General features: G+C 35.3%; 3 protein-coding genes and 2 non-coding genes across 8 annotated transcripts; 1 reads left to right on the top strand and 4 right to left on the bottom strand.

The window, feature by feature from the left end:
* Nucleotides 1-3115: 3115 nt before the first annotated feature.
* On the bottom strand, nt 3116-57664 carry LOC124541863 (serine/threonine-protein kinase par-1). Its single transcript, XM_047119772.1, has 23 exons — nt 57287-57664; nt 29980-30096; nt 27415-27478; nt 26651-26805; nt 26062-26193; nt 24927-25050; nt 23432-23554; nt 22398-22519; nt 21365-21461; nt 20511-20560; nt 19162-19266; nt 18110-18220; nt 16275-16328; nt 14914-15073; nt 14314-14393; nt 13805-13896; nt 12787-12874; nt 11791-11872; nt 7653-8639; nt 6889-6995; nt 6264-6369; nt 5891-5952; nt 3116-5290 (listed from the first exon to the last, which is right to left on the bottom strand). The coding sequence occupies exons 1-23, from the start codon at nt 57434-57436 to the stop codon at nt 3701-3703; spliced, it is 4758 nt and encodes a 1585-aa protein (XP_046975728.1). The 5' UTR covers nt 57437-57664; the 3' UTR covers nt 3116-3700.
* Trnae-uuc lies at nt 16004-16075 on the bottom strand. The gene has a single exon. It is a non-coding gene; the product is annotated as a tRNA-Glu (tRNA).
* Nucleotides 16419-16490, bottom strand: Trnae-uuc. The gene has a single exon. It is a non-coding gene; the product is annotated as a tRNA-Glu (tRNA).
* Nucleotides 57665-76500: 18836 nt separating the features above from the next.
* Nucleotides 76501-86534, bottom strand: LOC124542004. Its single transcript, XM_047119957.1, has 10 exons — nt 86414-86534; nt 84157-84337; nt 83641-83783; nt 83012-83149; nt 82475-82597; nt 81354-81446; nt 80664-80788; nt 79721-79813; nt 79037-79153; nt 76501-78212 (listed from the first exon to the last, which is right to left on the bottom strand). The coding sequence occupies exons 1-10, from the start codon at nt 86475-86477 to the stop codon at nt 77286-77288; spliced, it is 2004 nt and encodes a 667-aa protein (XP_046975913.1). The 5' UTR covers nt 86478-86534; the 3' UTR covers nt 76501-77285.
* An 884-nt stretch (nt 86535-87418) lies between these two features.
* On the top strand, nt 87419-101216 carry LOC124541997 (nitrilase and fragile histidine triad fusion protein NitFhit). 4 transcript variants are annotated; one of them, XM_047119947.1, is made up of 11 exons: nt 87419-87537; nt 88086-88259; nt 90078-90236; nt 92043-92238; nt 93649-93781; nt 95144-95359; nt 96538-96732; nt 98638-98752; nt 99244-99321; nt 100152-100237; nt 101027-101216. In XM_047119947.1, exons 2-11 carry the CDS (start codon nt 88149-88151, stop codon nt 101130-101132), a joined length of 1395 nt encoding a protein of 464 aa, XP_046975903.1. In that variant the 5' UTR covers nt 87419-87537; nt 88086-88148; the 3' UTR covers nt 101133-101216. The 4 variants fall into 4 exon arrangements, with proteins under 4 accessions (XP_046975903.1, XP_046975901.1, XP_046975902.1 ...); XM_047119945.1 differs by having other exon boundaries at nt 87433-87581; XM_047119946.1 differs by lacking the exon at nt 87419-87537 and adding an exon at nt 87803-87952.
* The last annotated feature ends 7158 nt before the right edge of the window (nt 101217-108374 follow it).

Here is a 108374-nt window from a genome sequence, read left to right as displayed (position 1 = left end):
TTATTTACTAAATTTAATCTGCGCGTATGAAATGGGCGCTATTAAATTTCTGTACAAAAGATATATTTCAAAATTATCATTACAAACTGGATCGATTCACAAGAATCGATTTGTGTTTTGAAATGCAATATTTTGAAAGAAAAAAAAATGGCGGTATTAATTTTCAGTTGCCACTTCTGTTGATTTCTTCTCTATGGTCGTCATAGTTGAAGTTAGTTAAGTGCTTGAGGCGTGATTGTTTTTGTTTTATTTTATGTTTTCTGTAATTTTTTTTTTAATTTTATTTACTGTTGAAGATTAACGCGAGGTTTCCAAACGAAATTGTTGATTAATATTACTAATGTATAATTATGTTATCTGTTTTGCGATTTTTACCGTCGAATATTTTGAAATAATATTGAGTTGAGACTTGTACGTATTTAATTGTATGGTGTTGTGTTTGCGGTGTACGAAATTAAGTCTTACTGTTATTGTAATAGAATTCAATATTATATCAAGCCGGTAAGTCGGTAAGGCAGTTTAGTCATACGACGGAGACCTCGGATTATATTTCATCCAAAAGGAATCTTACTTAGCCAAAGATATTATTGCTAAATTGTTAAAAATCGCTGTATTATTAATATTAATAAATTAATTTATTATTTTAATATAATTGTATTTTTAATATACGGAGCGGTTTGCGAGGTTCGTCCTCACTAACTATATATGTAAAGAATGTAACAGATTTATATTATAGAATATATATTTAAATGAGTAAATTATTATTAAAATATTGGTGTATTATTTATTTTTTAAACCACTAAAGAGGTTTTATGTTAAAACTATTTCAATATAATGTTACTGGCATACAGAGGTTAGTGTGCTTCTATTAGTTCAATGATTATAAAAAAAAAGATATAAGAAAACTGTAATGTTTTCTGATATGAATAGCTAGTATTAATGAGGATTTTAGTTGTTTTTCTTTGACTTATATGAATATAGTTTTTAAAAGAGAAAAATAAAAATAATAAATAAGTATTTCCTTCAGTTTAAAAGTAGCTTTACTTGAAAGCAAGACATTTATAATAAAACTAAATTTTGATGATAAAAACGTTGAAGATTAAACTTTAAATTGATAATTTTGTATATTAAATTGATTTTCCATAACACAAGTGCTTTAACTACGTACATTGGGATCAGAGTAATGTATGTGATGTTGTCTCATTTATTTATAAACACTCGTCTCCATGTTGCTTCATTGCCAATATTCTCATGTATTCCCACCCAGAGTTTATATTTTGGAGATCTATATATTTACAACAATATTATTTATATTCACAGTAACATTAATCACTTTGATTATATCAGTGGTAATCATTGTATGTGCACTAGAAGTAAGGATAAAGATAAGTCAATAAATCCTTTTTGGGGCAAGGTATCCGCTTCTATAATAAAATTCCGCAGATATTTTTAACTTTGCCGTTTCGTAAATCCAAATCGTTTGTAAAAAATACATTGGCAAATAAGGCATATTATTCGATACAAGATTTTATAGATGATAAAAAAGCGTGGAGTTAATACCTGTTGACTTCCAGGCAGGATAAGTTCCATACATATAAAATATATGTTAAAAGGAGGGAAAGAGAACTACTGAGTTTCTTGCCGGTTCTTCTCGGAAGAATCTACTTTCCGAACCGGTGGTAGCTTTAAATAATTGTTAAATGACGATTCAAAAGCCTACTCGAATAAAGTTTATTTTGATTTTGAATATATTTTTAATTTAAAAAAAGGATGGATATTTTTGTAATAAAACAACAAATATAACATTATGGAATCGGAATTGTTTATTAAAATATTATTTACAAGAAATTTTTAAACTTTGATAACGCGACTCTAACTACTCATGGCATTCGTATCTAGCGACACAGACAGACGACGGACAATCTTAATCGTGTATAAAAATAACGTTACGAAATAAAAATATATATATTTAAATTCAGAACGAGACTGACCGCTGTTTTCTGTATCGAAAAATTACAACATTTCCTATTTATTTGATTTCAATTTAAAAAATCAATTAACTATCAAATAATAATAAAATGTTGTAAAACTTAACTATATGTACAAAACTTAAAACTACATTAAAATCTAAAATGGAATAGTACAATAAATCTTGGAATAAATAAAATTCAATTGTTTTTATCAACATAATATACAAATACATCTGAAAACATCAGAGAAAATTATATACATTACATAGTCAATCTATTTTGAACCGTATTCGAATAAATAAGGTTCAAAATACAAGATTGATACTAGTTAGATATGAATTCAACACACCGAACGATAGAACAAGGCGTTTTTAAGCGCAAAGGTATGGCCGTAGCTGTATACTAGCTACATTCCAATGACACGTCAAGCATAGTACGACACAACTTAGATGTAGCGTCAGCATATTCAATAAAACCGATTACTGGCGATTCACACAACCAATAGAAACAGCTCCCTATCGCGCCACTCGACGCTATTCGTCGCTATAGACTCTCGCGTCAGCTCGACCCGAGACAGCGAGCGCGTGTAAAGCGACGCGTCGAATTAAATATATTAGGTCGTATGATATTACAAGTTATTACGTTTGTGTAAAGATCATATTCACGTAAGAAATAAATATTGATAGTTTGGGATAGCGCACTCAATTCGGATGTGATCGGTTTTACGAATTTTGCGGATGCGACATCTAAGTTGTGTCGTACTATACTTAGATTTCTTGTCCCTGCATCCTTTGCAAGCAAGCAAGCTTGCAAAGGATTCATGATAAATACATCCTTAATAAGTCAATACTATCCTGACAGACTAACAAATGATAAAGTCAATAGGCTATTTGACTAAAACGAAAAAAGTGTCAATTATTGTAATCAATATATATGATTTTTCTATTCAAAAATCCATAAACAAAAATGTACTTTTTAAACGTTAGTCACTTGTCACAAAATGTTTTTGATTGGTCGGGTTTATGATGACGTCACTTGCTCGTTAACCTCGTTTGCCTACTGTACGTGGATTATGTAGCACAGATTACAATACAGGCAAGTGACGTCACTGACCTCATTGCATCGCCAATATCAATTTTTTATTTGATATTTTTCAGCAAATATGTACTAACACAAAAACAACTTTTAGTGGGTTGCTTAACCTCTACTAAATAATAAAAAATGGATTTTAAAAGCCAGTCAAGTAGCCTATTCAAGGTCAAATTGCCTGCCATTGGAATGAGCATTGGTGTGTCCTTAAACATTAAATATAGAAGAGGAATGAACTTCATAATTCAATTAAATGCTCAAAAATAACCAGACTGCACTCGATATGGATAACGGATTGTTACAGTATGTGTAGGTTACCTTACAGTCCAAATTTTATACTGGACCCCATTTATGGTACTATTTATCACATTTTTAACGTCATACGACAAAGTTAAACCGTCCTTACGAGAACCAACTTCAAAAAAGATGGTTTAGTGGACGCTTTTATATTGGATTATTTTCTTGTGGAAAATACGGATAATTCTATGAAATCGTGCGAGAGAAATCTTCATTCACGTATTGCGATGATTTCCTGTCGTAAAATCGTTACGAAAACAGCGTCTTAGCACCGAACCGAGGCTTCGCAACACTGTCAAAAAAAATCATCCATTTCCGATGCGGAAAAATGACCTTAAACCTATCTATACCGTTAGACTAGTGATCAATTGCTGGCAAAGTTTCCCGTACTCGCGCTGATCGCCGGATATCCGCCTCAATTTCAATCCTTTCTTTTCCTTCGCTTTATTCTCGCATACAACCAGCTCTATCTGGATACCACCGGAATATTCCAGATTCAGGAAACCAGTAAGCGCTTCAGAATCGTCCGTTTTGTCTTTCTGATCGCCTTTTTCGATGAAAATATTTTGGGGGGGCACTCTTGTGTTTATCGTTTCTTTCAGCAGCTCGACTATTCTTTGGGAGTCCAATTGGGAACAGACAGTGGACAGCGCGACTTCATAGTATTCCTGGACGCAGGAAACCTTCTGCGGGCTCAATAGAATCGGTATTCTTTGGTCATCAGGTCTGCATATTTCTGATAAACGCAGATCCATCGTTGAACGCTGCAGCTTCTCTATCTCGCTGGCATGCGGACTTTCTTCTTCAAACTTATCCAACGTTTTATCTCTAGGCATGTATACATCTTCGTAATATTCCTTAACTTCTCCAAGGACACCCTGAGCTGAGAACGATGACCTTGGAGTCTCCCCCTTTTCCGAAAAGCTGCCTCTACCGAAGTCGCTCTTCTCGGAAAACGAGGACCGTCCGAAATCGCCCCGTTCGGAAAAACTACCCCTATCGGAAAACGAGAATGATTCTCGATGCTCCGAGAAGCTACCCCTATTTTCACTAAAACCGGAACTAATGGAAACTATATTGGAATATATGGACTGAATGTTTTGTTCGCAATTCGGGGATGCGTTCGCCGAATCGTTGCTTAAAGAATCATCGCTGAAACCCAAACTCTTGTCACTGCCGCGCCTTGCAAGCTCCTCACTCAAGTACTTGCTGGTCTCGTCCACGCTCTCCTTGGGCGACGGCATATCCGTATCCTTATCTAAATTGTCTACATCTTTGGGCAGTTCGATCGATTCAGTTTCCTGGCTAACTTTCCTACCTATACCTTTGGTTATCGACGGCCGATCGTCCAAATCCGACGGCTCTGATATCACGAACTGCGGCAATGGATATTTGGAATTTTCTAGACTATCCACGCTGTCCTCCGACGACGACGCTACTAACGTGATTTCTGACCCCAAACAGTCCGTCAGACTTATCTGAGGATGAGTCGAAGCGTAGTTCTGGATCTGGAATGTCCTTTCCGGGAACTTGGCCTCCCCATTCTGACTTCCATTGCCGATCTCCTCCTGGATCATATCTAGGGGTGATCCAGGGTTCGAGATCGGGGAATTGTTGAGAGATCTGTGAGCCACTACGTGTATTTGAGGATGGACCATCGGATGGAGTTGAGGGAAGGTCGTGTCCATTTCTACGTTACTTCTTAAATCTAGGGGCGTCGCGTTGGGTTGGGGCGTTCCTCTGGTTATGGAACCGGTGTGTAAATAACTTAAGCCTTCCGTGATTTGGTGGAGGGGGGAGCCAGGGCTGGCGGGGGAGGTGTGACCGGACAGCAGGCCGTAGCTGCCGTACGAATGGATGGATTTGAATACTTCTTGCGAGAGTTGTGGCGAGTATAACGTGTTCAAATTTATGCCTAGTTTTAGTGACAGGTCCTGAAAAGAAAGGAATCATCATTAAAGAAAAATATTTAAATTAAAAGAGCTGAGATGGCCCAGAGGTTAGAACCGATGATTACGGGTCCAAACCCAGGCAAGCATCACTTTATGTATGTGCTTAATTTGTGTTTATAATTCATCTCGTGCTCGGCGGTGAAGGAAAACATCGTGAGGAAACCTGCATGTGTCTAATTTCACCACAATTCTGCCACATGTGCATTCCACTAACCCGCATTGGAACAGCGTGTTGGAATATGTTCCAAACCCTCTCCTTAATGGAAGAGAAGGATATTAATCTCAGCAATGAGAAATTTACAATCTGTTACTTTACTTTACTTTTACTTTAATTAAGTTAATAAGTAATTGTTATTCAAATGGTACTGCGAAGTACGGTTTGCAAAAAATACTTAGAGTAGGATTTATTTTTCTATATTATTTTTTACCTGATTAAGTATGTATTTATTTTGGTAATAAATATAATTTAACAAAAATTTGGTTTTTTGCTTACCGTAACTAGTATAATAATAATAACAGTCATGACATATAAATTAGTCTTTTCTTATATCAATTGTATACTATGTTTATTTATATATTTACCTGCGCTGGGTCGGCGCTCAGCTCCAGAGTGGGGGCGGAGGCACCGGCGTGAATAGGAGACCCTAGAATATGAGAATGAATATTACTAACTAACTAGCACTAGAACTAGCTGTCGCCTACAGCTTTGACCCCTTTTTAAGGGTTGATTGTATCATTTAAGTATAAAAGGTATCCTGCCTCGGGGTTCAAGCTATATATATAATATCCTGTCTGGAAGTCAATATTTATTAATTCCGCCTATTTAACGTCTGTATAATCTTGTCCGGAATAATATGCCTTCTTTACTAATATATTTTTCACAAATGACTTGAATTTATGAAACGGCAAAGTTAAATATTTTGTATGTAAGATGTATGATACATGTAATACATACCCGGTACAGAGGTGGCGGGGGTGTGCAGGCGCTCCGCGGGGGGAGACGCGCCCCCCACTCCGCCCACACCCGCGACCGCCCCTCCAGATCGGCGTTCCAAACCGCGCTGAAAAACGCAATAAAACATATAGATCAGCGATTATTACGAGTCATTTGTATATCTATATTATTTTAGAGACAAACAATAAGACTTTTTTTAAATTAAAGAACAATGTGTTTCTTGAATTGTTGACAGCCCAGATGACCCAGTGGTCAGAACGCGTGCTTAAGCGATGCGGGTTCAAACCCAGGTGAGCACCGCTGAATATTCATGTGCTTAATTGTTTATAATTCATCTCGTGCTCGGCGGTGAAGAAAAACATCGTGAGGAAAACTGCATGTGAGAAATTTCATAGAAATTCTACCACATGTGTATTCCACCAACCCGCATTGGAACAGCGTGGCGGAATATGTTCCATATCTTCTCCTCAAAAGGAGAGGAGGCTTTTAGCCCAGCAGTGGGAATTTACAGGCTGTTGTTGTTTGTTGTTGTTGTTGAGTAGGCACCAACCCCAGACTTTCGAGATTTTTGATTGGTGGAAACATCTGTATAAATAAGGAAGGGGGGGGCCTGTGGTGTACGTACCTGCAGCTGCTGATACTCGAGGCGCGCAGAGGCGAGGTCGTGCGCGGCGCGCGGGGGCGACACCTCCGCGCGCCGCACGGGCGAGTAGCGTTCCGCGTGCTCGCGCGCTGGGGGGGGGGGGGGACACATTCAAATTTCGAACACAAACGATATAACAAGTGAATCTTAGCGCTGGGGGGGGGGGGCACATTCAAATTTCGAACACTAACACCACTTCACTTTGTAAATAATATAATTATTGAATCTTACAGTGACATATTAGTCAAACATCACTAACATAAACTTCGGGAGGAAACCCGTATGTATTGAATCAAAAATTTTACAAGTATGTAACCGTTACAATTAACAATCGTAATTAATTTCACTGAGTAATTCCAATTAACAAAACACTACTCCATTCCTCGAAACGAGCTCCCAAAGGAATTACCCTTGAGCGCTCATTGGATAATGCGTATGACCTTCAATACTCAAATCTTCGTATTGACCAATGAGGTGCGAGTATTTTGTTGCATAAGAATACGACTAGTAGTACTTTAAGTTTTGCTAACTTACCTACCTTGTCCATTATTAATTAACTTAATCTATTGTCAATAAAACACAACTATCTACAAACAAAACGAAAAGCTCAACAAAAACATCAACACACATTGAAACGTGCAAACACACACACACACCAAATCATAATAATAAAAGAAGTCCTTCGTAATACCTTCGAAATATCAAAACCGTAACCCTCAATTCCTTAATAATATTTAACAAATTACCCATTTCCTGTACAGTCGCTAACATTTGCAGTTTGACACGCTGCGGGCCAGAGTACTTCCGGTGGCGACTGTACTGATTCTGATTGAACCCACTGCCACTGACCGGAGTGCCAGCGGTTATAGACCCGCTTGGTATATTCGTTGGGGTCGGACCGAAGTTTTGGTTATAGCCGAAGTTACCAAAACCGGTGCCAAAGTTCTTACTGTCAATTGGCATGCCAGTAACTATCGAACCCTGGGTTTGAACCGGTGTACCGGATACTATAGAGCCCTGGCTTTGAACTGGTGTACCGGAAACTATTGAACCTGGACTTTGCAACGTGTTACTAGCACTAAAATTTTGGCTTTGGATTGGGGTACCAGCTAATATTGACCCCTGGTTTTGCATAGCTGCATTGAAGTTCTGGTTTTGTATCGGTTGGTTTTGGATAGGCGTGCCAGTCATAATCGACCCCTGATTTTGTATCGGAGTACCGGTCATAATGGAGCCTTGGGTTGGCAACGATGGAGTTATAACTGGTTGGTTCTGGACAGAACCGGTTTCCATTGAATTCTGGTTAGACAGGGGAGTACCAGACATAATTGAACCATGGTTGGGAGCGTTGAAAGATTGACTTTGCATGGGGGTACCAGTTACTATTGACCCCTGATTGGCTATGGGGGTACCACTAATTATCGACCCAGTTTGAGAAACGACCGCACCATGAGTTGGTGAGAATTGGGACATGGATGGGGTATACGGAGAGACCGCTTGATTCGAACCCATTATACTCCCCTGCGGAATAGTTTCTAAGACTGGCTTCATGGAATTCTTCGCGTAATTAGGCGTTCCCGCTGTTATCGAACCCTGAGGGTTTTGGGTGTTTGAGGGAGGGGGGCTCTGGTAACCGGTCTGGTTTTGGTAACTATAGCCCCCTTGTATCGATGGGGGGAGGTAGTTTCGTTTCATTCGCTTCTCGACCTCCATTACGAGCTCAGGACTAATTACTAGAGGTTGGAGAAAATAAAAAAATTAGCAAAACAAACAAAATCATGCACTAGCGTCAAAATATGAAGACTCATTTATGATAAAAATAAAAATATCAAACTATATAATACAATAACTTTGCTGTCGAAACGCTTGGCCCTTGGAGTAGTGGTGCAAAAAGCTTCATCAAAAGTATAACACCTCGCCTCATTGCCTCCACTGGTGACAGGAGGGCTGGTTCGTTTGCCCAGAGGATCGGAATTGCGATTCAACGGGGAAATGCTGCTAGCATTCTTGCCACCATTGCACGCGGTCAAGATTTATACAGTATAGTACGACACAAATTAGATGTAGCATCGGAAAATGCAATGGAATGAAAATAAAACCGATTACTGCCGATTTACACAACCAATAGATATAGCTCCCTATCGCGCCATTCGACGCTATTCGTCGCTATAGATTCTCGCGGCAGAGAAAACATGTGCATGTAAATCAACGAGTCAAATTGACGAATATATTAGGTCATATGGTATTACAAGTTATTACGTTTGTGCAAAGATCATACTCGCATAAGAAATAAATATTGATAATTTGGGATGGCGTACTTAATTCGGATGTGATCGGTTTTACGAATTTTGCCGATGCTACATTTAAGTTGTGTCGTACTATAACTAGTTTTAGTTCATATTTGTATATATTTAAGCATTTAATATTAAAATTGTATTATGTGCTCTATATCCACAATAATAAAGACCTTTTTTGTAATAAAAAAAATATCGAGAGTGTGGTACTAGTTGAACACTTTAAAACGCATTAATTAATTTATTTCAGTAATTAAGTAAGTGATCTTGATCTTTATGACCACTAACATCAATAGACATTATTGTTGAAAGACGTTTTATGGAAATTTTAATCATATATTACGCAGAGAGTCGAGATGGCCCAGTGGTTAGAACGCGTGCATCTTAACCGATGACTGCGGGTTCAAACGCAGGCAAGCACCGCTGATTCATGTGCTTAATTTGTCTTTATAATTCATCTCGTACTCAGCGGTGAAGGAAACATCGTAAGGAAACCTGCATGTGACAAATTTCAAAAAAATTCTGCCACATGTGTATTCCAACCCTCATTGGAACACCGTGGTGGAATATGTTCCAAAACCTTCTCCTCAAAGGGAGAAGAGGCCTTTAGCCCAGCAGTGGGAATTTACAGGCTGTTGTTGTTGTGTTATCCATACTAATATTATATGATTCTGTATGTCTGTCTTGCTTTCACACCCAAATTCCTGAGCGTATTTAAATGAAATTTGGTAAACAAATAATCTAGAGCCTAAGAAAGGACATAGGCTACTTTTCAATTGAAAAAAAGTGTTCTAAAGGGTTGAAAAAGGACGAAAGTATTGTCATTTTTAAAACTAAAAGCATATAACATATATTGTAGGCTGTTGTCACTTATCAAATATATCATGATACCCAACTATGGAGTGTTTTCGTATTCTACGCGAGCAAAGTCACTTCTAACAGCTAGTATATTATATGTATTTAATATATGTCATCTATTCAGATCAAACTAGAAATATAATAATCTCGGCTAAGTTATATTCAAACAAATATATCACGCCGAATAAATCTTGATACTTTTAACGAATATTACACAAGAGGCTGATTGTCATCTCGTAACGCACTATAATGAGTCTTCATACTTTAAATAAATTAAAAAATAGCAAATAATATTTATAAAACAGGCTTTAAAAGATACTTTTGCTGCAATGTATATTATTTTTATAATTAACAACACTCAATTTTAATAATTAATTCGGGTTGAATCGGGATGAATTATCATCCCGTGCTCAGTGATGAAGGAAAACATCGTGAGGATACCTGCATGCGCTGAATTTCAATGAAATTCAATTGGAGTCATAACCATTATCTCCAATAATTCATTCATTTATTAAGTGTATCAATAAAATATATTATATAGGAAAATATAATGAAATTATTTATGTATAGCGTTTTTTTGAAAGTCCAAATTTCTTATAACAAAAACAAAATATTACTTATCCGAGTAGCTTATAAAAACACTTAATATACAGTGCTGTTAGCTTTAGATTAAATTAAAAAAAAAATCAAACTTAAGCAGCAAAAATATCTCTTAAGTAAATTGGTTTCGAAAACTCTCTACAACAAAAACTTCAAATTATATAATTAAAAAAAAAAAACAAATTTTCGCAACCAATATTTCGAAAAATTTAAATAAAGAATAATAATCATTGCAAAACAAAATAATTAAACTATTAATAATATATATCTACACATCGAATACAGACATCTGAATGATTATTACAAATAACTATTATTTAATAAATCTTCAAAACGATACGACATATATTCTTATATGACCCCTTCCCACTTATCTATTAACCATGGAGATTATATATCTGCGATTAGCCAATTACTATCTTTGTATATCATTATTGTTATATTTGTCCACAGACTATATACTGTAATTTTTTTTTTGTTAGTGTATATTTATATTCCAAAGCTGCTCTGGATTACTGGTAATAATAAATAATATGACTGTTTGTGATTTAAGGAACCTTTTTTTTGTGTGTTGTGTATTGCTGTTGGCCCTACTGGCCTTCACAGCGTCACCTGTCTTTCGGGCGTGAACTAATGTCCTCTGCCCTGAGGTTGAGCGCGGGGCTCTAAATTAAAACTAAATTAAAACTAAAGTTCGTCCCGAGGGTGTCTCCTATGAGATCGCACCTCGGCTCAGAACGAAATCGGTGGGGAGTGAATCTAACACTGAGTGAATTTACTGACGTCTCGGCCGCCTCCGAGACGTCGCATAACTGGGTCCTCGTTTCCGCCGGCGGAAACGCTGTGGGTGTGTGGTGTGTAGTGTGTTATTCCCTACAAATGGTTTGTTTGCGATAGTGAGGCAATCGTCTGTGTCGTTCAGGACGTGCATAGGTCGCCTGAGTCTATTCGGAATATTACCTCTGCGAGAGGTGTATCGGCACGATTGAGCAATCAGCGGATTGCTGTGTTCTTTAGCTCTCTCAAAATACGCCGTCGATAGTATTTTGTTTAAGGAACCGATCGTTAATGTTATTTGTAATAATCATCGTGGTGGGGGGCTGCGGGGTGGGGGGGCGTTTGGGTCACTGACCGGGCGGTCGCTCGGTGACGGTGAGCAGTCCACTGCGGCGCACGCGCACGCTGGCAGCTGACGCCGCGCCGCCCGGCGCCGCCTGCGAACACACAACACCAAATCAAATCAAATCAAATCAATTTTATTCAAGTAAACTTAATAAGAGTCGAGATGGCCCAGTGGTTAGAACGCGTGCATCTTAAACCCAGGCAAGCACCACTATATATATATATGCTTAATTGTGTTTATAATTCATCTCGTGCTCAGCGGTGAAGGAAAACATCGTGAGGAAACATGTGACAAATTTCATAGAAATTCTGCCACATGTGTATTCCAGCCGCATTGGAACAGCGTGGTGGAATGTGTTGCAAACTTTCTCCTCAAAGGTAGAGGAGGCCTTTAGCCCAGCAGTGGGAATTAACAGGCTGTTGTTGTAAACTTCACAATCAAGCGTTTTTGAATCGTCAATAATTAAACACTACCACCGTTTCGGAAAATAGCTTCAAGTGAGAAGAAACGGCAAGAAACTTGCATGAGATGATCATGACTTAGAAACACTAGCCTATGTAACTTTATATATAAGAACTTCTTTGTAGTTTTGATTTATATCCAAAACAAAATAAACTTTATTCAAGTAGGCTTTTACAAGTACTTTTGAATCGTCATTTAACAATTAAGCGAAGCTACCACCGGTTCGGAATGTAGATTCGACCGAGAAGAACCGGCAAGAAACTCAGTTGTTAATCTTTTCCAACATTTAAAACAAACAATCTTGTTAGTTAATTACAATTATATATGTAACATATCCTGCCTGGAAGTCAACAGGTATTAACTGCACGCTTATTTATCATCTACAAAATCGTGTATCGAATAATATGCCTTCTTTACCAATATGTTTTCTACAAATTATATGAAACGGCAAAGTTAAAAATATCTGTGGAATTTTATTATAGAGACGGGTGTTTAAACTATATGGGTCATGGTTTTATATGATGGCAGTTTCAGGGGACTTACCATGGTGGGTGGCGCGCAGGCTGAGCTAGCAGCGTCCTCTGGAGTCGCCATGGTGTGCCGTTTACTGCTGCCTCGATTCAACATGTACCTGTAACCATAGACAATAGGCTATTTGACTGGTTTCTAAAATCCATTTTATATTATTTAGTAGAGGTTAAGGAACCCAGTAAATGTAGATTTTTTTATTTCTAGTACATATTTGCCGAAAAATATCATATTAAAAATTCCATATTTAAATTGGACAATATGGCGCTGCAATGGGGTCGATGTCACTTTCCTGTATTTTAATCTGTGGTACATATAGTAGAAAAGCAAGGTTAACAAGAAAGTGACTTCATCATAAGCCCGGCCAATCGGGAGCGTTTTGTGTCACGTGACAAACGTTTGAAAAAATGCATTTTTATTTATTGATTTCTGAATAAATTTAGTATTATTTTCAAGTTTCGTTAGTAAATAAACATTTTTAAACTCATAATATACACTCATTACAATAATACACAATTTATTTTTCGCATTGTCAAATAGCTTATTATTATTATTATTTAAATAATCATAAGTCTGCAACGTAATTTATTCATACCCATATCTATTAGGTACCCAAGCTATTGGGTTCAAATACAAGATTGAATCAATAAAAAATTAATAACTCCAGATTAGGATGTTAACAGTTGACAACAACAACAACAACAACTACAGTCTGTAAATTTCCCACTGCTGGACTAAGGCCTCCTCTCCCTCTGAGGAGAACGTTCGGAAAATACTCCACCACGCTGTTCCAATGCGGGTTGGTGGAATACACATGTGGCGGAATTTCTATGAAATCAGACACATGCAGGTTTCCTCACGATGTTTTCCGAGATGAATTATAAACACAAATTAAGCACATATATATAGTGGTGCTTGTCTGGATTTGAACCCGGAGTCTAACCACTGGGTCATCTCGACTCTTAAGAGTTGACATACCTGTACTATATGTATATATAAGTCGTCAATATTGCGTCTGTACTGATATATGTACCTGCATAAATTATTGTTATACGTAGAATCACTGGCTTGCTCTTCCGTCTGTTCAGCTTCCGATGGCCTCGTGGGCGTTCCACTGTCTGAAACCTGAGATAAATATTGAATACATAACAATATGTACCAATACTTTTAATATTTCAAGTGATAATTTCGTTAAATAACTCGTTACGGTGTCAGTATATTTTGTTTCACTTAATTTATGTATTTTATTATCGACAAATGATTTTATTAATAAAAAACCTACTTTTACAATATCATATTAATATGTATACATACATTTTATATAATAACTTTTCTCAATAAAACTATTTCAATAATAAATAGTTCAAAGTTGTTGAGCGTAGACATTTTTATAGCCTTATTTTCTAGTTGTTACTTATATAACGATGTGTGTGTGAGTGGGTGCGTGCGTGTGTGAGTGGGTGTGTCTGTGCGTGTATGTGAGTGGGTGCGTGCGTGTGTGTATGTGTGTGAGTGTGCGTGTGCGTGTGTGTGTGTACGTACGTGGTGCTTGGGCGCGGCGCACGCGTCGCTGGCTCGCACGTGCGCGCCGCCGTCCGACGCGCGCCGCCCGAACGACGACGCTGGGGGGGGGGGACATATTAAGTACATAAAACAAACATTACATAATATGGACATTAAAGACCGACCTACTGAGAATGTCATAATATGATAAAGTATATAATATGTTCATATGTAGTGCATAATTTTTAAAGTTTTATATATAACTTTTTTATATAACTGTACCTCATAGGCGAATTTTCTTCGAAGTCTTCTCTTGAAGAGATCTACTTAGCCCACCAGTGGGATACTTACAAACGATAATTTTATTATTTAATTTAATTGAACAACAAAGTATGTAACCATTATAAATTTTATATTTATCTAAGAAACCCGATAAATATTTAACTACTAATATATTTCTTATGTAATAGCAATATGTTTAACGGTATAGAACTATATAAAATTTACGACTTTGAATGCATCTATTTTGTAGGCAGTATTACTCAAAATAAGATATTTAAGAGTAACGACGAAATAAATAAACTGATATACAATATATTGGCCAGCCGTGTAATATATCGAGGTGGGTGCGTGGTGTACCTTGCGTCTGCATGGCGACGGGCGGTTTGAGCAAGTGGTGGTCTTTGACGCTGCAGTAGCGCGGTGGGTGGTGTTGCACGGCGGGCAGCTTGGCTGCCAGGTTGGTGTTGGGCAGCAAAGACACCTCAGCCTGAGCCAGCGCCGCCGGGGCCGCCCCGCACTGCGGACACAGAAGTATTGCCACAATAAAAAAAAAATTTTGACAAAAATTTGTGCCCCCACTTCAAAAATGTGTAGGTGAATAATGTATAGCTAGGGTGTCCAAAAATATTCTCATTTTCTTTCACAAAAAGTGTTGCCGCATTTAAAAAAAAATTTTGACAAAAATTTGTGGCTCTAATTCAAAAATGTATAGGTGAATAATGTATAGCAAGGGTGTCCAAATATATATATTTAGGAGTTTCTTTCGATTTGATTCTTTTCGTCAGCATTGCAAGACTCATTCTCTTACACAAAAGGTGTTGCCACATTTAAAAAAAAAATGTTGACAAAAATTTGTGACTCCACTTCAAAAATGTCCTATAAGTCAAAGCTAGGTTGTCCAAATATATATTAAGAAGATTCCTTTAACAATCTTCCTACCATTTCACGCGGTCAAGATTTATTATTATTTTTTTTAATTTAATTTTGGAGGGCCTTAATGTTAATATTTAATAAATAAAAACATATTGTTAGGTAAAATTAAATATTACAACATCAATAAAAGAAAACAGTTCTTTTTTCAAAATTTTAAAGGCACTTTTTTTTAATAAAACCATTATATCATTGGTCGAGAGCTTGATTAATCTATGATATTAGCTATGGATTTGGGAATAAATGACGTATTGAATTTCGAAGACGCTGTTAACCGAAATTTGGAAGTAAAATAATGTTGATATAAGTAGTTAAGCAAGCAAGTCGCATAGAGTACGTAAATCTAAGATGCGTTTATTTATACTTCTTTTTCGAATAAAATATGATTTTGTATAGACATTATTTATTATTTTAAAAAATAAGTTTTTTTGTCTGGAAAAAGCTCGTAAAAATAAAAAAAATATCTTCCTTTTATACAGAAATAATCAATTAAAAAATAAAAATACAAAATAGTGTTTTCCCGTACCGGGAATCGAACCCGAGCCTCCTGGGTGAAAGCCAGGTATCCTAGCCACTAGACCATACGGGATACAACTGTTAAGTTGAAAAACGCGTTCAATTTACAAAACAGATTATCATTTACTTAACTTTTTTTTTTATTATTGACGCAAAGATAATATAACCCGATAATTAATTGCAAGTCTGCTATTTAACCTTTTTGGTTTGAAAAAATATATATTTTTGGTGCAATGATGTCGATGAATAAAAATAAACAAATGTTTACGTACACTAAAGTGTGCTGAGGCACAGTGCGGCACGTTACGTCCGGATAATTCGCCTGCCTGAAAATTACATAAAAAAAAGAAAAAATAATTAATATTATTCAAAATAAAAATAAACAATATAATATTTCTAAAATTAAAAAAATATTTTTCCCGTACCGGGAATCGAACCCGAGCCTCCTGGGTGAAAGCCAGGTATCCTAGCCACTAGACCATACGGGAGATACAAAAGTGTCTCAAATAGTCGATCTAATTCAAAAACAAATTATCTTTGAATATTTCCTCTATTATTTAATGTCATTTTAATTTTGTTTTCAGTCTTTTATTGACATTAATATATCTACTTATACAGATTATGTACATATATTCACAGCTTTTTTTTACCTTTTAATGTTTTTGAAATTTTTATTGCAATATATTTAATTTTATAAATGAACTAGCTGTTATGATGAATAAATTTACAAATTAATTTAATATATGACGTTGATGATTTGTATAAAAAGAGGTCTTACATCTTTGTTACCAAAAAAGTAGCTTTTGTCCCTTTTCGGATTCTAGACTATTTGTATAGCAAATTTCATTTAAATCGGTCCAGTCGTTTTGGCGTGGAAGACAGACAGACAGACAGAGAGATAGAGTTACTTTCACATTTATAATATTATATATATAAGTATGGATATTTTGAGCTCCACTGACTATACAATTTATTTTAGTAAATAATAAAAAATCTACCACTACTTATAATAGGGAAAAAATCATTACAATTTTATTATTCTACTTGCTGGCAAAACTTTGTGCTAGCCAGACTGCTAGGTACCACACACATCATGAAACAGGAAAGAATCAGTATTGGTCTGACAATTATTATATATTTTTAATTTCAATTTTAGAAGGCCTTAATGTTAATAGTTAACAAAAAAATATATTGTAAGGTAATATAAATATTACAACATCAAAAAAAAAACAGTTCTTTTTTCAAAAATTTTAAAGGCACCATTTTTGAATATAACCTGGAAGGTAATTCCAATAGCATTAATCTTAGTTAGCAAATATAGTATGCTAAGATATATATGCTAAGATGTATCAGAATTTCGTCATCAACTCAAGTGGTTACCTATTCGCCTTCGCCGGAATTTACATACTCTTTCGCTTCTGTACTGTGTGTTATTTATGCCGAATTTACCTACCTACCTACAAGAAAGATTTCATTATCTGGGGACTTCTAGTAAGTTCCTAAGATCACAAGATAACTTAACACTTAGAATTCCATCTCACTCTACAAAATTTTATAAAAAATCTTTCACTGTAAAAGCTGTACAATTATGGAATGCATTGCCTCTGTGTATTAAACAATCAAAAAATCTATCAATTTTTAAAAAGCTTGTGAAAGACCATTCCCTGGCATTGTCATATGGTGACAATACTTTTGATATTTGATATAGCATTTTGAATGTATGTATGTAAGTATCTATGTATGTATGTAAGTATGTAAGTAAGTATATATTTATATATTTTTGTGTGAATATGTGTATGTATATTATATGATAATTATTATTTAATATACATTAAACATTATATATATAACATGTGACACCACCCTTCTCTGAAATCAAGACTGTGTTTTTAAGCCCATAAGATTCTGGTAGAAATCGCTACCTAGCGATAAGACCGCCTTATTGTATATATTTGTATATATTTTAGGTTTATAACAGTTTGTATATATTTAATTTTCATTGTTAAATTACTCTGTTACTGTGGTGTACAATAAAGTATATTATTATTATATATAGCAAGTGGTGGCAGGCAGGCTGGCTACCGTCGCGGTAAGTACGGTCACTCGCCTGGCGGCAGTCGCCGGGCCCCACGGTGTGGCGGCGCGCGGCGGGCGCGTCGTGTGCGCGTGCGCACGCAGCCGGCGCCTCGCACGCACCCGCCTGCGAGCCCGACCCGAACTGCGGACACACGGGTTAAATTAAATAATTAAATACATTTATACAATGTAGTGAGTCGAGATGGCCCAATGGTCATTTTCTGTGTATCTAATATACGAACAAACTTAGTAGTTACTCTATTTCAATATTTGTATTACAAAACTATCAAATGAAATCAACTTCAAATCTACTTTTTTTGAAGTCGGTTGATAAATCCTTATACAGGTAGCCTGCCTATTATAATACAAACATATATATGTATATATAATATAACAATAAAAAAAACAGCTTGCTTGCGTTAAATTGTATAGTTATATAAATAATCTCTGGCGTAACAAATAGTATGTTGAGCGAGGTCAGTTATTATCACTCATCAACTTCGAGCTGCATTTACTTTATGCGTACTTTATATATGAGTCGAGATGGCCCAGTGGTTAGAACGCGTGCATCTTAATCGATGATTGCGGGTTCAAACCCAGGCAAGCATCGCTGATTCATGTGATTAATTTGTCTTTATAATTCATCTCGTGCTCAGCGGTGAAGGAAAACATCGTGAGGAAACCTACATGTGACAAATTTCATAGAAATTCTGCCACATGTGCATTCCACCAACCCGCATTGGAACAACGTGGTGGAATATGTTCCAAAAACCTTCTCCTCAAAGGGAGAGGCTTTAGCCCAGCAATGGGAATTTACAGGCTGTTGTTGAAAAACATTGATGTAGTTCTCAACCTGCGAATTAAGGTAGGGTTAGCAAAAACATTATTTTTTAAAATTTTTTTTGTTATACTTTCAAAACAAATCAAACCTTAATATAAAATACCTTATATTGCATAAAGCAACCATATCGATATAGAAACTCTACAGAGACAAATCATTAAAAAATATTACAATTTCAATATGCTCAATATCGGAAAGCAATATTTAAGATAGTATAGCAACTAATTAATATTAAAACTTACCTTCTCAAAACTGTCCCCCTGACCAGCAGTGAGGTACCCAGGCGCCTGCAAGCTATCTGAACCCGAGCTGATGTCCTCAGCATCCATTTGTTCCTCTTCACCGCTCTGAAATTATATATAAAACCGAATATAACTACATATCATTCAAAAATGTACTATAGAAAGCAGAAAGCTATAGTAGGACACAAATTAGATGTAGCATCGGAAAATGCAATGGAATGAAAATAAAACCGATTACTGCCGATTTACACGACCAATAGAAATAGTTCCCTATCGCGCCATTCGACGCTATTCGTCGCTATAGATTCACGCGTCAGAGAAAGCAAGTGCATGTAAATCGACGCGTCAAATTGACGAATATATTAGGTCATATGATATTACAAGTTATTACGTTTGTGCAAAGATCATATTCGCATGAGAAATAAATATTGATAATTTGGGATAGCGTACTTAATTCGGATGTGATCGGTTTTACGAATTTTGCCGATGCTACATCTAAGTTGTGTCGTACTATACTAAATTATAAACGGTAAGATCAATGATGTTTTAGTAAACAGATATGTTATTAACGCGCAAAAAGTGAACTAGAAAACGTCCTAATTGGGACGTTTTCCTTTAGTCGTTTTACGTAGTAATACGTTATAATACATCATAATTATGTAGTAATACGTTTTGCGTTATTAAAACATCTAGTTATCCCTTTTACTTATTGTTTTTATCAAGCTATCCTTTTTACTTTTAACGAAATGTATAAATAAAATAAAATAACCGTCCCCGGCGCGGCACACTTTTTTCTGTTGTTTATTATGGATATAACATATCTGTTTATTAGAATATCATTGGGTAAGGTATAATTTTTTTATTTTTATTATTGTATATTGTAAATTGACATTATAAAAAAAAAAATAAACCCGCTGAGTTTCTTTCGCCAGTTCTTCTCAGATCTGACGTATTATATTCCGAACCGGTGATAGATTTTTGACAATCAATAAGAAAGTGTAAGCACTTCCATTTTGAATAAGGATTTTTGACTTTGATTTTGACTTTTGCTAAGGTTATAATTAAGGGCGGAAAGTTTTAGAAACTGCTATGCCCTTAGAATTCAAGCTTGCTTTAAACCAAATATTATGTTATTTAGTACATTGGTATGACCATAAAGGAACAACGGGTACACAAACATAGACAATAAAATCTATTTTTTTAACAGAATAAACTAATGTAAGACAGACAACAAAAAAAAAAATATTTTTTCTTGGTATTTTGCTAATTGGCTTATTAGTAGATCGTGAGCATTATACTTATATATACTATATAATAGTTTATGCATGTATGTATGTATGTATGTTTACCTTACAACTAGTGAGATCTAAGGGCCGGCCTGTCGTGGAGTCCAGTGAATCTGAAACACAATTGAAACAATATTATATACTATGCGATGCTTTTTTTTGACCATGAGGTCAAAAGTCACAGAGTTAATTATAAATCGTTGGCGGACGAGCATATGTGCCACCTGATGGTAAGTGGTCATCATCACCCATAGACAACGAAACTGTACGAAATATTACCTATTCCTTACATCGACAATGCACCACCAAGCTTGGGAACTAAAATGTTATGTCCCATGTGCCTGTAGTTACACTGGGTCACTCACCCTTCAAACCGGAACACAACAATACTGAGTACTGTTGTTTGGCGGTCGAATAACTGATGAGTGGGTGGTACCTAGCCAGAAGGGCTTGCACAAAGACCTACCACCAAGAATTGAAATGTTTTTGAAAATGGAAGCTATTTTAGAACATGTAAAGTTTAGATGTTTAAAGTAAAGTCTTTACTTTACTACTTTGTTACTTTTAACAGCCTGTACATTTCCCACTGCTGGGATAAGGCCTCCTCTCCCATTAGGGAGAGGGTTTTGGAACATATTCCACCACGCTGTTCCAATGCGGGTTGGTGGAATGCACATGTGGCAGAATTTCGATGAAATTAGACACATGCAGGTTTCCTAACGATATTTTCCTTCACCGCCGAGCACGAGATGAATTATAAACACAAATTAATCACATATATATAGTGGTGCTTGTCTGGGTTTGAACCCGCAATCATCGGTTAAGATGCACGCGTTCTAACCACTGGGCCATCTCAGCTCAGCAGCATCTCAGCATGAGCTGAGATGTTTAGAATTTGTTAATTATAAATGATTCACCTCTGTCCATTTCTGTAGCGCCATCTTTCTGTTGCATTTTGTCCATTAGTAAATGATATATCGCAGATATGTGGTCGAAGCGTTCCTCTTGTACCGACTGAAAACATTAACACAACTGTTAACAGTTTTAAGTGTAATAGTGTATTGTATTATAAATAAAGATATATTATTATCAGTGCATCCATTAGAAGTACCCGCGATAATTTGAGAATTCAACAAAAAAAATATTGTAGTCTAAGTTACTGCTCATTATATCAGTTATCTGCCAGTGAAAGTCCCGTCAAAATCTGTCCAGCCGTTCCAGAGATTAGCCGGAACAAACAGACAGACAAAAATTGTAAAAAATGTTTTTCTAGTATATGTACCGTGTGCATTATTATATACATACACTAAGAACTCTTAACTTCTAAACTATCTCCTAAATTTATTTATAGATTGTATTTACATACATCTCAATTTTTTATGCATAGTTTTGTTGACCCTACTGGTCTATTAGTATACGTAGTTCTATCATGGGACTATCTGACTACTGGAAGTCTGTTTACAAGACTTCCAGTAGTCAGATAGCCCCCTTCAGTTTCTTGAGAGTAAACATAAGTATTTGAATGGAGGAGAATTATCTCGTCTTGTCTTAGGGACGTCTGGTCAATTGGTGGTAAAACTTTCAAACAAAACTAGTTTTAACGGACTTACGGATTTAAGACTGCTAAACGGATCTAAGATTTCTGACTGACTGATTCAGTCTACCCGTGACCACGAACGCTGTAAAGTGCTCGAAACGTCGGGATGATAAAAATAATTAATATACGCGATTCAAATCCGTTATAACTAGTTTCATTTCAATGTGTAATAATCGCGTAAATCTAAGACAACATTCGTCTCCAGTCCATTCCCAGGAGTCTGACATCATCGGTGGGGGGGGGGGGGGGGGCAGTCAGACTCCTGGGAGTGGGTTGGGCGCTCACCTGTTGGACGAGTCTGACATCATCGGTAGGGGGGGGGAGTCAGACTCCTGGGAGTCCGGGGTGCTCACCTGTTGGACATGGTGCAACGCGAGGCCGGGCAGAGCCAGCATGCGCGCCAGCACGGCGTCGTGCAGCGCCGCGTCGCCCGGCGGCCGCGGCCCGTGGCACGCGCACGCGCCGCCCGACGCGTCTGCGGGCGGGGTCACGCTACTGAACCGGTCCGAACCGGTTGGAACCGGTTTCGACTGGTTATCGACCATTTAAATAAAACTAATTATAACGGATGAATCGCGTATATTAATTATTTTTAAACATTCATCCGATTCATCCGTTATAATTAGTTTTATTTAAATGTGTAATAATCGCGAAAATTTAAGGCAACATTATGATTATCGACCAGTTGATACCGATTACCGATTGATTTCAATATGACCAGTACGTTACTCTACTGAAACGGACCGAACCGGTTTCAACTGTCCGATAACCAGTTGAAACCGGTTTTGTCTAATTGATGAGTATATGTGATTTCAATATGATGAATGCTACTTAGTTAATATTTCTTAGTCTGATAATGATAATCGTTTAATGGAACATTGTATGAATTTTTTACACGACCGTCCAAAAGAGGATATGTATTAATGTATGTGTGTAAGTATATTCCACTATAACTTGGATGAACGATTTTGAATATGTGTGTGTTAGAATCCTTGTCATCATTATGTTATATGAACGTTGGCAAGTGTAATAGCATTTTATCAGTTCCCGAGTCAAACTCTGCAAAACAATTGTATAAGATAATTTACCAACCTTTGATAGAACGACCGTAAACTTATTACTAAGATATGTATGTACACCGTTTGTGCACTAACAGAGCGACAAAGTCGCTTTAGCGACAAAGCTCTTAAAATAAAAAAAAAATCTTATGTTATGACATACATTGATGTTTTTGACTGATTCTTTAATCTTTAGTTGAACATAATGTTTCATTATAGACATCATGACTACTTCGATATTTGACGACATTTTAAAGTTCATGGCTGTCGTTTAAATAATCATTGTATAGCAGATATCGCTCCAGAATCGGAACCGGAACCGGTCGTACCGTAGCTGCCGGGCCCGGGCCCGGGTTGGTGCGCCTGCAGCCACCGGTGGCGCGCCACCCCCCGGAGCGACAGCCTCCGCTCAGGCTCCACAACCAGCATATGTCGGATCAGCTGCTCGCACTCTGAGGACACAGGGCTCCAGTTAAAACTAAAAACTAACTTAACATTAGATAATTATATTTAAATTATTATATATCATAGTTTATACTGATCATAATACAAAGAAGTCAAATTTATATGTTTGTCTGTAGAGGTTAATCTACGGAAATCTAATCTACTTTTGAGTGTTAAAAACCTACAAAATTAGTGCTATAAGGGTGTGCCGTCAGCACATCGCTCTTTTAGTTGTACTCCATATTTGGCATGACGAAATCATAACAATTTATTGTTAGATTATTATAATACATTAATCAGTCAGTCAGTACAGGGTACTCAAACAATTGTGACATGTCGTAAATAAAAATATATTATTCCTTCGGTCTTTGAGTATTGGCTAGCCTCATACCTGGATCCGTCTCTGAATATTATATGCCTCAGGATCTCAAGATAGCCTACACGCTAAAAGGGCATAAATTATTTTAAATCAAATCAATTTGTTATAATAAATATGAATATTAGACAACACATACATTACTCTGATCCCAATGTGAGTAGCTAAAGCACTTTTGTTATGGAAATCAGATGTAACGACGACACAAACACCCAGACCCAAGACAACATAGGAAACTAATGTCCTTTTTTAGAGATCTTGGTAAATTAATAAATTTTAACTGTGCGAAGACGAGTTGATAGTACTAACTATATACATATAGATACAACTATAGTACGACACAAATTAGATGTAGCATCGGAAAATGCAATGGAATGAAAATAAAACCGATTACTGCCGATTCACACAATCAACAGAAATAGCTCCCTATCGCGCCATTCGACGCTATTCGTCGCTATAGATTCACGCGTCAGAGAAAGCAAGTGCATGTAAATTGTCGTGTCAAATTGACGAATATATTAGGTCATATGATATTACAAGTCATTACGTTTGTGCAAAGATCATATTCGCATGAGAAATGAATATTGATGATTTGGGATAGCATACTCAATTCGGATGTGATCGGTTTTACGAATTTTGCCGATGCGACTTTTTTTTTTTTATTTTTTATTTTATGGTATAGGTTGGCAGATGAGCATATCGGCCACGTGATGGTAAGTGGTCACCATAACCCATAGACAATGACGCTGTAAGAAATATTAACTATTCCTTACATCGTCAATGTGCCACCAACCTTGGTAACTAAGATGTTATGTCCCTTGTGCCTGTAGTTACACTGGCTCACTCACCCTTCAAACCGGAACACAACAATACTGAGTACTGTTATTTGGCGGTAGAATAACTGATGAGTGGGTGGTACCTACCCAGACGGGCTTGCACAAAGCCCTACCACCAAGACACCACATGTAAGTTGTTTCGTACTATATATATATCACTCAACATACCTTGTGACATAAAGTATGGTATCCTAAACTTGCCGCTGAGTACCACACTCCTCAACTCGCTCAGGGTACTGCCGTCGAAGGGCAGGGCACCGCAGACCAGCACGTATAGGACGACACCAAGGGACTGGAAATCAAGAGAAAATAATGTTTAATTACACAAAACAAACTCATTAATACTTACTGACCCATTTGCCAATGATTCAAATTGTTGATCATGAGTTAGGCATAAAAGTAGCCTATGTCCTTCCATGGAGTCAAAATTTGTTTAATATAAGTAAATATAAATATGAGACAACATCACATACATTACTCTGATCCCAATGTAAGTAGCTAAAACACTTGTTATGGAAAATCAGAGGTAACGACGGTACCACAAACACCCAGACCCAAGACAACATAGAAAACTAATGATAATCTACGTTGACTCGGCCGGGAATCGAACACGGGACCTCGGAGTGGCGTACCCATGAAAACCGGTGTACACACCACTTGACCACGGAGGTCGTCAATTTGTTTAATACCAAATTTCATCAAAATCGGTTCAGCGGTTTGGTATTGAAAGAGCAACGGTCAGATACACAGACTGAGTTACTTTCACATTTATAATATTAGTATACTTTTAAATCGTCATTTAACAATCTATAACAAGTCAAGCTACCCAAGTGGTAGCTTCACTGCTTAATTTGTCTTTATAATTCATTTCGTGCTCGGCGAAAGGAAAACATATGAGGAAACCTGCATGGGTCTGATTTCACAGAAATCTTAGTGGTAGGGCTTTGTGCAATCCCGTCTGGGTAGGTACCATCCACTCAACAGTTATTCTACCGCCAAATAACAGTACTCAGTATTGTTATGTACAGGCACAAGGGACATAACACCTTAGTTCCCAAGGTTGGTGGCGCATTGAAGATGTAAGGAATATTTAATATTTCTTACAGCTTCTTTGTCTATGGGTGATGGTATCATACGCTTGTCCCCCGACCTATACCATAAAAAATAAATAAAAACAAAACATTTGTGTCACATGTGTATTCCTCTCGCATTGGAACAACGTTGTGAGATATGTTCCAAAACTTCTCCTCAAGGGGAGAGGATGCCTTATCCCAGCAGTGGGAAATTTACAGGCTGTTGTTACCCATATATCAGCCTTCGGTCCGTCATAGTGCCGCCCTTCGAAGAGCTCCGGGGCGGCGTAGGGCGGACTCCCGCACCACGTCGACAGCGCTGCACCGGCTGTGTATTCGTTACTAAAACCGAAGTCCGCTAACTGGAAAGTTAAACAACAAAAACATATCAATATCTTAAAATGTTACCTCTGGATAAATTAACAGGCTTAATATCTTATCTATCTATCTATCCGTATGTTAGTGTGGAATGGGGGGGGGGGGGTCTTGTGTTTATTTCTTTATCACAGGAACTGTAGGTTTGATTTGAATAATCATTTCATTGTAAGACTAGCGCCCCGGCCCGGCTTTGCTCCTTCCGACATGTTTCACAATTGTAGTTATATTTAAACGTATTTACCCAAAAAATTGAATAGATTATATAACTAAACCTTCACTTAAAATTTGTTCAGTAGGTTTTGAGTTTATCACGAACATACAGACAAACAGACGCGGCCAGGGGACTTTGTTTTATAATATGTAGAGATGGCCCATTTATCCATAAAGGCTATATAGGCTATATAACGATCAAGGGTGTCGTTGAGAGCAGCGGAAACTGACCTTAATGTTCATATCTTTGTCCAGCAACAAATTCTCCGCTTTCAAATCTCTGTGTACGACGCCATTCGCGTGGCAGTATCCGACCGCCGCCACCATCTGTGCGAACGCTCGCGCCGCCTCCGATTCCGGCATACGACCTTTTGAAACTAAGTGATCTGTCGACAAAGGGAACATATTTGAACATAATAATGGTCCATTAATTCTCTATAGCACAGTTGGCTATCCTACCGCCAAACAGTTGCTGTTTGGGAGATATGATGTTATGGCCTTTGTGCTGCAGCCAGTCTGGCTTACGAATTTCAAACTGGAACACACCACTAAGTATGGTAGTTTGACTGTAAAATACCTGGTGATATGCTCACCAATTTGACACGTTTTTTGTGGCTTTAATTCTTTCAAGGACAGTAGGCGGTTTATACATAATAGCTATGTAATTGGTTTTTTATGTGAACTGGCAAATGAGCCATCAGATGCATAATAAACCACAGATATAGGCATCGTAAGTAATATTAACTATTCCTTACAGTAGCAACGCGTCACTAACCATGGGGAAATCAGATGTTTCAAAGTTACACTGAAGTTACACTGGCTTCAAACTAGAACACAACAATTGATGTTAGCTGTATATCATGAGTGGATAACATTCCCAGGTCTTGCAGTTAGCCTTGCCACAGAGTAAATTCGTTAAACAATGCTGTCTTACTCTTTCTTATATCATGCCAGAAAGAGACCAATGTATTGGACTGTATGTAAAGGGCACTTACCAAAAATTTCACCGTTAGGCGCATACTCCGTGACTAGGTATAGCGTGTGACTGCTCTCCATAACCTGAAAACCAGTTTATTTAATTATTATTAGATGATTTTGCCAAACTACTCCATATTGTATTGATAATTTATTCTTCATATTCAAGAAATGCCAGACATTTCTGTTTAGAGGACTATATTGGGAAAGGAAAAAGGGACTTATAAGTAAAACGTAGATTATCTTTGTCAGGAAACCTTTCATCTAAAAATATTCATTTATCATTTTAACTACATGCTCGTGTAAACTCTTTTTCAAATATCAATCCTATCAAATTAAATGTATTTTATTTCGCCATTTCGGAGAGCATTCAGCGAAAAGAAACGGCAAGAAACTCGCATAGTTGCTCTTTCCAAATAAACAGATTCACAGCGCTGTTATTCACAACTCGTGTTCAGTCAGTCCTGTGATGAAATTTGAACCACAATCCAGGCGTTTCTTTTTCTAAAAGTGATTAATTTCTTTCAATTTCGATCGCAATAGAACTATTCTTTTCTTAAGTTTTAAATAAACAATTAAATAGGCTTAAAGATTTTAATACAAGTAGTAAGAAAAAATTGAGTAGTATTTTTTTGTTGCTACCGGTACAGATTTTTTTTTCACGAACAAGGCTACCACCAAGGAGGGTCGTTGCCTGATAACGCTCGGCTGAACACGAGATATTGGAAAATGGTAGACATCGATCATCAATTCAAATTAAAAGTTATGCGTTTTTTTGACGTTTTTCTGTCTGGAAACTTTATTTTTCTCACCCTCCCTGACATCGGTAGAATAAATTATATTTTGAAAGGGAGGTAATCAAATTAAAACATTCTTTATTCACTTAGGTATCATAAAATCACTTTAGAATCATCATATTAAAATTATTAAAGTAAAGTAAAGCAAATATATCAGCCTGTAACTTTCTCACTGCTGGGCTAAGACCTCCTCTCCCTTTGAGGAGAAGGTTAGGAACATATTCCACCACGCTGTTCCAATGCGGGTTGGTGGAATGCACATGTGGCAGAATTTCTATGAAATTAGACACATGCAAGTTTCTTCACGATGTTTTCCTTCGCCGCCGAAGACGAGATGAATTATAAACACAAATTAAGCACATATATATAGTGGTGCTTGCCTGGGTTTGAACCCGAAATCATCGGTTAAGATACACGCGTTCTATTGAGATTGAGAGACACTTGCTTTTATAATTTTTGCCATTTCCTAGACTTGGAATATAAGTGTTAGTTGGCATGTTATCTGAGGACCTGCTAGAAAGTCGATAGTTGGTCTTCTCAGAAACTAGCTGATTATAAAAAGGTGTTAAAGCTCATCGGCTATACGTAACAAGTAGGGAGAGTACTTTTTATAATACAAGATTTCGTTTCAACAAAAAACTGGGTTATATCAATGATATCCTAATAAACAGATATGTTATATCCGTAATAAACAACAGAAAAAAGTGTGCCGCGCCGTGGACCGTTTATTTTACATTTCGTTACAAGTAAAAAGGATAGCTTGATGAAAACAATAAGTAAAAGGGATAACTAGATGTTTTTGTATTATAACGTATTACTACGTAAAACGACTGAAGGCAAACGTCCCAATTAGGACGTTTTCTAGTCTTCACTTTTTGCGCGTTAATAACATATCTGTTTACTAGAACAACATTGGGTTATATAAACCAAAAAAATAATTTATGCAAATAGGCTTCTACGAGCACTTGAATAATTTTACGGGCAAATTGAATAACACCGGTTTGGAATATTGATTCCACCGAGGAATCCGTCTTATATAAAGAAGGATGATGGATAAAAAAAATACTCAATTAGCTTTTTAATCATAATTAACTTAATCAGAGATGGCCCAGTGGTTAGAACGCGTGCATCTTAACCGACGATTGCGGGTTCAAACCCAAGCAAGCACCGCTGATTCATGTGTTTAATTTAACTTTATAATTCATCTCGTGCTCAGCGGTGAAGGAAAACATCGCGAGGAAACAAGCATGTGACAAATTTCATTGAAATTCTGCCACATGTGTATTCCACCAACCCGCATTGGAACAGCGTGGTGGAATATGTTCCAAATCCTTCTCCTCAAAGGGAGAGGAGGCCTTTAGCCCAGCAGTGGGAATTTACGGGCTGTTGTTGTTGTTGAACTTAATCAGGAGACTGACGTATTCCGCCATGATGGTTATTAGAAATTGAACAATGATCTACGACACCATATTTTGTCTTATATGTCAAACTAGCTGTTGCCTGCTTTGTTCACTTGAAAGTGAGTATTTCACCCCTTAGGGTTGAATATCCAGAAACGCTTAAATACATACCTACTCATTTTTAATCAGTATCCCAAATAAATCCCAATAATAAAACTTTGAAAATGACGGCTTTTCAACCCTTAGGGTTTCCAAAGCTACGTTTATAATCAGCATTTATGAATCCCTTTTTTCATAAATTATTTAAATTAATCAAACGGCAAAGTTACAAATATCTGCGGAATTTCATCATAGAAACCACGACGACGATTTCGATGTTATAACATACCTGATATAGTCTGACAATGTGCGGATGCTGTAATCGCTTCATGATTGCTATCTCCCGAAACGTCTTCTTCAGATTATCTTCGTCCAATCGCGATTTGTCTATTATTTTGATTGCTACCTGAAATTAACAATGAACTATATTAATTATCATAAAATTATTACTTGATTTTGGGTGCAAAAAGTTCGTCACGGTAGCATGAGTAAGCGATCCCGTGGCGTAAAGACGGAGGGGGTACCGCTGGTTTTTTAGTAAGTAAACCAAGTATGCTTGGGCGCACTCGGCGTCCAGGGCTCCGGGGAGTCGCCCCCACTTTCCATCACGTGGGGGAAGCACGTAATGAGTTTTTCTAGCGAGAAAAAATAAATAAAAGGGGTGCAAAAAGCTTCATTAAAAGTATAACACCTCGCCTTATTGCCTCCACTGGTGACAGTAGGCTGATTCGTTTGCCCAGAGGATCGTTGGAATGGTGGCAAAAATGCTGTTAGCATTCTTGCCACCATTACACGCGGTCAAGATTTATACAGTTCTTAATGTTATTAATTCTTATAAAAAACAAAATAGATATTTTTGTATATAAATATTTCAAAATACATTTTAGTTCCCATCGATAGATTACAATAATGCGTTAAATTGCAAACATATTTCGACAGTTTACAATAGATTGTAATCTAACGAATTTTGTAATCTTACGGTTACATAACATTCATAGCATAACAATACAAATTCCTGAAATGAACTACAGCTTCTGATAGATTTGAGCCGAGATGGCCCAGCGGTTAGAACCCGTACATCTTGACTAAGGATTGCGGGTTCAAACCCGTGCAAGCACCACTGAATTTACTATTTAATTTATTCTACCACAAGTATATTCAACAAAAAAAAAAAAAAACTTTATTCCAGTAGGCTTTTACAAGCACTTTTGAATCATCATTTTACAATTAAGTGAAGCTACCACCGGTTCGGAAAGTAGATTCTACTGAGAAGAAATGACAAGAAAATCAGTAGTTACTCTTTTTAACATTTAAGAAATACAAAGTCATGTTAATTTGGCGACCTCCATGGTCGAGTGGTGTGTACACCGGTTTCCATGGGTACGCTACTCTGAGGTCCCGGGTTCAATTCCCGGCCGAGTCGATGTAGATGACCATTAGTTTTCTATGTTGTCTTGGGTCTGGGTGTTTGTGGTACCGTCGTTACTTCTGATTTCCATAACACAAGTGCTTCAGCTACTTACATTGGGATCAGAGTAATGTATGTGATGTTGTCTCATATTTATTTTATTTATTTAATTAAATACAATTTTTTAAATTAATATATCCTGCTTGGAAGTCAACAGGTATTAACTCCACGATTTTTATCATCTACAACACGTATCATATCAGCTATAGAGCTCCAAGTCTCTTCAAAAGGAGATCTAATCCCAACAGAGAGAATAACATTTACAATAGTTCTTATTCATATAAAGATAATAAAACAGTCCATAAGACCAGCTCGATAACCGTTTGTGAATAGCAGACGGTGACCCCGTGACCTCGCTAGAAGGCTACTTCTGAAGGACTCGACCTCGAATCCGAGGTTACATTCACCTCGACCCGATTCAACGAGAAAGAAGAAATTATTTACTACGCTATTGTTACTCGAATTATTGTTTATTGTATAATTTACTTAGTGCATCTTACTGAACAATTTGTCTTGTAAAATATACAATATATAACGCAATAGGCTATTTGACGATGCGAAAAATAAATTGTGAATTATTGTAATCAGTGTATATTATGAGTTCAAAAATGGTTATTTACTAACGAAAGTTGAAAATAATACTTAATTTATTCAAAAATCCATCAAACAAAATACATTTTTTCAAACGTTTGTCACGTGACACAAAACGCTCCTGATTGGCCGGGCTTATGATGAAGGCACACAGATTAAAATACAGGAAAGTGACGTCACCGACCCCATTGCAGCGCCATATTGTCCAAAGCGTTTTTGAGCGCTATTTAAATATGGAATTTTTAATATGATATTTTTCGACAAATATGTACTAGAAATAATAAAACACAACTTTTACTGGGTTCCTTAACTTCTACTAAATAATATAAAATTGATTAAAAAAAAACCAGTCAAATAGGCTATTTAATTGTTATCTTTATTAATATTACAAGTGTTAAAGTATCTCTGTACGTTTGTCACTCTTTCACGACCATAGCGCTGAACCGAATTGTTTTGTTTGTTTTTATTTTATGGTATGGGTTGGCGGACGAGCATATGGGCCACCTGATGGTAAGTGGTCACCATCACCCATAGACAACGACGCTGTAAGAAATATTAACTATTCCTTACATCGTCACTGCACCACCAACCTTGAGAACTAAGATGTTATGTCCCTTGTGCCTGTATTTACACTGGCTCACTCACCCTTCAAACCGGAACACAACAATACTCCGTACTGTTGTTTGGCGGTAGAATAACTGATTAGTGGGTGGTACCTACCCAGACGGGCTTGTACAAAGCCCTACCACCAATTTCATGAAATTTGGTATAAAGCAAACATAAACTCCAAGAAAACACATAGGCTACATTTTTTGGCTAACACATGAACACCCTAAAAAACGAGCAAAACCGTGGAACACTACTAAGTTTAATATATACACAATTTCGTAGTCTTGTGAGATTTTTTTAATCGATAATAAAAATTATTATTATTGATTAAAAGGTCAAATTTTTACACCTCTATTTCAGTCGCGGGAATAAAGGTAAATAAACCTTAGATCTACTTATTTCATGGAATTTTCTATAAACTCAGCTGACAGCTATATTGTGCACTGCTAAGAGTTTACTAATACATCTCTATAGCACAATACTATTACATTTAACTACATATGTCCGCTGAGATGAGCTGCGATGGCCCAGTGGTTAGCGTGTATCTTAACCGATGATTACGGGTTCAAACCCAGACAAGCACCACTATGCGAAAACCTGCGAGGAAACCTGCATGTGTCTAATTTCATTGAAATTCTGCCACATGTGCTATCCACCAACCCGCATTGGAACAGCGTGGTGCAATATGTTCCAAACCATCTCCGTAATGGAAGAGGAGGCCTTATCTCAGCAGTGGGAAAATTACAGGCTGTTACTTTACTTATTTTACTTTACATATATATACCCTTTAATTTTACTTTTATATTTCGTAAACGATCCTACAAAGAATCCCTTGGTAAGGTTTTAAAAAGAGGTAGAGAAATTTTATGATTCAATTGCTTTTAGTTCAAAGAAATCAGCTATACTATATTACTAGTCATTCCTATCAGTTCCCCTAAAATTACCATAAAAAGTTCTTCATATACCTAATATATATCCTTTTCCTACTAAGCTCTGATAAGGGGGTACCTATACTTAAATACATATATACTACAGGTACAACGGATATAGCATCTTAGTTCCCAAGGTTGGTGGCGCATTGACGATGTAACAAATAGTTAATATTTCTTACAGCGTCATTGTCTATGCCCAATCTATACCATAAAAAAAAACTTATACAAAGCCTAGCCCTACCAAGTTTTTGGTCACAACTATGATAGTAATCATCACCATAAGTTAATCTATATCTTCTACTCGGAAAGTAAGGCGTACACTTTTCTACAATTATCAGCATTTATTTACTATATCGTCCATATACACAAAAACCTTCCTCTTGAATCACTCTATCTACTAAAAAAACGCATCAAAATCCGTTGCGTAATTTTAAAGATCTAAGCATACATAGGGCCAGACAGCGGTAAGCGACTTTGTTTTATAATATGTAGTGATAATAATAATAATATATGTATTTGAATTATATATATCTATGTAATTGTATATGTAAGTTGTTACAAACAATTTCGCCCAAGTTTAATTCACTGTAAACCAGGAAATAAGTTGCAAAGATTCCTTCTTACATTACCTTGAACTTAGTGTCGGCTAAAGAAAAACTTTCGCGCCAAATCCAGCGCCATTTTGTTTAAATAAATAAAATAAAACAATTGAATTCGTGAATCGTATTAAATATTAAATTAAATAAACATTTAATAGATACAATTAAACGAAATTACGTAATACATTATGTTATTGCGGTTTTCCGTAAATATTAAAAAATAATGTTATCTGTGAACCGGTAAATGTCTTCTATAATAAAAACGGTTGCTTATATACCGGATTAATATTATAACATATACGAGGTAGTTATTAAAATTTAATACCTTTAGGGGTAGTATACATTGCCATTTGGTATGAGTTTTTTATTATTTTAAATTGTTCCTATCAATTTTATTTTTATTCGCTTTTATTCCTAAGTGTTAGATATTAGTTCAAAATTGTTGTTCCAAACGTTCTCCTCAAAGGGAGAGGAGGTTAGCCCAGTAGTGGGAAATTAACAGGTTGTTGTTGTTGTTTGTTGTCAAATTAAATAAAAACATTTTCTTAGTTATAGGTATACTGGTATTAATATACTTCTAAGTAATTTCTTTAAGATTCTTTAAGATTTTGAGACATTTATGGGTATTCATAATTGGTCTTAAATGAGGCATCGTAATGCTTCAATTATTTAATCTACATATCATGACTAGTCTAGATTATCGGCAAGCTTAAATTAAAAACAATATAGTATTTCTCATAATCAATTTTATACTAAATTTTTCTAACACTTCCAAAAACCACAGCGAACCCAAAAACACCAAACAAATGTGTAGGTCTAGTATTATTGCAGAGATGTACAGGATTATTAGAGATTTATTTTAAATTAAGGATAACAAAGACAGGTCACTGTTGGTAAAGTAACCACTGGGCTTTTAACGGGGCCTCGAGACTCAAAAAGCCGAAATCGAGGGTAGCTTTGCATTAAATTTTAGGGTCTACTAAAATACTTGGTAGGCACCATTCATTCGTCATATAATCTACTGCCAAACTGATACCAGTGTCACTAAAGCCACAATAACATCAGTTCCCAAGGTTGGAGTGACAATATATACTAATATTATAAATATGAAAGCAACTCTGTCTGTCTGTCTGTCTCTCTTTCACGACCAAACCAATGAACCGAATTTGATATAATTTGTTACGAAGCAAACTTTAACTCCAATAAAGGACATAGGCTACTTTTTTGCCAAACACGTGACAATCAAATCCTAAAACGCCAGCAAAATCGCGAGTTACAACTAGTATAAAATATGATTAAAATATTTCTTACAAAATAAATGGATCTGAGATGGCCCAGTGGTTAGAACGCGTGCATCCTGCATCATCATTCTCGGCGGTGAAGGAAAACATCGCGAGGAAACCTACATGTGTCTAAATTCATCGAAAATATGCCACATGTGCATTCCACCAATGCGCATTGGAACAGCGTGATGGAATATATTCCAAACCCTCTCCTTAATGGAAGAGGAGGCCTTATCCCAGCAGTGGGAAATTTACAGGCTGTCACTTTACTTTACTTTAAATAAATGGATAGAGTAAGGAATGAGTACATGAGAGGAAGTTGCACCGGTAAACGAGAAGCTACATGGAAACCGGCTGTCATGGTATGGACATATTATGAGGAGGAATGAGGGCCATTTTGTAAGGAAGGCCTTGAGCATGGAAGTGGATGGATATAGAGGCAGAAGACGACCAAGGAAACTATGGATGGATTGTGTGAAAGACGATATGGTTAGTAAGAATGTCACTTGTGAGATGACGTCTGAATCTCCCACTGCGTATTTGCCAGTCATTCTTACATTAAAAAAAATGTCATTCTACAAGCTAGCATTACAAACAATATATAATCTATCGTCAGGGTAAGAAAAAAAAACTTTTCAGACGTTTAAAGTCAAAAAAAGTCGGTTAAATTAAAGTGATTGAAATCTAGCATTTTTTAACGTCTCGTGTTCAGCCGAGCGCTCGCAGGCAACGACCCTCCTTGGTGGTAGCCTTGTCCGTAAAAAAGTACTCCGTACCGGTAGCAAAAAAAACTACTTATTTTTTTTTTTGTTATTTACTTAGTTGTACTAAAACCTTTAAGCAAAATATATCCTTTTATTTCTATGGCCCAGTGTTTAGAGCGCGTGCATTTTTACCGATGATTGCGGGTTTAGCCCAGGCATTACTAAATATTCATGTGCTTAATTTGTGTTTATAATACATCCCATGTTCGGCGGTGAAGGCAAACATCGCAAGGAGTCCTGCATGTGTCAAATTTCATAGAAATTCTGCTACATGTGTATTCCACCAACCCGCATTGGAACAGCGTGTTGGAACATGTTCCAAACGATCTCCTCAAAGGGAGAAGAGGCCTTAGCCCAGCAGTGGGATATTTACAGGCTGTTGTTGCTGTATTTCTATGACGCGCAATTTGATAAAGAGCGAGATTGAAAGATTACTAAAAGTTTTTCTTTTAAGGTATTACCGGTTATGACCGCTTTTATTATCGGAAACAGTTGTTAAAATCCACTTTACCGAATAGCCATTCACGAGGAACACGGAACAAAGAGATACACATGCAATCAGTGGCGTATTTACCAGCCTAAACTAATTATTACCTGCTTATAGTACCACACAAAACGATGTAGCATCGGCAAAATTCGTAAAACCGATCACTGCCGAATTGAGTACGCTATCCCAAATTATCAATATTTATTTCTCATGCGAATATGACTTTACACAAACGTAATAACTTGTAATATCATACGACCTAATATTCGTCAATTCGACACGTCGATTTACATGCACTCGCTGTCTCGGGTTGAACTGACGCGAGAATCTATAGCGACGAATAGCGTCGAACGGCGCGATAGGGAGCTATTTCAATTGATTGTGTGAATCGGCAATGATCGGTTTTACTGAATTTGCAGATGCTACATCTAAATTGTGTCGTACTATACCTGCCTTTAATTAACTACGCCATATGTTTGTTTCTTTGACCTAAAGCGGGTGTTGTATATTATAGTTTGGTCATCATTGCTTAGAAGATTTGCTCGACTTTTAATAATAGAAATATTATGCTTCTCATAAGGTCAATAAAGGTCATTAACTTTATACAGAGATTCCTCACCCTTCTTGATTAATGTATATATTATGAATTAATATTTGTGGCGCACTTTTGAATCGTCATTTAACACCTATAATAATTGAGATGATTGCGGGTTCAAACCCAGGCAAGCACCGCTGATTCATGTGCTTAATTTGTCTTTATAATTCATCTCGTGCTCAGCGGTGAAGGAAAACATCGTGAGGAAACCTGCATGTGACAAATTTCATAGAAATTCTGCCACATGTGTATTCCACCAACCCGCATTGGAACAGCGTGGTGGAATATGTTCCAAACCTTCTCCTCAAAGGGAGAGGAGGCCTTTAGACCAGCAGTGGGAATTTACAGGCTGTTTTTGTTGTAATAATTGAAGCTACCACCGGTTCCGAATATAGATTCTACCGAGAAGAACCGGTAAGAAACTTAGTAGTCAAAGTTACGAGACGTGTTATTTTTGATTTTACAAATAATTATGAAGACAAACAGACTGAATCAGATATAATTTATAATGTATTGTATTATATTAAGACCATTATTTTTCTGACGCTACTTTTAAATATTACCATGCATATACAATTAGGTAAAGTTTTGCTATTTATACATATATGCAACTAGTTGTGGTTGGGGGTTTCGGTCGTTTTAGGGGTTGATCGTATGGTATAAAAGCCTCCCTGTTCTCCTTGGGGTTTAAGTTTACTTCGTACCAATTTAAAAAAAAAAAAAAAAACTTATTCCGGGTATATATAACTGAGTTAGTTTCGCATTTATAATTAATAATATAATTCGTATAGATTAACTAGTTGTGCCCGCGCCTTCTTACGCATTTGAATTTAACAATAAGCCATTCTTGTTGCCTTAGTTACTACTTATTACATCAGCTATCTGCCAGTGAAAATCCCATCAAAATCCACCCAGCCGTTGCAGAGATAAGCCGGAACAAATAGACAGACAAAAATTATAAAATGCATTGAGTAAAAAACAGCTATTTTAATATTACAAACAGACACTCCAATTTTATTACACGTATAGATTAATACTTGATGAACCTTTTCTTGTTCACTAGACCGTAAATTAATATAAAAAACATTTATCAATTAAAAACATTTTAATTCTATTTTCACATTTATAACACTATTTTTTATTGTTTCTTTTTTATGGCAACATTGCTCTAACACAGGTGTTATCTTTTGAATTTAAACTAAGCTTTCTATTTTAATTCTAAATCAGAATTATTGTAACGAATTATATTTATCTTGTGCTATAATTAGAAGTGCAGTCAACTTTTTTTGTTATTTCATGTTTTAAAACGAATACAAGATAACAATTATTACGTTTATTAGATTCATTCTGAATAAATAAATACATAATAATGTTATTTTTACATAATATAACCGTACGTTTGTATGATTTCGTAAATCGTAAATCGTGAAAATAAATGATAATATGCTTTATATTAATCTTGGTAAAGTAACAGCATGTAAATTTCCCACTGCTGGGCTAAGGCCTTCTCTCCCATTAAAGGAGAGGCTTCGGAACATATTCCACCACGCTGTTCCAATGCGGGTTGGTAGAATACACATGTGGCAGAATTTCTATGAAATTATACACATGCAGGTTTTCTCACGACGTTTTCCTTCACCGCCGAGCACGAGATGAATTATAAACACAATTAAGCACATATATATAGTGGTGCTTGTCTGGGTTTGAACCCGAAGTCATCGGTTAAGATGCAGTCTTACCACTGGGCCATCTGAGCTCTCTGGGCCATCTGAGCTAATAATCTGATATTAATCTTGTAATGTATTTATTTTTTTAAGGGGAGGAGCAAATGTGCCACCTGATAGTAAGTGGTCACCACGGGCTATAGACAATGTTGCTGTAAGAAATATTGACCAATAGTTGTCGCGGCTAAGCTCGCGTTTTATGTTGTTAGTTATCAAGAGTTAGGCAAAAAAAGTAGCTTATGTCCTTATTTGGAGCTCAAGTTTGCTTCATACCAAGTTTCATCATATTCAGTTCAGCGGTTTGGTCGTGAAAGAGCGACAGACAGACAGACAGGGACAGTTTCACATTTATAATATTAATATGGTTTGTTTATCGCCAATGCGCCACCAACTTTGGAATTCCATTTTTCTGACGGATTTTGAGCGTAGCTCTGGAACTGACATGGCTGCTGCCTATATGTCACTTACAATAATATTATGATATACAAAAACATTGGGAATTAAAATGTTTTATTACTTGTGCCTGTAGTTACACTGGCTCACTCACCCATAAAACCGGAACACAACAATACTGAGTACTGTTTGGCAGTGGAATATCTGATAAGTGGGTGTTACTTTTGGACGGGCTTGTATGAAAAATTGAAATAAAATATTTAGATAACCATAAAAAAGGTCGAAGTATCTTGAGATCTATCAATACATGACCTTAAATAAAACTATATTTGACCTTAAAGGGTAAGCGTAAGGAAGGGTAGGTCGATAAGGGTTAATTTCCGTTTCGAACGTAAAAGTAACAAGATCTCATGTTCTTTCTAAAGATTGTATCATCATTATCATTACATAGTACCAAAAAGTTGCTTACCGTTGTCTAACCCTATGTATGCTTTGATCTTTATAAATAAATAACAATAAATATTGGACAACATCACATACATTACTCTGATCCCAATGTAAGTAGCTAAAGCACTTGTATTATGGACAAATCAAAGTAACGATGGTAACACAAACAGCCAGACGCAAGACAACGTAGAAAATTAATGAGCTTTTTCTGTATCAAGTCTTCCGGGAACCGAACCCGGGACGTCGGAGTGCCATGAAACCGGTGTACACCACCGACCACGGAGGTCGTCATATCTTTAGAATTACGCAACGGATTTTGATGCGATTTTTTTTTAATAGATAGAGTGATTCGAGAGCAAGGTATTTGTATATAACACATGGACGATATAGTAAAGAAACACTGATAATTTTAGAAGTTTCTAATGTGATGTCGTATATAAACAAATTCTGTATATAATCAGCATTGCATCCGTGCGAAGCTCAGGCGGGTCGCTAGTACATAATAAAACAAAATCTCTACATAATAAAATACGCTTTGATCTTTAAACTACACAGATTTTAATGCGGTTTTTATCAATAAACAGATGGAATTTAAAGGATGTTTATATAGTATTACAAGTGTATCACAGTAAAGAAAAACCGAGCATTTCAAAGTTCAGACGAAACGAAAAATAATATGTTTGTTTTTCAATTTTAAAGTAAGCTCGGGGCCGTAAGAGCGCTTTCACACTATCCGAACCGATGTCGGTGTCGGACAATGATAGCTGACAGCTGATAGACATCATGTGCTATTTTCACATACAACAACAACAACAACAGCCTGTAAATTTCCCACTGCCGGGCTAACGCTACCTCTCCCATTGAAGAGAAGGTTTGAAACATATTCCACCACGCTGTTCCAATACGGGTTGGTGGAATACACATGTGTCAGAATTTCTATGAAATTAGACATTTGCAGGTTTTTACGATGTTTTCCTTCACGCCGAGCACGAGATGAATTATAAACACAAATTAAGCACATATATATAGTGGTGCTTGCCTGGGTTTGAATCCGCAATCATCGGTTAAGATGCACGCGTTCTAACCACTGGGCCAAAAATTCTAAGCTAACCTAACGGAAACTTTATGGAGTATCTGAAGTGTATACGTTTTATTGGCAGTCTAGTCTTCGTCGACAGATTAAAATCTCTCTGAATAGATTATCGCGATAGATAACCGTTAGGTAATAATTAACGGTATTTGCCATTTTTCGGTGATATACATACCTATCAACAGGTATTTTAATCTTGACCTTAGAAAAATTTATAGACCAAAAACACATCATTTCATAGTATAAACAAAGTCGCTTTTTCTGTCCCTATATCCCTATGAATGTTTAAATGTTTAAAACTACGGATTCTGATGCGGTTTTTTTTATGGTATAGGTTGGCGGACGAGCATATATCAGGTGGCCCACCTGATGGTAAGTGGTCACCATCACCTATAGACAATGTCGCTGTAAGAAATATTAACTATTCCTTACATCGTCAATGTGCCACCAACCTTGGGAACTAAGATGTTTTTTTTTACGAGATAGGTGGAAAACGAGCATGAGGGTCACCTGAAGGATAGTGACTACCACCGCCCATGGACATCTGCAACACCAGGGGGCTTGCAGGTGCGTTGCCGGCCTTTAAGAAAGGAGTACGCTCTTTTCTAGAAGGTTCAAAATGTTATACACTGGCTTACTCATCCTTCAAATCGACAACAATACTGTTATTTGGTCGTAGAATAACTGATGAGTGGGTGGTACCTACCCAGACGGGCTTGCAAAAAGGCCTACCAACAAGTAAATCTGTAAGGAGGCGCCCGATGAGACGCCGGGGTGGTGGGTGCGTACCGTACTGGAGAGTATTAGGACATCATAGAGGAATGTTAAAAAAAACATATATTGTTTTTAACATATAGTGGGTAACGAGAAAGTTCGCGTTTATTCAAAAGATTTGTTAGATACTAGCTGTGCCCGCGACTTTGTACGCGTTTGAATTTAACAAAAACAAAAAATATTGTAGCCTAAGTTACTCCTTATTATATATCAGTTATCTGCCAGTGAAATCGTGTGCATAGCTAAGTACTTATAAACTTAAATATATTGAATCGTTTTCTTTATATAAATATTGACATTTAAATATCGAAAATTTGGGTCAGCTGTTATATATAACAAGTTCTTTAAAATTAATTCGTGTGACCAATACTTGGACCACTAAGTACACACAGACTAGTAGAGCAGTATGTTCATTGTAAACTGCTTGTAACTTAATTTTGCGCCAAAATTAAGAAAAAAATTTTTGTGTGATGTTTTTCATTTTTTTTTTATAAAACCTAACCTAACCGGCCAGTAACTTTTTTCCTCTCTATTTCTTAAATTGTAACAATTTAGTAAATTGCAATCAAGAATCATCTTTAATAGGCTATTTGACTGGTTTTTAAAATCCATTTTATATTATTTAGTAGAGGTTAAGGTACCCAGTAGAAGTTGATTTTTTTATTTCTAGTACATATTTGCTGAAAAATATCATATTAAAAATTTCATATTTAAATAACGCGCTAAAACGCTACTTGGACAATATGGCGCTGCTATGGGGTCGTTGACGTCACTTTGCTGTATTTTAATCTGTGGTACATATAGTAGAAAAGCAAGGTTTACAAGAAAGTGACTTCATCATAAGCCCAGCCAATCAGGAGCGTTTTGTGTCACGTGACAAACGTTTGAAAAAATGCATTTTATTTATTGATTTTTGAATAAATCTAGTATTATTTTCAACTTTCGTTAGAAAATAGCCATTTTTAAACTCATAATATACACTGATTACAATAATTCACAATTTATTTTTCGCATTGTCAAATAGCCTATTGTCTATACATCTACGACTGACGCTCTTCGAAATGAGACCTTAACCGACTTATTACGTGTCGTCCCATAATCACTGGGACAAAAATTGGCTCACACTATCAATATACAAGATAGCCAGGCGAACTGGCAAAGATGTTAATCTTTAAAGGGAAATTAGAAATCACAGATAGACAATTTGATTTTATTTATCTATATTGACTGTGTATGTAGCATTTGCATTACCCATGTAGGTAATACAAGTTGTTTCCGATAACTTCGGTGAAGTTTAGGCGTCAAGAATGGAGAGCCTATATTTTTCCTTGGAATTCCAGATCGCTTCATAGCGAACTTTACCAAATTTCGTTTATTGATTTGATCGTGTGTATCAGTCAGACAAATTTATTATAGTATTTATAATATTAGTATAAATAAATCATAAAATAACATAACAACAGCCTGTAAATTCCCACTGCTGGGCTAAAGGCCTCCTCCTTGAGGAGAAGGTTTGGAACATATTCCACCACGCTGTTCCAATGCGGGTTGGTGGAATACACATGTGGCAGAATTTCTACGAAATTTGTCACATGCAGGTTTCCTCACGATGGCCTTCACCGCTGAGCATGAGATGAATTATAAAGACAAATTAAGCACATGAATCAGCGGTGCTTGCCTGGGTTTGAACCCGCAATCATCGGTTAAGATGCACGCGTTCTAACCACTGGGATATCTCGAATCAGTATAGATATGAAAAACCAATATTACTGACTCATTATGGGATATCAAAATCTTGGAGTCACATGTTAATCACTCTCATTGAAGCAGTGTAGAGGAATATGCTCCTAACCGTCTCCTCAAAAGAAAGTGGTCTAACCCAGCATTGGAAAATTTACAGGCTGTACAAATCGTACATCATCATCATTCTCCTGCCCTTATCCCAATTTTATTTGGGGTCGGCACAGCATGTCTTCTCCTTCCATACTTCTCTGTCAGACGTCATCTCACAAGTAACATTCTTTCTAGCCATATCGTCTTTCACACAATCCATCCATCGTTTCCTTGGTCGTCCTCTACCTCTATATCCATCCACATCCATGCTCAAGGCCTTCCTCACAATGTGTTCCTCATTCCTCCGCATTACATGCCCATACCATGATAGCCGCCTTCCACATAACTTCTCGGCTATCGGTGTCACTTTCAAACTTCCTCTTATATACTCATTCCTTACTCTATCCATTCGCGTAACACCACACATTCCTCTCAGCATTCTCATCTCCGCAACATGCAATTGTCTTTCAGTCATCCCTTTTGTAGCCCAACACTCTGATCCATACAGGACAGCAGGTCTGATCATGGTCTTATAGATCTTCCCCTTAAGTTTAAGGGGAATACGGGGGTCACAAATTGTTCCCGTAACCTGCCGCCATTTCATCCATCCTGTGTTAATCCTGTGCTTCACCGTTCGATCTATTTCGCCATCGCCTTGAATGAGGGAACCGAGATACCGGAAGTCGGAGCAGACTGGAAGAGCTGCGCCATCAAGCGCTACGGCTTCGGGACCGGAGAGACCGCCGAAATCGCAGAACATGTATTCAGTCTTCGTTCTACTGATTTTCAGGCCAACATTCTCCAGTTTCCGTTGCCAATCCTCCAATCTGCTCTGGATCTCAGGTCCATCTTCACCAACCAGTACAACGTCGTCGGCAAAAAGCATGCACCAGGGTGCCTCCTCCTGTATATCCGCCGTTAGAGCGTCCATAACCAGCAGGAAGAGGTAAGGACTTAGAGCCGACCCTTGGTGCAAACCTACAGCCACATTGAACCGGTCGGTGTTGCCGGCAGACGATCGGACGTAGGTACAAGATCCCTTGTACATAGCACGAATTAACTCCACATACTTCCCAGGCAAACCTTTCTCTTTCAATGCCCACCATAACACTTCACGAGGCACCCTATCATAGGCTTTCTCGAGATCAATGAACACCATGTGCAGGTTCTTGTGAGCACGTCTGTACTTCTCGTACAATTAATCAATTAATTCTGTACAAATCGTACATCTTGTACGAAATTTTAGTTAAACGAAAAAAAAACCAAACTTTCTTAGCGGATCATCAGGATCTACATTCCATAGCTTTTAGTTTAATTAAATATATACCAAAGTATATTTTTACGTTATATTTATAGCATATACATATAATGAACATTCCGGTTATTTCGGTGAAATCCACATTCCGAGCCGGTAAGAGTTACACTGACCTGATAGATTTTTATAATGACGATTTAAAACTACTTGGGAATTAATTAATTTATATATTTTTAATTTGATCGATATGCATACATTGCGTTTCGGTAACCAACGTTGGCAAGACTTTGCCAATAAAAATTGGCCAATTTTTTTGGTATTTATTAATCTTGACTGCCACATTGGAGTTTGGCTGCGCATTGGCTCAAAGTTGGCTTAATATCTCTTATTGTCTGGTTGTTGGACTTTCTACAGGATAGCCATTCCACCAGTCTGTTTACCTATTTTAAACATACAATTTTGCACATATTCTGAGATGGCCCCGTGGTTAGAACGCGTGCATCTTAACCGATGATTGCGGGTTCAAACCTAGGCAAGCACCACTATGTATATATGTGCTTAATTTGTGATAAATTCATCTCGTGCTCGGAAGTGAAAGAAAACATCGTGAGGAAACCTGCATGTCTCTAATTACATCGAAATTCAGCCACATGTGCATTCCACCAAGCCGCATTAGAACAGCGTGGTGGCATATGTTCCAAACCCTTTCCTTAATGGAAGAGGAGGCCTTATCCCAGCAGTGGGAAATTTACGGGCTGTTACTTCACTTTAATTTTACTTAACATGAAAGTCTTATGTAAAAAAATGATTGTTATATGTTATAACTTAACAAATATATTAATTAAATCAATTGTTATACAAATTATATTTAACGAAATGATAACTCGACGGTAATTATACGTAAAATTAATTATTTATAGAACCAGTTGTTTGTACTGTACAGAAGTGTGATTCATATTGCCCAAAGCTTGAAGTTACATTTCTTTAAAGCGCATCGAAAGTTAAACAAAAATTGTCTATACAGATAATAAAATTGGAGTGTCTGTAATATTAAAATAGCCTTTTTTTACTCAATGCATATGTACATATACTAAACATTTTTTACAATTTATGTATGTCTGTTTGTTCCTGATAATCTCTGGAACGGCTGGACCGATTTTGACAGGACTTTCACTGGCAGATAACTGATATAATAAGGAGATAACTGATATATAAATTCAAACGCGTACAAAGTCGCGAGCACAGCTAGTGCCAAATAATTTATATGTCGAAGCATGAAGGAGTTTCAATTAGGATTTTTTTTATCGTACATGCTGGCGACGTCATTCTGACGTAGAACACATGACACACAACAGTGAAAAATATGATAATTCAGAAAATATCATAATAGATTACGAACGTGAACAACTAGACTTATATTTTGAATATCGTTACATCTGATAACGAGCATATTGCCTAACTCCTCGAGTCGATGTAAGGATCCTACTAAACCACATATCCAAATCTGTTCAAACATTTAAGTTTTGATGTAACAAATAAACCTACATATACATACGGGCCACATGATCGTAAGTGGTCGCCATCACCCATACACAATGACGCTGTAGGAAATATTAACTATTCCTTACATCGTCAATGCGCCACCAACCTTGGGAACTAAGATGTTATGTCCCTTGTGCCTGTAGTTACACTGGCTTACTCACCCTTCAAACCGGAACACAACAATACTGAGTACTGTTATTTGGAGGTAGAATAACTGATAAGTGGGTGGTAACTACTTAGACGGGCTTGCACAAAGCCCTACTAAGAAGTGATTACTACTTAATAGTTAACTATTAAAATCTTCATAAGAAAAAGTTGTAACTTAACTCGCATTTATAACGAAGTTCATCTTATTTTTAATAAAATGATAATTTTAATAATATACTTGTAGACACCCAGGCAGGCTATATTATACTACGACACAAATTAGATGTAGCATCGGCAAATGCAATGGAATGAAAATAAAACCGATTACTGCCGATTTACACAACCAATAGAAATAGCTCCCTATCGCGCCACTCGACGCTATTCGTCGCTATAGATTCACGCGTTAGAGAAAGCAAGTGCATGTAAATCGACGCGTCAAATTGACGAATATATTAGGTCATATGATATTACAAGTTATTACGTTTGTGCAAAGATCATTTTCGCATGAGAAATAAATATTGATAATTTGGGATAGCGTACTCAATTCGGATTTGATCGGTTTTACGAATTTTGCCGATGCTACATCTAAGTTGTGACGTACTATACATACATTTATAATTGTATTTAACTAACATAACTTTGTACTTTTAAATTTGAAATAAGAGTAACTACTTTCTTGTAGGTTCTTCTCGATAGAAAAGCATTCCGAGAAGGTAGCTTCACTTAATATAGTTGTTAAATGACGATTCAAACGTGCTTGAATAAAATATATTTTGGTTCTTTTAAGTATATAATCGGTTTATAATACAACTAGCAGCCTGACTAGCTTCGTACGTAGAGGCTAATTTCCTGTTTTTCGGAGGTCGAAATTAAATAAAGACCCTTACAAGATCTTCAACGTCTGTCTGTCTGTTTGTCAAGAACCCTTTCCTCAGTAACACGTAGAGGTATAAAGTTAAAATGTACAGAACTCTAAAACCAAGATTAGCGGTTCCTCAGGGATGTTATTAAATCAAAATGAAGTATATCCAATCAAAAGATATGGCGTTTACGACATATTTCCTATACACTCGAAAAGGGAATAAAAAACCGGGTAATCCCCGTTGACCTAGAATCATGAAATTTGGCAAGAAGCAATATCTTGTAGCACAAGTATGAGACAAATACTGATTTTTTTTTATTTTTCTATTTCTCTATCTCTTGGTACGGAACCCTCGGGCGCGACTCAGTTGCGCGGTTTTTTTAAGCTTTATAACTCAACGCATTCATATGTAGCAGCCTTCTTATTCGCTAGCCCGATTTTTGTGCCAAGTTACAAAACAGCCTATGTCCATTATTGAAGACTATTTTATGAAATCGGGTTAATAGCTTGGGAGATAAGTCAAATCAAAGCATACATGTATATCTTTATAATATAGATCGCCTGATTGATGACGTAGATTATTTAAAAGAAAATATTATTTATAAGCATACGGGATAATCCCATCAAATCAGGACACATCCTGCCCCATCATTCTGTGAAGTGTTGCCAATGTAAATAATACAGTATTATTGCCAGCACAAATATTAGTCAGTTTCATTTTCGTATGGTTAAAATAACTTTTTCGTTTCACATTTAAATATATTCAAGACTGGTTCTCGTATCTAAATTTAAAACATAATTTCAATATTAATGCGGTATTTTTTTTTTCATACTACTTTTTAAGAACACGTTTTATTATTTTTAAATATTTAAAAATAAATAACCCACTAATTCTTTATACATAAAACATTGGTAAGTATTGCGTTGTTCATCTTGTCATGTCTCGATTATTATTTTTTTTTATACTACTTAGACCAAGATTGCATTTCTACTTACTTAAAAATATGCAAACTTTTTTTGTCTACAATTTAATTTTTTTTTAAATACATTATGATAAAGGTGGCAAACAATGATACATTCGTATGACAGACTTAGGACATTTTTTTATGATAACAGTGACAAATGATGATCACCTGATGGAAAGTGACTACTTCCTTCCATAGGGGTCTGTAACAAATGGCTTGTAGGTGCGTTGCCGGCCTATAAGATCATTATTATCATCAAGAAATTAAGAAATGAACAATATTTCCTTGAAAGTTTCCAAGTTGTAACGTTTCGAAAAGGTTCCACTGAGAGGTTGTGTGAGGCAAAAAATGCCTTAAAAATTGCGCTGTTGAAGATTTTTGACCATCTGAATTGTAGGGATAGAAAAACAAAAAAGTTGTGAAAAAATAAACGAGGTCTGTTTTATGATACGTTAGCTTATTTCCGACGAATGTATATCATAAAAAAAAATATACCAAAAATAGACAAATGCGTATTTAACTTGCACGACAGCATCTATAATGAAATCCATTAATTTTTTTTACATCTTATATTTCAAGGAAACATAGTATGTTATGCGGATTTATGCTAAACTACTAATCCATCGATATGGCATTTCCATATTATTATACTTTATAGTTTTAAGAGCAAAATTTCCATCAAATATAAAAGAGCATATACATATTTTATAGATCTATGTCTAGATTGTGTGGATGACGATATGGTTAGAAAAAATGTTACTTGTGAGATGACGTCTGACTGAGAAGTATGGAAGGCGAGATGCTGTGCCGACTCCAAGTGGAAATGGGTTAAGGGCAGGAGGATGATGATGACGAAATGATATCATGATGGAAAATCTGCAATGTGTTTCCACGAGCACATATGAACATCCTGGATAAACTCCAAATTTTCCCCCTTATTAGTGGGTTTTGCCAAACCGTAGCACATTTAGGTGCCGTTAGTTTTTTCAGATAAATAAGGAAATACTTAGTGTTATGTCTATTTATTCACCAGAAATTTTACCAACAAATATTAGTTATATAGTATTGTGTTAGTTTGAAGGGTGAACAGTGCATAACACAAGGGCATAACAACTTAGTTGCCAAGGTTGGCAGCCCATTGGCTGCAAGGAATAGTTAACATACAACCAGTATTTATAGACAGTGGTGACCACATAAAATTAAGTGGTCCATTTACATATATTACAAAAATAACACGATTTCGATTACATCCTTCTAATATTATAAATGCAAGAGTTTGTGAGGATGTATGTTTGTTACTATTTTACGAAAAACTACTGAGCGATGAATGAACATATAGGCTACAATTTATAATGATTTTACGTTATTGGATCATAATATAACGAAACATATCAAGTACCAGTGCGAATCCGGGGCGGGTCGCTAGTATATTATAAAAAAATTACATTGAGGCAAATTGTCTTAGACATATTTTAAGTCCCATTGGTTATTTTAATATTAACAATCCCCTCGTCCGTTCGATATATATTCGTAACATACGAACATATATCTTACTAATATTACAAATAAGAAAGTAGTTTTGTCTGTCTGTTGCTTTTTCACGATCAAATCTCTAAACCGAATTGGATTTCCGCAGACATTTTTAATTTTGCCGTTTTGCCGTAAATACAAATCGTTTATAAAAAATACAATGGTAAAAAAGGCATATTATTCGATACAATATTTTGTAGATGATATAAAAGCGTGGAATTAATACCTGTTGACTTACAGGCAGGATATATTAATTTAAATAATTGTATTAACTAACATTACTTTGTATTATCTAAATGCTGAAAAAGAGTAACTACTGAGTTTCTTGCCGGTTCTTCTCGGTAGAATCTACTTTCCGAACCGGTGGTAGCTTCACTTAATTGTTAAATGACGATTCAAAAGTGCTTGTAAAAGCCCACTTGAAAAAAGTTTATTTTGATTTGATGAAATTTGGTATGAAGCAAGGTTGAACTCCTATATTCAGGCTATTTTTTTCGACCAATCCAAAGCTGAACCTAAAAGCCAAGGGCGATAACTAGTTGAGTATATATCTATATATTTGTACATGTGTGTGTAACTGAAATCCTTCTCAACGATTGGACGATATCTATGTATTTGTGTATGACAGCCTCCATGGTCGAGTGGTGTGTACACCGGTTTTCATGGGTTCGCCACTCTGAGGTCCCTGGTTCGATTCCCGGCCGAGTCGATGTAGATTACCATTAGTTTTCTATGTTGTCTTAGGTCTGGGTGTATGTGGTACTGTCGTTACTTCTGATTTCCATAACACAAGTGCTTCAGCTACTTACATTGATATCAGAGTAAAGTATGTGATGTTGTCTCATATTTACTTAATTTATATTTATTTATTTGTGTGTGTTTTTGTGTATCTTTAAGTGGGTCCCTGGATGTTTTAGATTAAACCTGTTAAGTTACGCAATCTAGTTTTTATTTTTGTCACCCAGACGATATCTGTATTTATATTACAAATGTGAAAGTAACTCTGTCTGTCTGTAGCTCTTTCACGACCAAACCGCTAAACCGAATTTGATAATATTTCGTATAAATGAAACTTGAACTCCAAGAAAGGGTATAGACATGACAACCCCTTAAACGCGAGCGCAGCCGCGAGCGGAAACTAGTAATATATATAAGTGTATAGATATATATGATAATTGTTATATATAATAGCTGTACCTGTGGTTACCCTTATGAAACACACTACAAACCTCGTTTTACACCTTAAGGGTGCAGTTTCGTAATATTCATAGCTTAGATCTATCACCCTATAAGCAACCTATCTGCCAAATTTCAAGTGTCTAAGCGTTATAGTTTCTCTTTCTAAGATTTCGAGATTAATCAGCAAAATATACTTCACCCAAATGGGCTTTTTTAAGCACTTTTGAATCGTCATTTTACAATTAAGTGAAGCTACCACCGGTTCGGAAAGTAGATTCTACCGAGAAGAACCGGCAAGAAACTCAGTAGTTGCACTTTTTCAACATTTAAATGAATGTTATTTCGCTTTTTTTATATATATAGATTTAGATTTTTTTATAAGACTAATTAATAAACAGACGATTATGAGATTATCTAGTGATTAGTTAATCCGCACATATTAAGTAGAAAATACTCGCTCCGATTTCACATGGCTGACATTTATGCAACTTATAAACTTTCGATAGTCACAAAAGAGTAACTAGTTAGTTTCTTGCCGATTCAACTCTGTAGAATCTACTTTGTGAACAAGTAACTTAAGATTCCGTTTCTGGCTTTATATACTCTGTAATAACTTAAGTAATAGTGACTGTACAGTAAGGTATTTATTTTAATAATAAAACCTGCCCTGGTTTCGCACGGGTACAATGCTTATTAAATATACGACAGAATTTTTATTTCCCTTTACTATAATTCTACACTTATTATACACAAAAACTCTCCCATTGAATCACTCTATCTATTAAAAAAACCTCATCAAAATCCGTTGCGTAATTTTAAAGATACAAGCATATATAGGGACAGACAGCGGTAAGCGACTTTTTTTTTATATACAGGTAAGGATTTCCGGAGATATTTTTAAATTTGCTGTTACATAAATAGTAATCATTTAAAAAAAAAAACATCAATAAATAAGGAATGTTATTCAACACAAGATTATTGAGATGATAAAAAGCGTGGAACTATAAATTGTTGACAGTCAGACAGGATATAGTATATAAATTTAGCTGACATAGCTTTGTATTAATTAATTTATTAATATTAATTTAAATAATTGTATTTAACTAACATGACTTTGTATTTTTTAAATGTTAAAAAAGAGTAACTACTGATGACTTGCCTGGTCTTCTCGGTAGAATCTACTTTCCGAACCGGTGGTAGCTTCACTTAATTGTAAAATGACGATTCAAAAGTGCTTGTAAAAAAGGCCTACTTGAATAAAGTTTATTTTGATTTGATTTTAAATATTAATTATTCTCTATTCCAATCATAAAAGATGAGTCAAATCAACAACCTCTGAGCAGCATCAAACAGCAAATTGACGCGCTGTCATTGGTCAAGAGCTTGATTAATCTATGATATTAGCTATGGATTTGTAAAAAACAACAATAGGCACATAGTTGTTATCTATCGGGATTTTGGATTTAAAATTTAAGTGGATATAAGTAGTAAGGTATAATAGTATTGTATTTATAAATAGTAAAGTAAAGTAACAGCCTGTAAATTTCCCACTGCTGAGATAAGGCCTCCTCTTCCATTAAGGAGAGGGTTTGGGACATATTGCACCACGCTGTTCCAATGCGGGTTGGTGGAATGCACATGTGGCAGAATTTCGATGAATTAAGACACATGCAGGTTTCCTCACGATGTTTTCCTCCACCGCCGAGCACGAGATGAATTATAAACACAAATTAAGCACATATAGTGGTGCTTGGCTGGGTTTGAACCCGCAATCATCGGTTAAGATGCACGCGTTCTAACCACTAGGCCATCTCAGCTCTCACTTTTGGTGTAACTAATATAAATGCGAAGGCTTATTTATTACCTATGCTTTAAAGTTAGGAAGAGGTTGTCATCGTTGTCGGCGGTACAAAAAAGGTCATAAGTACAACTTGGCGTCCCTAAAACGTACGCTAAAACCGCTCTTATAGTTTTGGCACCGTTAGCTTCAAAATCGAGTACCTTGACCGACAATATTCTCTACAATTTCATTCCTCTATATCTTAAAATATATGAAACGTATTAACATACTCGATAATGTATGTTCTAAAACTGTATACTAAAAAAATATTTCACTTGCCCTACCACGGGCTTTGTGCAAGCCCGTCTGGGTAGGTACCACCCACTCATCAGTTATTACTTATTCTACCGCCAAACAACAGTACGCAGTATTGTTGTGTTCCGGTTTTAATGGTGAGTGAGTCAGTGTAACTACAGGCACAAGGGACATAACATCTTAGTTCCCAAGGTTAGTGGCACATTGACGATGTAAGGAATAGTTAATATTTCTTACAGCGTCATTGTCTATGGGTGATGGTGACCACTTACCATCGGGTGGCCCATATGCTCGTCCGCTAACCTATACCATAAAAAAAAATTAAAGTTTCATATCATTGTGATTAGCTATTTTGACATGAAACAAACATACAAACAAAACTAATATATTTATAATATTATGAGGTAATTTTAATATTATTGTTGCCACCTTCTAAATAAACAAATTAAGGACTTATGAATTAAAGCCTTGGTCTAAAAATATTCTACTTTTAATAAAGCCGTATTCAATGTCTTATGTTTGATAGTAATGCATAGATTAATCTATATATATCGTATCTATATACATAGCTAAAGTAGAATATATTATTGTACCCAAAAGAACTACAGTACCAAAGACAAGAAACACAGAGTACTATTAGAGATACTCTTATCATAGATTATATATATTTATGTATTTATTATTATCAATTTTTTTTTCAATAGATCAAAGAATACTGATAAATAATTCCAAGCATTTTAAATATAGATTATAAATACACATATGTCTCGATTTCATTCAGCTACTAAGTTGCCTCAGGGAATATTAATCCATTGTTGAGAATAAAAGTAAAAGTAAAGTAAAGTAACAGCCTGTAAATTTCCCACTGCTGAGATAAGGCCTCCTCTTCCATTAAGGCGAGGGTTTTGGAACATATTCCACCACGCCGTTCCAATGCGGGTTGGTGGAATGCACATGTGGCAGAATTTCGATGAAATTAGACACATGCAGGTTTCCTCACGATGTTTTCCTTCACCGCCGAGCCCGAGATGAATTATAAACACAATTAAGCACATATATATAGTGGTGCTTGCCTGGGTTTGAACCCGCAATCATCGGTTAAGATGCACGCGTTCTAACCACGGGGCCATCTCAGCTCAGAGAATAAGACTATTAGATATATTTTTTAACTTGGTAGACGGACTAACCATACCTTGTATGTACTATTCGAAGTACAGTATGATGACTAGAGTAAGTTCATCCCCATCACAATGGTTCAGTAACCCATTCAGTCTTACTTGCCCAGTCTTACTTTTTTTAGTTCTTAATGACGATTCAAAAGTGCTTGTAAAAGCCTACTTGAATAAAGTTTATTTTGATTTTGATTTTACCATAGAGTAAAATGAAAAAAAAAACAAAATATAATCCATTCAAATAATCTCATACAAACACTTTTCAATTTTAATATTACTGTCACATTACAGAATTGAATTTAATCTAAAATAACCCATTCATTCAGTATGTAGATTACATAGTTAATCTTTTTGATAATTTTAATTAGACTTAATATCAATTAATTAGAATTAAATAAATTAAAGTTCTACCTGGAAATCAAGTAAATAATCAGAATCAGTGGTGCCTACTCGGGATTCACCCATCTTCATTCCAGCCACTGTTTAGTTGTAACAAGTCAGTGGTTCAAAATCAGTAGCCACTGTATCTATATATTGGTACATATACAAAAAACTGACTATAAATGAATATAAATATATATAGTTATATATATATATATATATGTAATCCCTCTACTAGATAGACAGATACACATTTCCTTTTAATGTTTTCTTTATTTTGATTTAATTGCGACAATGGATGAGGTCGTTTTAATTACTGAATCTGATTTAATTTTTTTTTATATAGGAAATTTAAATGGCGCTAGTTTTAATTACAATTTGCTTAGTGGTAAGAATAAGTACCAGCTACTCATCACACAATATGACATATTTTGGTCTCTGATAGTCCACCAACCAGTTAATATTATATCTGTATTTCAGTTTTAAGGTTGAGTAAGCCAGTGTAACTTCAAGCACAAGTAATTTAACATCTTTTCCGAGGTTTTATATTCCTTACAGTCGTGATCTATGGTGATGACCTTACCATCAGGTGACAAATCTATCAACTTCAAACAAAAATTAACATTAAACAGCAGGAATTTGATTAGATTTGAATCTACATTGATATAATTTAACAGACATTGAAAACAATTAAAAAAAAATTAACTACATATATTTTTGACTCAGTAACACTTTGTCCTGAGACAGTAAGAGACAGTTCAATATTATTTAAGGAGGGCATTTGTTAAATAATGCTATTCCTTTCTTTCATTGTCAAATCAATGTAGCTAGAAAGAGAGAAATCAATGTTTAAATAACTCCGACTATAAGTAATGTCATTTCATAATAAGCCTATAGTATAGACAGTTAAAAAAAGTTACACTATTTTATAGGAAAAGTAGTCTAATCTTATGTCATGACTGTTTTCCTATATTCAATTCATTTTGTGGTCAGTGTAGTATTATTCACTCTCCAATATATATTTTTATAAATTTCTAGCTCAAACTATTGCTATACTCCGTAAAAAAAACTACCAACCTACTTTTATATAGGGGAGGAGTTTAATAAAATCGTAAAACTCGTTAATTCTTAGTGTATATATACTCTCTAAATGGAACGTAACTAAATTTTAATTTTGCAGGTGTTATAGTTTCTGAAATCCGTGCTTAAATAGTGATTGATATTTCCCTTTTATATAGGAAATATACCTATATAGAATATTCATTAATTCAAATCAGTTGTTAAAAAAAAACATTAATAAATAAAGCACATTATTCAACACAAGATTATACAGACGATAAAGAAGCGTGGAACTAATGCTTTCTGACTTTCAGGCAGGATATATTGTATGTAACTGTATTTAATTAACATTATGTATATCTATTGGAAAAGAGTAACAACTGAGTTTCTTGTCATTGATAGAATCTACATTCTGAACTGGGCTATACTTAATATTGTTTTGTAAAATGACATATCTAAATCACTTGTAAAAAACTTGAATATAGTATAAATAAAATGTACTCTATTTGTCCGTTTCATTGATGTAAAAGAATAATGCGAGCAATTTAATGAGTTTAATCTACATACCATACTCGTGGTAAACCTAAAATAATATGATATAATCTTTTAAAAATATCTAAAAGTGCTCATAAGAGGTTATTTGAATATAAAACATCTTTATTTAGACTAATTATGCATTTCTTAAACACTGATTGTGTGTTTCACATAGATTAATTAATTTTCACCTGTTAAAGGGAGCCATGTTTTGTCAGTATTTCTCTAAAATAAATTCCTGCATTGTTCTTCATGTAATATAATATATATTCTTCTATTCTATCTCTTTCTGATATTTATGTTGGAAAGATCAACATATCTTACAAAAAAATGCAAAATAGATAACATTTTTTACTTGTAATGTATATTATCAAGCATATTTTAAATAATTATAGTCATAGTACCTAATGTTATGTTAATAAAGTTTGTATATACGAGTTTTTGTACCATGAAATCAACAACAAAGTTTTTTTTTTTTTATTTGCGACGATTTCTATGCGCGGTTTAATACTCGTAGGTTATATTTCAACTATAAAGTTTTATCAACTTTTTGAAATTTGTTTAGTTTTCAATAAAGTTTTCGATAACTTTTAAAACTTTCTCTAACAAAGAGAAATCTTAAAACAATAAGATTCTTATAAGAAACGAAACGTTCTCACGTATTGTGTACAAGTTATTATGTTATATTGTCGAGAATTCAAGCGACTTTAATAAAGACTCGACACCATAATTGAACGGAGAACATCCAATAAACTACCCAATTGAAAATAATTGTCGTAAAAACATTTTGAAGGTCAATCGCTGCCTTTCTCGCAAAAAACTAACAAATGAATGTTGAATAAGGTAAAAAAAAATATTTAAAAGAAAAGTTTGCGAACAAAATTTCGCTAAAGAAAATTTCAAAGTTCGATTATTATACGACCGAGTTAAAAAGTGCATACAATATACGGTCACGTATAGTAAACAATGCACCGTGAAACTGGTCGGGTTCCAACTTTATTTTTTTACACAAAACACGTTCTGTCGTTCTCGCCCCCATCAGTCAGCCAGATACGTCTTGAGGAACGAGTTCTCGATACTACATTGCAAACCTGAGCTCTGCTTAATACACCCGTGACTCGACTACAATGGAAAAAACCGATCACAGATCACAAACACGCACTAAACACTGTGTTGACAACTCAATCCGGTAGGAACTGGTAAGGCACATAAGTAAAGACGCAAATCCATATCATAGGGAACACAAAAATCACTGAAATACGCGTCGAAACGAGATAGGTACCCACCTTACTCTTAGTAATAGAATGTGTGGCGAGTTTTACGATGGCGAAGTTGCCCGTGCCAATAGTTTTTTCCAACTCGTAGTTGCCGACGCATACTAGCTGGTCTATCGGGAAGTGTTTGGTCTTGTGCATCGGCTTAATATTACTAGCCATTGTAGAGGACGAGCGCGGTACATCCAGCTAGACCCGCGTACTTCCCGACGGATTTCTCGTTACTGAAGTTAGTTCACTTTTTTGCCGCGGAGGCGCTCCGTGCTCACGTCATTCGATAGGGAGGTGCAACACCGCCCCGCGACATTTCATTAACAAAAACAAACGCTCAGATAACGGAATGCGAAAAACAAGGCCGTGTAACGCATAAAACTATAATAATGTTATCTAGCGATGTATTTCAAAAGCAACAACATTGTCGAAACGATAGCACGAGATAAAGTAATCAGTGATTTGTTATCTATCCGTAAGGTTCAAGTTGAACAACGCTGGCTAATAAAAAAAGTACTCAATTCACAAGCTTACGTTACCTGCTCTCTCTCATTCATGCCGCTTTGTCATTAATTAGTTTGAGCGAGACGCAGCTATTCTGTGGGGCCGAGTGACGTCAGAGGTGAGTTTACGTCACAGGCGGCAATTTCAAACAAGCGATAGTGTACGTCAGACGAAAATATCGATTTTTCGTACTAAACCAAAAATTTAAAGCAATACAAAGTTCAAAACGAATGTATTTGGATATAATTGTATTACAGGATTCGTATTAAATCGTTTTTCAAACTAGTTAACTTACAAATATACTTTGTGTAATAATTTTCGTAATACAATAATTTTATCATTATTTTCTTTTATTTGTAATACATTGTTGTTATCAAAAAAATTACCATAAATCTATTTAACAACGAAGGAGTTCTCCTCGACGTTATAATAATTATTTTTGAATAAGATAAACTTGCAAATATATTCTGTACTTTTTTGCTGTCTTTAATCTTATGTATCTCACGCACACTAAGACATTACAAATACGTCACACACTCATACTAAAGACTTATAAGACGCTTATAATAATTTCACGTGGAGGGGCGCGTCTTCGTAATTGTAAGGATGTATTCTAATAAAATATTATGTAGATTTTCTTTAGTTATTATACAAATTATTTTTTATGTAATATTATTCATAAGACTACATTTTATAATACATTTATTGTATTTATTTTTTATTTTATTGCTATCATAGAATACTTACTTGAGTTGATTGAATTTTTGATAAGGTTATACTAAAAATTTATAGAATAGTTAATATTTTATTTAGCTGATATTGTTCGGTATTGTATGAATTGTATACCATATATATTGATTGGAGCTCAGGTGGCCCAGTGGATAAAACACGTGATTCAACCGAAGGTCACGCGTTGAAATCCAGACAAGTACGCAGGCTACATTGCGATTCGTATTGTTATTGATATTCTAGAATATTCTGGCTGGATTTAAACACACACACAAACATAAATGGTAATTATATCATACGATTTAAGTACTTTTTTTCCAGTTTGCCTAATTTTATTTTGTATATAATATTGCGACTACAAAATATTTTAATTTTTTTTTTTGTGAGCTTATTTTTATAGTCTGTGTACTTTCGACCATAAACAACACAACTCGTGTAATCTAGAAGTTTTAAAGATATTCAGATTGTACTGGTCGCTAGTAAAGGCTTTAAAGGTCTGGTTGTTCAGTAGTGTATAAGTTCATTAGTTTTCTATGTTGTCTTGGGTCTGGGTGTTTGTGGTACTACCGTTACTTCTTTACCATCGTTACTTCTGATTTTCCATAATACAAGTTCTTTAGCTGCTTACTTTGGGATCAGAGTAATGTATGTGATGTTGTCCAATATTTATTTTTTTAATAAATACGCCCCCCCCCACTCCACGATTTTAAAGAAATTAATTCTTGGAATTAAACAGAATTTATCTGTAAAGTATCGCTACGCTACTTAGAAATTAGTAACACTGAGTCACTAACTTGCAGTGGAAAAGTCAGGCTCGACAGGAGTTTAGTCTTCTTCCAAACTATATTTGTACTGCCTGAAGATTATTCTATTCTAATTCTTATTTTCGTTTCGATTTTTAACTGAAGCCGATGTAACTGCTCGAGTTTTTTTGTAATTCCAACCTGGATTAAGATAGGCTTGCCTGATTTTAACAGTGTCGAACTACTGTCGAAATACTGAGTCGAGATGGCCCAGTGGTTAGAACGCGTGCATCTTAACCGATGATTGCGAGTTCAAACCTAGGCAAGCACCGCTGATTCATGTGCTTAATTTGTCTTTATAATTCATCTCGTGCACAGCGGTGAAGGAAAACATCGTGAGGAAACCTGCAAGTGACAAATTTCATAGAAATTCGACCACACGTGTATTCCACCAACCCGCATTGAAACAGCGTGGTGGAATATGTTCCAGGCCTTCTTCTCAAACGGAGAGGAGGCCTTTAGCCCAGCAGTGGGAATTTACAGGCTGTTGTTGTTTTTTTGGGCAGGACTATTGTTTTTACGTTTTGCTCTTGTTAAGATTCCGCTGAGCCCCTAGTACTCGATTCCAATACAAATGTACTTACATGATAATAGATTATTGAAAACATACATTGCGCTCATTTTTTTGTTTAGTGTTTATCGTTAATGGGCAACGCATTTGCACAGGGCCGTATTTAGGGGAGGGCAACCTAGGCAACTGCCCTGGGGCCTCCACATAAGTGGGGGCCACAGTTTTCAGCAAGTTAACAAATACCGAGATATAGTCAAATTATAATAATGTTATTATTTAATATTTTTAAAGTTACCGATACAATTAAATAAATCATCGCTTACTTATTGAAATAAAAAAAAGTAATTAATTCATGATAATAAAATTATTAGGTTGTTCACGCTTCTGTTTGTCTAGGGCCCCCACTGCTTTGCCACAGACCTTGCGAACTAAGATGCTATTTCCCTTGTGCCTGTAGTTACACTGGCTCATTCACCCTTCAAACCGGAACACAACAATACTGAGTACTGTTGTTTAGCGGTAGAAATTAAGAGTCATTACATAGTATAAAGTGAAGTCGCTTACTGCTCTCTGTTACTATGTATGGTTATCTTTAAAATTAAAGCTTCTAAATCTGAACTTCGATATTAAAAAGTACTGTAATAATTTAACTCGTATTATATTAGTAACTAGCGGTCGCCCGCGGCTTCGCCCGCGTAGATAACGGTTCATAATCAGTCTTCTAATATCCCTACTGCTGAGGCACGGACACATTTGAAGAATTACTGCAACCGGCGCTTGGATCTATTGTGATAAACCTCAAATTCGTGATCACAACACCTCAGCCAGACCAACATCAGCCACGAATCTTAAGTTAATGAGGTTCTTAGGGTCGGAGGCCATTATGACCTCTAAGGACCGGAGTTAGAACATTTTATACTTCTATCTTTTATAGTTTTAGGCATCATACGCAAAAAATCAACTTTTTTGGTAGATTTTTTCCTTTTTTGTCCGAAAAACCCAAAATATCTTACGGAACCCTATTTTTTTCAAAATAAAATTTAGCCTATGTTATGCGGGATTAATTTAGCTTTCGAATGGTGAAAGAATTTTTAAAATCGGTCCAGTAGTTTTTGAGCCTATTAATTACAACCAAACAAACAAAGTTTTCCTCTTTATAATATTAGTGTAGATTAAATAGAAAATTAATATTCTAAAATCATGCTTTGAAGCGATTTTTCCTTATGATGTTTTTCGTGTCATGAGTACGATGATTTGTGTAAACGAAATTTAACACTTCCAAATGTTGCCAGTGTTAATTTGTATTATTAAATATAGACTAAAAATATACCAATACGTAGATGTATTTATAGATCTATAGCGTGCTAAATAGTCAGTCACGTAATGAGTTATCTTTTAGATAGTTTTTTGGTACAACAATTATTCTTTGGCACAGCTAGTTACAACAACAACAGCCTGTAAATTCCCACTGCTGGGCTAAGGCCTCCTCTCCCTTTGAGGAGGAGTTTTGGAACATATTCCACCTGGTGGAATACGCATGTGGCGGAATTTCTGTGAATTAGACACGTGCAGGTTTCCTTCACGATGTTTTCCTTCACCGCCGAGCACGAGATGAATTATAGACACAAATTAAGCACATGAATATTCAGTGGTGCTTGCCTGAGTACAACCCGCAATAATCTGTTAAGATGCACGCGTTCTAACCACTGGGCCATCTTGGCTCTTACACAAACACTGCATGCGTGTGTGTGTAAGAGCCTGTACATACATACATATGCATTCACTAAAATCTTTGCTATAGTATTCGGAGAATTGTGTTGATGTAAAGCATCCAGGATCTTCAAGCAGCATTTCATCCAAATCTACCCGAAGCTCAAAAAAAAAGCATCCAGGTCTCGTGCTGCGTTTAAACTCGGCGGAGCGCTTTTCAAATGGAAATTATGATCACGCTAAACGCTACATATGAATATTAATTATGGAAATTGTGTGCGTTTCATTGTAATTCTTTCGAAAGTTTTCTTTCTAGAACTATTCCAACTAACCACGGTTCCTGACTATCTATAATAATTAATTTATATTTTTATTGTACAGTCGGGGTAAGAAAAGGTTCGTCACCTTAAGATCTATTTTCGTGTGCTCAGTGTGAGCGATAATCTGCTTCACCGATCGAGAATGACATATTGCGTCGCAATGATTTGATGTTTAAATTCAAAAGGTACTAAGAGCTTAAGACTTGATAAAGTAATGAATTTGTAAACTGACGAAGGTTTTCTTACTCTGACTGTACAATTTAACTTATACAAATTTAACTCCATAGTAAAACTTACTACCGAAAACATATTCTGCGATCGAAAATATAATTATGACTTAATTTTTTGAGTTATTGTTAAGTAACGCCGAGTGTACCTACTAATTATTTTTGGAGAGCCATCCTACATCCTAGATTGATCAAATAAAATGAGATTTAGTCATAGGAAATCTTACATATTTTTTATTAATTTAAGTAAGGTTTTTTTTCATATACTCCCAGTGTAACTACAGGCACAAGGGACATAACATCTTAGTTCCCAAGGTTTGTGGCACATTGACGATGTAAGGAATACTTAATATTTCTTACAGCGTCATTGTCTATGGGTGATGGTGACCCATATGCTCGTCCGCCAACCTATACCATAAAAAAAAAACTTAATTCGATTGTACCTTGGACGATACTCCAATGATGGTCAGTGAATTCAAACGTGGCAAAATTTCGCTAAAACTAGACACATGCAGGTTTCCTTCACGATGTTTTTCTTCACCGCTGAGCTCGAGATGAATTATTAAAAAAATTAAGCATGAACCCGCATTCATCGGTCAAGATGTATGCGTTCAACCCACTGGCCCATCTCGGCTCTACAAATTTAATTAACATTAAAATAAAATAGTCTTTATTTAAACAGTGTTTTACAATTTAATTTAATTTAACGCTACAAATAATTGTATATAATGTGGAATATATACATATAATAAAATTTGAGTGTCTGTTTGTAATATTAAAATAGCTCTTTTCTACTCAATGCATATGTATGTATACACGGTACATATATCAAAATGTCATTTTTAACAATTTTTGGCTGTCTGTCTGTTTGTTCCGGCTAATCTCTGGAAGGGCTGGACCGATTTTGATGGGACTTCCACTGGCAGATAACTGATATAATAAGGAGTGACTTAGGCTACATTTTTTTGTTAAATTCAAACGCGTACAATGTCGCAGGTTTAGCTAGTTTGCATGTTTACCCCACAAGCGTGACAAAGCGTTCTTACGAATTATTCAAATAGATTTAAGCTTCTCAGCGCGTGCGACTATGTCATACAATTGATAATATACTGACTTCCTGATAAAGATATCATAATTGATAACGAAAACGTTATCAATTATAATCTAGACTTAAGTTTTATCAGTATTTAGATGTATATGTTATTTCGTTTCGCCAATTTTTAAAGGGAATTTATTTAGATTTACATATTACATATACTTGAAAGCAACTCCCAATCTTAACATATAATAAAATTGGATAGTCTGTTTGTAATATTAATATAACCACTTCTTACTTAATGTGTATGTATACACGGTACATATATGAAAATAACATTTTTTGTCTGTCTGTCTGTTTGTTCCGGCTAATCTTTTCTCTTCAGCAATTTAGTAGAAAATATCTTACTAGTTGTTGAGCGTGGATTCGCTCGCGTTTCAAGCGTTCGTTGTCACGTGTTACGTAAAAACAGTAGATTATGTCCGTTGGCCCAGTGGTTAGAGCACGTGCATCTTAACCGATGATTGCGGGTTCAAACCCAGGCAAGCACCACTATATATATGTGCTTAATTATGTTTATAATTCATCTCGTGCTCGGCGGTAAAGGAAAACATCGTGAGGAAACCTGTATGTGTCTAATTTCATCGAAATTCTGCCACATGTGCATTCCACCAACCCGCATTGGAACAGCGTGGCGGATATGTTCCGAACCCTTTCCTTAATGGAAGAGGAGGCCTTATCCCAACAGTGGGAAATTTACAGGCTGTTACTTTATTACAGACAGGCAGAGATACAGAGTTACTTTCACATTTATAGTATTAATATTGATAGAAGTATTACACTTACTTACTAATAGTCGAAATTAACTGTATTCTTATGCGTTCTTAAACCTAAAGTAAGAAGAAAACATATCCTAAATTACCGGTTAGTACCGGTAAGTACCGGTAGAAGATTTAAAACGGATAATTTTTTTAACAATTTTCAAAATAAAATAACATAGAAACGATCGTTCAAATTCCAAGGTTTGTTATTATCTTTGAAAATTAATTGTATAATAATCTAACATTCTATTATAATTACTTTTCATTAACATATCATGTAATGCTACATTTTCAATGAGTAAATTATGTGAAGTCAATAATAAGACAGGCTTACCTCATGGTTAAGGAACAACAACAACAGCCTGTAAATTCCCACTGCTGGGCTAAAGGCCTCCTCTCCCTTAGAGGAGAAGGTTTGGAACATATTCCACCACGCTGTTCCAATGCGGATTGGTGGAATTCACATGTGGCAGAATTGCTATGAAATTTGTCACATGCAGGTTTCCTCACGATGTTTTCCTTCACCGCCGAGTACGAGATGAATTGTAAAGACAAATTAAGCACATGAATCAGCGGTGCTTGCCTGGGTTTGAACCCGCAAACATCGGTTAAGATGCACGCGTTCTAACCACTGGGCCATCTCGACTTGGTTAAGGAACAACACCAGTAAACAGTATTATAAGTAACTAGCGACGCGCCCCGGCTTCGCACGGGTGAAATGCTGATACTGAATATACTACAGAATTTGTTTCTTTACATCACATTATAAACTTCCAAAATTGTCAGCGTTTCTTTACTATGTTGTCCATATATTATACACAAAAACCTTCCTCTCGAATCACTCTATCTACTAAAAAAAACCGCATCAAAATCCGTTGCGTAATATCAAAGATCGAAGCATACATAGGAACAGCGGGAAGCGACTTTGTTTTATACTATGTAATGATGCTATATCTTAAAACAATAAACAGCTACCAACCTTTGAAACTAAGGTTTTAATCTGTCTGTTGTGAAAAAAAAAAGTTTTAAATATACGTCTAACGCTGTCAGAGTGAGATAGATATAGCCTGCCTACTCCTGGCGTATGCGTAAGAAAGGGATGCTGGATTGGCGTAACGCGTTACGTAACGAAGGGGTTTACCGTTCTATAAGAAGTTATAACTTCAATATTTATCTTCCATATTTAAAGTCCATGAATAAAAGTTTCTTAAATTAAATATTTGTGCGTCTCAGAAATTATTCTAAGCGCTGTTTTGGTTATTACATTTCTATCTCCAAAGATAATGTATCTTATCTTAAACTTGTGTTTGTTATTTCAGCGTCTGGATGTTTTTATTACCAGGAAGCATCTTAATTAAAGTTTCAGTATGCAATACTTGGATAATTAGAAGTGGCCCATTGAAATCTTTTTTGTCAAGAACTTACTAACAGAACTGACAAGGCAGGCTGGCAAAAGCAAACTATCTAAATCTCGATTAAGAGCGGTATAAAACATCACTACATATTATACAACAAAGTCCGCCGGCCGCATCTGTCTGTATGTTGTAACTCCAAAACTATTGAACGGATCTTGATGCGGCTTGCACTAATAGACAGATGGATTGATAAGGAAGGTTTAGGTATATAATTGATTGAGATTTTTGTGTAAATAAGTTGAAATAGAACGACATTTGTTAAACATGTCGGAAAAAGCAACAAAAATGTACTTATAAATAAAAGGTAAGATTGTAAAAAAAGAAGTTTAACTTCAGTCCTTCCGTGCGAAGTCGGGACAGGCCGCTAGTATGTATAAATGTCAGTATTTGAGGATCTATTCGAATAGCTTTATGTAACGGTCTTTGAGAAGCATTAAAAACACTTAAACATAATTGTGTGATAAGAAAAAATATCCAGACGTAACCAGTACGTACTAGTTTCAAATGACGCTAGAGAAATATAACTGACTAATGACCAGTTACATTCAAGAGACGCTTCATTTTGGTAACAAATATCCGTAGCTTAAAAAGCGCAATTCTATAGTTATTTGACTGCCACGAATAACGGATTATAGGATTAATTTATATATTACTAGTGACCTGCCCCAGCTTCGCGCAGATGCAAATCTGATCTGATATTCACAGTTTTTTAGTCTGCGTTTTAAATCCATAATATCTATGAAAATACATAGTGTTAAGTAATAAATTACATACTGCTAAGCTTAGTTGGTTCGGCACATCACATTAGAAACTTCTAAAATTTATCAGTGTTTCTTTACTATATTGTCCATGTATTATATACAAAAACCTTCCCCTCGTATCACTCTATCTATTTAAAAAAACGCATCAAAATCCGTTGTGTAATTTCAAAGATGTAAGCATACATAGGGACAGACCGCGGAAAGCAACTTGGTTTTATACTATGTAATGATAATGATGATGATTAATTTTATATGCTCATTAAAATCGCTTTTCTTTATGAATAAAAAAAAATTGCTTTTATATTTTGGACTTAATGATGACAGATTTTTTTGTATTTTTGTCACAGTAGTCGAAACAGTTCGTAACACTGAGTATTATTTTTATAAATCGTTGAAATACGCTTCACAATATACCAGCACTTAAACGACTTTTTTTACTTACCTATTGACTGTTACTAGTTAAAAAACGTCTATGGGAAATCCTTGTCTTTGATTTAATATTATTTTCAAAAAGGTTAGTTGTCGCTAGCGACTCTGCTTAATTATGAAAAAATGACCAAAGAAAAATCCACAATATTAAGAAAAATCGTTGTCGTAAATTTCACTTTAATCTTTTCCACATCAAATTGAAATTGTGTCTGGCTATAAAATGAGGGTACATTAGAATAATATAATAGTCGTAAATCATTTTATATAACGGAACAGACGGTTTTTGAGATTATAATACAAAAAAAATTGCGTACATAATCCCTCACTAGCTATGCGACTCGTAAAGTTCAAATTAAAAGCCATAAAAAACAGCATTCAAATTAATTTTTTGGAGTTAAATTCAAAAACTAATCCGTTATAAAGATTGTTATCTTCGTTAATTAACGGATTAACGAATTAATATATAATTTAAATGTTGTTGTTAGCTAATTAAATATTTTCTATTTTCGCATATAATTATTTTTGTCACTAATTACTTAATTAGTACTTTTTTTTTGTTCTAGATATATTTTTACGACTGTCATTAATCTTTTTTAAAAATTTAATTCATGACAGTTTGAAAATTTTAAACAGACAGATCATAGCGTAACGCGCGAAGCAAGATAAATTATTTACAAGCATGGTTCGTGGCTGAGAGATCGACGATCATTGCCGTCTGAAACGGGAAAAAAGCATTATAGTATTAAAAATATATTTACAACTGCTTGTAGTAAATCATCTTTGAATCAAAATTACATTTTATGAATGCCAGTTACATGAATGAGAATCCCAATTTTGTGTCCCATTCATCCCGATAATCTTTAAGGTCAATTCTACTAAAAAATTGTCAATTTATCAATTGAATCGAAAGCTGTCGTAAGCGCCGTCGTTTTCTTATTACACTGACAATAAGATTCAGTTTAAATTCAGTCTATATTTATTCGGTATCGTATCCTAAATGTTGAACATCAGTAGAATTGACCCCTAATTTCATAACACACCATCTATGTCGACAGCGATATTATCTGTATACAAAATTTAAGTATGTAGTTCGATAAAATTGCAAAAGATGGCGTTAGTTGAGATTTTTTTTAACTTTAACCCGTGACTTTTGAAATTACATTACATTTGGTTACAATAAAAATATATTATAACTGGTGTGAAATATACTTTTATTTTTTTTGTTTAGTTTTTTCCAAAAGTGAAATGTGTAAGGAAAACGAAGGAGTATTTTTATGGCATTTGTTCGCAAACTAGCAATAGTCCACTTGATGGTACGTGGTCACCACCGCTCATAGATAATGCCTGTTAGAAATACTAACCATTCCTTACATCCTCAATGCGCCACCAACCTTGGGAATTAAGATGTTATGTCTCTTGTGCCTGTAGTCAGTTGGCTCACTCACCATTCAAACCGGAACACAACAATACTGAATACTGTTGTTTGCTGGTAGAATATCTGATGAGTGGGTGGTACGTAAGTAGTTACCCAGTGGTAACAACGGGATTTATTCAATTCAATATTCAATAAATAATTACATAAAGATTTGAACCACATAGCAAAATGCATATTCGTATGTGAATGTTAAGAACATCTAAGTTTGTATATTGTAAAATATTAATAATCTATGGAAGCAACTTGTCACAAAAGGCGGGAAAATAAAACAGCATTTCTAAAACATAGATTTTATTCGCTTATAATTACAGCTGTAAGGCATTTTAAAGGCTGGACTTTGTACTATAATAATATATTATATTATTTAATATATTACCTCGTGACGCAATATTGCGTTGCTTGGAATGATTGAGGAAAGGTTTGCGAAAATATACCAGCTTAACATGATTCGATTTTCGTTCATTAATCACTCTTGTACCACAGATAATTAAATTTTTTAAAAGATCTTTGTCGTTAGTTTTTTTTTTCGTTTCAACAGATTATATAATAAAATCGACTAATTTAAACAGAGCTAAAAAAAAACATATAATTAAAATACATAACTAACAAATCGTCGTTGCTCCTGCAAAAATTGCTGTGTTTATTTTTTAATGCTGTGCCGATTTATCGTTATTTCAATATGAAAGTTTCGATGTATATCCATACATCATGGCATTGCTAAATTTGTAAACTTTTAAACAATAGAAGTAATAACAAAACTGTTTTTACAGTTCGTGCGTATTGAAATAACGATTAAGACGGTGTAATAAAATTACGCAGATATTTTTAACTTTGCTGTTTCGTAAATTCAAATCTTTTATAAAAAATACATTGGCACCTAATTGTTAAATGACGATTCAAAAGTGCTCGTAAAAGCTTACTTGAATATAGTTTATTTTGATTTTGATATATTTTTTATTTTTGTAACAATCGAAACATATTAAAAAAATACACAGCGACTTTTGTAGGAGCAACGACGTAATTTTACTTTTATCTGTAATCTGAAAAAAAAAATTTGTGATATGTACAAAACCATGAACGCAGCTTTTATTCAGGGAACCTTTTAGAGGTCACAAGAGGTACCAGTTAACTTAACATAGAACCTTACATCAATGTTTTCATCTAGACACATTCCTACTTTAAAGATTATAACTTCTTCTTTATGAAATTCGTAAAGGAACAAGATATGTCTATGATCAAGACTATAATAATATGCAAAGGTTTATTAATCAAATTCATTAGTACACACCCCTTTCCTCAATCACCAAAGCGTATACTAACACTATATATAATCTCAAAAAACATTTAAATACGTGGAAAGCCGTGGTTTTATGTGATATGTTATTTATTGTTTTATGTGCATACAACTACGTTATAACAATTACGCTTATAATATAAACTTTATAACAGATTATCACAAAAATAATATTAATTACAAAGCAATTTTATTATATAAACATTTTAAAAAACACATTTTTGCGTATTGTGATGTTACCAGTTGAAAAAAATCACATTAAGTACATTTATATCTGAATTAATATAACCATCCAAACTAAAAATTATTACATTGATTCTAAAATAATATTTAGTTTTATATGGCAAGTAAATTTCTACATAAAAAAACAACTGTACATTAGTGCCGATTATTTTGTCGACACTGTCATTTGAAAGTACTTAATATTTTGCTAACGCTACCTCTTACTAAAAGAGTGTATACATTACAATAGTAAAATTAATTAATTTATATTGTTTTTGGACCAATTTACGTTACTCTATCCTGTTTAATTAAAGTCAAGGTTATAAGGGAGGGCGTACCCTGTAACCTTGACCTCACTTCTCCTCAATAGGTATTGAAACATGGTTTGTATGAATAGTTTTATTAGAAAACCCGGATCAGAGAGATTACAGGCACAGGATCAATTGCATTAGACGTTTCCTGAGACACTGGGGTGTAATTATTATTTAAATTTAATTGTACTTTACTGACATACTCTGTAATTGTAATCGATATGGTAAAAGAGTAACTACTGAGTTTATTGCCGGTTCTTGTCGGTAGAATCTACTTTAACGGTGGTAGAATCACATATATCATATATTATATCTCGTAGAGCCTACTTGAATACAGAACATATTGATTTATTGACAGAAAAAAACAACATTTATTTTATCGACCCTACCCAATTTAACAAAGAAGTACAGCATATCTGTCTACCCGAAACCATACCACATCCTTGGTAGTTACATAGTAAACAATTTCTATCAATTACTACCCCCAAATCTACTACCTATGGTTATTGTACCGTTAACAAAACAACGTAACGATATCAGGCACAGATTATACCGTCAGATTTTTGTAATTAATTGAATTTACAACATTTGTTTTGAAAATTAACTATTTCAAAATAAGTCAATAATATATTTAGCTCTTAAAAATTAAGAAAAAAAAAATGTCTTATAATTAATATTAATTAAACTAAACGATTTTAGATCGACTATTTACAATTGTCTAAGTACTTATTCTAACACAGATAGAGAATTCTAACACTAGATATATAATATTATATATATAATCATTGGGTCATTTTGTTTATCGTATTAACAAAAAACAGATACGAAATAAATATTTATTTATATATACAGACATTTTATATAAGCCGTTTTGATATATATATTTTTTTTGTAAAGTGTTACAAAAATATCATTATAACGATTTAAATGTATTAAGTTATTGGCAGTTTTGATTAATCGCTATTGGCAATGGTAAACATCATACTCGACTATGGTCTAATATGGCCAATCCTCCATTGATATATACTCCTTAGTCAAGTGACCACTAGCCGTGTAACAAGATATAATATCTCGTAACCAATTTTAGTGAGCTGAGATGGCCCAGTAGTTCAGACAGGCACCACTGAATATTCATGTGCTTAATTTGTGTTTAAAATTCATCTCGTGCTCGGCTTTGAAGTAAAATATCGTAAGGAAACATGCATGTATGTAAAATCGTCGAAATTCTGCCACATGTGTATTCCACTAACCCGCACTGGAACAGCGTTTTGGAATATGTTCCAAACATTCTATTCAAAGGGAGAGGTTCGTCCAACAGTGGGAAATTTACAGACTGTTTACTTTACAACCAATTTTAGTTACTTTTGTACCATAGTCGGGTAATGATAAATAAATATTGAGTATTTTAAATCGACTAGAAATGACAATACAAAACGTCTTTAAGCAAAAATTAATTCATATATATCTTTTATTTGGATGAGAATTGGGCACCAGTGTCCACAAGCATAGACGAAGTGTAATGTTTTAATCATTTCTTACATAACCAATACGCTATCAACATTGGGATCTGATTTTTTATTTGGATGGGAATTGGTGACCAATGTCCAAATTTTAACAATTTCTTACATAACCAATACGCCACCAACATTGGGATCTGATTTTTTATTTAAATGAGAATTGGTTACCAATGTCCAAAGACATTGGCGGCGTGTGAAATTTTAACCATTTCTTAATTACTAATACGCCACCAACATTGGTGACATTGTATTGACACACAACAATACTAAGCACTGGTGTTTGGCGGCAGAATATCTGTTTCATGGGTATCTCTTATATGTACTCAATTATACATAAAGAAAAAACAGAAAAAGCTTAGGCAATATGGCACTGAATATAAAACATTTGTTCGTTCATGATCATCACAAACGATCACCATCATGAAAACATGATTGGTTTTAACTTTTGATTATAACTGAGTATACTTAAACGTCAGAATCGCTTCGTTCCTATAGGAACGAAGCGATTCTGACGTTTGTTCGTAAAAAATACAATGGTAGAAAGAGCATATTATTCGATACAAAATTTTATAGGTGATAAAAAAGCGTGGAGTTAATACCTGTTGACTTCCAAGCAGGATATAATTTAAATAATTGTATTTAACAAACATGAAATTGTATTTTTTAAATGTTAAAAAACAGTAACTACTGAGTTTCATGCCGGTTCTTCTCGGTAGAATCTACTTTCCGAACCGGTGGTAGCTTCACTTAATTGTAAAATGACGATTAAAAAGTGCTTCTAAAAGCCTACTTGAATAAAGTTTCAGACAACACTAAGTGGAAAGCGTACTTTATTCGGATGTGATCGGTTTAACGAATTTAAGTTGTGTCTCTCTACCTTTAATTTATATAATAAACAAAATGACCCAAATCAACAAGAATCATTAAATATATTTTATTTACTGAATATTTGTATTTTTTTTTAATTTAATTTATATTGTAAAGCATTTTTGGTCGGTCTCGTTTCATTTATTGTTTTCCAATGGAGGTAGGATATTAATACACGAATCACAGTGACGTAGCGACGATTAATTACTACTTACAGCTTTATATGAGTACCGTCAGCATAAAACTTATTTTTTTAATATACCTTCCACCGTTACAAAAGAGAATAATTACAGATAAAAGTATGGTTGACATAAACATGCAAAATCCAATGGCAGGAGTGACAGCAAAATAAATCTTCAAATTTATGAGACATAATTGGTTTATCTAAATTAGAAGAAATTAAGCTTTCAAAAAGAGTAACTACTGAGTTTCATGCCGGTTCTTTTATGTATAATCTACATTCAGTAGTAGCTGCACTTAAGATACTTTTTTAAGTGACGAATAAAAAGTTATTGTAAAAGCCTACTTGGAAAAAGTATATTGTCATTTCGATATCATTAAAGTTGCTATCGAAACTGGATTTATATTTGAAAGATAGATAGATATAAGCAGTTGGAGAAGAGTATTATATCTTAAATAAAGATATATTGTTCTAGTACTGTCTGTAGTGCATATTATAATATACACTATAAACAATTAGCTAGACCAGTGGTCGGCCACACGCGGCCTGCGAATATTGTTGACAAATTATACGTACAAGAAGTAGCGTCTCAAATCTCAGACATCACACTAAAATTTGTGTAAAGTCAGTTTCCTATTTAGATCGTTTGCAGATTTCAATAGTAGTTTTCTTTTTTCTATGGAATATGACTAATTAACACTAATTATGCGTTGGTATGGTGAAGTTAATATCATGACTGCGACTTGCCTATACTTTATTTACCGTGTGGCCCTTGCCTACCAAAAGGTTGCCAACCGGTGAGCTAGGCTATTAGAAATATGAATCTCCTAGCATTGGATTGAACACTCTCATATATTTTAGTCAAGGTAATGAGTGCGTTTACCCTGTTTTTATTTGGTTACCAATTAGACTCTGAACGATCTGACTTCGAGTTATGTAATAACATGAGATTCAATGAGTATCCATTTACTAGTAAATGACGTCACTAGTTCTAATACGACTCAAATTGTTGCATTATTATTATTATTATTTAGACCGCGTTATATTATCACACAATGTCTGATTAGATTTGCGTATACGCTACGATATTAATATGAATTGCCTATTAAATATATAAAAGAAGTTTTTAATAACAACCAGTGGCGTAACTAGGTGAGGAAGGGCCTCGGCTCATAGAAAAAGAATTGGGCCCCTTTTTAACTAATAATTACCATTTAAAATTATAAATACCAAGAATATCAGAAATCTTGTGCGCAGAATCGTGATTTACTAGCTTCAGATGCTTAAGGTTTACTCTTAGAGGGCCCCCTGAACTACGGGGCCCTGGTGCAGTGCAACACCTGGCCCTACGATAGCTACGCCTCTGTTAACACTTTCAGACACGATTTACATCCACGAGCTAAATATTAAACATTGGACAACATCACATACATTACTCTGATCCCAATGTAAGTAGCTAAAGCACTTGTGTTGTGGAAAATCAGAAGTAACGACGGCACCACACGCACCCAGACCCAAGACAACGTAGGAAACTAATGAATTTTTTCTACATCGACTCAGGACCTCAGAGTGGCGTACCCATGAAAACTGGTGTACATACTACTCGACTACGGATGTCGTCGAGATGAGTTAGGGACACAAACTATTCGCACCTCATTGGTCGATAAAGAGAAACAAAAGACGAATTCGACAAGTAAGACCGTTTTAAGAAAATTGGTCACGCGAATGAACCAATGAGCGTTCAGAACAAATTCCCCTGGGAGCTCGTTTCGTGGAATGGGAATTTACTCACAATTTTAGCCCTGAAAGGTCGCATGTAGACCTATTTAAAATAAGAATAAGTTCATACAATAAGAAAGGTTAGCAAGTTCGATTTGTTATAGTCGCTTCTTGGAGACACAGACTATACAAGCAGATGTCATAGCAAAATCTCTCTATATCTTTTAACGCTAACGTTCAAATAACTTACAAGGTAAAACGTTTTAATTGAATTGTCTATCTGTGATTTAGTAATAACTACGAAACCTTTTTTGATCCTATGAAAAGGATGTTAAAAAATGTCTGAAATAACTTTTCCTATCCACATTTGAAAAGTCCGAAATAGCTTTTTTAGTTATGATAACTATAAACTGTTTTCAAGCAAGACGATTAGATGCAAATAAATTACTTAAACTTTTCATATTGATGTTTTTTGATTTCTATCATTCAAAACATTGTTTTAAGTTAGAAGTTGTAGCTAAAACATGAAAGAATTTGAAATTAGATTGTATACAAGTTACAAGTGAGTCGAACCCAGGCAAGCACCGCTGATTCATGTGCTTAATTTGTCTTTATAATTCATCTCGTGCTCAGCTGTGAAGGAAAACATCGTGAGGAAACCTGCATGTGTCTAATTTCATAGAAATCTTGCCACATGTGTATTCATGTAAATCAACTCCTCCTCAAATAGAGAGGAGGCCTTTAGCCTAGCAATGGGAATTTACAGGCTGTTATTGTTGTTGTTGTATACAAGTGTAGTCTTTTCCAACTACAAGAAGACAAAAACCAATCAAAAACATTTTACACCGATTTGACGCGATATTATTGGTCGAGAGCTTGAATAATCTATGATATTAGCTATGGATTGTCTCAAAATCATCCTTTCTATAAAGTATATGAAGCTTTTTTTTTTGAATTTCGAAAATAGAAGTAGATATAAGTTATGTATAACCAAAAAGGTTTATTAAATAAGGTTTTTTATACATAACACAAGAGTGATAATATGTGAATCAAAGATTTATTCGTGTTACTCCTACTGTTATTATAATAGGCATATCAATAAGTTGTTATATATCGAAATTCATAATATTTCTGTCTTTATATAATATATTATATATTAACGTTTAATTATATATAGACGGACACTCTTATTTGTAATGATGAAGAGTAACTACTGAGTTTCTTACCGGTTCTGTTAGAATCTACAACCGAACCAAAAGTCACGTATTTGATTTACATTTTATTTTTATATATTTATCATAACATACTGAGATAAAAATCACTTTTATAAGTTATTTGTTAATTCATGTATTATAATTTGTAATATATATACAACATAGCAAGGTATATATAATATATATTTTATAAACAAGATTTATCAACTGGGTATTATAGATTAAAGCTGCAATAAAAAAACTGACTAGTTTAATCATTGTTTAAGGCATTGTATTAATAGAAGAATTATATATAAAAAAAACTATTAATTGATCCCACTGTTGGGCAAAGAGGACATATATCACTATATAAAACAAAGTCCTCCGACCGCATCTGTCTGTATGCATGTTTGCGATAAACTCCAAAACTACTGAACGTATTTTCATGCGGTTTTCACTAATATACAGAGGTATTCATAAAGGTTTAATTATGTAATTTATTAAGGTTTCTGCGTACGTGTAGAGCTGAGATGGCCCAGTGGTTAGAACGCGTGCATCTTAACCGATGATTGCGGGTTCAAACCCAGGCAAGCACCACTATATATATATGTGCTTAATTTGTGTTTATAATTCATCTCGTGCTCAGCGGTGAAGGAAAACATCGTGAGGAAACCTGCACGTGTCTAATTTCATCGAAATTCTGCCACATGTGCATTCCACCAACCCGCATTGGAACAGCGTGGTGGGATATCTTACAAACCCTCTCCTTAATGGAAGAGGAGGCCTTATCTCAGCAGTGGGAAATGTACAAGCTGTTACTTTAATTTACTTTACTTTTTGCGTACGTAAGTTGCAATAAAACGATAATTGACAAACGTGCCGTAAAAAGCATTAAAAAAAAATTGAATAAACGGTAAAAATATAAAAAAACACTATAGTACATCCGTGTGAAACCGGCACGGGGTACTAGTATTGAAAACACTTCAGTGAAACACAGGTATCCTTAATTTATGTAACATTAGCGAATAATTGATTCAAACATACAAGCATATATGATTATAGTACGATACAAAATAGATGTAGCATCGGCTAATTCAATAAAACCGATAACTGCCGATTCACACAACCAATAGAAACAGCTCCCTATCGCGCCATTCGTCGCTATAGATTCACGCGTCAGAGAAAGCAAGTGCATGTAAATCGACGCGTCAAATTGACGAATATATCAGGTCGTATGATATTACACGTTATTACGTTTGTGCAAAGATCATATTCGCATGAGAAATAAATATTGATAATTTGGGATAGCTTACTCAATTCGTATGTGATCAGTTTCACGAATTTTGCCGATGCGACATCTAAGTTGTGTCGTACATATTAAAACAACATAGTATATTTTTACATACTATATCTTACTTGTAATGATTATGTTGATATTGCCAATTAATAAATTTAAATCTTATTAAAAAAAAATATTGTATGAAAATTAGTTTCTTGTCGCTTCTGTTCAGACCGATTGGTTTACAATATTATAAATGTGAAAGTAACTCTATCTGTTACTTAAAGCTTAAACTGCTGAAACGATTTCGATGAAATTTTTGTATGGTGATAGTTTGAGTACCGGGAAAGATTGTCACAGTGGGGTATGATAGCGGCATCATGATACTAAACAGACACCTACGTGTAACATCGAAGCAATTCTAAAGAAATTAATAAATAATTGCTAAACTTTAAAATCAACTAGGATTTCTTCTACATTAAAATAATTATTAAAATGAAATAGTTAACAATTATTCGAAACGACTACCGCGCCATCTGTAGTACACTTATGTCACTGCGGCAGAAACTAACTTATAAGTGTCAAATTAATCGAATAAAGGATGCGCATGCGCATATTATACATATACAAGATATTTCTATGAGACCGTGACGTTGATAGATATTTTTTTATAATATATAAATAACATATAACAAATAATATATAACACTTAAATAATAAAATCACTTACGAAACGCTACGCAACATCGTTGTAACTATCGTTAGCGTTCACATCACTATCTATAGCTGGCAAGTTATCGATAACGGAACTTATCGTCTCGGGTACGGAACTATCGTTTATCAAATTAGCCGTGTTAACGTGATCGACTGAATTAACAGATTCAACGAACACATTATTATCGTTCTCCGAATTAAAATTATTGTCAACATTCGTATTATCGACTACATCGACAGAGGTTACATTATTATTCGAATTATCTGTAATATCGATAACATCGACTGTCAAATTATCGATATTCGCGTTCGAATCGACACCGGAGGCCAGGTCTTCATAGCAGGGGGGCATTTCGACGTTGCTCCTTGCTTCGTTCTCTGTGCAGTCGCTTTGACCCTGACCGTTAATCCCCTCCCTACTCAGATATTCGGGGGGAGGGCCGTACTTGTACCTCATCGCTTCATTGTAAGGGGGGGGCCGGGTACTGTCCAATACCGGGTAGTTCTCGAAGTTAGCCCCTAGCAACCTTATCGTTCTACCATTAAGCGTGTACGTTTCACGGGAATTTAATCTAACAAACTCTAGATCATCTATGTTTATCTCTGCCACGTTTGGCGTATCCGGTCTAGGCTCCTCGGAGCGCCTACCGAACCTAGGTATACTGAGTTGGAACCTACCTAGCTGTAGGGTCAGTGGTCTCTGGACCGAAAGCTGGTCCATGACCCTATCGATCGTGTTCCGTCTGAAGGTCCGCCGCCTTAGAAACTCTATCGGAGTCGCCATGTAGTTCAGCTCTCGGGCCGTCAGGTCCGGGTTGGTGAAGTACATGTCGGTGTCGCAGTACGTCGGCGAGCGGTAGTCGAGGGTCCGGGTTCGATTCCTCGGCGAGTTGGTCAGCGACGCGGATCTTACGTCCGTCATTTCGACGTCGCAGCACTGGGTGGGTACCTGTAACGTGGATACGCTCTCTTTAATAAGAATGGAGAGATTCAGGTATAATGATGATGTGAGAAAATTATACGTACTATTTATACTTTTACAATTTTGTTATAAGTGAAGTTAGTCAGTAAGTTAGTTACAGCGGAGTTACTTTTGGATTTCTTTTTATGGTATAGGTTGGCGAACGAGCATATGGGCCACCTGATGGTAAGTGGTCACCATCACCCATACACAATGACGCTGTAAGATATATTAACTATTCCTTACATCGTCAATGCGCCACCAACCTTGGGAACTAAGATGCTATGTCCCTTGTGCCTGTAGTTACACTGGCTCACTCACCCTTCAAACCGGAACACAACAATACTGAGTACTGTTGTTTGACGGTAAAATAACTGATGAGTGAATGGTACCTACCCAAGGCGGGTTGCACAAGTGAATAATTTAATAACTTATCGACAGAACACAGTCTGATTACAGTATAGTATCTATTGATGAATGCTTGTGTGCAAAAGGTATCACAAGGTATCACAAGGTATCAAGATAGCACACCTTGGGAATGAAACGATCGCCTCCTAGCTATTTCTAATCATATACTACTATGTATCTTATTAATTTGACAAAAAAAAAAAAAATAACAGAAAAAAAAGACCCGCTGAGTTTCTTTCGCCGGTTCTTCTCAGGTCAGGGTGTTCCTTTTTCCGAACCGGTGGTAGTGTTTATTTGACAATCAATAAGTAAGTGTAATGCTTCTATATTGAATAAAGGAATTTGAGTTTGAGTTGAATTAACACATTACAATAGAAAAAATCATGTGATCGATACTATCTTACCTGTCTATACCTAGAGCAGAATATCGCAGAGAGTCTGGCGAGTCCGAAGCCCCCGTTGCATGCTGGGTCATCGGTGGCCTCGATCGGGGACTGAGGTGAAGTCGGACTGCCAGCTTCCTGGAATACAGAAAAAAACTTTATTAAATTTTCTGACCTCCGTGGTCGAAGTGTGTGCTAATTGGTGGTAGGGCTTTGTGCAAGCCCATCTGGGTAGGTACTATCCACTCATCAGTTATTCTACCGCCGAATAACAGTACTCAGTATTGTTGTGTCCCGGTTTGAAGGGTGAGTGAGTCAGTGTAACTACAGACACTTAAAAATTATACAACGGATATTGATGCTGTTTTCTTAATAAATAGAATGATTAGAGAAGAAAGTTTTACATATATAGTACATGGATAATATAGTAAAGAAACACTGATCGTTTTAGAAGTTTGCAATGTGATGTTGTATATAAACAAATTCTGTAGTATGTTTAGTATCAATATTGCACCCGTGGCAGGGGCAAGTTGCTAGTTATAAACAATTATATATTAATCAAGTACTGTTGGCAGAACAATAAATCAGTACAATTAGAAAATCACATTGAATACATAGATATAGGATTAAATTATATTTTTTGTTGTCAAGAATCCTTCAGAATATATGTATAAAAAAATAATAATAATTTATAAGTATACTTACGGATGTCACTTGGGGACTCCGGACGGGGCTGGCTGAAGCCCCGGGCTCTAGCAGTCGAGCCGTAGCTGCTTCGTAGCGGGGAGGGTAGCGTGCCTTTCAAAAAAGTTTTAATTAAAAAAAATATTGTGTCTGTAATAAAATATCAATTAAATCAACCAATTACAGTACGAGGAGATATTTATTTACAAACAAATAAATTACGACAAATTATTTAATTTTTTGTTGTGTCTGTACTTTGAAATATCAATGTTTTTTAGATTTAAAAAAATAAAAACATATTAACATTGAAAATGTACCCAATTACAGAAGCGTTCACAGTTACAGATTTTTCATAAGTATTATATACTATATGTGCCCACGATCTTGGTGTAATTGTTCAGTTCTCAGACTTTTGTCATAAATAAGTCTTATGTGGCAGTATTTGGACAATGCAACGGGACTTAATTATTTATTTTATATTTAATTCTAAAATAAAAGTAACCTAAATTACTCCCTATTACATTGACTATCCATTAGTGAAAGTCTCATTAAAATCGGTCCAACCGTTCCAGAGATTAGCCGGAACAAACAGACAGACAAAAATGAACGTGTTTACATACATACAAATATAGCAAAAATCTATCATTATAATATTACAAGGAGACACTCCAATTTTATTATACGCATGCAACTTGCAAGATAGAAGTAGGTCATTGGCGCTGGTTCTCACGGCCAGGTGAGATGTCTGCCATCTCGCTTGCTCCCAACACGTTCAGACGACATGAGGCGACATCATCACTAGCGTGTGCGTGTGTGTGTGTATGCGCGTGTGTGTGTGTGTGTGTGCGTGTGTGTGTGCGTGCGTCTGTTAGCGCGCGTGTGTGTACGCGCGTGTGTCCGCGTGCGTGAGTGAGTGCGTGCGAGTGCGTGTGTGTGTGTGTGCGTGCGTGTGCGCGGTACTCACGGCGTAGTGGTGCGCGGTGTCGCGGTGCGCGGCGGCGTACCCGCGCAGCGCGGCGCGCTTCATGTGCATCTTGCAGAGCGCCGACACCAGCAGCACCACCGCTATCATGAAGATCAGCGCGCACGCTGACAGACACACATACACACATATAAATGTCAACATTCACATACAAGTTTTCAGTAATAGCCTATTACAATGGAAGTAGGAATAACAGTAAACAAAATTCAGATTTAAATATTATATTGTACACTTCTAAGACTATTGTGATTAACATGTAATATATATGTGTGATATTTATAATACAACACTATTACTTTATTAAATTTTCTGACCACCGTGATCAAAGTGTGTGCCAATTGGTGGTAGGGCTTTGTGCAAGCCTGTCTGGGTAGGTACCACCCACTCAACAGATATTCTACCGCCAAATAACAGTACTCAGTATTGTTGTGTTCCGGTTTGAAGAGACATAGCATCTTAGTTCCCAAGGTTGGTGACACATTGACGATGTAAGGAACAGTAAATATTTCTTACAACGTCATTGTCTATGGGCGATGGTGACCACTTACCATCAGGTGGCCCATAAGCTCGTCCGCCAACCTATACCATAAAAAAAAACTTGCCCATAGAGACAATGTCTTCTCCTTGACAAATCATATATATGTTATCACAAGCAGATATATTTCAACTAACCGGTGACTGTGTATATAGTTGACTGAATGAACCCATAATCGTCCGGCGCGTGTCTATCTTCGAACAGCGGCGGGAACTCAACTTCCACGTAACCTGAAGACAAAAAAATACATTAAAATCAATATACAAGTATGATAAGTTTTGTATAATTATGTCTTTGATGACCATTTTCAAGGTCACGGGCCTCAATTACAAATCTGAAACTACTTATTTATTTATTTACTTAGGACAACCAACAGTAGATACAATAACACATTGAATACATACAATATAACAACTTAAATCAACGAAAATGTTCTAATTACAGGTAGTCTCGGCATGCACTTATAACATTACAATACACATATTTTATAAAATATTTTTAAATACAATAACAATAAATAATAAAAATACTTTTACATATAACAATTCGACTAATAATCACGAAATATTATTAATTAATAATTAGAAAATAAATATTAAAGCATTTCATTGAATTAATTTATTTTTTATTAAAATTATTATATTATTAAATTAATTACTTAGTGGATATTGTATATTGTGGACACAGTATATGAAGAAAAAAAAAAAGAAAGGTTCAATATCAAGAAACTACTGGATTCTCATACTCATACAGCTATCACTTATATATCTGCCACGTCTGTTTTATATCAACTCTATGGTCGAAATGCTCTCCATTAAATAAAATATGTGTCTTATCAACAGTATAATCGATATTAAAAATGAATCAATCAGTACGAACTGATGTGCCAGTGGTACGCGTGCATCTTAACCGATGATTGCGGGTTCAAACCCAAATAAACACCACTGACCACTGAATTTACATGTTTCTATAATTCATCTCGTGCTCGGCGGTGAAGGAAAACATCTTGAGAAAACCTGTGCGTTGTTGTAACAAATTTCAACAAAATTCTGAGTTCAATGGTGGAATGTGCTCCAAACCTCAAAGCTTCCCCCCTTTCAGGAGCTAGCTAGCTAGTTAGCCCAGCAGTGGGAAATTTTCTATCTGTTGTTATTTTAAGAACAGGTGCACCAAATGGGGGGGGGGCGGTCGTGTTGTTATTGTAAGAAAAGGTGCACCAAATGGGGGGTGGGGGGTGTTGATATCTCAGTAAGGTTACCCGCGAGCGTGGAGTAGCGGTGCTCGGCACAGCAGGCTGGCTCCCGGCACAGAGGGGCGCCCGGCCGGCAGCACGCAGACTCCGATATGCAGCGCCCCGACGAACAATTCAGCTTGTCGTTGCCTGCCGTCGTTAAAGTATATATTTTTAACTAGGATTTTTTTTTATCATACATGTTTGATGCGTAATTATGACGTAGAACACATGACAGCGAAAAAAGGGTATATTTAAAAGAATATCAATAGAAATACATATATTACAAATGTCAACGACTAGACTTATGTTTTGAATATCATCACGTCTGAGAAAGAGTATATGCCTAGCTAAATAGTCGTTATACATATAATTATATTAAAATAGTTATCTTTAAGATAATAAATTAATTATTAATTTAACTAAATTATTATATCTGTGATCAATTTATATAAACAAAAAAGAATAAAAAAAATTAATTTATGACACTTCTATTTATTTCAAATCTTTATTTTTAAACTGTATATCATAAGCTAATATTGTACTGAGGTGTAAGGGACTCACGGCTGCAGGGCTGCGGCGGGCAGAAGGGCGGCGCTTCGTCCTCGGCCTGAGGGCAGTCGCGCCAGCCGTCGCACACGTAGGCCGGCAGCACGCAGCGCGGACCGCACCAGAAAGCGCCGCGCGCGCAGTACGAAGGGCCTGAGGGCACCACGACGTTAGTACCCGGGGCCCCAAACCTTAGGGGGCCTCGAGCCCGGGCCCCCATCCTGAAGGGGGCCCCGCAAAAACACCGATGTCTTTCACACGTTTGACTGCTATGAATACTTTAGAAATAGCCATATTTGCAAGAGATATCTAACATCATTACCAAAAGGCTATAGACGGTTGTCAAGATTAAAAATGTAAAGCAGACGTTTTGATAGAAATAGATGCATTATGCCATATAATATATTACTACAAATTTATTATTATTACAAATTAGATTCCTGAGAATTTACGAAAATAAATGTATTGAAACTCAACTTCAGATGAGGTTCTCATCAAACTATTTGGAGATAATATCTATTAAGGGGCCTTTGTGTGTGTCTAAGGGGCCCAGCATAGCTTGAGACGGCTCTGTATGGGCAAGAACTCAGTAACTTTTCCTCATGTCGACCGGGGCTTTGAACGGTAGAACAACTCATATTCACCTCTAGGCTGTACCAAGATATACAGGGTGCTGCTGAAAGGAGGCGCAGAGCACATGTAGTGACCGCTGTCTGATATCTGAAGGTTGGTTCGTTCTAGCTTACTGCTCACCGATGCACCTCCAACTGGCTCTATGCTGAACGGTCTGTAAAGTATATAAATATTTTTTTTAATATCACAATACAAATAGCCATTCTATATGAAAGAGGCGCAAGACACAACCAGTGGCGTAGCTAGGTGAGGAGGGGCCCCGGTGCATAGAAAATGAATCGGGCCCTCACCCCCTCTTTTCCAACCCTTTAAAACTATAGATACCAAATAAGAAATCTTGTGTGTAGGGTTGTGTTTTTATAGCTTCAGAAGCTTATGGTTAGATAGAGGGCCCCCTGAATTCCGGGGCCCTGGTTCACTGCACCACCTGCCCTACGATAGCTACACCACTGGACACAACACTTTCAGTGCTAATTTGCATTGCAGTTTAAGAAATGGCAAAAGTTATTATGCCCCTTGATGCTTACCTGCCTCTATCCGTCCCATTGTCATTCACATAGTTCCACACGTAGACCCTCGGCGTCGTGTCACCCCGCACCTCGCATACCAGAGTCAAATTATCATGTTCCTGACGCACAATAATATCTATATACTCCGTGTCCCCGGGGCTGTTGAGGGCTAAGAATGGAGGCTGCGGATCGCTTGAGCCTGGGAATCAAAGAAAAAATTATGAGATTAAAAGTAATCTCATCATGGTTTGGATAGTAGAGTAAAAAATTGTGTTTATACATATAACCAACGAAAAAACGAAATTTATATACTATATTTTCATATAACTTTAAATTACCTCTGTTATATGCAATACACTCTACCCTTGATTAATATCTAATAATAACCTGTATTTATAATATAACACTATTACAATTCCACTTAACTACTTATTTTTACTTTAATTTTATTGAATTTCTGATATTAATTTGGCAATATTTTGTATGCCATTATTTCTTAAATACATAATAAATATGAGTCTATAAATGAGAGTAGTTTATTGTGCTAAAACTAGTCAAAATGTATACAAAATTTTCGAAATGAGATTGCTGTTGCCTCATCGCTTCAACTAATTTACCTGTAAAACCTGTGCATATGATACATCAATTTAAATCATAAATTTAAATCATTATTTACATTGAAACTTCTATGTAACCTAAGTTGATAGTGAAGTTTCTTTAATTCTAATATTATAAATGTAAAAGCAATTGCTATACAGTTTAACTAAAAATGACTGTACTGAGTTTTAGTACTGATTGAATTTAGTATGAATCAAGCTTGAACTCCAAGGAAGGTCCTATACTGAACACCATCCCCAAAGGTTAGAGAACCTCATACAACAAATAGTCTTACAGATATGGCTTTTATAGACATTAATAGTCACAAAAGGCCGTTCTTTAAATCAAAATCAAAACAAACTTTATTCAAGTATGCTTTTATAAGCACTTTTGAATCATCATTTTACAATTAAGTGCAGCTACCACTGGTTTGGAAAGTAGATTCTACCAGGAAGAAACTCAGTAGTTACTCTTTTTCAACAGTTAAAAAATTATTATAATATTATAGACATTGTAAGGTATGGTTTATTTGCATATTCTATGGTAACAAGTACATGCAGTTATTATTTTTAATGATGAGGGTAATGCTGAAAACCGTTCAGTATATGTTTTATTTAATCAATATATTTACTTGTTTAACATACTAATATTTCAGAGGACATAACCTTAGTATGGAATATTTATATTTCACAAATGTATCTTGTTTATACTACAAATATATTAATATCACACCTCACCACATTTTAGGTATTGCCATTATCACTATTTACAACTGAAACTGAACTAAGATCTTGTGCTAGGAGTGTGGATGATAATAGCCCAAAAAGCTTGTAACAAATCTGCGAGTCTGTGTTACATTGTTAGGCATAATATTATAAAAAAACCTGCAAAACATTCTGTATTGCCCGTTGTATGTTTTACATATATTTATTATTGTTTTTCAGTTCAGCGTTATATCAGTAAAGCTACTCCTCATATATTAGTGTAGATTATACACAACATGTAAATAAACATAGAAATAAACTTATATATATGTATGTATGTACCGTAGACAGTTTTCATGTTTAACAGACCTTCAGGAAATTTTATCTGACCTTTATTATCTCGCGTTTAAAATTGAATGAGAAGGTTAAACTTTATATAAGTTTTAAGTTGTGAATATTTACGTTTTTCTTTCTATTTGTTTTTTTTTTTGAGTAATTTTCGTATATTGTACAAATAAATGACTTTACCGGCAATTTATTTAATTTCTTTGATTTATATAAATATTGATTTATGCTTATCATATACGATATTTATTCATATATTTTTTTACACATATTAATATATAATGTATGAATTTATCTGAGTAATGTTTAAAAATATAACTGTTAGATTTTATAATTAGGCTCAAAGAGAAAGGAATGCTGTTTGTAACGAAAAAAAATACCGTTAATTTGTTAGCAACCATTGCGTTAGAAAAAAAAATATTTTTCACAATAAAATGTCACAATCCCTTTGTATAATATTATAATTGAGGAAAAACCTTTAACAAAACCGTACATTAAGCAAACAGTTATGAACAATTATAGACCCAAGGCCCTTTAAATATGAAAAATACTGAATTTTTAAAAGCTATATACATAATATTCGATACAATCATATTTTCGAATGGAATAACTAAAATTTTTATACTCACATGTTTCTATGATAAGGAGAAGAATAGTTAGGCATATAAAAACACTTCTTACGAGTCTAAACATTTTTATTTATTTTACATTTTCACAACACTGACATTCAACAAACTACGCCATTTTTGTTTGAGAAAAATGCGTTTCGTTTCACGATTTACGATATCAAAAATAATTTCATTACTTTATGAAGGTATTTAACTACATAATAAATTACATAATGGTTATTTATTCGTAATAAATAAACATACAAGTAAAAAAAAGTTATATTATCAAATGATATCGTATTAAGTCTGTTTTATGTTTCTGAATTATATGAAGCTTTCCATACACGTGTGGGGTATAAAAGGTATAGGGCATGTAAAACTCACTTCATAGCTTCATGTTCCGTTTTTTTTCTATTTAATTGCTTTTAACGATATAAATTTTTTAATATAAATTGCAAGCATCAGCTATGTGAGCCGATATGAAGAGTGTACAAATGTATTGAAGATTGCATTATCTCATATTAGGCCTGCGTTTTATATTTCCGTATTTCCACTGCGGGCTATAGAAATAATAAACGCTATACTTGTTTCCGGAGACAGGACTATAATACAGCTCATTTTTAGGGTCAGATTTAAAATTATGAAGAACCTCGGTCAAAAAGTAGTGGAGATTCTTAAAATTTTCTGTCAGTATGGTTTTTTAATAATTTATTTAGTATTTATTTTGGTTTGTAACTTGTAAAATGGTTTTTAAAGTATCGCATACCATACTTATATTTTATTAAAACATGAGGTCGTCGGAAATATTTAAATATATTTTTTACATTTTTATACATTAATGATTATTGAATAAAACAAAATTAATATTTTGTGTTAACTTTTTATTATTTCAAAATTTCCAACCTATTAATACCATGAGAGTTTTAGTTTATTTCCCGATATTTTATCCAGGTCTTATAGAAAATACACAGAGGATGCGGCTTTTTGAATACATACTTTTGCCATTTCCAAGCGGGAAAAACGAAAAATACCGAATTGTGACTTTTATGACGACATTTATAACCTTTAGTTTTGAAGCTCAGCTGCTGAAAATAAACAGCTGACTTACAAATATTGATGAAAGTAAAGATAAAAAGTATATTCAGGTAGTTTTTTCTTTCTACCGCTGTTTAGATTAAGTATAATGCGGGTAAGCGAAGTTTACTACGATTGAAAACTCACTACTTACTTTTCATTGTTATCTTTTATTGGCGTTTATAATGATAACAATGTTTATCTTATTACGCGCTCATTGTAATGAAGTCTAATCGCAATTAATTACTGTTATAATATATAGCATTTATATCATATACTTAAAGTAAACAGTTTGATTAAAACGCGTATTGAATATGGTACAGAATAATATTTGTTTAATAAAGTTGCGTAGCTAGGCAGATATAGACTTCGGTACGACGTTTCATTGTGAAAAAACGCAGTCCTACCACAAATTTATTCAAATATCTTACAATTTGATAAACCAATTATTATTAGTGCCTGAAAACGCCATATAACGAAATTAAAGTAACTACAGATATATGTTCTTGAAATATTTTATCGCTACGGGCTGAGGGCTCGCGTCTTCCTAAGAGGGCTTTAATGAGCCTTACTAACTTTTGTCTACTAGGAAAATAATTGAATGCTGTTTTTATTTTAGTGTTGGACAATATCAGTACTTAAGCGAATATCAAGGATCCACGTGAAGCGCGAAATTAACACGATGAGCAGTAAAAAAATAGCAGTATGTCAGATGACATCGGTCGCTGATAAAGTAGCGAATTTAAATGTTGTTAGTCAGTTAGTAAGGGACGCTGTTAAAGATAATGCTGAGGTATGTGAAATGTTTGTGAGAACAAACATTACTTATTATAGTAATATTAATAGAAGTAAGTCATAGCATTTAGACTTAGATCTGGACACATGCCACTAGGCATGTTTAAGCATCTGATGAGGAAAAGTGAAGTATGTGCTGTATTAGAATATGTTTCACACTCGTTGTCTGCATGTGTCCGTAACCACAGTTTGAGAGAAACACTAAAATGCGAACTTAATTTAAATTTATTTAATATTGGTGTTTTTAATTCTATTTAGTAAGCCTTCCAGTATTTTAGCAGTCAAAATATATGAATTTGTTACTAATTCTCTTAAACTGGTTTAGTCCTACCCTTTTTGTTTGTATTTAGCGTGTAACAATGGGGCCGACATATAGGCTGCCTACAAAGGACCCTTAAAAAAAACAAAAAAAAAGAAAACAAACATTACTTACTAATTATTGCGTTAATATTACTTGATCTATGATTTTGTTGATAATGTGGCCCATGTGAAGTAATTGTGCTGGAGGTAGGAGACAGGGACTGATCAAGCTGTATGGAGCAAAACCGTAAGGGAGGGTTTTTGTTCTATATAATAGTAACATTATTATTATTGGAATAAGCATTTAAATACAGCTGGAAACATGCATAACCTTAATGACAAATGCTGAATAGAACTATTTGGTTTTATTAATTTTGTAGTCTATGTATAATCTAAGAGCCGAGATGGCCCAGTGGTTAGAACATGTGCATATTAACCAATGACTTTGGGTTCAAACCCAGGCAAGCACCACTACATATATGTGCTTAATTTGTGTTTTTAATTCATCTCATGCTCGGTGGTGAAGGAAAATATCGTGATGAAACCTGCATGTGTCTAATTTCATTGAAATTCTGCCACATGTGCACTCCACCAACCCACGTTGGACAGCTTGGTGGAATATGTTCCAAGCCCTCCTTAATGGGAGATAAGGCCATTAGGCCAGCAATGGGAAATTTACAGGCTGTTACTTTACTTTATGCCTAATCATGTAGTGTTTTTTTTTTAATTATGTAACTAGTAACATACTTTAAAAATTAAATGACGACACAGTCAATTGGATGAAGTGGTAATCAATTGTCACTACCAACTATAAATATTGGTACTGTGAAAATAGGCTAATTGACTGGTTTTTAAAATCCATTTTATATTATTTAGTAGAGATTAAGGAACCCAATAAAAGTTGAATTTTTTATTTCTAGTACATATTTGCCGAAAAATTTGATATTAAAAATTCCATTTTTAAATAAGGCGCGAAAACGCTACTTGGACAATATGGCGCTGCAATGTGGTCGGTGACGTCACATTGCTGTATTCTAATCTGTGGTACATATAGTAGAAAAGCAAGGTTTACAAGAACGTGACTTCATCATAAGCCCGGCCAATCAGGAGCGTTTTGTGTCACGTGACAAACGTTTGAAAAAATGCGTTTTTATTTATTGATTTTTGAATAAATTAAGTATTATTTTCAAGTTTCGTTAGTAAATAACCATTTTTAAACTAATAATATACACTGATTACGATAATTCACAATTTATTTTTCGCATTGTCAAATAGCCTATTAAATCATCGATTAATTTTTATTATACTGATATATGAACTAACCTCATGAGCTAAGATTACTTATCCTTCAAACCGAATCACAAAATTACCAAGTATTGTTGTTTGGCAGGGGAATAACTAATATGTGGGTTACGTGAGCAGTATCTACCCAGAGTAGCTGATGCTAACAGCAAACATTACTAAGTATTTTTTGTTATTTGTAAGAAAATAATAGCTTATTCTTTTTCTTCTCCAGGTGATATTCTTTCCAGAAGCATGTGATTTTATCTGTGATAACAAACAAGATACACTTAACTCGGCTGAATCAATATTGACTGGTAATACTGTGAAGAAGTATAGAGAGTTGGCCGCTGAGCATAATGTCTGGTTGTCTATGGGCGGAGTGCATGAAAAGGTATGATAGGAAATCCTTTAACTTTATACCATGAAAGTAAGAAAATCTATCATCTACTGTACGCTCTTTCTTGCACGTGCCAAGGTTGGCTGGTAGATAAGGCTATATTACTTTAAGCCCGCCTTTTGTTCAATTTATTTTTTGTTAAATAGTTGTGCAATAAAGTGAAAAAAAAAGAAATCTTGAGATAATATTGAATAAAAGAAACCTCCTCAATACCAAACCTCCTTCTCAATAATAAAGCTTAATAATTAGGTATAACTAACGTGACCAGACGTCCCCTTTTGAACGGGACAGTCCCTTTTTAAGATTACGAGTTCCGGTGTCCATGAGATTAACTTTGGGACACGAAATTGTCCCGTTTTCTGAAGACGCGTGAAAATATGCGTAGCCGCTCAGTCGAACGCGAGCTGTGTGCGAGTGTGGTATACCGTATACCTTTAAATAAAGATAAGATAAGATAAATATGCTTTATTGTACACCGAAACAAAAAAAATATAAGAAGTAACACAACAAAATAGAAAACACGGTACAAAAGGCGGTCTTATCGCTAAAAGAGCGATCTCTTCCAGACAACCTTTGGATAGAGGACATTGAATACTCTAAGAAAGGGGTTCGGAGGTGTACACCTTTTAGGTAAATCATATATACACAAACATAACATATCTACATAACATTACCGTATACTTCTAATAATTTGTAACTTTTGACCTAGCTGATATATTTTTAATAAATGACTTTAAAAAAAGGATTTTTTTTCTTGGCTACCTTTAAATTGACTGAAATAAATGAGTGTCCCGTTTTGAGTCAAAAAAATAAATGGTCACGTTAGGTATAACTAGTAGTCGCCCGTGGCTTTGCTTGAGTTTTAGGGGGTGGTTGTCTTTTGTTAGATAATAAAGTAGCCTATGTCCTTTCTGGCAGTTCAAGTTTGCTTCATATAAAATTTTGTGAAATAAGGTTCATTGGTTTGATAGTTAAAGAGCCACAGACAGACAGAGTTACTTTCACATTTATAATATTAGTATGAAATATATATTACTGTACTTGATACTTACTTGGCAGTTTAGCGAGCAACTTCTTTGTATGGCCTCAATATAATAACAAAACTTTCTTAAATGTTTCGTAGCGCGTCTCTAGAGTTATAACTTCATAATATTAATATATTGGACAACATCACATACATTACTCTGATACCAATGTAAGTAGCTAAAGCACTTGCGTAATGGAAAATCAGAAGTAACGAAGGTATTACAAACAACCCAGACCCAAGAAAATATAGGAAACTAATGAATTTTCTACGTCGACTCGACCTGGTATCGAACCCAGGACCTCGGAGTGGCGTACCCATGAGAAACGGTGTCCCCGCATATAAAAGAAAAAAAGCTGATTTCATTATTATTACACCTTTAGATCTCATAATTAAAAATCAAATCAAAATCAAAATAAACTTTATTCAAGTGGGCTTTTACAAGCACTTTTGTATCGTCAATTAACAAATTAAGTGAAGATACCACCGGTTCGGAAAGTAGATTCTAACGAGAAAACCCGACAAGAAACTCAGTAGTTACTCTTTTTCAACATTAAAAAAATACGAAATATGTTAGTTAATACAATTATTTCAATTAATATATGCCTGGAAGTCAACAGGTATTAACTCCACGCCTTTTATCATCTACAAAATCTTGTATCGAATAATATGCCTTTTTTACCAATGTATTTTTATAAACGATTTGAATTTACGAAACGGCAAAGTTGAAAATGTCTGCCAAATAAGTAAGGTGAGTTTTATAATTTTGTTTTCAGGACGAAAATAATCCCAAAAAACTCTTCAATACACATATAATAATAAACAACAATGGTGATATAGTTCAGACATATAGAAAGATTCACTTATTTGACGTAGAAATACCGGAGAGGAATATAAGATTGAAGGAGAGTGATTTTTGTACACCGGGCAAGCAGATTGTGGCACCAGTTGACTCCCCGATTGGTAGGATTGGTAGGTAGGAAACCTAAAGGCCTGTTGCTATTGGTCAATAGGAGATGAGATAATAGGCTATTTGACTGTTTTTTAAAATCCATTTTATATTATTTAGTAGAAGTTAAGGAACCCAGTAAAAGTTGTGTTTTCTATCTCTAGTACATATTTGCCGAAAAATATCATAATAAAAATTCCATATTTAAATAACGCGCGAAAACGCTACTTGGACAATATGGCGCTTCAATGGGGTCTGTGATGTCACTTTTCTGTATTTTAATCTGTGGTAGATATAGTAGAAAAGCAAAGTTTACAAGGAAGTGACTTCATCATAAGCCCGGCCAATCAGGAGCGTTTTGTGTCACGTGACAAACGCTTGAAAAAATGCATTTTTATTTATGGATTTTTGAATAAATTAAGTATTATTTTCAACTTTCGTTGGTAAGTAACCATTTTTAAACTCATACATTGATAACAATAATCCACAATTTATTTTTCGCATTGTCAAATAGCCTATTATAATCATTTTCATTGGTCGATATAACTGATTCGGCCAAACATTTTTACAAAGGATCAAATTGGTCTTATTGGTTATATGGTTACAGATTGAAGTGAGTAATTTATTTTGCATATTTTGTACAAGTGAAGCCGAGATGGCCCAGTGGTAACGGGCAAGCACCACTGAATATTCATGTGCTTAATTTCAGTATAATAATTCATCTCGTGCACGGTTGTGAAGGAAAACATCGTGAGGAAACCTGCATGTGTCTAATCTCATATAAATTTTGGTACTTGTGTATTCCATCAACCCGCATTGGAACAGCTTGGTGGAGTGTTTCAAAGCTTCTCTTCAAATGGAGAGGAGGCCTTAACTCAGCTGTGGGAAATTTTACACGATTAAAATAAGACATTCATTTTAGGGTTAGGAATTAAGTGACCAATTGTAGAAGGTTGTAAAATACCTTCTTTCCACCAATCTGCATTGAAATAGCGTTCTTTTTTTATGGTATAGGTTGGCGGACGAGCATATGGGCCACCTGATGGCTGACCTGATGATAAGTGGTCACCATCACCCATAGACAATGAAGCTGCAAGAAATATTAACTATTTCTTACATCGTCAATGCGCCACCAAACTTGGGAACTAAGATGCTATGTCCCTTATGCCTGTAGTTATTCTGGCTCACTCACCCTTCAGACCGCAACACAACAATACTGGGTATTGTTATTTGGCGGTAGAATAACTGATGAGTGGGTGGTACATACCCAGACGGGCTTGCACAAAGCCCTACCAAGTAAAATGGCGTGGTGGAATATGTTTCAAACCTTTTCTTCAAAATGAGAGACCTTAGCCCAGCAGTGGGAAATTTACAGGCTGTTTTATACCTTCTACGTAATACTCTCGTCATCAACGATATATTTTCCCGTTCAGGTCTGTCTATCTGTTACGATATGCGTTTCCCGGAACTGAGCACGGCTCTGAGCATAATGGGCGCTGAGATCCTGACTTATCCGTCGGCTTTCACTTACGCTACGGGATCAGCGCATTGGCACGTTTTGTTAAGGTAAGTTCATCATCATCATCATCATCATCATCATCATCATCATCATCATCATCATCATCATCAGCCCGTTTTCGTCCACTGCTGGACATAGGTCTCTCCAAGTGCACGCCACTGTGGTATTTCTCCTGCCAGCCGCCTTGCGTAAATCGTCACTCCACCGTGCCTGTAAGTTATACTCGTTTTCAACCGACTTCAAAAAGGAGGAGGTTATCAATACGTCTGTATTTTTTTTTTTTTTATTTTTTATTTTTTTTTTTTAATGTTTGTTACCTCATAACTTTTTACTGGGTGGACTCCAAATATAACAATAACTATAACTACATTATATAATCGTAAATCGACTTTTAAGTAGTCTAATATTTTTCATTTAATTTTACCTAGGAGGACTCTCAAAAATATGTTAAATATGCAATTATTTTTATTACATTTTAGTGCATTTTAATTTGTTTTAAAATACTGTTTTGTTTGAAGTCGGTTTTTCTTTTTGTTAAAATTTTATTTATTATTTATGCTATAGGTGCATGAGCACGAGTAGGAGCTGGAAGCTCATCTGATGGAAAGCGATCATCACCGCCCATAGACACCTGCAACACCGGGGGGCTTGCAGGTTGCCGGCCTTTGAGGAAGGAGTACGCTCTTTTCTTGAAGGTTCCCATGTCGTATCGGTTCGGAAAAACAGCCGGCGAAAGCTGGTCCCACACAGTGGTTGTGTGAGATAGAAAATGCCTTAAAAATCGCGATGTTTATGCTATAGACCCGGCTTCGCACGGGTACAATGCTGATACTAAAAGTTACTGGCCGGTTAGAGAGCGGCACTACTGTTGTATAAGAAAAAAATAATTATGGACAAATTTCTAAAGAAAGTTTAATAATTTTGCCGCCAAATGTGACACAGATTTTACAATTAAATCGAAACTAACATTCACAGGCTTCGATGTTCCAAATAATCTCTTGAATAAACGATAAATTTCTAGTATATAATAGTTGACGTAATAAGAGTCGAGATGGCCCAGTGAGTCGAGATGGCCCAGTGGTTAGAACGCGTGCATCTTAACCGATGATTGCGGGTTCAAAACCAGGCAAGCACCGCTGATTCATGTGCTTAATTTGTCTTTATAATTCATCTCGTGCTCAGCGGTGAAGGAAAACATCGTGAGGAAACCTACATGTGACACAAATTTCATAGAAATTCTGCCACATGTGTATTCCACCAACACGCATTGGAACAGCGTGGTGGAATATGTTCCAAAACCTTCTCCTCTAAGGGAGAGGAGGCCTTTAGCCCAGCAGTGGCAATTTACAGGCTGTTGTTGTTATTGTTGTTGTAATAGTTGACGTTAAAAATCTTTTCCAATTCATCAGGTCGAGGGCGATAGAGAATCAATGCTACGTGATAGCGGCCGCACAGACCGGCCATCATAATGCAAAGAGGCGCTCCTACGGGCACGGCTTGTGCGTGGATCCCTGGGGCGAAGTCCTAGCCGACTGCGGGGACTCCAGCCCCACGTATGCGATCGCGGAGATATCGGACAAGATAGTTAGTGTAAGACGTAATATGCCCGTGTTTCAACATAGACGGTAAGATTGTTATTACTTTTTTGATTTACGGTGGTACCACGCACATATAACATATGATGGTAAGTGGTCACCACCACCCATAGATAAAGACGCTGTAAGAAATATTAATCATTCCTTATATTGCCAATGCGCCACTAACCTTGGGAACTAAGATGTTATACCCTTTGTGCCTGTAGTCACACTGACTCACTCATCCTTTACATTGGAACATAATAATACTAAGTACTGTTGTTTGGCGATAGAATATCTGACGAGTGGGTGGTACCTGCCCAGACGGGCTTGTACAAAGCCTACCACCAAGTAAAATGTATACATATATATTTTACCGCCACATTAAAATCAAAATACTCTTTATTGTACACCAATAAACATATTAGTCACTTTCCAAAAGATGCAAAAGAGGCACCTTCTTTCAGACAATCTTATGGTAGAGGAAATATACAGACATAGAAAGAGGTAGAAGTGTACAAAGCAGATATAAACATAATATATAAATACATTACAGTGAAATAATAATATTTAATATATTTTTAATAAAATAGTATAAGTTATATAGCTAAGGCCTCCTCTCCCTTTTTTAAGGAGAAGGCTTGGAACATATTCCACCACGCTGTTCCAATGCGGATGGAATGCACATGTGGCAGAATTTCGTTGAAATTAGTTACATGCAGGTCTCTTCACGATGTTTTCCTTTACCGACGAATTATAAACACAAATTAAGCACATGAAAATTCAGTGCCAAGATTTATTGGTGGTGATCACGTACCACCAGTAACATATCTGAACATCTGCCTATATATATTTAACAGATAACAGAAACAATATTTAAATATAAATAAATAAATATAAATATGAGACAACATCACATACATTACTCTGATCCCAATGTAAGTAGCTGAAGCACTTGTGTTATGGAAATCAGAAGTAACGACGGCACCACAAACACCCAGACCCAAGACAACATAGAAAACTAATGGTAATCTACATCGACTCGGCCGAGAATCGAACCCGGGACCTCAGAGTGGCGTACCCATGAAAACCGGTGTACACACCACTCGACCATGGAGGTCGTCAATTTGTTTGTAAACTAAGTATAATTTGTGCATTTTACCAATATCGATGGGCACAGTATTTGCTCAGAGATTAAACCGCTTTTCAGACCCTTAGTATAATTTCAGGCCGGACGTCTATTCCCTGTACACGTTGAGTTTAAGAAACACCCTTCTAGAAGAGCACTCGGAGCGGATAGCCCCGCCCGAGAATCGAACCCAACACCCGACATCCGGGCCGGTGAATACATTTGGACACGTCAAAGTTCCCGAATCCTGTGTCTTCTACAAATCGGATTTGACATATGCGTTCGTTAATCTAAGGTAAGAAATGATTTTAGATCTATATTATGAATGTAAAAAAAACAATACACACACTAATAACGTTTAGAACTAAAACTTTCAAACATTACACTAGAAATATACACAAACTTGAATTACCCAAGACCAGGACGAAATATGGAATTAAATCTCTACAGTTTGAGGGAGCAAAACTATATAATAGCTTACCTAATGAAATTTTCAATGAAAAATCCTTTACGATTTTTAATAAAAAATTATTATCTTATTCTAAAAATACTTAGATTAATTACTCTTGAATTGTATAAGTCGTTACTACTGTACTAAATTGTCGGTTAAATTATTACGTAAAATATCTCATTTAAGTGAACATTGTATGTTCTTTATGAGAAAAATAAAATTCTTAAACCACAATGTTATAAATGTGAAAGTCACTCTATCTGTCTGTCTGTCACACTTTTACGACCAAATCAATGAACCGAATTTGTTGATTGGTATGAAAAGAATCGTTAAAGACGTTTGTGTGCTAAAGGATATTACAGCACTAATGACTTTCTAGTTGACTGCACACCTTGGGAATGAGATGATCGCCTCCAGGCTGTTTCAAATAACAAAAATATGTTTATTGTTGTATATTGTAAAATGATTTATATATTAATTGACTATTTGACTGGTTTTTAAAATCCATTTTATATTATTTAGTAGAGATTAAGGAACCCAGTCAAAGTTGTTTTTTTATTTCTAGTACATATTTGCCGAAAAATATCATATTAAAAATTCCATATTTAAATAACGCGCGAAAACGCTACTTGGACAATAGTGCGCTGCAATGGGGTCGGTGACGTCACTTTCCTGTATTTTAATCTGTGGTATATATAGTAGGAAAGATTACAAGAAAGTGACTTCATCATAAGCCCGGCCAATCAGGACCGTTTTGTGTCACGTGACAAACGTTTGAAATAATGCGTTTTTATTTATTGATTTTTGAATAAATTAAGTATTATTTTCAACTTTCGTTAGTAAATAATCATTTTTAAACTCATAATATACACTGATTACAATAATTCACGATTTATTTTTCGCATTGTCAAATAGCCTATTGATCCCGCTGAGTTTCTCTCGCCGGTTCTTCTCAGGTCTGGTGTGTTAAATTCCGAGCCGGTGGTAGATTTTCGACTATCAATAAGAAAGTGTAAACACTTCCATTTTGAATAAAGACTTTTGACTTTGACTGTTAAGCAAAATTGAACTCCAAGAAAGGACATTTTTGCCTAACATATCACAACCAATTCCTAAAATGCGGGCGAAACCGAGGGCGGCAACTAGTTGTCTAGTTATCAATAAAATAGCTTTTTCTTGTTTTGAAATTTGACTGAGAATAGCTTTGAAAGCAAAAGTCCAAGCTCCCACGTTTTTCACCAACCCCCCCCCCCCCAAATTGTCCAAGAAGTGAGGAAACCATATTCTTATTTCATCCTAAAAAGTCCCATTCTTGATGGTAATTTTTTTACCCAATGTGTATGAACAAAGATGATCATCAAAACTATCAGTATAAGGTCACACAACTGGGCAAAGTCCCCCACTTCACGTGATATGCAGAGTGTTTTAGCAGACATTTTTAACTTTGCCGTTTCGTGTCGTTAAATTGAATTTACGAAACGGTAAAATTAAAAATGTCAATGTCCAAAGATGTTACACTATTTTTAGTTGCACTCGTTTAATTTCATAATTATGCTAGTTGTTCAGCGTTCAGCAGCAGTGTTCATAAGTATGTCAGTTTAGTGCTTTAGTTCCAAAGGGTAGTAAGAATTTAAGACATCAAGTCTTAAGTTCAGTCAAGTTAAGGAATGAATTTGAAAACTGACGAAGGTTTTCTTACTCTGACTGTATCTTCCAGAACATTCCATTGCTAAATGTTCCAATTTCCAGGTGTGTCATCCCAGGTCACGTACTGGTGGCTCCGATACGCGTCGCTGAACGCAATAAGGACTTGACTGACGATGAAGCTGATGACTTCTATAGAACTGTTCGATTGATCCAAAATGTGAGATTATGATGCTATTTTTAATTGGTGGTAGGGCTTTGTGCAAGCCCGCCTGGTTGGGTACCATCCACTCATCAGATATTCTACCAGCAAAGAACAGTACTCAGTATTGTTGTGTTCCGGTTTGAAGGGTGAGTCAGTGTAACTACAGGCACAAGGACATAGCATCTTAGTTCCCAAGGTTGGTGGCGCTTTGACGATGTAAGGAATGCTTAATGTTTCTTATAGCGCCATTGTCTGTAGACGGTGGTGACCACTTACCGTCAGGTGACCCATATTCTGCCTGTAATATATGTAATATATAGTGCCTGTAATTACACTGGCTCACTCACTCACTAGAATAACTGATGAGTGGGTGGTACCTACCCAGACGGGCTTGCACAAAGCCCTACCACCAATAAATGCTTAAAATAACAGATTAAAAATAAAAAATTAAATATATAAATTATTGTGCAATAATTGTTTGAAGGTTTTTTTTTATATTCTTTTAGCTTATGGAGAAAGTTCACGAAACCCAATCTTGTACCGTCACTATACAAGATGGTCCTGACGCGGGGCAGACAGTCAGGGTATGTATAGCAGTGGTCACTGGAAAACTGTTAAATGGCCAGGTCAATTTAGCTGTTTCCGTTACTTTGAATGTAACAAAAAATATATATTTTGTTAAGCCTAAGCTACTCCCTATTATATCAGTTATCTGCCAGTGAAAGTCCCGTCAAAATCGGTCCAGCCGTTCCAGAGATTAGCCGCAACAAACAGACAGACCGACAAAAATTGTAAGAAATGTTATTTTGGTATATATATACATGCATTATGCATATGCACATATTAAAATGCAATGATAATTATACGTCGCTTTAAGTCCAAATTATAATTTGAAAAAGCGCAAGGATAATAAATTTATTGCATTTCATATACAATTTATTTTCCCTGAGTATCATTTAAATTCGGTTTTTTTGTAAATATACTGATATTACTATTAAAACATAAATTAAAACATATGACGACCTCCATGGTCGAGTGGTGTGTACACCGGTTTTCATGGGTACTCCACTCTGAGGTTCGGGGTTCGATTCCCGGCCGAGTCGATGTAGATTACCATTAGTTTTCTATGTTGTCTTGGGTCTGGGTGTTTGTGGCACCGTCGTTACTTCTGATTTCCATAACACAAGTGCTTCAGCTACTTACATTGGGATCAGAGTAATGTATGTGATGTTGTCTCATATTTATTTATTTATATTATTTATTCAATTATAATAAAGATTTTATTCCACTACCATCCAAAGCAGGTTGACTAAATGCATTTAATTGGTCCTTCTAGCAGGATATTTCTTATCCATATAGTTTAGTTGTATGTCAAATATATATTTAAATTTAATTAAAATGTTATTATTTTTAGCACTTGCATTGTCATATAATGCCGAGGAAGAAAGGAGATTTCATTGAAAACGATTTGATATATTTGGAATTAGCGAAGCATGATCAGTGAGTATTTATTTTGTATATTATATATTGTTTAGAACTTATGTGATCACCAAGGCACATATAGTAAAGGCATAGACATTGGCGCCGTAAGAAATATTACTATTACCTATTGCCATTATACTATTTCAATTTCTTTATTTCTCGATGACAGTTCTAATACAATACTATGTATATAACATATATGTATATATATACATAAGTCTACAAGTGTAGGTAGCTGTATAGTCAGATTATGTTGGTATAGTAAGACACGACATAGATGTCGCATCGGCAAAATTCGTAAAACCGATCACATCCGAATTGAGTACGCTATCCCAAATTATCAATATTTATTTCTTATGTGAATATGATCTTTGCACAAACGTAATAACTTGTAATATCATACGACCTAATATATTCGTCAATTCGACGCGTCGCTTTACATGCACTTGCTTTCTCTGACGCGTGAATCTATAGCGACGAATAGCGTCGAATAGCGCGATAGGGAGCTGTTTCTATTGGTTGTGAATCGACAGTAATCGGTTTTATTGAATTTGCCGATGCTACATCTAAGTCGTACTTATTTATAAGGACATTTCAAAAGCGTTGTTTAAGATTTGATCAGTGGAATGCTGGTGCATTTGGAGGCCCCCCAAGATTGGAGCCCAGGGCGAGCGGCCCCTTCCAGCCCCCCTATTAGTTCGCCACTTGACGCAATGAATTCGATTTTGTTTGATTCAACTTGTATTTAATTTTGATTCAACTAATGTTTAAATACTTGATCTAAAATATTCATGTATATGTTTTCAGAGTTAAACCCGGTCATCCAGCAAAACCTGCTAGAAGTTTAGAAGATATGGAACAAGAGGCGGCAATGTTGAGAGAAGAATTGAAGAAGATGATAAATAACAGATAATTGTTAGACGATATTGAATGTTATTGTTATGTAAATAAGGATTAAAATCGTGTACATTTTGATAGGATTATAATATTTTTATGACAAAATTGTTTTATTTTACTGTTAACCTGTGTGTATGTGTTTGTAAGCAGATGAACCGATTTTGATTCAGTTGTTTTAGTTCGATATTTGAATTTTTAGGTTTTGTTCAAACCTGACTGGTATTTAAAATATTTTCGGTTTGAAAGATGAAAGAGATAGTAACTATAGGCACAGGGGGTGTAAAGTATTTCCAAAGGTTTGGGAGGCATTGGTAATGTAAGAAACTGTTAATCAAAATCAAATAAACTTTATTCAAGTAGGCTTATACAAGCACTTTTGAATCGTCATTTTACAATTAAGTGAAGCTACCACCGGTTCGGAAAGTAGATTCTACCGAGAAGAACCGGCAAGAAAATCAGTAGTTACTCTTTTTCAATATTTAAAAAATACAAAGTCTGTTAGTTCATATAATTATTTAAATTAATATATCCTGCTTGGAAGTCAACAGTATCAGTAGTATCTTATTATTCAATAATTGTGTTCTTAGTGGAGTGTTTCCTGACCTCATGAAACATAGTAAAGTATTGCCAATATTTAAGTGAGGTAGTACATCACACCCCAACAACTATAGACCCATCTCTGTACTATCAACTCTTAGCAAGAGTTTCTAAAAACTATTACTAAATCAAATGCTAGTACATTTTAACAAATACAATTTGCAAAAAAACAATCAATTTGGATTTACAAGGGTTCGCTCGACAACTGACGCTGGCGATGAGCTCGTTAAAAATATTTACAAGGCCTGGGAGGAGTCACAGGATGCCTTAGGGTATTTTGTGATTTATCTAAGGCCTTTGACTGTGTGCAACACGAAACTTTGGTCAGGAAGCTACATCATTAAGGAATTAGGGATGCTGCACTCAGCCTTCTGATTTCGTATCTAAGCAATCGGATTCAGAAGGTTGATGTAAATGGAAAGAGATCTCCCGGGGCTCAAGTTACTGTGGGGGTCCCTCAAGGATCAATTCTTGGTCGATTTCTCTTCCTTGTTTATATGCAATAAATGACCTGCCACATCTCTTAGGTGACAAACTCGAGATAGTATTGTTTGCTGATGATACTTCTTTAATTTTTAAAATAAAAAGACTTCTTTAAATGTATGACGATGTAAACAATGCTCTCTCGGAAATAGTACATTGGTTTAGTGTCAATAATCTAATGTTAAATAGTAAAAAGACAAAATGTATTATATTCACATTTCCCAATGTTAGAAGTGTTAAAACAAATGAACTTTTGAACGTGGAAGCATTAGATGTTATAGAATCAACAGAGTTCCTTGGTATGACCATAGACTTTAAGCAATCGGGTTTCCGTATAAATAAATTGGTGAATAGACTCAGCTTTGCAGTTTATGCGGTAAAAAGGTTAGACTTTTGACTGATGTGGAAACGGCTCGCCTTGTGTATTTTAGTTATTTCCACAATATAATGTCGTATGGCATCCTACTCTGGGGTAATGCAGTTGAAATTAATACGATGTTTGTACTGCAGAAAAGTGCTATTCGTGAAATTTATAACCTGGGCCTAAAAGATTCGTTAAGACCTAAATTTAATTGAAAATGTTATGTATGTACGCAAAAACATAAATGATTTTCCCAAAAAAGGTGACGTACATTCCATTAATACTAGGAATAAGAATAAACTTGTTACACCTAGTACCCGATTGCGCAGGGTTAGAAACTCTTTTTTGGGACAATGTATATACGTTTTTACAACAGGATCCCAGAAAACGTTCAACAATATTGAATTATAAAATTCTAAAAATCGTTAAAGAGCGTTTGTGTGCTAAAGGATATTACAACACTAATGAATTTCTAGTTGACTGCACACCTTGGGAATGAGATGATCGCCTCCAGGCTGTTTCAAATAACAAAAATATATTTGTAATATTATAAATATATATTGTATATGTAACATGATAAGGAAAAAAAATAATCCCGCTGAGTTTCTTTCGCCGGTTCTTGTCAGGTCTGAGGTGTTAAATTCCAAACCGGTGAAAGAGTTTTTGACTATCAATAAGAAAGTGTAACACTTCTATTTTGAATCAAGAGTTTTGAGTTTGATAATTTCTTTTTTTTTTAAGGAAAAGGTTGGCGGACGAGCATATGGGCCACCTGATGGTAAGTCGTCACCCATAGACAATGATGCTGTAGAAATATTAACTCTTCCTTACATCGTCAATGCGCCACCAACCTTGGGAACTAAGATGCTATGTCCCTTGTGCCTGTAGTTACACTGGCTCACTCACCCTTTAAACCGAAATACAACAATAACTGCGTACTGTTGTTTAGCGGTAGAATAACTGATGAGTGGGTGGTACCTACCCAGACGGGCTTGCACAAAGCAAAGAAAAAACGTAGATTTCAATGTTTTCATAGAAAAACCTCTAAACTCAAATTTCTTTATTCAATTTAGAAGCATTAAACTTACTTATTGATTGTCAAATAAACACTACCACCGGTTCGGAAAAAGGAACACTCTGACCTGAGAAGAACCGGCGAAAGAAACTCAGCGGGTCTTTTTTTTTTTTGTCAAATTAATAAGATACATAGTAGTATATGATTAGAAATAGCCAGGAGGCGATCGTTTCATTCCTGAGGTGTGCTAAAATCCGAATTCTTTCTATTTTTCCTTTTTCGTTATTGCATTATTTTGTGCTATTCCTAAAAAAGGCGCTGATGCCATTAGTAGCCACTATCTATTTCTCAGCATCTCATCATCATCTCACGGTTTGAAAGGGCCAGTATTTGGAATTAATTAAACGAATTAACGACTTCGCAAAGGCAATAAATCCTTCTTGGGGCAAGGTTCCGTTTCTATAATTCCGCAGACATTGTTAACTTTGCCGTTTCGTAAATTCGAACAGATGGCATCAAGCAAAGCCTCAACTGATGGAAAGTGATTTACAACGCAATCAGATGTCCAAACAACAACAACTTTTTGCTTGGCTTGGCAATTTCCCCCTGCTGAGCTAAGGCCTTCTCTTCCTATAAGGAGCATTTTCCACCACGCTGCTCCAATGCGGGTTGGTGGAATGCACATGTGGCAGAATTTCTATGAAATTAGACACATGCAGGTTTCCTCACGATGTTTTCCTTCACCGCTGAGCACGAGATAAATTATAAACACAAATTAAGCACATACATATAGTGCTGCTTGCCTGGGTTTGAACTCGCAATCATCAATAATTATCCGATTATATAAGATTCTAAATTAACATTTACCATGTTTTTTATTCTTGTTTAGAGCTCGATATTTCGACAATATCTACGAATGTCTTGTTCACGAGTATGAAGTTTGCGAGTAGATGTTGATAATGTTAGACCATATCGGACTACCTTTTTTCTCGTACGTTTGCTGCGTAAACACCGGTCACCACTACTATTGTCACTTTCACCCCTATCATTGTCACCAGTTATATTTATTTTACGTACACTCGATACTCGGTCCTGTGTTTTACAGACCAAACTCACGGTGAGTTCGAATTTCGAAATCGAATTTTAATGTTTTTGATGATCAAAGATGTATATTATTATTCGCAATATGTCATTTGGAAAAATAATATACATCTTTGATCTTTTGAAGCAATGGCTTCTTATGTGAAGGATAAACTCCCTCGTTACGTAACGCGTTACGGCGTCTATTTGGCTTCCTCTCTTTTACGCATATGGCAGCGACTCGTTCGTTCTCACTCTAACTCACAGCGTTAGCCGTATTTCTTAAGCTATCACTTCTCTTGAGCATCCCGAGACGTATACGTATTTTTTCGCTCGCGTTTTAGGGTTTTGGTTGTCATGTTTCAGACAAAAAAGTAGCCCATGTCATTTCTTGGAGTTAAAATTTGCTTCTTACCAAATTTCATCAAATTCGTTTCAGCGCTTTGGTCACGACTGAGCTCTTTCACGAAAGAGCTTGTTTTTTTTATTTTTTTCAGAGTTACTTTCACATTTATAATATTAATATGGATTTAAGTAATGTACAGTCAGGGTAAGAAAACCTTAGTCAGTTTTCAAATTGTTTCCTTTATCAAGTCTTAAACTCTAAGTACCTTTTGAACATCAAATCATTGCGATGCAATATGTCATTCTCGATCGCTAAGATTATCGCTCATACTGAGCACACGAAAATAGATCTTAAGATGACGAACTCAATCTTACCCCGACTACAAAAATCTTTTTCCAAGCGCGTTTTGGAGAACATTACAGAATTTATTATTATTGCATAAGTCGTTGTATTACGCAGTTTCACTCGCATTTTTAGACAGTTGAAGATCAGTTTTAATCAAAAATCAAAATCAAAATAAACTTTATTCAAGCAGGCTTTCAAAAGCACTTTTGAATCGTTATTTTACAATTAAGTGAAGCTACCACTTCCATTGAATATTTTAACGTCGGCGAAACCGGCGAACATCACTAGTGTACTCTGTAATCTATTAAAAGTTTCGCATTTCAAAGTGTGAATAAAACGCAAAAATTCAGTTTCGAATGGAAAATCTATTTCAATTCGAAGTTTGTCCGACTCTAGTGTAAATTGCATTTGATCACTTGACCTTTTTTCTAGCTTCCCTTTGTTCGGACTTTTATTAGACCTGTGTTTATTGTTTCGCTATGCTATGCTATACTATAGAATATTAAATAAACCAATGCATATATAACTTGAGCTGAGATGGTCCAGTGGTTGCGGGTTCAAACTTAGGCAAGCACCGCTGAATATTCATGTGCTTAATATGTGTTGATAATTCATCTCGTGCTCGGCGGGAAAGAAACCAACGCAAGGAAACCTGCATGTGTCTAATTTCATAGAAATTCTGCCACATGTGTATTCCACCAACCCGCATTGGAACATTTGATGTCTTTGTAGAGGAAGGTTATTTATGAGGTACGTGCATCTTCTCCCCCAGTCTCAATATACACCGCAGCGACTAGGGAGAATCTCATAGCGTTCCAATGGCGCCCGCTGAAGAGACGCAGAGGTTACCTCGGACAGTTGGTTTATTAGTGAATATTTCGGTGTACCGGGACGTCATCCGGGAGTCCCGGAAGCTGATGCTCGTGATCGTTGCCATCACACTTGACAACATGCTGCTGACCACTGTTGGTAAGTTAGAATACTCTACAACTATAATCTTCACCCATTGGTTCGAAATTTTTAAACCATTTACTTGGCGATAACAGTACTCAGTAAACGCGCAAAAAGTGAAGACTAGAAAACATCCTAATTGGGACGATTGCCTTTAGTCGTTTTACGTAGTAATACGTTATAATACATCATAATTACGTAGTAATACGTTTTGCGTAATTATAACATTTAGTTATCCCCTTTACTTATAGTTTTTATCAAGCTATTCTTTTTACTTTTAACGAAATGTAAAAATGAACTTAAATAAACGGTCCCCGGCGCGGCACACTTTTTTCTGTTGGTTAGTATGGATATAACATATCTGTTTATTAGAATATCATTGTAACTAGCGCTAACACAACGGATGTAGATTATCATTAATTTTCTATGTTGTCTTGGGTCTGGGTGTTTGTGCTACTTACTAGTAGTATTACTTAGTAAGTAATGTTTGTGATGTTGTCTTATATTTATTTATTTCTTTATGGTGTAATGATGGCGTGCAGGTGTTATAATCGCTTGGACTGGCTATTTAGTAGCTAGCGTAATGACAAAATAGATGTGTTGCTATAAGTACACCATAAAAATTCGCTTACGATACGACCCAATCCTTAGCGTAAAACCTTTCTTATTAAGTTACTGGGATAATTCGATTCGACGGGACGTATTCCTTGGCTTATAAAATTATCCGCACGTACAGTTAGCTGACGGTTACTGACGTTAAAAGGTTTATTGGTAGGATCTGATGCATATTGAGCGCTCTTGTTCCATTCCACATTTGTTCCCTTATACATATTTTATGTTGGAATAATACAAAAACTCTCCTCACAATCAATACTTTATCTCTCCTGAAGCGGTTTACGATCCTTCCAATTCGACGATTAAAGTAAGAATGCCCATTTCTAGGCTTACTCCTAGTATTTAATGTTTACACGCCTCTCCTTCGATTGTAGCAACATCCGGTTTCGATCCATTTTAAAAAACAATTTAGTCAAAACCGGATGTTGACAATCAACGCAAATTGTAACAACTATTTAAATCGAATTATTTATGCTGATAAAACTTTAATGTATTAAAACAATTGAATATGATCATATTAAAATATGCTAACATTTATGTCTTAAGTTTGCCAGTCTGACAAATGGGTTACCTAGTAAACCCTGTTTTATGCTATTGGAATGAATGGAGAAAGAAACGAGGGATATTTCCTGGATAGCGCTAAACGCTTCCTTACGGCGTGATGTCAACCATGTCACTGTTAGCTGCATAACAGAATTTCGTCTCAACATAAAAAGATAATCCGTTGCATAATCTTTTTTATGGTATAGGTTGGCGGACGAGCATATGGGCCACCTAATGGTAAGTGGTCACCACCGCTCATAGACAATGGCGCTGTAAGAAACATTAAACACTTTTTTCATCCAACCATTTTTTCCTTGAATGTCTAACAGCGTTATTACTTTAGAAACCTGTAAAATAAATAACTGTGACTATATTATTATACATAGAAACGTCTCTCGAATTATGTAAGCCTATAAAGTATTTTAAATATAATACTTATAAATAATCATTAAAGGTTGTATAACTTCTAGCTGTCGAGTTATATTCAGTCACAGAATTATATAAATGTAATGAATACTTTTTCGTTTGACATTTTTATTAATAAAAGAAATAGAATATTATTGAATTTGACATGGGAATTGTTAGTCTGTTTTTAAATACGGAAGATAATAGATGATTGTGACGAAAACTGTAAAAATAAATATTGCAAACGATATTAAATATTGTTAATTATTTAATGTTCCTGTTTATTTGAAGCTGGGTCAACACTATTGAAAAAAACCGCATTAAAATCCGTTGTTTAATTTTATAGATCTAAGCATACATAGGGACAGACAGCGGTAAGTGACTTTGTTTTATACTTACTAGTAGCGATCCACCCCGGCTTTGCACGGGCGCAATACTGATGCTAAATATACTACAGAATTTCTTTATTTACCACATTACATTAGAAACTTCTAAAATTATCAGTGTCTCTTTACTA

Source organism: Vanessa cardui, chromosome 29 (assembly GCF_905220365.1).
Source record: "Vanessa cardui chromosome 29, ilVanCard2.1, whole genome shotgun sequence".
Lineage (NCBI taxonomy): Eukaryota > Metazoa > Arthropoda > Insecta > Lepidoptera > Nymphalidae > Vanessa > Vanessa cardui.
This window is presented reverse-complemented; position numbering and strand designations above follow the sequence as displayed.

Bases quoted from the DNA above. Each gene is read 5' to 3' on its own strand.
- LOC124542004 (XM_047119957.1), bottom strand. From the start codon at position 86,477: ATGTTTAGACTCGTAAGAAGTGTTTTTATATGCCTAACTATTCTTCTC. The intron at 80,789-81,353 runs GTTAGTTGAAAT...TGTGTCTGTCAG, and splicing joins AACTATATACACAGTCACCG to CGTGCGCGCTGATCTTCATG. The intron at 79,814-80,663 runs GTGAGTACCGCG...CTTTTTTGAAAG, and splicing joins ACACCGCGCACCACTACGCC to GCACGCTACCCTCCCCGCTA.
- LOC124541863 (XM_047119772.1), bottom strand. From the start codon at position 57,436: ATGGCTAGTAATATTAAGCCGATGCACAAGACCAAACACTTCCCGATA. The intron at 16,329-18,109 runs GCGAGTGACCGT...TGTAATTTTCAG, and splicing joins GGCCCGGCGACTGCCGCCAG to GCAGGCGAATTATCCGGACG. The intron at 8,640-11,790 runs GTCAGTGACCCA...TCCAACCTCTAG, and splicing joins CGTCACCGAGCGACCGCCCG to TAATTAGTCCTGAGCTCGTA.
- LOC124541997 (XM_047119945.1), top strand. The intron at 93,782-95,143 runs GTAAGTTCATCA...CCAATTCATCAG, and splicing joins CATTGGCACGTTTTGTTAAG to GTCGAGGGCGATAGAGAATC. The intron at 95,360-96,537 runs GTAAGATTGTTA...GTATAATTTCAG, and splicing joins CCCGTGTTTCAACATAGACG to GCCGGACGTCTATTCCCTGT.